The 111,445-nt window shown below is 49.5% G+C and overlaps 12 protein-coding genes across 13 annotated transcripts; 5 read left to right on the top strand and 7 right to left on the bottom strand.

The window, feature by feature from the left end:
* Positions 1–4,652: 4,652 nt before the first annotated feature.
* On the bottom strand, positions 4,653–11,545 carry LOC124463813 (guanylate cyclase soluble subunit alpha-2-like; the record flags this gene model as incomplete). The annotated part of the gene is given in 10 exon segments (XM_047015575.1): positions 4,653–4,769; positions 4,771–4,812; positions 4,814–4,966; positions 4,968–5,037; positions 5,039–5,080; positions 5,082–5,279; positions 5,281–5,548; positions 7,248–7,366; positions 7,980–8,041; positions 10,693–11,545. Coding segments are annotated over 10 exon segments (1,317 nt in total), but the record flags the coding sequence as incomplete, so codon positions are not given.
* A 3,397-nt stretch (positions 11,546–14,942) lies between these two features.
* cwf19l2 (CWF19 like cell cycle control factor 2) lies at positions 14,943–33,600 on the bottom strand. The gene is made up of 20 exons (XM_047015571.1): positions 33,491–33,600; positions 32,632–32,742; positions 32,357–32,485; positions 32,139–32,258; positions 31,440–31,559; positions 31,258–31,351; positions 29,446–29,561; positions 28,945–29,014; positions 28,267–28,887; positions 27,985–28,192; positions 25,534–25,636; positions 24,222–24,311; positions 23,414–23,542; positions 20,977–21,114; positions 17,267–17,479; positions 17,055–17,171; positions 16,758–16,913; positions 16,551–16,631; positions 16,269–16,370; positions 14,943–15,272 (listed from the first exon to the last, which is right to left on the bottom strand). The coding sequence occupies exons 1-20, from the start codon at positions 33,581–33,583 to the stop codon at positions 15,132–15,134; spliced, it is 2,952 nt and encodes a 983-aa protein (XP_046871527.1). The 5' UTR covers positions 33,584–33,600; the 3' UTR covers positions 14,943–15,131.
* Positions 33,601–34,737: 1,137 nt separating this feature from the next.
* alkbh8 (alkB homolog 8, tRNA methyltransferase) lies at positions 34,738–44,177 on the bottom strand. 2 transcript variants are annotated; one of them, XM_047015569.1, is made up of 12 exons: positions 44,029–44,116; positions 43,596–43,748; positions 43,420–43,520; positions 43,143–43,274; positions 42,947–43,042; positions 42,745–42,849; positions 42,348–42,418; positions 38,341–38,447; positions 38,051–38,211; positions 37,702–37,964; positions 36,052–36,201; positions 34,738–35,793 (listed from the first exon to the last, which is right to left on the bottom strand). In XM_047015569.1, the coding sequence occupies exons 2-12, from the start codon at positions 43,631–43,633 to the stop codon at positions 35,137–35,139; spliced, it is 1,881 nt and encodes a 626-aa protein (XP_046871525.1). In that variant the 5' UTR covers positions 43,634–43,748; positions 44,029–44,116; the 3' UTR covers positions 34,738–35,136. The 2 variants fall into 2 exon arrangements, with proteins under 2 accessions (XP_046871525.1, XP_046871524.1); XM_047015568.1 differs by having other exon boundaries at positions 34,739–35,793; positions 43,596–43,729; positions 44,029–44,177.
* Positions 44,178–46,696: 2,519 nt separating this feature from the next.
* LOC124463807 (sarcolipin) lies at positions 46,697–47,245 on the top strand. Its single transcript, XM_047015570.1, has one exon. It carries the CDS (start codon positions 46,781–46,783, stop codon positions 46,874–46,876), a length of 96 nt encoding a protein of 31 aa, XP_046871526.1. The 5' UTR covers positions 46,697–46,780; the 3' UTR covers positions 46,877–47,245.
* Positions 47,246–48,058: 813 nt separating this feature from the next.
* On the bottom strand, positions 48,059–50,731 carry kbtbd3 (kelch repeat and BTB (POZ) domain containing 3). Its single transcript, XM_047015574.1, has 8 exons — positions 50,566–50,731; positions 50,285–50,467; positions 49,867–50,040; positions 49,428–49,715; positions 49,063–49,305; positions 48,515–48,805; positions 48,270–48,419; positions 48,059–48,184 (listed from the first exon to the last, which is right to left on the bottom strand). Exons 1-8 carry the CDS (start codon positions 50,725–50,727, stop codon positions 48,059–48,061), a joined length of 1,617 nt encoding a protein of 538 aa, XP_046871530.1. The 5' UTR covers positions 50,728–50,731.
* Positions 50,732–51,738: 1,007 nt separating this feature from the next.
* On the bottom strand, positions 51,739–56,787 carry LOC124463809 (ELMO domain-containing protein 1-like). The gene is made up of 11 exons (XM_047015572.1): positions 56,497–56,787; positions 56,229–56,282; positions 54,960–55,105; positions 54,813–54,841; positions 54,634–54,731; positions 54,050–54,179; positions 53,753–53,886; positions 53,480–53,548; positions 52,949–52,999; positions 52,649–52,782; positions 51,739–52,478 (listed from the first exon to the last, which is right to left on the bottom strand). Exons 2-11 carry the CDS (start codon positions 56,243–56,245, stop codon positions 52,303–52,305), a joined length of 984 nt encoding a protein of 327 aa, XP_046871528.1. The 5' UTR covers positions 56,246–56,282; positions 56,497–56,787; the 3' UTR covers positions 51,739–52,302.
* A 403-nt stretch (positions 56,788–57,190) lies between these two features.
* LOC124463811 (solute carrier family 35 member F2-like) lies at positions 57,191–59,946 on the bottom strand. Its single transcript, XM_047015573.1, has 7 exons — positions 59,751–59,946; positions 59,409–59,536; positions 59,114–59,273; positions 58,873–59,029; positions 58,731–58,783; positions 58,463–58,617; positions 57,191–57,511 (listed from the first exon to the last, which is right to left on the bottom strand). The coding sequence occupies exons 1-7, from the start codon at positions 59,944–59,946 to the stop codon at positions 57,191–57,193; spliced, it is 1,170 nt and encodes a 389-aa protein (XP_046871529.1).
* Positions 59,947–61,031: 1,085 nt separating this feature from the next.
* On the top strand, positions 61,032–70,187 carry LOC124463801 (cullin-5-like). The gene is made up of 19 exons (XM_047015562.1): positions 61,032–61,110; positions 61,831–61,940; positions 62,565–62,664; positions 63,152–63,328; positions 63,867–64,008; positions 64,186–64,331; positions 64,570–64,650; positions 64,826–64,919; positions 65,002–65,132; positions 65,329–65,436; positions 65,542–65,606; positions 65,719–65,851; positions 66,060–66,191; positions 66,311–66,434; positions 66,532–66,707; positions 67,012–67,173; positions 67,302–67,420; positions 67,607–67,730; positions 68,032–70,187. Exons 1-19 carry the CDS (start codon positions 61,087–61,089, stop codon positions 68,224–68,226), a joined length of 2,343 nt encoding a protein of 780 aa, XP_046871518.1. The 5' UTR covers positions 61,032–61,086; the 3' UTR covers positions 68,227–70,187.
* Positions 70,188–71,755: 1,568 nt separating this feature from the next.
* dcun1d5 (DCN1, defective in cullin neddylation 1, domain containing 5 (S. cerevisiae)) lies at positions 71,756–75,843 on the top strand. Its single transcript, XM_047015565.1, has 10 exons — positions 71,756–71,862; positions 73,034–73,105; positions 73,191–73,298; positions 73,832–73,923; positions 74,155–74,225; positions 74,376–74,467; positions 74,584–74,692; positions 74,819–74,923; positions 75,081–75,183; positions 75,277–75,843. The coding sequence occupies exons 3-10, from the start codon at positions 73,228–73,230 to the stop codon at positions 75,330–75,332; spliced, it is 699 nt and encodes a 232-aa protein (XP_046871521.1). The 5' UTR covers positions 71,756–71,862; positions 73,034–73,105; positions 73,191–73,227; the 3' UTR covers positions 75,333–75,843.
* A 3,365-nt stretch (positions 75,844–79,208) lies between these two features.
* On the top strand, positions 79,209–93,652 carry LOC124463802 (calpain-5-like). The gene is made up of 13 exons (XM_047015563.1): positions 79,209–79,527; positions 81,333–81,492; positions 83,878–84,009; positions 88,141–88,346; positions 88,472–88,664; positions 88,851–89,044; positions 89,655–89,732; positions 90,410–90,605; positions 90,678–90,800; positions 90,880–91,076; positions 91,220–91,341; positions 91,767–91,903; positions 92,057–93,652. Exons 2-13 carry the CDS (start codon positions 81,337–81,339, stop codon positions 92,234–92,236), a joined length of 1,914 nt encoding a protein of 637 aa, XP_046871519.1. The 5' UTR covers positions 79,209–79,527; positions 81,333–81,336; the 3' UTR covers positions 92,237–93,652.
* Positions 86,042–87,598, bottom strand: LOC124463804 (olfactory marker protein-like). The gene is made up of 2 exons (XM_047015566.1): positions 87,325–87,598; positions 86,042–86,949 (listed from the first exon to the last, which is right to left on the bottom strand). Exons 1-2 carry the CDS (start codon positions 87,409–87,411, stop codon positions 86,521–86,523), a joined length of 516 nt encoding a protein of 171 aa, XP_046871522.1. The 5' UTR covers positions 87,412–87,598; the 3' UTR covers positions 86,042–86,520.
* Positions 93,653–97,407: 3,755 nt separating the features above from the next.
* Positions 97,408–111,177, top strand: LOC124463805 (unconventional myosin-VIIa-like; the record flags this gene model as incomplete). Its single annotated transcript, XM_047015567.1, is given in 19 exon segments — positions 97,408–97,445; positions 102,073–102,186; positions 102,295–102,447; positions 105,553–105,737; positions 105,923–106,044; positions 106,121–106,263; positions 106,424–106,537; positions 106,933–106,959; positions 106,961–107,090; positions 107,220–107,296; positions 107,769–107,888; positions 108,069–108,211; positions 108,312–108,393; positions 108,395–108,472; positions 108,475–108,525; positions 108,653–108,788; positions 108,876–108,982; positions 110,729–110,866; positions 111,019–111,177. Coding segments are annotated over 19 exon segments (2,097 nt in total), but the record flags the coding sequence as incomplete, so codon positions are not given.
* Between the last annotated feature and the right edge of the window lie 268 nt (positions 111,178–111,445).

Genomic DNA, 111,445 nt, shown 5'->3' with positions numbered 1-111,445 from the left:
AAGACCGATTAAGAGGGAGAGAGAAACCGCAGACACAGTTGTTCTTTTATTAGCCTGTGGTTGCCATGGAGTTCCACAGCACATGCTCAGTGCTTCTGCTCTCACCTGCTTTGTACAAGCAGACTAACACACACACATCCACTCACCCACACACACATTATCTCACACACACATACACTCACACACACATGCACACACACACACTCATCCACCCTAGAAATTCAAAGGCCAAATCTACAGCCAGGAGCCATGGGGCTTGATCAGTGGTTTCTGTGTGGTAGCTGCAAATGAAAGAAATGGCCATGTAAATAGCTGAACTCTCTCTTTCTCTCTGACTTTTCACTTTCTCTTTGTCTCTGCCTCCATTATTTCTGAAATTTCTCTTTCTCCCTCTTCTTCCCTTCCTCATACCTATCTCTCTCCTGTTCTCCATCCACCTCTTCTCTCTCCTGTTCTCCATCCACCTCTTCTCTCTCTCTCTCTCTCTCTCTCTCTCTCTCTCTCTCTCTCTATCTCTCTCTCTCTCTCTCTCTCTCTCTCTCTCTCTATCTCTCCCTCTCTATCTCTCCCTCTCTATCTCTTCCTTTCTCTCCCTCTCTATCTCTTCCTCTCTCTCCCTCTCTTTTCCTCTTTGGTGTCAGATAGATTATTCCACCAGTGAACACACTGCAGCACAGCAAAGCCTGGATTATTTATAGAACCCTCCCCTAGGTCTGCATAATGCATACAACCTACATCTACTGAGAGCACACACACTCTCACAAACACACACACATACATACAGAACACACACAAATATGCCCGCACACACACGCCCTCTCACACGCAAACACACACATGCACCTGTATACAATTTAAGCACGCACACAACCTAAATCCTATTCTAAACACCTAGACATACCCACCCATCAGCAGAATGCTTACACAATTGACAACACACACAGACACACACAGAATACACCCAGTCTTCATTAGAACGCACCCACACACAGGCTCACATGTTCACCCAGAGGAGCACATAGAGAGCAGCTGGGAGGAAGTGAGCAGCTGTTTTCTGTGGTTGTGTCTGGTGGAGTGGGAGGGGCCACACATCCAACACACTAACGGGAGAATCCATGGAGACGGAAAAACCGGGAACGCCGAATAATCGTACTCACACCCACACACATACGCACAGACAACTTGCACACACACACACACACACACACTCGTGTGCAAACTATCACTTACAGATACTCAGACACACACACACATACGCAGGCACGCTCTAACACGCATATTATTGTGCGGTCACACAATATGCACACGTGCACTCTCAAACGAATGGACGGACACACACACACACATTATTGTGAAGAAAGACACACACACACAGAGGGAGCCTGCAGGCAGCTGGCCTAGTTGTCTCCCTGCTTTAACTCAGTGCTCTCCTGCGCCCATCTCCCTCATCAGAACAGACAACTCCAAACTCCTGCGCTGGGGGAGAGGAGCGAGCGGTGGAGGGAGGATGAGCGACAGAGATGAAGGGAGGACAGGAGGGAAGGAGAGAGGGGGAGAGAGAGAGAGAGACGGAGAGGGAGAATGTTTGGCTGTGCTGAACAGACCCCGGCTTGTAAACAGACTCTCATTTGCATGTACATCTTCACACAGCAGAAGTCAATGAGACACTCTCCCTCTCTCTCTCTCTTCCTCTCTTGATCTCTCCCTCTCTCCTCCACCCCATCACTCTATCCCCCCTCTCCCTTTCCCTGTCTCACTTCCTCCTTTTCTTCTCCCCCTTCTCTCTCGCACCCCCACCCCTCTCTCTCTCTTGCGCGCTCTCTCTCTATCTTTCTCTCACACACACACAAGGTCACTCAATCTGACTAATACCATGATTGCCCCCCCACATTGTAAGTATGTGTGTGTGTGTGTGTGTGTGTGTGTGTGTGTGTGTGTGTGTGTGTGTGGAGGGAGGGGGGTGGAGGTGGGACTGGGCCAGCTGAGCAGAGGGCCCTTCAGACCAGGTCAGCTGGCATGTCTCCAGGCTGCCAGGAGCCAGACTTCTCAAACCTCTTTAGTCCTCCTGCACTGTTGTTCAGAAAGCACATCAGAGCACACCTGTGTACACCTGTGTTTTAGGGCAGGCGTCTGTGTTTGTGTGTGTGTGTCTGCCCGTGTACGTTTACAGTTACCTTTAATCCTCTCCCAGACCAAGAGGAGGAAGAAAGCTTTGAAAGTCACTTTCTCTGTCTATGTGTGTGTCTGTGTGTGTGTATCTGTGTGTGTGTATGTGTGTATGTGTGACTGTGTGTGTGTGTGTCTGTGTTGTTGGTGGACCGTGAATAGGATTGACAAAGGGTAAGGATGGGGTGATAGAGCTAGGCTGGAGGGAGAGAAGAAATAGAAGAGAGGGAGGGAGGGAGGAAGGTGGAGGGTAAAGGTGGTGGGCAGATGAGCGCGGCCCTGACAGCATGTCAATAAGATGACCCTAACCCTTCTCGAAGGGCTGACAGGTGCTCCAACACCACAGGGCCCTCCCCAGGAAGGACAGGAGGAGGGGGGAGAGGGGGCAGAGAGAAAGAGGGGGGAAGAAAGAAGGAGAGGGACGGTGAGAGAAAGAGGGGGGAAGAAAGAAGGAGAGGGACGGCGAGAGAGAAAGAGATGGAAAAGGAGGAGGAGAGCTGCCGTTTGACCTTTCCAGAGGGTCTGTGCTGTTAGGGAGGGGGGGGGGGCTAGCCACTTATACAAACACACACACACACACAGGCGAAAAAACACGCATGCAAACACACACACACACAGGGTGGTGTATAGCCTCTTACCCTGGACTGTCGCCTCCATTCTGTGCCCTTTCAGCTGAAAATGTCAGACCTCCTTCCCCTCTTCTCTTTCTTCTCCCTCCTTCTCTCTCTCTCTCCCTCCTTCTCTCTTTCTCCTTCCTTCCATTCCTCCCTCGTTCTCTCTCTGTCTGTCTAAAATATTTCTAACAATTCAAATGAGCCCCACTGACCTCTTACCGAGCAATGCATTCACTACACACTCGCACGCACACACGCACACAAACACACACACACCCGAATACAGTACGCTGTGAATCTGTGTACACAAGGAGTAGACAGATTCATGTTCCTGCCACAAAGTGAATTCAGTCATTTATTAACCTGTATGTGTGTGTGTGTGTGTGTGTGTGTGTTTCCTAATGCTCAGACAGCTCCAACCTGCTCAACACGTCACACACTCTTGTCTGACTCAACCAGCGGTTATCTAACCCCTGCTGACAGAAAGTGTTTGTGACGCACACACTCACTACTTTGTCAACGCAACGTGTGTGTGTGTGTGTGCGTGTCAAAATGTTATGCACGTGTTTGGAGTGTATATCTTGAATGTTCTATCAGCTTGGTCAACTACTGTATAAAAATGTGTGAAAGTACTAAAAAAACGAGATGATTGGGAGCAGAGAGAGAGAGCGGGAGGGGGGATGATGAGAGAGAGAGAGAGAGAGAGAGAGAGAGAGAGAGAGAGAGAGAGAGAGAGAGAGAGAGAGAGAGAGAGAGAGAGAGAGAGGGAGGGAGGGAGGGATAAAAAGAGAGTAGTGCCACTTGAGTTGTGACTGTGCTGAGAGGGGAGCCGTAGTACAGGGGGAGGGCATGTGGAGAGGGTGTGTGTGTTTGTGTGTGTGTGTATAAGTGTGTATATGTGCCAACAAGGCACCTTTCTGAGTGGTGAGTTTCTAATTCCCCCCCCAGAAGGGGATATGTAAACATAAGCTGCTGTATTTCATAATCATCTGTCCAGATTAGCACAGTAAGCCCCCAGATCGCTTCCTTTGTCAACAGCCTCGGTGCCCAAGGGTAACTACGAAAAGCCTCCAATTAGAGCCCTCCGTGGTCAGACAGGATGTCATGCGGCACACGGCTTCTCTACCATGTCGGAAATGTACAATATTTAGCAGAAAAACTGCAACATGGCATACATATTTATAAATCTGAATGACCTATTCTTCTTTGAAAACCATTCTAAAAAAGAAAGAAAAAATGGCCGAGAGAAATAAACCAGAAATCAGTCCTGATGGAGGACAAGAAACAAGCAGGACAGGAGCTGAGGAAGAACGGAGTTCAGAAATGTTTTAGGAAAAGGGTGGGAGAGAGTGAGTGTGAGGGAGAGAGGGAAGAGAGAGAGAGAAGGGTCTACTTAACATGTGTACTCACTTGTGCATTACTTTGAAATAAAAAATACTTCCCTTTAAATCAGTTCCCTGTCTGTTATACAAGACACTCGTTTTAGCCTATTCCTCTGACTCACTCCCCCCCCACACACACACACACTGCAGAACGCATTGTTGTGCTCGGAGCTCTCACCTGTGTGTCTGATCCCAGGCGACACCTGCGAGGCTCTCTGACCTCACACTCTCTGACCTCACACTCTCTGACCTCACACTCTCTGACCTCACACTCTCTGACCTCACACACACCACATCTTATCACGGTCTCTGATCCCAGCCCCCAGACACCAGACCCCCCAGCCCCCAGACACTAGACCCCAGCCCCCAGACACTAGACCCCAGCCCCCAGACACTAGACCCCAGGCCTCAGGCCCCAGTTTCCGAGCTCCCAGCCCCCAGGCCCCCACCCCCCCAGACCCCAGCCATGACTTAACGCAGGCGGCTCTACCTTCTCCTTGGTCCCGGGCACAGTACTGTTTGGTCGGGTCCGGATGGTGAAGGGGGAGGCCTGCCGCAGCAAGATGCCCTGAAATGAGGGCTCAATCCTGGGGGACACAATCTCAAAAGCAGTCCCTGAAAGAGAGGGTCCGGTGGGGCTCGATCCGGGCCCTGCCTCCTGAGGCCCTCCCCAAGCTGCAGAAGCTCCATGTGGGGCCCCAGAACCAGGTGGAAGGGGAAGGCCCGGCAGAACGTGGCCAGGCTTATACGCAGGTCGGTGGGGGGAGAGGGGACAGGGAGAGGGGGGGTCCGTGTGGGGGTCTCGGGCTGGAGGAGGGGGGAAGGTGCGGGACGGCAGGCGTTCTCCCCGGATGAGGAAGGACAGGCAGACGGGGAGGAGAGGAGGTGGGGGAGGGAGGCGAGGGGGAGGAGGAGGGGGGACGGCGTCGGGGACGGGGTGGGGGTGGAGTCTGAGTGTTCCGCGTCCTCGTTGGGCAACGAGGGCATCAGGGAAGGGGCCTCCTCCACCTCCACGTGTGATTGGAAGATTCTGCGGGCGGCGGCCCGGATCAGGCCCGGCATAACCAATCCGACGACGGGGGCGGGGTTAAGACAGTGAAGCAGGAGGATCTTCCCTTCCTTCCCTCTCTGGCGCGCCCTCTCCTCCGCTCCCCCCTCCGCCCCGGCCCCTCCCCTCCTCAAGGGGGTCAGTGCACTGGAAGGAGGGGCTCTCTGAAGAGGCGCGGCGGCCCGTTGACGTTCGGATGTGTTCCAAGATGGCGTCGAAGCCGTTGAAGAAGTCCTGCAGGTTGCCCCCGACGGCGAGCAGGCCGCGCTCGTTCTCCTCCAGACACAGGCCGAAGTACTCCTCCCCCAGACGCTCGCGCAGCTCCCAGAACCGCACACCTACAACACACACACACACATCAGGGTCATTTAACCGGTACAGTACATACACATACACACACAGCACATGAGTGAAAGAACACTAAACACACAGCTGGTCTGCCACGCCTGAACTGTGTGGAGTTATTTGATGTGAGGGGGAGGCAAAACACTGATTACGAGTCTAATTTAGAACACACACACACACTGACACACACACACACTGACACACACACACACTGACACGCACATACTGACACACACACACTGACACGCACACACTGACACACACACACACTGACAACAAACACATGCACAAATGCAGCAGATGTCTGCTGTCTGATCAGTCAACCCTGTCGCATAACAAACTCTGAAAACCACAACGCACTGGACATTACACACACACACGCAATACAAAATACACACCCAGCAACAGAAGAGACCACTGACAGGTGGGTTATCTAAAAACAGTACTCAGGGGCATGATGACATTACCAGTCATGTCACGACTGACAGAGATATAGAGAGAGAGAGAGAGAGAGAGAGAGAGAGAGAGAGAGAGAGAGAGAGAGAGAGAGAGAGAGAGAGAAAGAGAGAGAGAGAGGGAGAGAGAGAGGAGAGAGAGAGAGAGAGGAGGAGAGAGAGAGAGAGAGAGAGACAGACAGAGAGAAAGAGACACAGAGAGAGAGAGAGAGAGAGAGAGAGAGAGAGAGAGAGAGAGAGAGAGAGAGGAGAGAGAGAGGAGAGGGAGAGAGAGAGAGAGAGACAGAGAGAGAGACAGAGAGAGAGACAGAGAGAGAGACAGAGAGAGCGAGGGGAGGGAACAGGTTGTTCTTTATGTAGTAGCCAGCAGACAACAGGAAAAGGAGAAGAGGAAAAAAAGGGTAAGTGCAATAATGAAGGAGGACAAGGAGAGAAGAGAGAAAGGAGGGAGGAGAGAGAAGGGGGACGAGACCGACTGACTCAGCGATGTGTGGGGCTGTGTGCGTGTGTGTGTGTGTGTGTCTGTGTCTGTGTGTGTGTGTGTGTCTGTGTCTATGTGTGTGTGTCTGTGTGTGTGTTTGTATGCGCAGGAGTCTAGGCATCCCAGCTCAAACAGCATTCTACAGAGTAAGCCTTATAAATCACTTAATCACCTCCCTATAGATGTGTGTTAACTGGAGACACACACGGATGCTTGATCTAGGAACATAAATCAAACATATCCATTCACATACACACAGACACGCACACAGACACACACACAGACACACACGCACATAGAAACACCCACACACAGAGGATATCATTGTGTGATATCCTCTATATCCTTTCTAGTGCACACAAACAAGTTTGCACACTAGAAAAGTCGTCTGTTATAAACCTCCTGTTGGTGCACATTCATAGACAGCCAAGCTAGTTTAAGAAGCAGACATCATCAATCAAATGCCTACAGAGCGCGCTCATAGACAGTAAGGAAGGAGAAAGGAGGCGTCGTTAATCAGCAAGCGGAGTGTAATCCTCATCCATCACATCCAAGGTTACCGTGACAACGGAGAGGTCTCCGGGCATGCCCATTGGTCCAGAGACAGGAAGAGACGAGACTCAGAGTCAAGCGTCTATAATGAGTCAGCTTATCACTGATCTGAAGGCTACTCCTGTGTGCTCACCCAGGCAAGCACACGAGAGCCAACACACACACATGCACTGACACACACAAAAACACACACGTGATACTGACCCAGTAGAGTGGCCATGTACTGTAATATTCCTGAGATGTCCTCTTCTGAGCCAGAGGTGTCCATGAAGGGGCACTTATCCAGTGCACGCTGCTCCTCTCCTCTCCCATCCTCTCTGCATCTGAGGGAGAAACACAAACACACACATGCATGCACATACACACACATATGCATGCGCAAACACACACAAACGTACACATGCGCACACATACACACATACATATGCATGCACACACACACACCAAAGCACTCACACATTAGTATTAACTAGAAGAAAGACATCATAAATGTCAGGGTTCGAGCACGCTTCATTGATTGCCTGTTCAAACCTGTTCAAAACCAATGGCGCATTACAGTAGTATTGACCTGCTGATCTTTATAGGCAGAGTTATTTAGCACTTTAATAAACACACACACACACATGTCCAGGAACATAAAGGATACAGCAACACGCACACACTCACAGAAATATAATACTCTATTCAAGGGTAGTCAAATACAGATAAATTCTCAAAAGGGAATAGTTGGACTACAAACACACTGTGTGTGATGACTACAGGTTTAGGGGAGCTGTGATGACCTTGTTCAGTCACCATGAAGAAACACACACTGGGCCCTTCCTCTCTCTTTGTTTTTCTCCCTATTTTCTCTCTATCTCTCTCCCTCTCTTTTCCGTCTGCCTCCAGCTCCCAGTTACTGAAGGACATGAACACACACACACACAAGCAGCTTACCTGATCTCTTTTTGCCTGTAGAACTCTAGTGTTCTCTGGAGAGCTTGTTGAACAGTCTGTGTCTAAAAAAACAAATCACAATGTGTTCAGAACAGACAGACAGACAAACAGATAGATAGATAAATAGATAGATAGATGGACAGACCAACAGACAGACACACAGATGTAATATAACCAAAACATATCACCATAAGAATGTCTCAACATAATCCTACTCTCCACGTTCCCAATCCATGCAGCTTGATTTCAAATCTCAAATCCCTGTGTGTGTGTGTATGTGTCTGTGTGTGTGTATGTGTCTGTGTGTCTATACAACACCACCACCCTTGTCCAGTTGCTATCTACCCAGCAGAACACTGTGTCTCTGCCAGGGGTCAACCCAGGGGTCAACCCAGGGCTTAACCCAGGACTCAGTCATTGTGGGGCAGGCAGCACATCTGGCCAAGCACTGGAGCGTGCACGTGTGTGTGTGTTTGTGTGTGCACATTACTCTCTCTTTTCTCATGGGATTTTACCATGGCTGTGTCCTTGCCATTCATTCACCCAACACAAATACTGTCAGCACACATTAACACACATTAACACACACACACACACACACACACACACACACACACACACACACACACACACACACACACACACACACACACACACACACACACACACACACACACACTAGCCCCTAGAATACACATTCTCACACAATAAACCAGCAAACATGCAGGACACAGGCGTTATCCTTCAGACCCCCCTCTCCAGGGCAACACACGTCACTGGTACACACTGTCAAAGTCAAATACCTGTTTATCTCACGCACACACAAACACTTCCTAAACACGATGAAACGCAGCCAGACAGAGAGGTGTGAAAAGATGACAGCAGGGGCTAAGTGAACAAAACATCTGCATCATCTGGTTCTCAGAATGGGAGGGAGGGGGGGTGGGGTGAACACACAAAACTCCTCACTCTCCCCTTCTCTCCACCCCATCCCCCCTCTCTTCATCCTCACCTCCCCCTCCTCCCCCCCTCCCTCCCCTCTATTGAAGTGTTTGTTTCCCCTCCTCTACCTTCTCTCCCCTCCTGCCCTCCATAACTCTCCCCTCCTGCCCTCCCTAACTCTTCCCTCCTGTCCTCCCTAACTCTCCCCTCCTGCCCTCCCTAACTCTCTCCTCCTGCCCTCCCTAACTCTCCCCTCCTGCCCTCCCTAACTCTCCCCTCCTGCCCTCCCTAACTCTCTCCTCCTGCCCTCCCTAACTCTCTCCTCCTGCCCTCCCTAACTCTCTCCTCCTGCCCTCCCTAACTCTCTCCTCCTGCCCTCCCTAACTCTCTCCTCCTGCCCTCCCTAACTCTCCCCTCCTGCCCTCCCTAACTCTCCCCTCCTGCCCTCCCTAACTCTCCCCTCCTGCCCTCCCTAACTCTCCCCTCCTGCCCTCCCTAACTCTCTCCTCCTGCCCTCCCTAACTCTCTCCTCCTGCCCTCCCTAACTCTCTCCTCCTGCCCTCCCTAACTCTCTCCTCCTGCCCTCCCTAACTCTCTCCTCCTGCCCTCCCTAACTCTCTCCTCCTGCCCTCCCTAACTCTCTCCTCCTGCCCTCCCTAACTCTCCCCTCCTGCCCTCCCTAACTCTCCCCTCCTGCCCTCCCTAACTCTCCCCTCCTGCCCTCCCTAACTCTCCCCTCCTGCCCTCCCTAACTCTCTCCTCCTGCCCTTTTTTCTCGAATCCGTTCACCCTTTCATCTACCAACCCTCATCCCTTCTTTCCTTTTACACTCCTCCTGCATAATTTCCATATTTGTGTGTGTGTGTGTATTCGCATGAGTTACGTAAACAAGTACAGGTTCAGAAGCTACACCCAGGCATTGGAGCAAAACTCACCGGTCATTTGATTAGCGACTGCCTCAAAGTGTCATGTGATGTGGGTCATCGTGGTTGAGTGAGGGGATCAGAGCCGTGAAGTGAGCACAGAGCATGCTCTATTCTCACCGTCATGCTTGACTGCCGACACTTAGAACAGCCACCCTACTGGATGCTGGCAGGTTGTGTGTGTGTGTGTGTGTGTGTGCGTAAGTGCGTGCGTGCGTGTAAGTGCGTGCAGTCTAGGGGTCGCTGTGACAGTTGGCCTCTCTCGGCTGAGACAGCATGAACTGTTCTGTTCAATTACAGCCTGTGACACACACACACACACACACTCCAATACACACTCGCCAACAGCACATACTCATTTAGAGTCTCTAGACAATCAAATTAAACGTTGCCCTCCTTATCTCTTTCACACAGACACACACACACACACCTAAACATCCAGTCAGTCTCAATGTGATCACCATGGTGTCTGGACTAGTTTTTGGTTGACCTGGTCACGTTATTATGGGATGTCTGTGCTTCTCGCAGCATTTTGCACAACTAAACACACACACACCTATGGTGTGCCAGGCTGTAGAAACAGCCTCCAGAACCCACTGAAGCAGAGAGAGGAGATCAACATCCTAGCTCTCTTTCCAAACCTCAGACCCCCTGCCGGCTAACCTCTCCTGTTCTGAATCTAACGAGATATCTATCTGTGGAATAGGTTATATTCACTGGTAATCTAACACACACACACACTCTTCACTTGTTATGCAATCAGTCAGATGCCACTGGCCCGTAAAGGTGAGGGCATGACATACAATATACATCGCGCAGACAGCGTTCTGTGTTCCGTTTAACCGTACCGTGGGTGAAGTTAACCTCCTCAAGCTTTCTCCAAGCGAGTCAAGATTGACGCGCTTACGTCTGGTCGCCCGTTTGGGTACTGTTTGGTCTTCGAACGGGCACGCGAGCTTCTCCACGGGGCTTTTGCCGTTCCAGAACACCCGCGAGAAGGGACACGAATCTCCATCCTCTCCTCCGGGGCTCTCGAGGCAGTCGGAGCCCACCGAGCTGAATGACTCCGACGAGATCTTGCGCGACGAAGACATGATTCTGCCGGTTCTGCTGCTGAGCGCGAGGAGCCCGGGCGCGTGCGCGTGAAACGGCCACGGGGACTCATCAGATTCGGCTCGCGTGGGAGAGAACCGGGGGGAGGCGCACAGCGCGCGCCGGTCGGTCGGAGTCGATGGGGAACCGCGGGAGTGCGAGAGAGCACCAACGGCACGCGAGCATTTATGCAAGAGGGAAAATTGTGTCTCCAAATTGCGCACCCAGCTGCTGTTTGTCTTTGGAAACCGAACCAAACCTTTTATCCCTGCTTTGAAGCTTTTTATTTATTTATTTAAATCTCAGAGTCATATCATACCCCCTGCTGCGCACAGAGCACTCTCCATAGGCAGTATGTCCTCTGCGACGGTTTGGCAGCTTGACTCCGTGAATGTACTCTTAATTCTCACGTCAGTCCTTCAATCATGTCCATCGCTTCATTTATCCGTTGTGTTTATTTATCTGTTCTATTTTCCCTCGTTTATCTGTTCGGAATGCTGTGTTTCCGCGGGAGCGGGCGCGAGAAGAGGACTACCGCACAGACGGCACGGAGTCAAACGTCAGATGTTGCCGCCGGTGAAGTTCTATCCGTCTGCTGCGCTCGCGTTTAGAAGCATCACTATTCGCCTCCCCCCCTTACTGTACCTCTACAAGCCACGGCCAATCAGATACGGTTTCAGACCTCACTTGCCTCCCCCCTCCAGAGAAAGAAAAAGAGAGAATCTGAATGTAGATGTCGCAGACATAAGTAAAAACTAGGCCAGCATGTGTTCATTCCTATAAAATTTTAACTGACAGATATTTCGTAGCAATACATTCGCTTGTTCAATAGAGCCTTCATGATTAACCATAAGGGGCAACGACACGCAATTTTTATTTACACTTCATTGCACAATGAAGCCGTCCATAGCGGGGCTCGTAAACAAGCAAGCCGTCGGATGGCTCGGCAGGTGCAGCCCAGACTGCTATAAGCCATTGAGAAGCGGCCAGCCGCAGCGGTATTTTATGTCTGACACTAATTACATCCATGACCTTGACCTCTCTGCTACAAAATTGCCCGTGTATTGAGGGCGTAACTAGGATATGTCAACAAGGCCAAGAAAAGAACCGCCAAGCATGGATATCATCTCATTCGACATTACAGAATGTTGTTATCAGTTAAAGCTGTATAGAAGACCAGATTCAACTTCACAGAACGCATATTCGGACGAATCAGAAGTAAACAGGTAAGATTTTGTTATGCAGTTACACAAACACTGTCCTGTTCAGTTATGTCAAAATCCAGTGATGCATCACAGTGCAATGACAGAATATAAAGTGCTGATTGAGTCTTAGACTATATTCACTCATGTTCCTGAAGACAAACACACACAGTCACTCACCTGATTGACTGACCTAGATGAGGCTGATCAGGCTCTTTACTTTATAGAAGCCAGGATGTTTCCTGCTGTGTCTCTCACCATGCACGGTTTGGGTGTTGTGCACACGCGTGTAACAGGAGATCATGTTTACAGTGACGTGTGTGTTTTCTGGAGGGAGGCGATGCACAAATCACAATGTGTGTGTAATAATGGTACAGTAGACTATGTAATGACCGTGTGTACTGTAAGACGAAGTGGATAGGATAACTTTTTGACACATACAGTGGCAAGACTGTGTCTGACAGATAATACAATGTTGACAGAGAGAAATTGAGAGACATGAATAGACAGAAATAGAGTATGGGCAAGAGAGCCTGACGGAGAGAGAAATAAACTGAAATAGAGAGAAAAAGAAATGAAGACAGAAATATATTGAAATATAAAGAGATGGGTGTATCAGGAGCGAGAGAGGGAACAGAGGGGTGGGGCAGAATAACTGAAATAAAGCAAGAGAAAGAGAGGCAGGGAGAGAGAGACAGGAGAGAGTGGCAGGGAGAGAGAGGCAGGGAGAGAGTGGCAGGGAGAGAGAGGCAGGGAGAGAGTGGCAGGGAGAGGCAGGGAGAGAGAGGCAGGGAGAGGCAGAGAGAGAGAGGCAGGAAAGAGTGGCAGGGAAAGAGGCAGGGGGAGAGAGGCAGGGAGAGAGAGGCAGGAGAGAGTGGCAGGGAGAGGCAGGGAGAGAGAGGCAGGAGAGAGTGGCATGGAGAGGGGCAGGGAGAGAGAGGCAGGGAGAGAGGCAGGAGAGAGTGGCAGGGAAAGAGGCAGGGAGAGAGAGACAGGGAGAGAGAGAGGCAGGAGAGAGTGGGAGGGAGAGAGAGGCAGGGAGAGAGGCAGGAGAGAGGGGCAGGAGAGAGGGGCAGGGAGAGGCAGGGAGAGAGAGGCAGGAGAAAGTGGCATGGAGAGAGAGGCAGGAGACAGTGGCAGGGAAAGAGGCAGGGAGAGAGAGGCAGGGAGAGAGAGGCAGGAGAGAGTGGCAGGGAAAGAGACAGGGAGAGAGAGTCAGGGAGAGAGAGTGGCAGGGAGAGGGGCAGGGAGAGAGAGAGGCAGGAGAGAGTGGCAGGGAGAGAGGCAGGGAGAGAGAGAGGCAGGAGAGAGTGGCAGGGAGAGAGGCAGGGAGAGAGAGGCAGGGAGAGAGAGGCAGGAGAGAGTGGCAGGGAAAGAGGCAGGGAGAGAGAGTCAGGGAGAGAGAGTGGCAGGGAGAGGGGCAGGGAGAGAGAGAGGCAGGAGAGAGTGGCAGGGAGAGAGGCAGGGAGAGAGAGAGGCAGGAGAGAGTGGCAGGGAGAGAGGCAGGGAGAGAGAGGCACGGAGAGAGAGGCAGGGAGAGCTAGAGGCAGAGAGAGTGGCAGGGAGAGAGAGAGGCAGGAGAGTGGCAGGGAGAGGCAGGGAGAGAGAGAGGCAGGAGAGAGTGGGAGGGAGAGAGGCTGGGCGAGAGGCAGGTAGAGAGAGACAGGGAGAGAGAGAGGCAGGAGAGAGTGGGAGGGAGAGAGGCTGGGCGAGAGGCAGGGAGAAAGGCAGCAGCCAGACTATGAAGCTGGGTAGTAATTCTCCCAGCAGCCTGTTCATGGGTGGCCATACCCACAGATCACTGTGCCCCCCCTCCACACACACACCTGGTTGGACTGTTGTGGGACAAAATACCCACATATAGACCTCCAGCAGCATGGCACAAGACTGTGCTATTCTGTCGAGCTAAAGCCTAGAGTAGACACATGAAGTTGCAACCCCGACATTTAGCTGAACACTCTCCCGTGGTCAGTCATGGAAATAAGCCCCTCTCTCCTGCCATAAAGCTCACTATAACTACAACATAATTACAGGGGGGACATTTTCTGCTGTGAATATCCCCAGGACATAAAACCATCAACTGTTGTTTGATATGCACCACGAGTTTCTGGCTAGCGTTAATAATTGACCATTAAGGTTTACTGCGATGTAGCTCATCAAGTTTGACACTTGGAAGAAACTTTTTACAGTCTTTTCTGCAGGAGGATCCTGGATACCAGCAGACAGAATGACTGAGAGACAGAAAGACAGGACAGAATGGAAATGAAAAGAGATTCTGATGAGGGAAAGAAAGAGAAAATATGATGGGAAGCGTCCATGAGGGTGAGACGAGAGATCGAACAAAAGGTTTGACAGGGAGAGCGTGAGGGAGAAAGAGAAGGTGTGCAATATGAGAGGAAGTGGTATCAGTCTCTCACTAATAACATAACCTAAACAGTGGAGGAGTCTGGAGGGGGAATGATGAGGTCACCTGATTGGGCAGGCACCCTGGAGAGTGTGTGTGCGTGTGTGTACGTGTGTGTACGTGTGTGTACGTGTGTGTGTGTACAGCTGTTAAGAGGACGTGATGCAGCGATCAGACGATGGGATCCCTTCAGCTGAAGCGACAGCTGCAAAGGATCATGGGTCATGGAGAGGAAATGAATTTGAGGAGCTGCCTGTCTAGGGCGGGGTGTTCCATGGCTGGGTGATAAGAGAGGGCCAAGCCAGGCTGGCTCTGGCCGGGATGGGGAGGCTCCAAAAGGACTGAGACTGAAGCTTTGGGATGATGACAGTTTGTAAAAAACAAACACCAACATTCTTTCTACCCATTCTTTTTTTTAAATATTCATTTGTTCTTTACTGGTAAAATAGCAACTTTTCAAAACATACATGACCATTGTGTTACAATTTCAACACGACAAAGAGATTTCCAGTTTTGCATGTTCAATGACAATTTCCGACATCCAGTAATAGTCTACTAAAGGTCTTACATAAAGTGTATGTGTGTGTGTCTAAGTCGAAGTCTTTGTGCAGTCAAAAGGTTTCCACCACTGAGAGAACTGAAGAACCTTCTTCCTCTGGTCATCAAAGTTCTCTCTGATTGGCTTCCTCCATCGCCGTGGCTCCAGGTCCATCATCCCTCCCACTATCTCCTGGACACACACACACCCAAAGAGAAAGGACACACACACACCCAAAGAGAAAGGACACACACACACCCAAAGAGAAAGGACACACACACACCCAAAGAGAAAGGACACACACACACCCAAAGAGAAAGGACACACACACACCCAAAGAGAAAGGACACACACACACCCAAAGAGAAAGGACACACACACACCCAAAGAGAAAGGACACACACACACCCAAAGAGAAAGGACACACACACACCCAAAGAGAAAGGACACACACACACCCAAAAAGAAAGGACACACACACACACACCCAAAGAGATAGGACACACACACACCCAAAGAGAAAGGACACACACACACCCAAAAAGAAAGGACACACACACACACACCCAAAGAGAAAGGACACACACACACCCAAAGAGAAAGGACACACACACACCCAAAGAGAAAGGACACACACACACCCAAAGAGAAAGGACACACACACACCCAAAGAGAAAGGACACACACACACCCAAAGAGAAAGGACACACACACACCCAAAGAGAAAGGACACACACACACCCAAAGAGAAAGGACACACACACACCCAAAGAGAAAGGACACACACACACCCAAAGAGAAAGGACACACACACACCCAAAGAGAAAGGACACACACACACCCAAAGAGAAAGGACACACACACACCCAAAAAGAAAGGACACACACACACACACCCAAAGAGATAGGACACACACACACCCAAAGAGAAAGGACACACACACACCCAAAAAGAAAGGACACACACACACACACCCAAAGAGAAAGGACACACACACACCCAAAGAGAAAGGACACACACACACCCAAAAAGAAAGGACACACACACACACACACCCAAAGAGATAGGACACACACACACCCAAAGAGATAAGAATCACACAAGCTGACGCCCATAAACACTCACAAACGACTAAAATACCGGTCTTCAATTATTGGTCTCACACACACGTCTATCCGCCTTGCGTACCTTGCCAAAGTAGTGAGGGAACTTGAGTTCATTCTCAATGACGTGAGCAAAGCCGCCCTGCAAACCAAAGTCGACCGCAAAGTAGGGGAGACCTCGAGGGACCTGGATACCAGACAAACACACACACAGTGGTATTGTTTAGGTATTGTTTACATGAAACAGGCACTCATCACTTGTTGATTACCTCCTCTGACTCAGAGAGAGGCTGAAACAACAAACCCAAAGAGGGAGGGAGGGCTGCATGAGGAGAGACAGACAGGTGGAAACATGAGAAGGACTCACAGCTTGGCGGATGTCTTTAGACGACAGGTCAACCACTTTCTTATTCATGGCCCACTCCTCATCACACTCCATGATGGCTTTCTGCAGGAGCACGCACACACACACACACACACACACATCATAAAGACTCTCCGGACACACACACGTAGCCCAAGGCTTTTTATTCAACAGTAATGCACTCAACACTACACACACACACACAATTACCTTGAAGTAAATGGGGGCCATGTCCCCTAGCTCCCTGGGGAGGGGGATGCACTCCATGACCATGTGCTGGCGTCTCTTGAGGTTCATGTGGGTCTCCATGAAGACACAGTCCTCTTCCTGGGACTCGAACATGCGCACCAACGCACGGCGAAAGCCCTGCCAAAGGGACAGGGCCAAAGACCTGGAGTTCAGTTTCATATCTCAAATCTGATCCAGACAGATTGCATTTCCTAAGACATGCTGGGGGGCGGGGCTAGTGTAGTGGGGATAACGGGGGGGCGACTTCATTGGTCAGACCTGCATCTCAGTCCACACGTCCTCGTCCAATCCGGTGGCAGAGCAGTGATGCTGCAGCGGGGCGATGAGGCAGTGACCCTCCGCCATAGACATGCCGCTTGGCAGGCTTAGATACGCCTGAACACACACACACACGCACACACGCTCTTAAAATACTCGTATGCGGTAAAAATAGGGTTTGGGAGCCCCCTGGAGAGGAGCCTGTCTCCTACCTTGCTCCCTATGGCGATGAGCAGGTGTTTCTGCAGCTCCGGGTTACTGAAGCAGTGCTGGCATCTGTCCATGGTGGCGGCCAGCCGGCGGTGCTCCTGGACAGCCCGGGCCCTCATCCGCTCCTCGTCCCGGCCCTCGCCCTCCCGCTGGGCCGCACTCGACACAAACATGTCATCCAGCGTGTAGTTATCTCCATCTGTCTTGCCCATCATCTAGGAGGGAGGGAGGTGGGGAGAGGGGGGGGAGGGGGACAGAGAGGGGGAGGGGGACAGAGGGAGGGGCAGAAGGAGAAAAACAGGGAAGGAGGGATGAAGGGTGAAGGGAGGTATGTTGAATGGGATGGATGGAGGGACATAGAGAGGCAGAAAGGGAAGAGGGAAGGAGAGAGGGAAGGAGAGAGGGAAGGAGAGAGGGAAGGAGGGAGGGAAGGAGGGAGGGAAGGAGATGAGCGGGTGTAAACCACAGCTTTCACACGCGTGTGGTGGTCAACATCAGTTTGGCTAATCCAGATCAAACACCAACCCAGTGGCCCACTGTGTTCCTGTCACAACACTGGGGTCTAAGTGGGGCTTCACAACATACTACTGATCGACCGACTGTCCTGATTGGAAAATCGCCTTCTGCGCTGGGTGTACTTTGTATGTATCGTGTCCTTAGTGTGTTTGTTCTGTATGCGTGTGTGTGTGCGCATGGCACATTCACACATGCGTGTATGTGCGCATACCCTGCACATAGCCTGTGTGTGTGTGTGTGTTCAATATGTATGCCCTGATAGCAGGAAGCATTCATGTGTGAGAGAGGTCCTAGAAGAGAGCTCTCGTATGGAACACATCGACTCCATGGTACCACTTTCTACGTCAGACGGCGTTGTCTCCATGGAGACCAGCGACAAGTCCGGGTTTGTGTGGGAGCTGTGAACATGGCTGGAGAGAGACAGAGTGTGTGTGTGTGTTTACACACAAAACGTGCTTGTAGGCATTGTGCAAGTGCTGGTGCCTTCTTGTTTAAGTATGCATTCCATCACATGTACACTCCGCTAAATTAGACTGCATTACCCATGTCGCACCTGGGCACACCATCTCATTCTCCAACCTGTAGATGGGAGGACTCACGCTGAATCAGTGGCTCTCATCTGAGCCCAGATAATCAATCATTGCTATTGATTGTGGCCTGAGTACATTTACATCAGCAGATCTTTAGTGAGTTATTGTGCGTACGTGTGTGTGTGTGTTCCACGCACAGGAGAGAACTAGTACCACAGCGATATCAACTCTAATAATCTCTTCCTAATTCCAGCTGTAATCTCTGCTCCTACGGCCTCATTCTTTAACAGGCAGACCGGACGCACACTGTCTCTCTGCTAAAGCAGCTTACTGTGTTGGGATGTGATAAGCCTGTGTCTGTGCGTGTGTGTGTGTATTTGGGTTAGAGTTTGGGTGTGTGTAGCCTTCATAATGCCAGCCTGATTACACAGGTAATGAGAGGATGGACCAAAGAAGCAGATGTAGGCTGAGTGCTGGTCTCTTTAACCTGGGGAACACAGAAGCCTCCAGCACAGGGTCTCCTATAAACCCAGCCAGCACAGGGTCCACTATAAACCCAGCCAGCACTGGGTCCACTATAAACCCAGCCAGCACAGGGTCTCCTATAAACCCAGCCAGCACAGGGTCTCCTATAAACCCAGCCAGCACAGGGTCCACTAAAAACCCAGCCAGCACAGGGTCCACTATAAACCCAGCCAGCACAGGGTCTCCTATAAACCCAGCCAGCACAGGGTCCACTATAAACCCAGCCAGCACAGGGTCCACTAAAAACCCAGCCAGCACAGGGTCCACTATAAACCCAGCCAGCACAGGGTCTCCTATAAACCCAGCCAGCACAGGGTCCACTATAAACCCAGCCAGCACAGGGTCTACAATAAACCCAGCCAGCACAGGGTCTCCTATAAACCCAGCCAGCACAGGGTCTCCTATAAACCCAGCCAGCACAGGGTCCACTATAAACCCAGCCAGCACAGGGTCTCCTATAAACCCAGCCAGCACAGGGTCCACTATAAACCCAGCCAGCACAGGGTCCACTGTAAACCCAGCCAGCACAGGGCCCACTATAAACACAGCCAGGTGTTACTGGTACATACTAACAGGCCCAGCCAGGTGTAACTGGTCCACTAGGCCCAGCCAGAGACAGCCAGAGGTGTTGCTTCTGACTGTGCTTCTATAGAGAGGCAGAAGAAGGGCCATGGAGAGACAATATGCTCTTCTCTCTCAGTCCACATAATAAATATATAACTGATTGGATCTAGTATTTATAGACTGTGCACCATGGTAACTGTAACATTATTTATAGAGCCTATAGCACCGCTAAGGAGATAGAGCAGAGTGTGTGTGTGGAGACGGTACACAGAGTGAGCTAAAATGTGCAGCGTTTGTCACTTTCATTTTAAATTGCCATGGCAACTCTGACGTCTCGTAGAGTTTATATAAACATTTTTTTTATCTCACTTTCAAACACACACACACTTCGGACCCCCCCCCCAAAATAAAATAAAAAATCAAATACAAATCTGCATCTCTCCAGGTATAAAGGTGGAGAGAGAGAGAGAGAGAGAGAGAGAGAGAGAGAGAGAGAGAGAGAGAGAGAGAGAGAGAGAGAGAGAAAGAGAGAGAAAGAGACAGAGACAGAGACAGAGACACTGCCATAGAAGTACAGAGACAGGAGGACAGACCGTAAGAGAGAAAGATGAGCGTGTGCACAACAGCTCATTTAAAGCACAGGGGAAACATGCAGACTGACAGACTCTGTCCACATCCCTTTCTCTGTCTTCCACACACACACACACACGGGCCTGTTCCTGCCATCTGCTCCTCTACGTCCGTTTGGAGAACACGGGGCCAGAGCGGCTGTGAAGCAACTGTCAATCTGACACTACAACTCCCAGAAGGCTGTTCACTCTACCCCCTCCCTGGAGACTGGGCAGCCTTAGAGCTGCTCCCAGATCAGACCAAGGACCATGCTGCTCTCCCAGCGTTTCCAATTGGTGTCACATGTGTGTGCGTGTGTGTGTGTGTGTGAGCACTCAGACCTTCCACACTGTCTGCTGAATATGTCCTAGCATCGCTCTGAGATGAGTGTGTGAGTGTGTGTTAGGGTGTGGGGACGGTCTAAACTGAACAGAGGCAGGAACACACACACACACACACCTGGGGGACCATTCAGCTCCTGGCACTGACTGATGAGGTCATCAGAGCGCCACTGTGACTCACTCTCTACTTATTACCCAACATCCTCTGGGGTTTGCCCACCTTTACAGAGACAGATTGTCCTCCAGAGTGTGTGTGTGTGTGTGTGTGTGTGTGTGTGTGTGTGTGTGTGTGTGTGTGTGTGGGGACAACTACAGTGGCCAGCAAACAAGTTAAATGAGAATTAAACATTTGGGCACAGAACGTTTCATGCTGGTCTACAAAACATCTTCATACATTGTTACATCAACAGGAATGCAGCCTGCATTCCGTTACACAATGTCACCACAGTACGTTTCCAGGTTGGAAAAAGGAAAAAGCTGGGTTGCCAGATCTGCAACATGCTGGTGTAATACATCTATTAAATGCAACATAATTGACATCTATATGTAGAGTGATGTTTTGATGTGATGTCGAGTGTCATGTGTTACGGCCTGGGTTGCCAGGTTGGTGGAGCAGGTGTGGAGTACCTTGCCAGCCATGCGTGAGTAGAGGGCGTTCTGATCCTGGGCTGAGCTCATCTTCTCCCGGCGCACCATCTCCTGAAGACCCACACCATCATCATCCTGGAAGTACCTCACCCGCTCTCCATCCTGGTGGGTCTCAATCTGGATGGAGGGAGGCGGGAGGGGAGGGAGGGAGGCGGGAGGAAAGGGGAGAAGGGAGGGGATGGGAGGGGGGGAGGGAGGGAGGGAGGGAGGGAGGGAGGGAGGGGAAGGGAGAGGGGGAGGTCATATAAAATAAGATAAGATAGAGGGAAGTTGGGCAGGGTGTGCCGGAAGTCTGAAATCCTTCAAGAACTCATTAGAACGTAAACACAGAATACACTGTTTACACAAGCACAGTTAATCATGGTGTGTGTGAGTGAAAGGGAAAGAGATATTTGATATACAGTGCCCTCCAAAAGTATTGGAACAGTGAGGCCAATTCCTTTATTTTTGCTGTAGACTGAAAACATTTGGGCTTGACATCAAACGATGAATGTGAAACCAGAGATCAACGTTTCAGCTTTCATTTCCAGGTATTTACATCAGGATCTGATGCACAAATTAGAAAATATCACCTTTTTGTTCGAACCCACCCATTTGTCACGTGAGCAAAAGTATTGGAACATGTGACTGACACGTGTGTTTTGTTGCCCAGGTGTGTCCTATTACATACATTATTCAATCAATAAATACCACTGAATGTCTACACTCAGGTTCAGATTGGGTAAGATAGGTTTTGTCTATGCAGACTGTATTCAGAGGTGTAAACAACATGAAAACCAGAGCGCTGTCTTTGGGTGAAAAACAAGCAATTGTGAGTCTTAGAGAAGATGGAAAATCAATCAGAGCCATTGCAGAAACATTGGCCATAGCCAGTACAACCATTTGGAATGTCCTGAAGAAGAAGAAAACTACTGGTGTACTAAGTAACAGACGTCGAACAGGTAGACCAAGGAAAACATCAGCAGTTGATGACAGAAACATTGTGAGAGCTGTAAAGAAAGACCCTAAAACAACTGTTAGTGAGATCAGCAACAACCTCCAGATGGCAGGAGTGAAGGTATCACTATCTACTGTTCGCAGAAGACTTCATGAACAAAAGTACAAGGGCTACACCAGAAGATGCAAACCACTCATTAGCAAGAAGAATAGGAAGGCCAGGCTGGAATTTGCCAAAAAGTACAGAGATGAACCTCAAAAATTCTGGGACAAAGTTTTATGGACTGATGAGACAAAGATTAACTTTTACCAAAGTGATGGAAAGGTTAAAGTTTGGAGAAAGAAAGGAACTGCTCATGATCCCCAACACACAAGCTCATCTGTGAAACACGGTGGAGGTAATGTCATGGCTTGGGCTTGCATGGCTTCTTCTGGGACGGGCTCATTAATCTTCATTGAGGATGTAACACATGATGGCAGCAGCAAAATGAACTCGGAAGTCTACAGAAACATTTTGTCTGCCAATTTAAGGAAAGATGCAACCAAACTGATTGGCAGAGCCTTCATCATGCAGCAAGATAACGACCCAAAACACACTGCCAAAACAACAAAGGAGTTCATCAGGGGCAAGAAATGGAAGGTATTAGACTGGCCAAGTCAATCTCCAGACTTAAACCCTATAGAGCATGCATTTTACCTGCTTAAGAGGAGACTGAAGGGAGGAACCCCACAAAACAAACAACAACTGAAAGAGGCTGCAGTGAAAGCCTGGGAAAGCATCAAAAAGGAAGAATGCAAAAGTTTGGTGACGTCAATGGGTCACAGACTTGCTGCAGTTATTGAAAGCAAAGGATTTGCAACTAAATATTAAGTCTTATTCACTTAAATATGTTTTAAGTATATCTGTTCCAATACTTTTGATCACATGACAAATGGGTGGATTCAAACAAAATGTGATATTTTCTTAGTTGTGCATCAGATCCTGATGTAAATACCTGGAAATAAAAGCTGAAACGTTGATCTCTGGTCTCACGTTCATTATTTGATGTCAAGCCCAAATGTTTTCAGTCTACAGCAAAAATAAAGGAATTGGCCTCACTGTTCCAATACTTTTGGAGGGCACTGTATGTGTGTGTGTGTATTGATGTAACTCATTCAATTTGTTTCAATCCTGGGCAAGTCAAGACAGACGATACTGTCATGTTTCATCTCACACATACTGATCACATAAAACACACACATCTATATCTGTATCTCACACTACAAACAACCAAACCTCTGGTCACCCATACAAAGTTGGAGACTCTCTCTCTGTCTCTCTCTGTCTCTCTCTGTCTCTCTCTGTCTCTCTCTGTCTCTCTCTGTCTCTCTCTGTCTCTCTCTGTCTCTCTCTGTCTCTCTCTCTCTCTCTCTCTCTCTGTCTCTCTCTCTCTCTCTCTCTGTCTCTTTCTCTCTCCCACACACACACACTCTCTCTCACCGCCTTCTTCTTCCTGCGTCCTCCATGGGGCTTCTGAGTTCCAGAGGGGCCGTTAACCGGCCAAGCACGACCCGATTGGTCGGTCCTGAACAAAAGCACTTCCTGATCCTCCTCGCTCTGACCCGGTACCTGGAATCATGGCGGCACGTGGGTTACTATGACAACCATAGCACAGGACCAGAACACACTAGGAGACGCAAGACACTAAACCTGAGAGGTCAGAGGCAGTGGACAGGTACAAGAGAGAACACTGTTTACAGGGAAGAGAGAGAGGCCAAGAGAGAGAGAGAGAGAGAGAGGTCGAGAGAGAGAGAGAAAGAGGCCGAGAGAGAGAAGGAGAAAGAGGAAGAGGAGAGGATGAAAGATCACCTTCAGCCCCAGTTAAGTGTTCATGAGTCTGGTTGATTTTTAAAAGGTGCAATAAGCCGCTTGATTTGAGCCAGTTGCGTAATAAAAGAGAGAGATGGCCTCTGTGTTTAGAGAACAACGTCCTGACTGAGGTCGGAACACACTTGCAGCTGAGCCTAGATTTAGCTGTGCATTTTAAGGTTCACTTTTCTGTGTGCACGCGTGTCTGTTCGTGTAGGTCTAACTCTCAGGTATAAATCTAGGAAGGCAGAACATGTAAACATCAACAGAGGAGTGAATAACTCTACTGGCCAGGCAGCAGGGATTCACCCAGAGGGGGAGTGAGAAAGGGACAGAGACAGAAAGAGAGGGAGATAGAGAGACAAGAGATCAAGCTGAACTGCCTTTTTGTTCCATGTAGTGAATGGTAAGAGTCTGTATCCCTCCCTCCCTCCCTCACCTTCTGGCCCATCGCTGCTCTCCGTGCGTGGTGGCTCTCTCTGGCTTTACGAGCCGACTCCAGCTGCTGCTTCAGTTTATCCACCAGATTCTGAGGAACATGAACACAGATACCTCAGCACAGATTCTGAGGAACATGAACACAGACACCTCAGCACAGATTCTGAGGAACATGAACACAGACACCTCAGCACAGGTTCAACACATGCACAGTGCCTAGTGCTGTAAAAGGGTCAATTCTGTGACAGTGACTTGTTTTCAGGTACTGATGTGTGTGTGTTTGTGTGTGTGTGAGGGGGCAGAGAGAAGACTATTTATAACTGGCTGTTGACTAACAGATGACACTATCGGACACAGATCATGACGATGTGTCTGTGTCTTTGTCTCCTTCTCTGTCTCTCTCTCTCTCTGTTTGTGTCTGTGTTTACATTTCTCTGTGAGAAGTGCATACATTAATAAGGGAAAACAACAGAGGAAGCCACTAGGGACGGTGTGTGTGTGTGTGTGTCGGTCTTGTTTTATTGACTACTGACAGGCTCTCTGGCCCTTCACCACACACACACACACCACTTAAAAATGGTCGTGAGTGACAGATGCCAAAGTAGTTCTTCTTCTAGATACAGGAGCCAAGTGCTTCACTGTTAAAAGGCACTTAACTATCGCTGGCACACAGAAGTCCATCAATCCTCCATCTGACATCTCAAATGGTCAGTTAAACTGGTGTGTGTGTAGATGAGGGAGGGAGTTTGAACAGAGTTAAACTGGTGTGTGTGTAGATGAGGGAGGGAGTTTGAACAGAGTTAAACTGGTGTGTGTGTAGATGAGGGAGGGAGTTTGAACAGAGTTAAACTGGTGTGTGTGTAGATGAGGGAGGGAGTTTGAACAGAGTTAAACTGGTGTGTGTGTATATGAGGGAGGGAGTTTGAACAGAGTTAAACTGGTGTGTGTGTAGATGAGGGAGGGAGTCTGAACAGCATCCAGATGGATAGTTACTCGTGTACATCTGCTCAATAACTATTTACTAATGAATTTGTGTTTGGTGCCATTACGTATATATATATGATGCTTGCATATGTAACAAAATGCATGATGTATTTAATAGATTGTGTGGTGAAGTTCACAGCCTGTGTGATCCATTTGTTAGACTTTAGGATGCATTTGTTAGACTTTAGGATGTATTTGATAGCCAGCATGACATATTTGATAGGCAGCATGATGTATTTGATAGCCAGCATGATGTATTTGATAGCCAGCATGATGTATTTGATAGCCAGCATGATGTATTTGACAGCCTCCTGGCTGGATGACCTCACCGTGTTGCCCATGATCTCCGCCTTGACCAGCTTGGCCCCCAATCTGTTCATCTCCTCATCTGACAGCAGCAGCACCTCCTCTTCCTCACTCTCACTCTCTGACCTGGGAGAAGGGCATACAGGAGGACGTGAGCGAGCAGGGCTCTGACCTGGGGAGAGGACGTCAGCGAGCAGGACTCTGACCTGGGGGGAAGACGTGAGCGAGCAGGGCTCTGACCTGGGGGGAGGACGTGAGTGAGCAGGGCTCTGACCTGGGGGGAGGACGTGAGCGAGCAGGGCTCTGACCTGGGGGGAGGACGTGAGTGAGCAGGGCTCTGACCTGGGGGGAGGACGTGAGCGAGCAGGGCTCTGACCTGGGGGGAGGACGTGAGCGAGCAGGGCTCTGACCTGGGGGGAGGACGTGAGCGAGCAGGGCTCTGACATGGGGGGAGGACGTGAGAGAGTAGGATTCTGACCTGGGGGGAGGACGTGAGCGAGCAGGACTCTGACCTGGGGGGAGGACGTGAGCGAGCAGGACTCTGACCTGGCGGGAGGACGTGAGTGAGCAGGACTCTGACCTGGGGGGAGGACGTGAGTGAGCAGGACTCTGACCTGGGGGGAGGACGTGAGCGAGCAGGGCTCTGACCTGGGGGGAGGACGTGAGCGAGCAGGGCTCTGACCTGGGGGGAGGACATGAGTAGGGCTCTGACCTGGGGGGAGGAGGTGAGCGAGCAGGGCTCTGACCTGGTGGGAGGATGTGAGCGAGTAGGACTCTGACCTGTGGGGAGGACATGAGTAGGGCTCTGACCTGGGGGGAGGAGGTGAGCGAGCAGGGCTCTGACCTGGTGGGAGGATGTGAGCGAGTAGGACTCTGACCTGTGGGGAGGACATGAGTAGGGCTCTGACCTGGGGGGAGGAGGTGAGCGAGCAGGGCTCTGACCTGGTGGGAGGATGTGAGCGAGTAGGACTCTGACCTGTGGGGAGGACATGAGTAGGGCTCTGACCTGGGGGGAGGAGGTGAGCGAGCAGGGCTCTGACCTGTGGGGAGGATGTGAGCGAGTAGGACTCTGACCTGTGGGGAGGACATGAGTAGGGCTCTGACCTGGGGGGAGGAGGTGAGCGAGCAGGGCTCTGACCTGTGGGGAGGACATGAGTAGGGCTCTGACCTGGGGGGAGGAGGTGAGCGAGCAGGGCTCTGACCTGTGGGGAGGACATGAGTAGGGCTCTGACCTGGGGGGAGGAGGTGAGCGAGCAGGGCTCTGACCTGTGGGGAGGACATGAGTAGGGCTCTGACCTGGGGGGACGACGTGAGTGAGCAGGACTCTGACCTGGGAGGAGGGGCATACAGGAGGACGTGAGTAAGCAGGGCTCTGGGTCGCACTTCTATTCGGGCCCCAGGATGCCCTTTGCCGAGTGAAGGGATCCGAGCATTCATCAAGAAGCTGTCCCAGAGAACGCCAGCTCCAAAATCAATCCCCCAACAGGCTGTGTTCCACTTAGTTCTCCCTGAGAGGCAGGAGCATTACTCTGTCCCTGAAGCCCCCCTACCCCCTCCCACCCTCCCTCCCTCCCCCCCAGCCTAATAGCCTCATTTCCATCTGGTACGAAACAAAAGATTCATTTCATGCCCAAGGTTTTTTGGGGGCTTTCAGGTTTACCTTAATGACTAAGCTAATGATGGTGAGGAACAGGGGGGGGGGGGGGGTAAATGTGGATATGAGAGAGACACAGAGAGAGACAGAGACAGAGACAGAGAGAGAGACAGAGAGAGAGAGAGAGAGAGAGAGAGAGAGAGAGAGAGAGAGAGAGAGAGAGAGAGAGAGAGAGAGAGAGAGAGAGAGAGAGAGAGAGAGGAGGAAGAGAAAGTAGGCTAGTGGTATATGAACACATCATTTCGATGTTTGATGGTGCGTGAAGTGATAACAGAGATCAAGTGACCCCGGATGACTGGCTGCCAGGTGGACGAGGAGAGCGACTGCGGTTAAAGATGGGAGGAGAAGGAGGACGAGAAACATCTGTGAGGTCGTTCTAAAATCAGGATGAAGAAATGGGAAAGTTTCTTCAAAGAGCAGATAGGGTCAGGAGGAGAGAGAGAGAGAGACAGAGAGAGAGAGAGAGACAGAGAGAGAGAGAGAGACAGAGAGAGAGTGAAGAGAGAAAGAATGTGTGTGTGTGTCCAACCTCTTCAACTTGAAGAAGAGTATAAATGAGTGAGGGTGCAGAGTTCAGATATTCAGAGGATCTTGTGGGCTCCTCCATCTTGGGGATGAGGTCAGCCTGACCATTAAGAGCACAGCTTGAAGGCTCGACTCAAACTGGGCCAGGAAGACTAATGGATGATATCTAAAGACATTCTCAGGAGGGATCGACCATGAGGACAGACAGGAGAATCAGATTAGAGGGGAGATGTATTCATTTCATTTCTTTTGTTCGTTTCTTTTTACCAATGGAGCCTTTTGATCGTTTTCTAACCTGGGTGAGGCCACAGCAGCTTTGCTGTCGCGTGGATCTTCGTGTGGAGAGGGCGTGGCTTGCTCCTGGTCTGGTTCTCCAGGAACAGGCTCCTGCCTTGAGCCTCCCTTCCTCCAGGCTGGTCTGGCTGTCCTCTGGTCTGGAGCCTCATCATCGGAGCTGGGTTTGAGGAAGGTTGCGGGGGGTTTGGTGGAAGCTGGGGACGGACCTGGAGAGGAGAAGAGGTGTTGGGGAACACAGTCTGGAAGATCTGGAATGTTCCCTCTGCAGGCCTCTACTCACCTCTCTCATCGTCCTCATCCTCACAGGGCTTGAGGAAGCGGCTTTTCAGAGATCCAAGGGAGAGGGGCGTTTGGGACCGGCCCCACCCAGGAGGGGAGCCCTCTCGTTGGGCTCGGCGGTCTTTGTGTTGGGGCCTGTCTGGAGCTCCCCTGGGTCTGTCACTGTCTCTCTCTCTCTCTCCATCCCTCTCTCTTTCTCTGTCTCCATCTCTCTCTCTGTCTCCATCCCTCTCTCTTTCTCTGTCTCCATCTCTCTCTCTGTCTCCATCCCTCTCTCTGTCTCCATCCCTCTCTCTTTCTCTGTCTCTATCCCTCGCTCTGTCTCCAAACCTCTCTCTTTCTCTATCCCTGTATCTCTCCCTCTCTCTCTCCCCATCACAACCTCTATCACGCTCCACATCTCTCTGCCCTTGACTCTCTCTATCTCTGTCCCTCCCTCTCTCCTCTCTTCTGCTATCCCTCTCTTCATCCCTAACCGGACAGCCACGCTCCACATTCGGTCTCCTCCAACTCTCTCCGTCTATCCCATCTCCCTCTCTTCTCCTCCACCTCTCTTTGCCCTTTCCCTCATCATCTCCTCTCCACCCCCCTCTTCCCCCCCTCTGCATCCCCTCCTCTCCTCCTCTTCCTCCTCCTCCTCTCCTCCACCCCCCTCTTCCCCCTCTCCACATCCCCTCACTCTCTCCTCTCTTCTCTCCATAAACCGCTCTCTCAGCCTCATCCAACCTCTTTTGAAACTGTTCCATGGACTACAGGGAGTGAAACATGCACGCACCCAAGAGCACACACGCGCGCACACACACACACACAGGTGAGCAGTAATTTCCCATGGTGCATAGCGGTATGTGCCTCTGTTTCTGACAAGCGGAAAGATTTCTCCTGTCGACTTTAGACACAAATGCTGACACTGCAGGGAGAGACTTAACCAAGGAGATAGTGTGTGAGTGAGAGTGTGAGCGAGTGTGTGTGTGTACGCAATGCGCATTAAGTCTGCAAGAAAGTATTAGAGCCAAAGTGTCGGTGTGTATCACAATGTACTAAATAAACGGCATGTGTATGTTTGCTTGTCAGAATGTATACACAGGTGGCATGCGTGTGTGTGTGTGCCTGTGTGTGTGTGTGCGTGCCTCCGTGTGTGTCTGTGTTTCTGTGTGTCTGTGTGTGTGTGTGTGTATCTCACTCCGTATCTCTCGGAAACCACAGCGTCCAGGCTGCGCTGCTCTCTCTCTGCCTGCTCCTTCATCCTCTGGAAGCTCTTCCTCAACCAGCTCAGTCCCCCGTCATCTACGATCGCAGCTGGGGAGGGGGGGGGGGGGGAGGGGAGGGGGGAGGTCAGAGGGACAAGGAAGGGGGAAGAGGAGGATGAGAGTTGGGGGGGGGAGGTCAGGGGGAGGTCAGGGGGAGGACAGGGAGAAGGCAGGAGAAGAGAGGGAGTCGAGGAAGGAGGAAAGCTACAGTTAAACTCCTCTGTGGGAAACCTCTGCTCCTTCATTTCACAGGCATCCCATCATGCACCTGACCGGAGAGACCAGCTATTTGTGTCTCCCCTGAGTTTGTCTCTAAATAAGGACATTTCACATCAAAGATCCAGATTGATTCCATACAGAGAATGGACCCTGCCACACAACTAATAATCAGGGGACTTTTAGAATGATCCAATGCAGTTGTGAGTGAAACTAACTGCCTTATCGTGTGTACATACACACACACACACACGCACACTTTCCCTAAACATACCTCTCTATGACCCCAATCAATCAAATTCAGCATGATGAGGTAAACACTATTCCTTTCTGGCATACAATTTACAGAGATGAATCCAAGTGTGTGTGTGTGTGTGTGTGGTGGTACTTCAGTCTGCTTATTATGCCATGCTGTTGGAGAGAGCTTACCGGAGAGACATACCTTCTCCTGGGGGAGAAAATAACATGCATACTGGGTAGAGATAAGCCCCTCTCTCTCTCTCTCTCTCTCTCTCTCTCTCTCTCACACACACACACACACACACACTTCTGCTGTCAGCTTAGGGCGTCTCTCCTTTGTCTTCCTCTTTGCTCTCTAGTTCCTGCATCAGCCTCTCTAAATCCCTGAGTCAGTCTCTTTTTCAATCTCTTTCACCAACACAACTTTTTATTTTATCTGCACTCTCCTCCTGTCAGTTCCCTTTTTGAGCTCTCTCTCTCTCCTCCTTCCCCCATTTGCAATCATGCACATCCTCCCTCCAATCACCCCGTCTCTTCTCTCCTTGTCCCCGCCCCCCTCGCCTCCCCGCCCCCCTTGCCTCCCCGCCCCCCCGCCCCCCTCCCCGCCCCTTGCGCCTCCTGTAATATTGGGACAGATTTACAGTGAGGGTCGGGAGGTTGGCAGTGCATCAAGCTACTCTGGCTGTTTGAGTGTGTGTGTAAAGAACACCATCTCTAAAACCAGGAGATAAGCTGCCCTGTCGGTGGTGCAGAGGAGGGTTATGGGTAGAGGAGTTCAGCAAGTTAGCACAGGGGTGCAGAGGCAGTAAACATAAATCATAAAGAGAGAGAGAGAGAGCGTGAGGGATGGGACGTGAGATCAAAAGTTTAAACGGGTCTCTACATTTCAAAGAGGTGAAGGTACACAGAGTGTTTAGTGTATAGGGAGGAGACAAGGGCTGAGACGACCTTAAATAGGAGGAGGGAGTGAGGGAGGGGGGGAGGGAGTGAGGGAGGGGGGGAGTGAGTGAGGGAGGGAGAGAGGGGGGGAGGGAGTGAGGGGGTGGGGGGGAGTGAATGAGGGAGTGAGGAAGGAGGGGGGGAGGGAGTGAGTGAGGGGGTGAGGGAGGGAGGGAGTGAGGGAGGAGGGAGTGAGGGGAGGATGGAGCGAAAGAGGGAGGGAGAACAGTCTGGAGAAGATTAAAGGGGTAGTCCTGAAAGCAACCAGCATCGCTTTGAACTGGGAAGGGTAGATGGGGGGGTGTTCAGGGCACTCAGGGTTGGGTTACGTTTCAGGACCGGGTGTTCACCTTTCTGTACCGCAGTGTTGGTGTTGGCCTCCGTGGGCAGGCCGCTCCCCCCGTCCTTCCAGAAGGGGTTCAGCTCTAACTTGTGGAGGCCAGCCTGGGAAAACACACACAATATGGTCAAGTAATATCAGTACTTGTCTTTCAGTCAAATACCACACACACACACACACACACACACCCACCTGTTCCACGAGGCGTTCCTTCTCTCTCTGCTCCTCTTTCTGCCTCTCCTTTTCCGCCCTCTTCTCAGTGGTGGACGTGGTTTTCATTGTCAGGAAGTCAAAGGTCATCCATTCATCTCTCTGCAACCAGGATGAGCGGCGGGAAAAAGATGATCATCAGTGGGAGAAGAGACAAAGAGAAGCAGAACGCCGAGAGGAACCCAGCAGTCAAGAGAGGAGAGGGGCATCAGAGCATAGCAAATCAATGATCAATATCAGTCTTCAAAATACTCTGACCTCCATAGAAACCTAGTTATTTTGGGTCAGAACTCCCGAGTACAACACTGATCGATGTGCATTGAACGACACTAATGCACCCAAATGTGTGAGTGTGTGTGAATGTGTGTGCATGTGTGAATGTGTGTGTGTGTGTGAGAATGTGTGTGTGTGTGTGTGTGTGTGTGTGCGTGTGTGTGAGTGTACTCTGGGATGCACAACAAGCTGACATCCACACAGGTCGACTATTATTGGAACTATGATTACTAATATGAGGCTTACTTAACTGGCTGTGTGTAGTGAGTTTTTTCTCTATTTGTTTGCATCAGTCTCTCTGACGAGGGATTGGGGTCAGGGCCCAGTATTGATGAGAGTAGTAGAATTCTATTGACCTCCTCTTTGTCTCTGTGGAGGCACATCAAACGCGCACACGGTCCAACCCACCTGGTTGTTTGCGGCTGGGAGAGAGGTGCTCTCTGTGGGCTTGGTGTCAGTAGGAATCTTCCAGGCTTTGACTGGGGCCTCCGTCTGGGCCTGAGACTCCACCCATTCGTCCTCAGAATCCTGGCAGGGAGAGAGAGAGAACGTAAACACAACAACTTATTAACTGCATCGCGTGGCAGAAGGATACATTTTTCATCATGAGTGTAATGAGGTCTGACCGCTGAGCTGTTGCTGGACCCATCACCCCCCACTGCGCTCTTCTTCTCCCTTTTCCCCTTTTTCTTCTTCTCCTTCTTGCTCTTTTTCGACTTCTTCTCTTTCTTCTTCTTGCCCTTTCCGGAGACTTCCTGTGGTGAGGGGGGGGGGGGAAAAAGGGGGTTAAGTAAATAAATGTTTTGCCTGGTCTACTCTCTCTCTGCTATCGCGGACGGTTCCGTGTCCGATGGGAACCAAGGTCGAGGGGTTGCCACAGTGACGTCGCGGTTGACCTCACCTGCTCTATCTCCTGCAGTCTGAGGTCCACTTCAGGGAGCATCCAGGTGTCCTCTCCTCTCTGCCTCTTCAGTTCCTTCTTCCTCTCCTCCCTCTCATACTGCTGTTTGGCCTGGGGAGAAGAGGGGAGGGGACCAGGTTAGTACAGGGCTGTTTCATCAGCACTTTCCTCGCTTCCTCTCTGGAACTATCAATCTTCCTTTTTCCCCTAAAACACAAAAGGACGCTCGTTTCCAATAGAAGGCGCTATAAAGCACCTTGCAATGCACACACGCACGCACTCTGTGAAAGAGTGTGACCTTGTGTGTTTGATCAAGCAAACAATGTTAACACAGGTGCTTCGGTGATAACAGACATCACAGCATAAGAAGACGGGTCTGTGAATACGTGTGTGTGTGTGTGTGTGTGTACAGCATTGTAACAATCGCCTTGGCTAACCTCTCCCAGTGTCTACAAAGATGACAAAGCACGTCAGTAAGCGTGTGTGTGTGTGTGTTCGCGCGCGCGTGTGTGCACGCCTGCAACTGCATCATAGCTGCTATCTCCCTTCAGCAGTGTTTGTCCTGCCATCGGTCTCCTGGTGTGGAGTCGAACTCATGATTACCTCAATTATTCTATCTCACTTCCTGTCTCTTTGACATAGACACGAGCCAATGTACTCACATGTTAGACTGAAAGGACACTATATGACAGAAAGTAGCTAGAATCAATACATTTGACGTATTCCAGACAACACAAACTGGTTAGCTAGTTAGCATTTTAGCTACCTCATAGCACCTTGCTTAGCAAGCTAAGATAGACCTTACACCCTCTCACATTACACGCTAAAGGCAGACTATATCTAAAAAAAGAACCAATACCTTTTCAAGAACCTCTTGTCTGGCTTTACGCTTATATTCTTTCTTATCCTCGATGTTGTTAGCGCTTTCAAAACTACCTCCGAACGCTGCCATGTTTTGCTGTAAACTGAGCTTTGGTGTCGTAAAACGTCCTTACTCTTAACCCTGTTTCTGGGTAATGTAGTTTCTTTGTTAGCCTGGGAACCAGATGTCAGGTTAGTACTGTAGGCTACTATCCATAGGGTTACAGCACATTCTCGAGGCAGGAATTGTGACATATGTCCGATCAGTAGGCTACAGATCCATGGAGCCTCATTGTAACCTGTAGGCTTTTGTAAACAAAAATAATCATTAAGAGCAGTTAAAATGACCTAAATGGGGACCTCACCTTTTGCAACACCGGTTGGGGCTGGAGCCCCCCCCAAACGTTTCATTAGCCCCCCAAAATGATTTTAATAATAATAAGTTTTACATTCTTTTTTTTTTCTTCATATTTTAAATCTAAATGTGTTAATTTCTATTCCTAAAACCCACTAGAGGACACTGTTTAAAAGGATATTTTCAAAAAAATATTCTGGGGAACATGCCCCCAGACCCCCCTAGTTTTTCTGGGTCACAGGAAAAAGAATAGGTTTTATCTAGGGGCTTAGCTTCCCCAAAAGTGGGAACCTAGATTCGCCCCTGCCTGAAATTGCTATGCAAGACGCACGCAACTCGTACATCAACATCTTATGTCATATTTCTTAAGGGCCAAATCTGCCAGCAATGCCTCTGACAAATGGCATTTGACCCTGACAATACACGTACCATCTGAGCCTAAACAGAATTTAAGTGCATTACTGTAGGATCAATACTCGGTGGGGTAGGCACATCTTGCCTTGTGCAATTTTCTCAAATGTCAAGTGCCTTTCTGTAGCCAGGCACAATCGCAGCGGCACAGCAATCGATAGAGAAAACACTGGGCGCCCTGGAACCAGCCGCGGCCGCCTGCCTTTAACCACGCTGACAGGCCAGCTCGCATTTCATTCCCGATGGACCGAGGCAGCCCAGGGGTAATTTACCGGGAGACGGTCCCCAATTATCGAAGGGGCTCACCGCATAACGGCTTCCTCACCAGTCAGCATCAAGAGGCTATTATCCTGGGATTCATTCTGTCTTTACTGCGCCTCTTCAAACTTACCCTGTGAATGTGTGTTTGTGTTCTCTTCCAGGTGTAGTCAACAGAGAGTCAGCCTATTCAAATGGACAAGTGCCTTACGAGTTTATAGCAATAAAGATGAAAATGGTAGGTAGAGAGGAGAGAGGCAAAGAGACAAAAGGTGCTTGCTTCTTTAGTCTTGCATCTGGTAAACTACAGAGCAAAAGAACATAGCACCAACGCTAACACCAGAAAAGACTGTACGTGTTGAAGGTTTAACTGAATGCATAACACCTGCACCTTTCGCCCCCTCCACATTTATTTTAAGGACGTGTAATCTTTCCAAGTTTCTCTAATCATCAAAAGTAATCAGTGAAGATAAAACGCATCATTAGGCCATATAATTGTCTTTTCTCTGACAAGCAGTGGCGCATGTTCGTAAATTCAACTGGATGAAAAAACTTTATTTATACCCCCTAGGGGACATGGCGGCCCAGTCTCTAGGTCTTGTTCTCCATCAGTCCTGGTATTAGCAGTCTCCAGTAGTCTTCTCCAGTATAACACACCAGTTCCCCTGGTCATGGTAGCTACTCTCCACCCTCACCCCTCTCACCCTGCCACACAGTCTCTCCAGCTCCCCCTGCTGGAACACGTGGTAAAAGCGGTGGAACACAGGCCCAGTCTTTGGGCTGGGGTCATGCTTGGGGTCAGGGCTGGAGACAGAGGTCTGGAGGTCAGCATTAGAACAGGGCTCAGGAGTATTTCTGGGTCCTCCTCCCCCACTACCTTTCCCCTTTACACCCTCTTTCCTCCTCCTTTCCTCCCCTCCACCTTTCAGGTGCCAGGGGACAAGCAAGTCCTGGGAGTTGAAGGCGGTGCGGTTGGTGTGGACGCTCAACTTGGTAGAACTCTCTTTCCCAGGAGACACCGGCACGGAGGCTGAGGTGTCATCCGTCCCAGCAGGCTGCTCTTTGTAGTCCTGGCCATTGCCTGTGGGCCGCCCAGCCTCCTGAATGGAGTGCACTGTAGAGGCGTCCGTGGCGGTGCCTGAAGGACCCTGGGGCTCACGGAGGTACTTGGACCTCTGCTTGTTGTGCTCTTGCTCCAGAGCCCAGACGTAGATCAGGGCCCTTCCTCCTGGCTTCAACAGCCTGGTGAGCTCCCTCACTGCCGCCAGCCTCCGCTCCTACACACACACACACACACAATCATTAAAAACACGCACACACCCATCATTAAATACACACACACGGCCATCATATAAGAGGTAATTCAATCAGTGCTCTACTAACGAGACTGCTTTCTTTTTATGACAAGCCATCAGGAGAACGATCATACACATGATGTGGGATGACCTCCATTGTTGTACGAGAGGAGGACAGGATAGAAATCTGTACGCGTTCCGATATTACTGAGCCGTGTGTGTGTGTGTGCGCACACTTGCCTGTGTGGAGAAGTGGTGTATGACAGCTATGGAAATGCAGGCATCGTAGGTCTCGCTGCGTAGTGGCACACTGAGGGCGTCCGACACAAACGCCAAGTGTCCTCTCTCTGAGCAGATCTGGACCAGCACACTGCTGTGGTCACAGCCCACCTACAGGACACACACACACACACACAGTTCAACCTCATCAGTCACCTAGGTGGATATTTTGTCTACAACTAAACTAGAGCTCAGAGTGGAACAACTTCCCTGGCGTGAACCTGCATGTAGCATTGACCTGACCCTTTCAAGCTGTTAAGAGCTGGTCTCAGATCTGTGCTTATGTCTGTTCTCCAACCAGAGCTTTTATTACGAGGCACGACAGCTGGTCCCAGATCTGTGAGGGCCTGCGGCTGCACATGTCTGCAGGGAGTCACCATAATGAAGCAGTCCTTATCAGGTCAACCTACTTAGCCCACATCATGAAAGACTGGATCCATTACTGGAGCTCCAGCCCCCAGAACTCACAAGAGCTGGATAGACTGGAGGAAGAGAGAGACAGGGAGGGGAGGATGGGAGAGAGGGAGGAAGAGAGAGACAGGGAGGGGAGGATGGGAGAGAGGGAGGAAGAGAGAGACAGGGGGGGAGGATGGGAGAGAGGGAGGAAGAGAGAGACAGGGGGGGGAGGATGGGAGAGAGGGAGGAAGAGAGAGACGGGGGGAGGAGGATGGGAGAGAGGGAGGAAGAGAGAAACAGGGGGGGAGGATGGGAGAGAGAAGGAGGAAGAGAGAGACAGGGGGGGGGAGTGGGAGAGTAGGAAGAGAGAATGAAAGAGAGAGAATGAAAGAGAGATAGAATGAAAGAGAGAGAATGAAAGAGAGATAGAATGAAAGAGAGAAAATGAAAGAGAGATTGAGAGAGAATGAAAGAGAGAGTATAGGAGTGGAAGGGAGAGTGTTAGGAAGGGGTAATTGATAGCTATAATATTTTCAATAAAACTTGTGCTCAGGGAGAAATGTAATGATGTTTCCTGTTTCCTGAGTCACTCACTCCAGCCTACAGAGAGAGGGTCTGGGGAGAGGCTGCGGGACATTTCCTGCTGTTAGAACACACACCGGTGCCCCCCGCACACACACACACACACACACATCATTAAATACACACCACTTTGAGTCACAACTTGTCTATCTCTCTCTCTCCCACTCTCTCTCTGTGTCTCTGTCTCTCTTTCTGTATCTCTCTCTCTCTCTGACACAATGACAGCTATACAAAGGTCAACTTTTTCATTTCAATTAGAAGCTTTCAAAGTAGCCGGTGTTAATGGGCCAGGGGACCAGGGGTCTCGGCTAATTTAATTGAGTCGTTGTCAACAGTACCCTGGTACGACCGCCACTCAGAACCTCCCCCACAACCTCCACTCAGGACCTCCACCACAACCTCCACTTAGAACCTCCACCACAACCTCCACTCAGAACCTCCACCACAACCTCCACTTAGAACCTCCACCACAACCTCCACTCAGAACCTCCACCACAACCTCCACTCAGGACCTCCACCAGAGCCTTCTCTCTTCCCTCTCAGCAGATCATGTGACTGTGCACCTGGACTGATCTCTGGTCGACCAACAGGCGCTACAAACGCACGATGACCTCCGTCTGCCCGCGGGCTCACCGTGATCACGTCGGGGTTGACCCCCAGGTACTTCCCGTTCCCGCAGCCTAGGTCTGCCACCAGGCCTCCAGGCGGGAGCGCGGACAGGAAGTGGCAGACACGCGGCCAGGGGGAGTGGCGTGTGCCGCTAAAGTGGGCGGCGATGCTGTCGTACACGCGGTGCACGTACTGCTCCTCTAGACGAGCAGCCTCGGAGGGGCAGCGGGGGAGAGAGGGGGGGGAGGCGGGGGCGGGGCGCTGGCTGTCGCAGGCGGAGGGGAAGGCTGTGGAGACAGAGAGACGGTTGGTCTTTACTTATCGCTCACACACACACACACACAATAAATCCCCCACACACAGGGGAGCTCACCGCAGTCACATGGGGTGAAGCGGATCTTCCGGAAGGTCAGGGAGGTCCTGGTGCCCCTCTTGCTCAGGGTCAAGTTACCATGGTTACTGAGGTCAGAGGTCACGATGGCAGGGGATTGTGGGTCGCAGGCTGGGACCACATCAAACTTCCTGGGGGTGATCCTGGGGAGCAGAGGACAGGGTGAACTAACCACGCCTCACACTCCTTCACTGATCTTTCTCTTCCTGATGCTCTTGTTTCTCTCGTTCTCTCTCTGTTTTTCTCTCTCTTTCTCTCTGTCCATCTCTCACCCATGAGTCCACAGGTGTCTGCTCTCTCCCTTCATCACCAAGAGGCTCCGCCCTGGCAACACCACGGCAACCTGGCGCCCGTCGGGGTGCCGGAACTCCATCACAGTCTGGGGGCGACAGGAGTAATGTCACAGTCACGTGACATTAGAGGAAGTGAGATGAGGGAGACGTATCAGCAGTGTGTCAGAGGGACAGCAGTGAGGCAGAGGGACAGCAGTGAGGCAGAGGGACAGCAGTGAGGCAGAGGGACAGCAGTGAGGCAGAGGGACAGCAGTGAGGCAGAGGGACAGCAGTGAGGCAGAGGGACAGCAGTGAGGCAGAGGGACAGCAGTGAGGCAGAGGGACAGCAGTGAGGCAGAGGGACAGCAGTGAGGCAGAGGGACAGCGTTACAGAAACATGGCCTGGAGACCAGACTGAGTCACAGGCAGTTTGGAGCTGGACAGAGGGCAATGCTGGAGCGTGGCTGACTATTTTTAGGTCCAAGTCCCAGAGACAAACCTCCAGAGACAAACCTCCAGAGACAAACCTCCAGAGACAAACCTCCAGAGACAAACCTCCAGAGACAAACCTTCAGAGACAAACCTCCAGAGACAAACCTCCAGAGACAAACCTCCAGAGACAAACCTTCAGAGACAAACCTTCAGAGACAAACCTCCAGAGACAAACCTTCAGAGACAAACCTTCAGAGACAAACCTCCAGAGACAAACCTTCAGAGACAAACCTCCAGAGACAAACCTCCAGAGACAAACCTCCAGAGACAAACCTTCAGAGACAAACCTCCAGAGACAAACCTCCAGAGACAAACCTCCAGAGACAAACCTCCAGAGACAAACCTTCAGAGACAAACCTTCAGAGACAAACCTCCAGAGACAAACCTTCAGAGACAAACCTTCAGAGACAAACCTCCAGAGACAAACCTCCAGAGACAAACCTTCAGAGACAAACCTTCAGAGACAAACCTCCAGAGACAAACCTTCAGAGACAAACCTTCAGAGACAAACCTCCAGAGACAAACCTTCAGAGACAAACCTTCAGAGACAAACCTCCAGAGACAAACCTCCAGAGACAAACCTCCAGAGACAAACCTCCAGAGACAAACCTTCAGAGACAAACCTCCAGAGACAAACCTCCAGAGACAAACCTTCAGAGGCAAACCTTCAGAGGCAAACCTTCAGAGACAAACCTTCAGAGACAAACCTTCAGAGACAAACCTTCAGAGACAAACCTTCAGAGACAAACCTCCAGAGACAAACCTCCAGAGACAAACCTTCAGAGACAAACCTTCAGAGACAAACCTTCAGAGACAAACCTCCAGAGACAAACCTTCAGAGACAAACCTTCAGAGACAAACCTTCAGAGACAAACCTCCAGAGACAAACCTCCAGAGACAAACCTTCAGAGACAAACCTTCAGAGACAAACCTTCAGAGACAAACCTCCAGAGACAAACCTCCAGAGACAAACCTCCAGAGACAAACCTCCAGAGACAAAACTCCAGAGACAAACCTTCAGAGACAAACCTCCAGAGACAAACCTTCAGAGACAAACCTTCAGAGACAAACCTCCAGAGACAAACCTTCAGAGACAAACCTCCAGAGACAAACCTCCAGAGACAAACCTCCAGAGACAAACCTTCAGAGACAAACCTCCAGAGACAAACCTTCAGAGACAAACCTTCAGAGACAAACCTTCAGAGACAAACCTTCAGAGACAAACCTTCAGAGACAAACCTCCAGAGACAAACCTCCAGAGACAAACCTTCAGAGACAAACCTTCAGAGACAAACATTCAGAGACAAACCTTCAGAGACAAACCTCCAGAGACAAACCTCCAGAGACAAACCTTCAGAGACAAACCTCCAGAGACAAACCTTCAGAGACAAACCTCCAGAGACAAACCTTCACACACACCTGAGCTCCAGAAAGACAGTGCAGCCCTCTCATCTGCTCTAATCAAGGAGCCTGTGTGTGTGTGTGTGTTGTGTAAAAGAGAGAGAGACAGAGAGAGAGAGAGAGAGAGAGAGAGAGAGAGACTATGACTGATCACAACCTCGCACACACACACACACACACTTGTTGGCCAGATGATAGACCTGTGCTTTCTTCCTGGTCCGCGAACCTTCGGGGAGATTCAACCAATCAATGAGCCCGGTGGACTGTGACCAAATCAATCCCGCTCCCGACAGCTGTGCTACGCTACAACACTCAGCAATTCATCACTCACACAACACACCCCAACACACCCACAGAACTGAGCCCCCTTGCTACTTGAAACATAAACACACACACACACACAAAGCTGAGCCCGGTTCAAGCAACGGACATTATCAAGAGCAACCCAATTACACAAGATGGACGATTCAGTAGAATTGTGGAAACAGAGCTCCAACGATCACTCCAAACTGACGAAGTGTTCCTGTTTCATCCCAACCTCAGGGACACATATTAAAAGACGCGTCCTTCTAAACTGCCCTCTGCCTCACAGAGACCATGTCCTCATCAGGACCATCAATCCAGACAGCGTACAGAGAGAGAACTTCCCTTTGGAATGGCTGACAAAAGCAGACACACAACCACCCAGACACACAGGCGTGACATCACACACCCCGTCTGTTTTGCGGTGAGTGATTGATGAGTTGACAGAGGGCAGGCTGTTGCTAACAACAACCCTGCGCTGAAGACACGGCAGAGCGGACGAGAGCCCCCCCCCCCCCGACTCACCGTGTCGGATCCAGAACAAAACAGACCCTCCTGTCACTGAGACGCAGCACAGAAGGCCCCCCCCCCCCCCCCCTCACTGCCATCAGTGTCGCATCAGAATCAACCCCCGGTAGTCCGCCACAGACAAATCTAAAGTGGACACTGACACCTTGTCAGTGTGTAGCTTCCCCCCCACCCCCGCCTGTCCATGCCTCGCCGTGCCTCACCGTGCCTCACCCTGCCTCGCCGTGCCTCACCGTGCCTCACCGTGCCTCACTGTGCCTCACCGTGCCTCGCTCTGCCTCGCCATGCCTCACCCTGCCTCACCGTGCCTCACCGTGCCTCACTGTGCCTCGCCCTGCCTCGCCATGCCTCACCGTGCCTCGCCGTGCCTCGCCATGCCTCACTGTGCCTCGCCATGCCTCGCCATGCCTCACCCTGCCTCACCGTGCCTCACCGTGCCTCACCATTCCTCACCGTGCCTCACCCTGCCTCACCATGCCTCACCGTGCCTCACCCTGCCTCACCATGCCTCACCGTGCCTCACCATGCCTCTTGGAAGAATGACAAGAAACAGCTTCACGCAGACAGATGGGTCTTCCCCCGCTCTCTCTCCATCTCTCATTTTCTTTCACTCTCTTCCCCCCCCCCTCTCTTTGTGAACCTCTCTCGCTCAGTTATCTCTGTTTCTCATTACCAAAGGAACTAAATGATCTCCTTAAAGACACGCGTCATCAAATCAATCTATGAGATGGAACTTTCCCATGGAGAGGGTGCGTGTGTGTGTGTGTGTGTGGGTGCGTGTGCATGCAACGTTCCTGTTGCAGACACACACACACATTCCATTAGACAGCCAACACCCTCTGTGGAACTTTGAAAACTCTGGACACTGAAAAGCTCTTTAACTGTGTGTGATTCTGTGCATCTTTGTGTGTGTGTGTGTGTGTATGTATGTGTGTGTGTGTGTGTGTGTGTGTATGACAGAGTGAGAGCAGGATGGGACAAAATGTTTTTCTTTGATGAAAGCTTGTCCATATCCCAAGCCCTACCTTCTAATATTGAAGTCATACACACACACACACACACACACACACACACACACACATACACACCTGAGGTCACATTTGTGAGAAACTACTCAGCTCCATTCCCCTGGGATGAATGACTCATCCAGACCCTCAATATCTCATATACACTTAAGTGTTGGTGGAGTTTTGACTGATTGATCGAAGTGATGCACATGCACACCCTGGGGAAAACTCTCTCTCTCTCACTCACACACACACACACACACCAGCTATTTTTACCTTGGCTCCCAGACTGAGGGAGAGGATTGAGTCCTCAAAGGCAGAGTGAGTGTCCACGTGAGGAGGGATCCCTGGAGCAACACACACACACACATCCACACACACACACACACACACATCCACACACACACACACATCCACACGCACACACACACACACAATACACCAGAAATGTTTTTAACTAAAAGTATCTCTAAAACCAGATATTGCTTTACTTGGATTCTACCAATTTATGGTTTCAGAGTATTTTTTGACCAATGCTATGCTACCCTCCTGTGGTCACATTGAGCACTGCACCTAAATTACTCAGCCATATCACAGCATTTTTTTTCTAAATTTACAGCAGTAAGACCTAAACTACGGTAAAGAAGGTGATTCTTAACGGTAAGGATCTTACCTTGTCCAGACTGGTACTGGTTTACTGTCAACTGGTCTGGCATAGAGGAAACATGACCACCCTTCACACATCTTTCCAGAACTGCTACACACGGCTGTGGAAGACCTGGGATAGGGGATGAGAACGATATATCGTCTCCCTCACTACTAAATTAGCCCAGCCACAGAATAAGACATCAAACATGATTTCCAAATCAACACACCTCCAGGCAAAGGTTTGTCTTTGTCCACGTTGTTGTTGTCATAGCGAAACTCGTACCCATAATGCTTCACTCTCCTGTGCTTCAGAGCTTTCTGAGCTGGGGGGGGAGGGGGGGGGAACAAGTGAGCTTTGATCTCAGATACAGCCAAAGGTAACTGTCATGTGTGACCCATTACACTTTAAATCCAATTCCTCACCTGTGACATCATCATCGTGGGATGACCAGTCTATGGCATCCAGAAGAACAGTCTCTTCCTCTGGAGTCACGTAGTCCTCTACCACAAGCAACCCTGGGGGAAGGGACACACATGCCTCCCTCTCGCTAACCACTGCAGGGACGGAAGGATGGACGGACACACACAAACACACACACAGCGCTTGCTGTAGGAACACACACATACGTGTAACCATTGTGAATTGATTAAAGTCACATAGGTATAAATACAGTCCACCCGCCCCCCCCCCCCCCTTTACCTGAGTCGATAAAACTGAGATACAGAGCAACACTCTGGTCTCCGCAGCACAGCTGTCTACTGTTAAGGAGGGCGTGGGCTCTCTGAGCGCAGTCCTGCGACCTGCGGGCAGGACACAACGTGAGGAACCTCGTCACGCTTCCGAACAAGATGTCTACAACAAGCACCCGTCCCTACCTGTAGGTGACTAAGGCATAGGGTTTGTGTAGGGGCATGACGAGGGTCTCTACCTCCCCCCCTTCCTTTAGGACTGCTAACAGCTGTTCGCGACTCACTCCGTTGCCAAGCCCACCGTTAGCGACCACCAGACTCTGAAGGGTCGGAGCATATCTATCCACATGACTTCCTCAGTAGACAGTGTTCAATGATTTAATCTGTACATTTTACAGTACTAAATTAATATCGTGATTAGTTAGTGAACATATTTAGCCCTACATAGTTGATAATGTTAGCTGCATTTGTAATTTAAGAGCACCACACAAAATAGTTAGGTAGAGTATACATGCAAGTACAGTAGTGTTGGTGAGAGCTATCTAGCTGGTTGAGCTAGCTCCTTTACTGTGTGCATAAAGCTGGCTTTACTCTCCTGTCAACAAATCAAATCTATTACCTGTGTGGGCTGAGATACTGTACTTATGCCCTCATGTTTCAGTAAAACATGACTGGCCTTAATTTGTTTCCGGAGGAGTTTCTTTTCCTCTTTACTTTTTCTTGACGATTTGATGTTTTCTAAACAGGGCTCCATGCTACAACTACTAGTGTGCGCCTGTCCGGGTGAAACACACCGACTAAAATAAAGTTTCCGGTTTAGGAAGAAAATCTGGCATCAAAACTCGATGCTGAACAAGTCGCCGGCTTATTTACTGAGTTTACTCCCTTTGGGTTTTTGAATTATTCTCCTAATGTATTAAAATGTTTAATAATATTTTTACATTACTTTCCTCAAGCCTCCAGATAAATATTTTCCCCTTGTGTTCTCAGTGTAAAAGACTAATTAAACATATTTTCACAAAAGGTTTTGAAATGTTGAAAATAAATGATTTTCTGGTTTGCATCATTGATGAGTACAGTACATTTTTCAAACCTTTTATAACTTTTTTTTAGATAAAAATAGAAGAAGGCCTCAGGTCTCCAGGGAAATCTGTTCCCCCTGTGTTTTCAGTGTAAAAAAACTGATATATAGATGAAACTTGCTTTACATAACGATCACTGTGAAATAATGAATGAAAGATGAGTATCCTAAAATTATAACATGACTTGCCTACTTAAATTACAGTAGCACTACTGGTACTACTACTGGTGGCGCTGTATTGGTTAAGGGCCCGGGTTAATGCAAGAATGTCAGTTGGGCTACCGTCAATGTGCCAAGCGTAACTATTGGCGTATCAGCCCTGTCGCCACGCGTAGAACTCTGTCTTCTATTTGCCTGGAAGCAGAGTGATGGAGACAGAACGATGGAAAGACCGACGGAAAGACTAGTCAGAAACCAGATCCTGCTTTTTAAAATAGTTCATGTGATCTCCTCTCTCCAGGGACTTCACCAGATCTCTGCCTCCGCTCACGGAACCAACAAAGCCGTGTTAATAACATGTCACTTTAATCCCGTCTGTGTACTAATGTAATGTAATAGGCTATTCTCAGCTATGACAGTTGCAACCAACATCTACTTGACCTGAAGTGCAAAAAGCCACCACGAACACACCCGCTATGTTTTGACCTCATATTGCCAACTCTGGTTCAGTGCACACTTTTGATTTGACCCCCCTCACCAGAATGTGAGTTATGCAGCCCGGAGGCAGGATGACACTGTGTCTCACCTCTGATCTGGAGGGTAATCCTGTCAGCTCTGTTCTGGCTCCTGTCAGAGTCAACACAGACTGCAGCTGTCTAGGTGGCCATGCACACACACACACACACACACACACACACACACACCTACACACATTCACACTCCCAGATACTGTATATGGATGCACACACAGCCATGCACAAAATCATGTATGCACACACACACACATATGCACACACACACACACACACAGACACACAAGCCTCAGACCGGATCACTGGTGGTTTCTCTGGCAGGTTTGGACGTAGACAGTCACTTCTGCAGTAAGATGCTGGTCTGGATAGGATGGATGGGATTCCTGCCATGATATCTTAGTAATCCACAGACAGTAACCATGAACCACATATGGAATCCCTAGACTTGAACCTGGAACGTATGTGTGTGTGTGTGTGTGTGTGTGAGTGTGTGTGACTTCTGTCAAAGGGGTTTAGCAGCATATGAAAGGTAACCCCATTGTGAGCAGCTGTCAGGTGGGAGGTAAGCTGTGCTAAACTGAGTCGTCACAATCGGTTATCTGTAGTCACCAGATTTAGGACGTTTGATATTAGACTGGCGCGTCCATGTTCATTCACATATGTGGGGATGAAGATCAGAAATACATGTGACTCAGTGGAAAAAACAATGTTGGATCTGTTTGGATTTGATGTGGAATGAGTGGGGTGGATTTCATGCATTTCTGATGTTTACACTGGCCAATCAGAAGACCAGTGTATTTGAACCCAAGGTAATCCACCTCAGTAAAGAATGTTATCCAATGTCAACAATATTTGATAAACCATATTTTGTGTGTGTGACTGTGTGTGTGCATGTGTTTATTTCTATTCATGGAGTGTCCAAGGGAATGCACACACACACACACACAAACCACAAACACATTTGTTTTAAAGACATGTCATCAGCACCCAGCTCCATGCCCCGTGTGGGCGGTCGTTGATGTGGGCTACATTAGGACCCCACATGGCCCTGCCCTGGGACACTGGACGTCTGGGTTCGGACCGAGCCCAAGCCAGGATCTCCGTCTCAGCCACCTCAGTGTGGGTGTGTGCGTCCTCGTCGGCATACTCCAGGTACGTTTCCCAGTCACTGCAGCGTAACCTATTAAGATTTACGCTTTTGGATACAAATATCAGTAGATGTTCAAATACTTGAGTTTACTGAGATTGGCCATGTTCAGTTGTGGTTACAATTGAAGTAATCGCCAAATAGTTTTTGTGTGAATATGTGATTGTTGGTAGGGACGTAAATCAACCTTCCTGGGTTGTATTTACCACAGTGTTTGCCCTGTTTATGGGTGTGTGTGTGTGTGTGTGAGAGAGAGAGTTCCTTTCCCTTACTGCCCAGTAGCAGCTGTTGATTTCTCTCTACTCTGACTGTGATAACAGGACCTTCACACATACTCATATCTCAACACTCTTCTCTCTCCCCTCAGATCTCTCCATTCAGGTCGAGAGACCTCTGAATCCAGTCCACCCCTCCTTCTGTTCCTCCACCTCCTCCCCATCCCTGAGTAGTAATGGACCGTTCTGTGCAGGATCTGTTTATGAACTTCACCATCGTGCTGATCACTATCCTGCTGATGTGGCTGCTGGTCAAGACCTACCAGGACTGAACCATCATTTTAAAAGCAAGGGGGGGGGGGGGGGGGGGGGGGGGGGGCGATAAGATGGAGAAAAAAGTGTACTGTTTAATCACGCATTTGGGTAGGGCATGTGGTGTCAGTGTGTTGTACTACCACCAGGGGGTGCTATGGTGTTTGTACAAGCACAGAGCTGCAAACACGCTGTCATCTAGCCTACACTTCCTGAAGCCTTGATTAGGCTTTCAGATCCATGTGTTTTTGTTGTGACGTCACATGTCGTATTGAAGTGCTGTTGGACGTTTGTTGTTTCATGATAGAAGCTTGATCAAAAGTCATTACAAAACTCTGGTAGAGTGATAAAGAAAACACATTTCATAATAAAACAAGAGTTTTAGTGCATACTGGTCTGCTGTGCTTTATAGACAGAAGTCCTGAGGATATGCCCTTATGCCTGAATCTTCCAACCATTACAATTCAGTAGTTTATCCTGAATTCTGTGTATATATACAGTACATATACATTATATACTACGTGGAATATTGCATGAATGATGCACAACAGACACAAAAGAGAAGGCTGGTAAAAACTAGATGCATTTCTGCAAAAAAGAAAGAAAAAAATGTCTGTGACAGATTGATCACCTGGATACACACAGTTCCTCCATGGGAGGAGCCTAGATGATCTGTTGGATTATCTAACATGTCTGTATACCTAAGCGAGTGTTGCCTGTGTGTATGACGTGTGTGTGTGTCAAGTGTGTGTGTGTGAGGTGTGTGTTTGAAGTGTGTATATGAAGTGTGTGTGTGTGCAGTACACAGGTGTGAGTGAGAGAGGAAGACTTGTGTTTTCAGTTTGAAAGGTTGTTTTTGTGAAGCTTGTGAGTGCAGTTCAGCATTTGTTTTGTCTCAGTCTCCTGAATTGTGTGCGTTGCAGCCGTCTGGATCTCTATGGGTTGCCACAGTGTGTATGAGCATGTATCTGAGTGTTGGTATGAGAGTGTGTATTACGTGTGTGTTTATGTGTGTATATGACTGTTGGTATGAGAGTGTGTATTACGTGTGTGTTTGTGTGTGTGTGTATATGAGTGTTGGTATGACAGTGTGTATTACATGTGTGTTTATGTGTGTTTGTGTGTATGAGTGTTGGTATGAGAGTATGTATTACATGTGTGTTTATGTGTGTGTGTATGAGCGTGTGTATTACGTGTATGTATCAAGTTGCTCCAGCCCCCCATGGGTCTCTGTGTCTGTTGAAGCTGATCAGCTGACAGTGGAACTCTGTCAACGCTCTGGGCATAGGCGCCACTTCCTCCCACTGGCTCCTCCCACTGTGATACACCTGCACGGGGGCAGAGAATCGTGTCACGTGACCATGTCCCCACACAACAGGTGAGATCGAGAGGAGGCGGAGTTGACTTCCTTACCTGCACCTCGTCCGTGATCTCGTCAGGTGAGTAGTCTCCTCCCAGGATGTAGATGCGGTCTCTCACGCCCACGGCACCCGCGTTGAAGCCAGCGCACTCGAACGAGCCCACGCCCTTCCACACGCGCGTCTCTGGACAGAAGCTGTAGACCTGGACACAGAGCGACACCCCCGTTCATATGGTCCACACCAGAGATTCACTTCACCTCCACGAGCAGCCAACATCAATGACTCCATCCGACTCACCTTATAGGTGGAGAGATCACAGAGGTGGAGGGTGTCGTTAACGGCCACAGCCTTGACCAGCGTGGCGTGGAAGAAATGACCAAACTCGGCCACCAGGTGGCTCCACTGGTCCCTCTCGGCGTCGTAGCAGAAGAAGCAGTCCAGCGAGGGGTTGAAGGAGTCTGCGATCTCCAGCTGGGAACCCAGGGTGTAGATGAGGCTGCGACATGCGCTGGCCTCGGGGTAGTAGAGGGCGGAGGGCAGAGGGCTGACAGATGTCCAGGCGTGGCTCAGAGGGTCGTAGTACTCCACCTAGACACAGTCACACCTCAGAGAATATACACATGCCCTCTGAACGCCTGGCTTGCTGTCCGTACCGTGACCCACAGTGTGTATGGACTGATGTAAATCCCAATCTGCTGCTATACTTTTACAAACATCGCTTTCCAATATGAAAATACAGCTCAAGTTACAGTTAAAGCGAGTATTAGAAGTTAATAGTGTTACAATAGTGTGGTACTGATAGTGTGCCCCTGGCTGTAACTGTACAACTGTAACTTTAGCCACACCTCCAGGAGGCTGGGCGCCCCGCCCCGTGAGCCTCTGGCCCTGCCCCCGATGACGTAGAGGCGGTTGAGGGCTGAGACGGCGGCGTGCATGGTACGGGGTTTCCCCATGGCGGGTGCAGGGGTGCAGGTGCGTGTGACGGGGCAGAAACACCACACGTCGTCGGTGGCGTCGTGGCACGGCTCGGCGATGTGGAGACGCACCGCCCGGCAACAGTTACCGCGGCAACCACCTGTCACAAACAGCTTACGTAGCAGAAGAGGAAAATCATCAGTGCGATAATTGTCCTGAAATATTGACAGTTTCTTCATTATAAACTCTCTGATTACGTGCTCCTCTACAGGGACTCAGTGGCGAAGCAGCCCACCTTCTCAGCATAGCTGGTGAGCTGAGATCCTGGATGGTCTGGTATCATAGACCCCGCCCCCTGACCCTGAGGGAGCTCTCTCCATTGGTCGGTTTCCAGGCAGTAGCAGAAAGCGTGGCGTATCTCTCCGTTCTCCTCCGTCTTGTGTACGTAGATGTAGCTCTGGGTGGCGGCAGGCCTAGCGTCCGCTAGCAGGCCGCAGTGCTGCCTCTGTCTGCTCCCTGCCTCTCTGAGGAGGCCTCCGCAGACCTCATCTCCACACAGCAGCTCCTCCCTCTCAGCCAGGGCCTGCATTATACACACACACACACACACACATGGATGTGCACATATACACACATTTTCTCAGAAAGCTGTCAATACTTTGGTCAGTTTTGTTTTCATGCGCTTGTTTGTGTGTACCTTAAGTGTGTGTGTGTGTGTGTGTGTGTGCACGTACCGTCAGTGTGTGCGGGGGTAGATGATGAAGCCTGAGCAGTGGGAGGAGCTTAGGTAGCAAGCTCCTCCTCTCCTGCAGGTCGTGACCTATCCACTTCAGCAGTGACATCACCGCAGCCTCCTCACTGGGCACGCTCAGTGCGTCTGCCTGGAGACAACGCTCCAGCATATCAGCCTAGACAGGGAGATTTGTTCATTAAAAAACACAGTTGGTAATCCTATAGTAAGGAGAGTCTCCATTCATCATTCATCCAATCCATCATCTTTTGCTTTTCTGGGGTCGGGTTTGTGGTGGCAGGTGGAGAGTGGAAAAACCCAGATTAAGTAAATAAGTGATCCCTGCCATTGTTGTCACAGATAACAGTCATGTGGACATCATCCCAGCTTTAGGGTTAGGGCTAGCCACTGTGTGCATGTACCTGCATTTCCATGAAGTCTGGAGTTAAGGAGAGATCCTGGAAATTCTCAACCACAAATTCATTGGCTCGCTGGAGGAGGGAGGCGGAGCCATATCCTTCAGCGAGGTCCAGTAGCGTTAGACAGTTGGAAAGGTCTAAGGTTTCGATCAGGAAGTCACCACAAGCTCGGGACAGAGTGGACACCTGGCCATGACGATAGAACACACCAAGGGCTGTAGAACTACATGTAGCATGATGCATTGCATGGTGCAGTAAGTTTCAGTCATTGTGGTATCAGACACCTGAAGGAAGGAGGCCAGTTGGAAGAGCATGTCCACGTTGCCGTTGGTGATGATTGTCTCTCCTGAGTAGGCAAAGTCCAGGAAGGAACTCACAGCATCTGGAGACTGGTTGCCGAGGGTAACGGAGCCGTCGTCCCGCTCACGCATGTTCACCTCAAACATAGCCCTGCGAGAAACATTTCACTGTGAATGACAATCCATGGGTGAGTATACACACACACACACACTCTCACAAACACACACACACCGGAAGAAGTCGCTGCTGGCTGCCAAGACACAGCGATGGCAGGGGAAACTCTGATCCTGAACTCTGATGGTGAAGTCAAACAGTAAGCCCCTCTCTCTGAACGACCTGAGCACGCTCAGAAGCTGCTGCCCGTGGGCCTCAGACAGCCGCAGCATAGCCTTGCGCTCCGGAACGCCGTTACACTCCAGAACTGAGGCAGGAGAGGCAGGAGCATCGGGAGTTCTGGAACACTCAGACCGGTCTTCCATGTCTGCTGTACGAGCAGAGAACAAATTACAACAATTACAAGCAGGAAGACGTGACTATTTAAACATCCGACGTCAATATAAGATCCATAAACGTAAATCAACCGCGTTTAATTACGGTGAGAGACAGCACCGGGCAGTGAGATCCTAAGTAGTTTAGAAGAGGACGCTTTTGCGCCCTACATGTATGAATAAATAATGATAAAAAGCAGCCCATCGCTGTACCATCAGCGTTCGGTGTTCACGCTTCAAATTTTGACCGTTAGAAGACAAGGAGTATGTCCCTTCACGGTGCTGGTGCAGAAGTAGACTGTGCTGTCTTCACTGTTTCAGCACCACGGACAGCTCTTCAGTTCAGCAGTTTTTTTATTCCGACAGTCACGAGAGGATTTTACACATCATTTTCGAGAGTTGTTTTCGAATAATACCTATTATGTACATGAACTATGAATTATGATGGCAACTATAATTTATTTTGAATAATAAACACATTTCCTTTTAATCGAGTATTTTGGCGTTCTGTCTTGGGTTCCGGGTTTGAGCTTTCAAACACTTAGTTGCATGCTGGGAGCTGTAGTTTGTACAAGGCTACCACGTTTCCAACCCGGTTTCTCTGCATGACGTCTTGGTCTAAAAGGTTATAGACGTAACAAATGACACGAGCCAGTTTTTTTTGGTCAAATACTTTACATGTAGTCGATGAAAATCAAGGAATACTGTAAACAATACATTTCATTGGCAAGCACCTATTTTAAACTCTTCAGCATGATGGATGACTGCAAAACCGAAAAGCAAATCTCCAAATGTCAAGCATATTGTGTGCGTGATTGAGAGAAGGGGGAGGGGTTGAGTTGCCCACAAGCAAACACAACTGTGCAAAGTTAAAGTGGAAGAAGGTTTGAACTTAACAGTCATTGAACATATCTTAAAAACAGTTTCCACTAATATGCTGAAGTAGGCTATTGTTGTATAAATAACTTAGGGATGATATCAAGATTTAGAATTGTTGACCATGAACCATTTGTTAAACTTCAGAAATTTGTGTTGAAAGTTTATGAAAGTTATTGCTTCAAGATACACAGATTTGTTAAATACTGATGATGAATTGATTACTTCATTATAGTATCATAAATTACACATTTGAATACGCACATAACACATGTGAGATATATATAAATATTGATAGTTGATCAGCCATAAATGAGAGTTGCGACACAATAAACCAGACAAGAACAGTGTAGGTGACTACAGGTTGACGAGGTGCAGGTGGGAAGCAGGGGAGTGGTGACCCAGAGCCACGGTGGGGTTCTGGAGCTGCTTGAGAACCATGCGGTGGAACTTGTCACGCACACGATTAAACTCCATGATGTCACGTGGGTTCTCTTCCACCCAGAACCTCTGGAACTCCTGCATCAGGTAGCCTGTGGAGACAGGGAGTCTTACTGTGTGTGTGTGTGTGTCTGTGTGTGTGTGTGTGCGTGTGTGTGTGTGTGTCTGTGTGTGTGTGTGTGTCTGTGTGTGTGTGTGTCTGTATGTGTCTGTGTGCATGTGTGTCTGTATATGTGTGTGTGTGTGTGAAGTTCACACTTACAGAACGTCTGATGGAAATGTATCAGGCTGGGCCTCTCAGGTGCTACGTTGTACAGATGTGTTTTCAAAGCCCCATCCAGCAGGAGCTTGTAGCTCAGCTCTGTGATGTTGATCCCCACGATGGCGAAGGAGAACCTGAGACACACATCCCCTCTGGTCACACCACTACACACATACAGTCTGCACACTGCTCCCATTACAAAGGAATGAGAGAGAGGGAGGAGACAGTGATAGAGAGCAAGAAAGAGAGAGAATGGAAATAAATAATCTCCTGCCCGAGTTATCTTAGAAAGCTACTCACCCGATGGCTTTATCAAAGTTGTTCTTGTTCCAGTCCAGCGTGCTCATCTTGCTACACACACACACACACACACACACACAAAACACACCATGGAGAGAAAGCATTAACATAACAAGAAATCAGAAAACAATCTCAGTAGTCAATGGTACTTGTACCTTTGGGCAGTTTGAAATGACAGGGTGAAATGATTCCAAAGCAAAGACTTGAAAGAAAGAGGAGTTACCTGACCTTCTGGTAAGGAAGGCCCCTGAACAAAGCCAAGTGACAGGTGAGCAGTGACACGTTAGGCATGGGGAGTGGTGACAAAATCATGTGTTCCCGTGTGGGATGTCAGAACAGAACTTAAACAAGCGTGGAGGTGGAAGAAGGTAAAGTCAAAAAGCAGGCAAAACATTAAACATTTAGAGCCTGATTTTGATAGAACAAATTGGCTGGAAGACATTTTAATGATCTCCCAATTGAAGTTTAAGTACTAATGTTACAGGAACATGAGGGCAGTGAGGGGTCAGAGGTCATCAAGGCAGGGCTGACCTGTGTTTGGGTTGCTGGGAGTCATGCAGCACCTGCAGGGCTGTGGTCCTATCGTGCTCTGCAAAATACCTGAGGGACGGGAGGTCAGAGAAAAGACAGGATTCATGGGAAAGTACGACACCATCAAACCGAATTTTAAAAACACAACAAAATGTCAACATGTAATACTTTTAAAAATGACTTCCAAAAATAACTTATGATGTCCAGAAATAAAGGACATTACCCAGGAGTGACACACAAACACACGTCACAAACATCGATGCAATTACTCACAGCAGGTTGAGGAGTCCTAGGATGCCCATGCCTCTGAAGTCAGTTTTGGGGTCGCTGCCCTGGAAACCGATGTCACTCCATTGTTTGGACACGCGAGATGTCAGGGGGGAGTCCGGACACAGAGCTTTCCAGAGCTGTAGGAGAAGCACAAAGCTGTTAGCACACTACGAAAAACAGGTTCATTCCTATGAGACGGTTAGCATGATACTTCTAACTAGTATCTCGGTGGGTTGGTTAGCATGTTAGCGAAAGCAAGTGTATCTCTATGGAGGTGTTAGCGTGTTAGCAAGTACAGACCCTGAGGAGCATGTCCTCATGCTGGAGGTTTTCACTGTCGTAATTCTCCCTGCGAAGCTTCTCCACCTCTACCAGGAGAGCTCTGTAACCCACCACCTGGAACAGACAGGCCTGCAGGGACACACTCAGCCTGACACACACACACACAGAACCACACACACACAGAACCACACGCAGACAGAACCACACGCACACAGAACCACACACACATAATTCAGAGTTTGTAGTGCCTACTTAATTTTCAATACTTTGTTACTGTACTTTGTTAGATTTTTCTGGCATCAGAACTTTTCTTCACAATTTATTTATCTAACAAGTTTTTACTTTTCAACTTTTAATATCTGTACTTTTTCCTTCTTATGTTTTCAAGCCAGGCTTGTTACTTTAGTTTTGTGTGTGTGAGAGAAAAAACTTTTGATTTATAAAAAAAATACGTTTCGAAAGGTTGAAAAAATATGTTTGAACAAAAGTTTAGATTTATTTTTCAAAAGATAAAAAAAAATATTAAGAAAAAATGGTGGTGTGATGTGTGTTTATTTTGAGGAAACAAAGGTGGAGCTCAAGTCTGGACTATGTAAACTCACTGGAGGTTGGAGTCCTCATGGATCCTCTTCAGGGTCATGATGTCATCAGTGACCTTCTCCACCGAGTCAGAACCCACACTCACTGCAGACTGTAGTAGCTGGGGGGAGCCAGAGAGGACGGTGTGACGTTAACACTCTGTAACACACACTAGACAGTCAACCACAACCCCCGTACTCACCTCACTCTTGGAGAACCTCAGGGATTTCTCTGGAATACCAAAAAATAGACAAAGGACCCCAATGTGTCAGTAGCGATCTCAAATTCAACTGCATTACTTAAAGTCCAATGTTCTGGTGAAACGTCAGTCAGACTGCAGTATGTGTACCTATCATAAGGGTCCTACAGGCCCCAGGTTTGTGGGAGTGGCAGATCCTCTGCAGCTCACAGCGCCCCGTCACCTTGTGAGTGAGGAACTTGAGCGCGCGCCACAGAAATGTGCAGTAGAGAAACGAGAGGAACTGTACCAGCACTCTGGGGGACGGCAAAGACAGATGCACCATATTAACATGAGAGGCAGGAAGATGCAGAAAGGGAGGGAGGGAGGGAATGAGAGAGACCGAGAGAGACAGAGGAAGCGAGAGTGAAAGAGAGAGAGAGAACCTTATTTAAGCTGCTCTAGAGGCACTGAAAGATGAAGTGTGCTGTTGCATAATCACATGGGGTGGCAGGTGACTGGAGGCTGTGTTGCAGGGGAGAGAGAGAAGACAGGCAGAGAGAAAGACAACTCGAGTTTGTCATTTAATGGAGAAAAGCTATCAGTCAGTGAGTGTGTACGTGTTCTGTCCTTGTCTACAGTGTGTAACTAGGACAGGAGAGGAGGGCTGCTCTGTGATTGAAAGAAACAAAAAATCATAATCTAGCACAGGGTCGACAGAGCACTTACAGAAATAGAGGGAGAGAGAGAGAGAGAGAGAGAGAGAGAGAGAGAGAGAGAGAGAGATAGAGAGAGAGAGAGAGAGAGAGAGAGAGAGAGAGAGAGAGAGACAGACAGAGAGAGAGAGAGAGAGAGAGAGAGAGAGAGAGAGAGAGAGAGAGAGAGACAGACAGACAGACAGACAGACAGACAGACAGACAGACAGACAGACAGACAGACAGACAGAGAGAGAGAGAGAGAGAGAGAGAGAGAGAGAGAGAGAGAGTGTGATGTGTGTCCGTGTGGGTGTGTTCGTGTGTGTATTGTGTGTGTGGCCTGCCAGTGACGGTTGAAGAGCTGAACTATAGACTATATAGGACAGGCAAGCTATTTTGGGTGATGGAGTTGCGGCATTTACTTATTACTCGCCTTAACCCCGCCTTGAGTAATACAAATGATATCTGTTCTCATCCCGAAATGCAGCATGTAAAGACTTATTCTGAGCGCTTCCATCAATTATTTGTTTTCCACAATGGAGCCACGATATCAAGGAGAGTGGGAGTGGTGAGAGGGGTAAAGTGGATAACAACTCTGTCAAAGCTCCAAAAATACAACAAAATGGTTACTGGTTCACTTTATTCATCCAGGATATCAGGCTGTATGGTGTTTTTGAAGTGTACCTAATGTGTTCTGCGTGTTAATCCTAGTGATGACATTTGACGCCAAATAAAGTTAACCTACCTCAGAAAATGCTTCATGATTGTTGTTTTGCTGTAAAACTCAGGTGACGTATTCCTGAAAGACAAACGAAAACGTAATTGTTCACACCCTTGACCCCCCCCCCCCCATAAATAAGCCCATGGCACAATCGTTGCAGTCGATAATGTGACTTGACTTCTGACAACGCATCGTTAAATTGAGTCGCAATCAATAATTCGTGTATTTGCATGCCATAAACACCGCATAGGTGAAGGGTTCCGTTAAAATAAAAAAACAATAGGTAGCTCACCCCTCTTATCGCAAGAGATTGATTGTTTCTCTTTTCCTTCCTTTCTTGATATGTTCTTTATCTTTGTCTCACCATTGTGTTCTCAGACAGACAGAGCGAGAGAATCTGGAGGGACAGTCGTACTGCACAGCGGCTGCAACCCAGACAGCCGCTCTCTCTTTTCTCAGGACGAGTCTTCTGCTCTGCTAGTTAAACTATGATTTGGCACTCACTATCACAATCTGCATCGCGATCATAAAATAACTTTTATGCTGCCTATAAAAATGGTGGGATGCCTGATCTGATACAAAGTGATATCTTAAAATAAATCTGATTAGAACTCGCCATCCAATAATGAATGTGGGTTTTGTGAGTGAGTGTTTGTGTGTGTGCGTGTATGTGTGTGTAAGTGTGTGTCACAGTCGCTATGCAACAAGAGAGCACAAGTATGTGCGTGTCTTGCATGCTGAGCGTGAACAGTGATATGACATTGTGAGAAGTCATCTCACTGATGATGAGGAAATAAAGGATTTATTAATCCATAAAAAACGGTTACATTTTTGGCATTCTCTTTAGGCAACACAATCTGTCTTGAAAAAGATCTGTAGAATTTCTAAATATTCTTATAAATACACCGGAAGTTTCCTATAAAAAAGGAGGCTGCAGAGTGGTGATGAAGGAAGGGGAAACATGGATGAAGGATAAGACTTTGTGTTCACATCTTTGTGCTGTGTCTGACAAAACACTCTCCTCTTCCTCCTGTAGTCCATGGCAACCCTGGCAAGCCTTGAAACCTCTCCTCTTCCTCCTCAGCTGTCGTTTCTTTATCCTCTTCATCGTCAGACGTGATCTTCACCCCCACTTCCTGTTTCATCGTACTGTCTTCGCAGACCGGGGCGGGGTTGTCGTAGCTCCCCTCCTCCCACGCCACGGGGGAGGCGGGGTCAGCGGGGTCAGCGGGGGTCGTCGGCATGACGTTGAAGGAGATGAAGCCCACCAGGATCACCACCAGCGACACCATGTACAGACCTGAGAACTGAATGAACACACTACAGTCAGAGTCAGAATCTGAATCTGAATCAGAATCAGAATCACACACCGAGCTGACCCCCAACCTGTCTGCATGCACCCACTTACAAAATCATAAGGTATGGGGAAAACAGTAAACCAATAGGAATCAGTATACACGCAAATGATTTTCAGTTACATTGACTGTGAGGTCCACTTCGTTTATGGGTGAGCATGCTATATGTCACACTTTAACTAGAAGGGGAAAGACACTTGACATACTGCAGAGGTTATATATTAAACCAATTTAGTCACTCGATACCGCAATCATTAAAATCCAATGTCACTGTAACCGTTACAGACCGTTAAACAGGGGCAGAGATAACAAAAGAGAGATAGAGAGAATGGAGAGATTACTCTAAATTAACACTGGATGATAATGCTCTCTGAATCCTAATCCCATCTCAGTACAGCAGGTGGGTAGTCCTTTTATCAGGGTCTCTGAGATTAAGAATATAGTAGCACCTTCTTCTCTGCTCTTATCTGATCACGTTACAATCTTACATTATAGTCCCCAGCTAAGTGATATGATGAGATTGAGATAATGTAGATTATATCATCAGTGTACGGCGATCCACCCTTTCCAATGGAGGTCAGCTAGTTATTACTGTCACTGTGGTGTCTCACAGCCTATCTGAAGTTATGCAGATCCTTACATACATGACCTTACAAGCTAACTGGCACGAAACGCATGAACAACCTCTATTGCAGCAATGAAAACCTTATCTAACAGGTGAAGCTCTTATCAATTTCTCTGTGTCTTGACCCACTCAGAAAGACAATCAATCCCAGTACTGTACCTGCCTGTGTGTGTGTGTGCGTGCCTGTGTATTGTATGTATGTGTGCTGTGTGAGTGCTGTATGTGTGTGTGTGTGTGTGTGCTGTATGTGTGTGTGTGCTGTATGTGTGTGTACTCACTGTGTACTGAAAGAGGAAGAGACCACAGAAGAGGCCGAAGAGGTCTGCGGTGAGCAGGGAGAGATTGACTGACGTGGCGCTGGTCATCTTGACCACTATGGGCATGCAGCTGTACAGCGTGTACAGACAGAGGGCATAGGCAGCGAACAGCAGGCCTGAGGAACAACAGGAACATCACTCACATGAGACTAGGACATGATGGATCATTGTAACTCCACAGCATTTCGTTCTGTTTCCTTGTGGGAATGGAAATGTGGGAGGAGTTTACCAATTTTCCAACTCCACTGGACACTGGCAACATCCTTATATTCCACAATGCCCCTATGTGAAAAAACAGAAAAAACACATAGTAAACCAATATTCTTTCAAACGCCACTCACACACACACGTACACGCACTCACACACTTACAGCTGTATTCCACTGATGAGGGTTCCAAACAGCCCCACCATTCCGAGGAACTCCTCCCTACTCAGGTTCTTCACGGTGTACTCCTGGCACACGTTGGACACGGCGTACAGGGTGGCGCTGACCAGCACCAGCCCGTCCCCCAGCAGGATGTTAGAGGCTGGGACAGAGAGGAGACACGTCACGGCAACCCATTCACACCTAACCCACAGGTGATTGGACGGCGAATTAACTGGATTCTTACTGGATCCCTGGTCGCGTCCGGCCAGCAGGTCGGCCCCCACCATGGCCCCGACCCCCAGCAGACAGACACACACGGACACGTAGTGGAGCGGCCTGTAGCGCGTCTTCAGGAAGAACCAGGACAGGATCATCAGGACTGGGATGACGAAACAGTCCAGGAGCTGGTTGGTGAGGACAGACACAGTCAGGCAGAGAAGAAGAATGAGTAGACCCACACACACACACAGATACACACAGATACACACACACAGATACACACAGACACACACAGACACATGCACATACACATTACTCACCTGTATACTGGTCAGTGTAGTGTACTGGTATGCTTTGACCACAGTATAGTTTGCCTCGACATCCACCAGACTCAAAAGCAGGTACTTCCACCACTTGTTCCTCAGAATCTGCAAAATATTGCCATCCCCTACGTTAAAAGTACAGTATTAGTAAAAGTTCCCTGAAGGTTACTGCACTGGGAAAAGACATATAGCACAGTGACACTGTTCCTGAGAGCTCCTCTGACATGTCACAGCTCTCATGTCATGTTTGCAAGGCTGTCACCACACCGTTACACACACACAATCCTTCAACGGATGTACACAAACATACAAAATGAAGCTGGTTGCGAGTGAGCCTACCTCTTTTGAAGACGAGCATGGTGGTGTATGTAAGGCAGAGCAGAGCGTAAGCGAGGAAGCTCTGGAACATGGGGGTGTTAACGTGGAAGTCTGTGGCCAGGTACTGAGACGTGATGGCTGTCCCACAGATGACGGCTGCCAGGCCCTGACCCATGGCCACCGTCCTCAGCAGCTGCCTGGTGGACACAGATATCATATCTCTATCAATCATAGCAGGGCGACGAGTTCAGGGAACAGCGGTCTAGCTATGGCGAAGTGTAGCTGTGGTCTCAGGTTAGGATTGTGGAGGTACAGGGAGGTATGGAGCGTACCTGTTCTGAAGAGTATACAGGGTAGGGTCCCTCCAACAGACATCGTGTCACATGATCAAACTAAGTTCCACAAAGTACAATGAGGCCAGTGACTCACCGGTTAAATATGTTTTTTCGAACTCTCCATATTAGTCCGTCTCTGTCATGTTCACCACTGGTGCATGTTGACTCCATCTCCTTCTCATTCATTCTGCTGGGGAAGGTGCCGGTGTGGTAATGTGCTCTCTGCATGAGCCCACAAGCCTTTTATCATCTCTAAGGCGCTCATGCTCAATGATTAACACTTCACAAATCAAAGGGCAAAGAGTGTTTGAAAGAGGTAATACTGATTAAAGGGTGTGAGTGTGTCTGAGAGAGAGAGAGAGAGAGAGAGAGAGAGAGAGAGAGAGAGAGAGAGAGAGAGAGAGAGAGAGAGAGAGAGAGAGAGAGAGAGAGAGAGAGAAAGAAAGAAAGAAAGAAAGAAAAAGAAAGAAAGAAAGAAAGAAAGAAAGAAAGAAAGAAAGAAAGAAAGAAAGAAAGAAAAAGAAAGAAAGAAAGAAAGAGAGAATCCCATTTGTGATCCGATTAAATGTTAATGACATCATTGTATATTTTCATTCAAGTTGATGAGTTTCAGTTACATTATTATTGTGTTTGGATGTGTGTTGTCTCTCTATATACTGCAAGCTTGTAGGTCTCTCTCTTCTTGTCAAGTCAAATCAGGCAGCATTGCCTTTTCTGTGCCCCAGTAAGAATTTGATATGTTCTGTGCTATGTTTAGATTTGCAAAGGCAGAATATTCTGCAATGTTTTTAAACACCTGAATAACCTATTGTGAGTCCATTGGTGAAATACCACTGTGCTCGCAATACAAGTTTCATGATCTACTGCACATCTGAGCTTCCACTCTTCATGAATGGAGTGTTCATTGGCTATTTTTTACTGCCTGTTAAGTACATTACCTAATGCTTTTTGCTCGGGACTGGACAAGCAGCTGTAGCCTCAACTCGCGAGACTGAATGAGCGAAGTGATAAGTTGAGGAAACATGGCGACGTCAAATTTGTTGAAGGTAAGAATCACTTCAACACATCATATTTACACAATTGCGTAGAAATGTATGGACCTTGTTATCTGTTGTCCATGCCAAAAAAAGCAATTGAACTCGTATATAAAGAAATAGTGGTCACTGTTTGATAAGATCATGTTTGCACTGAATTCAAAGGTCTGGTCTCTCCTTGCTAGTTAGCCAGCTACTGTAGCTAGCTAAGCTATGCTAGGTTATAAAGCCAAGGTAGCCAAACGGCAAGCCCTACTAGCCATCTGTACTCTGTCAGCGCTACAGTAGCCAGCTAGCTAGTTGCAACCGGCGTACGTTTCCCCCACTCTATACAACCAACAAAATTGTTAATGGTCAAGGCTCGCTTTGATTTAGCAAAGAACCTGTGCCGTTGTGGAATTATAGTGGTCGAATATGCAAGCTTGCCCAGGTGGTCAAATCATCATAACAATTATTAATAGCCAGCTAACGTTAGCTACGGGCATATGTTAGCCAGTTGGTAGCTGCACCTGACAGCTCGGTCAATTTCACAGCCACAGTACTGTATACTTAGCTATTGGCGGCAGGACATTTTGAAACGGATTCCACTGTGTTTACATAGTGTGTAGCTAGGGAATGTAATGTCACTGTAACGAAGGACTTCTAGTCATTTCTTGATGATTGGTGATTATGATCTCGTGATTTACTTTTACCCAAATATATATCTCAAATATATATCTCCCTGTTCTCTAGAACAAAGGTTCTCTGCAGTTTGAGGACAAGTGGAACTTGATGCGCCCCATCGTTCTCAAGCTGCTGAGACAAGAGTGTGTCACTAAACAGCAGTGGTTTGACCTCTTCTCGTAAGCAAATCCATCCGAGCCTATGTTCTCTACATTTAGTAATTATTTACATTTAGTCATTTAGCAGACGCTCTTATCCAGAGCGACTTACAGTAAGTACAGGGACATTCCCCCCTGAGGCAAGTAGGGTGAAGTGCCTTGCCCAAGGACACAACGTCATTTGGCACGGCGGGGAATCAATCCGGTAACCTTCTGATTACTAGCCCGACTCCCTCACCGTTCAGCCATCGGACTCTCCTCTACACACCAACACCACAACACAGTCCCCCGTAACACACACACACACACACACACTCATATACACACACACAAACTTTTACCTCAGTTGCTGTTCTTCTCACCTGCATGCACACCTGTCCCGTTCCATTCTCACTTCACAAGAACAAATTTAACACTGAATATTGAACAGGGAATTTGAAATCTATCTCTGTTTTTGGTTGTTATGAATCTTTTGTTTGCCCAATTGCTAGGCTATTTTAGTGAATTGTAACAATACATGAAAAAGTTAGGCTTTGTTTCACACTATGGCGCTTTATACAGGTCTGGATGATGTAGGTCAAGGGTCAGAGAATGTCTTGTAAACATTTACCACCCTCTCTCCCTCACCACTATCTGTTCTTGCAGAGATGTGCATGCAGTATGTCTATGGGATGACAAAGGCCCAGCTAAGATCCACCAGGCCCTCAAAGAAGACATCCTAGACTTCATCAAACAAGCCCAAGCCGTAAGTGTGTGTGTGTGTGTGTGTGTGTGTGTGTGTGTGTGTGTGTGTGTGTGTGTGTGTGTGTGTGTGTGTGTGTGTGTGTGTGTGTGTGTAAAGTAATATACTAATAGCCTGATCAAATTACAGAGGCTGTGGTTGAAAACAGAACCATGCGATAGCAGATCAATACCACTGTTGATGCTGTCAGATGTTGACTTAAAGGCAGGTCAAGTTATCTATGAAAGCAGCAGGGTGCTTAGGCAAAACCCCACGCTGACAAACTGACACCCCATAACTCCAGAGGCGTCGTCGTCATTCTCAGAATCCACCGCCGTTCTTGGAAAACCAAATATGAAGTGCGTTGGTAACAGCAGTAGAAAAGCACATGCTTTCACCCATCCAGGCACTTTGAGATCAGGGATGTACTCTGTGAGTCACAGGCTGCATTTCTGTCGAATTGAAACGTCTTTTGACATTTGACCTGTGTATGTGTCTGTCGCCACGGCAGCGGGTACTGAGTCACCAGGATGACACGGCCCTGCTCAAGGCCTACATCGTAGAGTGGAGGAAGTTCTTCACCCAGTGCGACATCCTGCCTAAGCCCTTCTGCCAGCTGGAGATCACTCTGATGGGGAAGCAGGGGAGCAACAAGAAGTCCAACGTGGAGGACAGCATCGTCAGGAAGGTGAGGGAGAGAAGAAGAAGGTGAGGGAGAGAAGAAGAGAGGAGGGAAGGTGAGGGAGAGAAGAAGAGAGGAGGGAAGGTAAGGGAGAGAAGAAGAGAGGAGGGAAGGTAAGGGAGAGAAGAAGAAGAGGAGGGAAGGTAAGGGAGAGAAGAAGAAGAGAGGAGGGGAAAGTGAAGGAGAGAAGAAGAAGAGAGGAGGGAAGGTAAGGGAGAGAAGAAGAAGAGAGGAGGGAAAGTGAGGGAGAAAAGAAGAAGAGAGGAGGGAAGGTGAGGGAGAGAAGAAGAAGAGGAGGGAAAGTGAGGGAAAGAAGAAGAGAGGAGGGAAGGTGAGGGAAAGAAGAAGAAGAAGAGAGGAGGAGAGAGGAGGGATGCACGAGGAGGATGGAAGGAGTAAATGGACTTCTTCTCTGGAGCAGATAGAAACATGTGTTGATGGGAGTAATTGTATGGAGGTAGGAGAAAGGGAAGGCTTATAAAGCCGTGAATGAAGTGATGTCATATTGAGTGTTCTCCCTCTGTGTCCGTCATGCCTTCTCTAGCTGATGTTGGACACGTGGAACGAGTCCATCTTCTCCAACATCAAGAGTCGTCTCCAGGACAGCGCTATGAAGCTGGTGCACGCAGAGAGACTGGGAGAGGCCTTCGACTCCCAGCTGGTCATAGGAGTACGGGAGTCGTACGGTAAGACACACACCTCCTGTAAACATCGTTTCGCATCCCGCGTCTTCTGGCGATTGTGATCCTGACGAGCCTTCGGTAAAAATGATATAATTTTTTTTACTCTTTTTCTCTCATTTCTCTTTTTCTCTTCTCTTCCGCTCTTTTCTACCTCTACCTCCTTCCCTCTCATCCCCCCAGTGAACCTGTGCTCCAACCCAGAAGACAAGCTGCAGATCTACAGGGACAACTTTGAGAAGGCCTACCTGGACTCCACTGAGAGGTTCTACAGAACACAGGCCCCCTCCTACCTGCAACAGAACGGGGTCCAGAACTACATGAAATATGTACGTGTGTAAAGTACAGGGAGTCAGATGGCTGAGCGGTGAGGGAGTCGGGTTAGTAATCAGAAGGTTGCCGGATCGATTCCCCGCCGTGCCAAATGACGTTGTGTCCTTGGGCAAGGCACTTCACCCTACTTGCCTCTGGGGTAATGTCCCAGTCTGCTAAATGTGTGTGTGTGAGAGTGTGTGTGTGTGCACTGAACCAAGACCGGCCAATAACCAATAAACCTGTCTCTTGCAGGCAGACGCTAAGCTGAGAGAAGAAGAGAAGAGAGCACTTCGGTATCTAGAGACGCGTGGTGAATGTAACTCTGTACAGGCAGTGAGTAGGAGGACCACAGATGTTAAGTGTATTATTATCATCGTTGAAATGCGCTCCTGATTCTATGAGGATTCAGTCGTAATGCTCAATGGCTTGAATCAGTGTTGCAGAATCCCACGTGTTTAAAGTTCCTCTTCTTCTGTCCTGCCTTTGTGCTGCGTCATGCTTCTCGCAGCTTATGGACTGCTGTGTGAACGCCTTGGTGACGTCGTTCAAGGAGACCATCCTGGCGGAATGTCCCGGAATGATCAAGAGAAATGAGACAGACAGTGAGTTCAGCAGGGTTGGCTGGAAGGCGTTGCTAGCTGCAAGGCTAGGATGTGTGTAACGTCTTAATGCTTCCCCCTCCAGAGCTGCACCTGATGTTCTCTCTGATGGACAAGGTTCCCAGTGGGATGGAGCCCATGTTGAAGGACCTGGAGGATCACATCATCAACGCTGGACTGGCAGACATGGTGGCTGCTGCTGAGACGATCACTACTGTACGTACGCACACACACGTACACGCACGCACAAGTTTGTATTGCCATTCTTGTGGGGACTTGCAAATTCAGTCCCATTCCAATTCCTGTTTTCCTTAACCATAACAACAAGCAAACACACGCGCACACACCGTAGTTTCCGCTGTGTTGACCCCTGCATTTACCCTTCACCTGCATTGTGTGTGTGTGTGTTCAGGACTCTGAGAAATACGTTGAGCAGCTGTTGACCCTCTTCAACCGCTTCAGTAAGCTGGTGAAGGAGGCCTTCCAGGATGACCCTCGCTTCCTCACAGCCAGAGACAAGGTCCGGAGAGACCTCACCACACACCTTTACCTCACTCACCAGTGTCCCACGTCTTTAATACAGGTTATGTTTGTACTGACTGATGTAATGCATCCATCCCCCTAGGCTTACAAAGCAGTCGTCAACGATGCCACCATCTTCAAACTGGAGCTGCCTTTGAAACAGAAAGGGTGAGGGGAGATCTGTAACGATCTGTTTGTCTTGTTATATAAAACGCAAAAGCTTGTGTTGTTTTTACATGAATTAGTGGGGGTGTGGGTTTGTGTGCGTGCGTGTGGACAGGGTTGGCCTGAAGACCCAGCCAGAGTCCAAGTGTCCTGAACTGCTTGCTAACTACTGTGACATGCTGCTGAGGAAGACTCCGCTCAGCAAGAAGCTCACGTCTGAGGAGATCGAGGTCAAGCTGAAAGAAGTGGTGAGAGGTCAAGGGTCAAGGGTCACGGTCTGGCTCGGTCTCCCTCTGGGGGCACAGCGCGTTAGGACTGTAGATCTACTGGACTGTGTGTCACATCCCCTCTCTCTCTTTCTTCATCTCTCTCTCTCTCTCTCTCTCTCTCTCTCTCTCTGTGTCTCTCTCTGTGTCTCTCTCTCTCTCTCTCTCTCTGTGTCTCTCTCTCTCTCAGCTCCTGGTGTTGAAGTACGTGCAGAATAAGGACGTGTTCATGCGCTACCACAAAGCTCACCTCACCAGACGCCTCATCCTGGACATCTCAGCAGACAGCGAGATAGAGGAGAACATGGTGGAATGGCTCAGGGTGAGACTCATTCACTCACTCACTCACTTACACACACACACACACATTCACTCTCGCCCTCCACAGGGAACAAGGTTGAGTTTTTCTGACCCTGTTCCTCCTCTGGCCTGTTCCTGTAGGAGGTGGGGATGCCGGCTGACTATGTGAATAAGCTCGCCAGGATGTTCCAAGACATCAAGGTGTCTGAGGATCTGAACCAGGTCTTCAAGGAGATGCATAAACACAACAAGTTAGCACTACCAGGTGAGAAACACACACACACAAAGAAACAGTCAAATGAAAACCCACCCCCCCTCCTCCTCGGTCCCAGCCTCCCTCCCCTTCTTCTGTGTGGCTCCAGCGGACAGTGTGAACATCAAGATCCTGAACGCGGGGGCGTGGTCCCGCAGCAGTGAGAAGGTGTTTGTGTCTCTGCCCACGGAGCTGGAGGACCTTATCCCCGAGGTGGAGGACTTCTACAAGAGGAACCACAGCGGACGCAAGCTGCACTGGCACCACCTCATGTCCAACGGCATTGTGAGAGCTGGAGCAACCCGACACGCGCTAACACGCAGTACACACACACACACATGCAAAAACAGACAGACACTAACACACAATAAATGCACGCATGCAGAAACACATAGACACTAACACACAATAAACACACGCATGCAGAAACACATAGACAGTAACACACAATGAACACACACAGACCTATCTGACCGGGGGTCTAATGACTGAGTAGTTAGGGAGTTGGGCTATTAATCAGAATGTTGCCGGTTCGATACCCGGCCGTAAAAAAGGACGTTGTGTCCTTGGGCACGTCTCATCGTTTCAGATCACGTTCAAGAACGAGGTGGGCCAGTACGACCTGGAGGTCACGACCTTCCAGCTGGCCGTGCTGTTCGCCTGGAACCAGAGACCACGCGAGCGAATCAGCTTTGAGAACCTCAAACTGGCCACCGAACTTCCTGACGCAGAACTGCGACGCACACTCTGGGTAAGAGGACACACACACAGGCTGGAGGTGGGGCCAACCCATCAGTAACATTTCCATCCCCAAGTGTCCCTGCGTAGGGAGTACTAAAGTGCTGCTTTGTTTCCCCCTCCTGGTGTGTCCCCCTGTAGTCTTTGGTTGCCTTCCCCAAGCTGAAGAGGCAGGTGTTGTCCTACGAGCCCTCGGTCGGCTCCCCCAAAGACTTCACGGACAGCACGCTCTTCTACGTCAACCAGGAGTTCTCTCTCATGTAGGGCTCTCGCCAGCCTCCTCCTCCCTCACAACCAGTGTCCTCCAGGGCTAGTACAGACCCACCTAGTCTTGCATTGACATTTTAATACATACCTTTGCTGGATATTCATGAGTCACTGTTTTCAATGACTCCGATTTGTGGTTTGATGCCGTATCGGTTTGTTTGCGTTGCTGTGGGTTACAGAAAAAACTCAAAGGTCCAGAAGAGGGGAAAGATTAATCTGATTGGTCGCCTGCAGCTGACTACGGAGCGAATGAGAGAAGAGGAGAACGAAGGCATAGTCCAGCTTAGAATATTAAGAACTCAGGTAAGTGACATCACTCCACCTCCATCCGTATGTTCTGGAATGAGACAGCCCTACACGAGGTCCATCTTTACTCTGCACCCTATTCTCTCTCTCTCTCTCTCTCCCATTCTCTCTCTCTCCCATTCTCTCTCTCTCCCATTCTCTCTCTCTCCCATTCTCTCACTCTCCCATTCTCTCACTCTCCCATTCTCTCACTCTCCCATTCTCTCTCTCTCCCATTCTCTCTCTCCCATTCTCTCTCCTATTCTCTCTCTATCTAACTCTCTCTCTCTCTCTAACTCTCTTTCTCCTCCTCTCCCAGGAGGCCATTATCCAGATCATGAAGATGAGGAAGCACATCAGCAACGCCCAGTTGCAGACGGAGCTGGTGGAGATCCTGAAGAACATGTTCCTGCCTCAGAAGAAGATGATCAAGGAGCAGATGGAGTGGCTCATCGAGCACAAGTACATCAAGCGAGACGAGACGGACATCAACACCTTCATCTACATGGCGTAGCACCGGCACACTGCCTGGCCCACTGCTGCCAGCCCACCGCCCCGGGCCGGAGGAGGAGGAGGAAGAGAGGGGGGAGGGGAGATGTAGTTGTTTGGTTGGGGGAGACTGCGGCCGGCAGGAGTCGGGAGTGTGAAGATTGTGGTTTGGCTGTCTGACTGGCATCTTGTCTCTAGCGCCCTCCGGTGTTTAAGGAGGGGAGGGACAGCACACACAATTGCCAGTCGCAGCTCTGATATGTGACATTAAACTATCCCCTGCCTTACCTTAGTTACAGACACACAGGAGCGCAGCCACGGGAAAGGACAACAGAATAGTCTGTACAGATCAAGAGACACGTGTTCCCTGGAGGGAACAAGAGAGACTACTGTATACAGAGGAGAGACTACTGTATACCGAGGAGAGACTACTGTATACCGAGGAGAGACTAGTGTATACCGAGGACAGACTAGTATATACTGAGGAGAGACTAGTGTATACGAAGGAGTGTATTTTGCCAAATTTGTGTGCGTGGTAGGCGACTTGCCTTGCTGTGTGTGTGTGTGTGTGTGTGTTTGTGTGTACCGTGACAGCATGCTGCTCCGTGGAAAACTTGTTCATTTGAGGTTCCGTCACAAAGTGTGTGCGTGTGACCTTTACCCTTCTCGTCCTGCCCACACCCACAGTTACAGCTCACTTCCACGCACCATGGCCGGGTGGGGAGGGGGCCACATGTCCCCATGGTGACATTATGGTGCCAGATGTCAGACAGCCTATTGGTTGTCGTGCATAAACAACCATTAAACCGCATGACATCCAATTGGCCCTCAGAATAATGTGAGAGAGCCCTGTCCTGTGTGAGGTGCGTCCCAATGACCTCTCGTCCCCTCAGAGACTGGAGGACAGGCATCGCTGGCACGTTCCTCTGTTGCAGATCTCCAGTCAGTGTTTGTGTCTGCATGCCTTTGCCCCATTTTTCATTTTCTTCTTGAATACGTTCTTTTCTTTTTCTCTCAGCTGACTTGTGTGTGGGTGTGGAAGGGTGGTGTTGATTTCCCCGAGCTCTCATGTATGTCCTTGACTTTAACTGTCCACACCCCAGCCCTCCTTTTCACTCTTACTTTTGTCACGCCCTCCAAACACCCAGACTGTTGTCATGGGTGTCATCATGAGGGTCATGAACCATCCTGGTCTACAGGTGAAAAGTGTCGCCATGACATTTCTCTTATTCTTCGTCCTAAAGAAAGTGCAATATTTTGTATTTATTTTGATCTCACGTGACAGTGTTAGTTAACCCTTCCACACCACCTCCACACTAGTCCATGTGCCAAAGTACAGAACTGTGGTGCTGCTTAGTAAAACTAGTGTACTGGCAGCCCCCTCGCTCGCTCACTCACTCACTCACACACAGACACAGTGAGTCTTGGCAAAAAAAAAAAAGATACTGTCAATTTTTGTCTGGCACCGTGTTCCATTTGCAATCCTGTGATTATTTCCTACTTTGTGTTGTCCCTGTGGGTCAGTGTCATCGGGTCAGAGGGAGAGGATGGAAGAACAGGAAGGTGTCATGGCAGAGAGTGTCTGTTTTCTTATTGCACTGATGTCACCACTGTCCCTTGATCGCAGGGCGCAGGTCTTGCTTTACAGGAGCTCTCTTTGGAATGATTGGAAGGGACGATCATTTAGCGGTCGTACCCGTCCGTATCTCTTCTCAGTGGAGTTTTGGTGTGGAGAGACTAGATGGAGAATGGGTGTGAGTTTGAATTTTCCTGTTTTATTTATTTCATATTTATATCACAATGTGATTCGCTGTATGAGTTTGTTTGTTTGTTTTTGTTTGTTTTTGTTTGTTTTTGTTTGTTTAGTTTTTGTAATAGGGTTTGTAAAAGTAGCCCTTTCTAAACGGTGCTGTTAGTCATGTACATAACCACTTTGTGAGTGCGTTTTTTGAAAAGATGAAATACAGTCTGAGAGTATCAACACTATTCCTCTTGAACTGCAGTTTTATTATTGCCATGGAGGGCAAGTTTCAGCGTCAAACACTCTCCTGCATGTGGCCGTCGATGACATCTGAATGCAGCTAACGGTGTTGCATTCTATCCGTGCCGATCAAATCCCGGAGGTTTTCACACTAATATATTTCTAAATATACTACCTACCCTGTAAGGTCTGGATCTAGCCTACACTACCTCTAGTCTAGATCTAAACTACCTACATTGGTGTGATTTGCACATACTTTTTGCAATCACATTGAACACAAACATACACACACACGCACAGTTTGCCAATTGCCAAAATTGTCTAAAATGATCCACTGTTCATTCTGCCAGGAAATGCATGAAGTTGTTTCAGGAGAGTTAGTGCCAGGAGAGGTTGAACTACCTGTAGCACAACTCCAGTCAAATGAAAGGCTCCCAGTTGACCCAGATATCACCTCTGTCTGGGGTCTACAGTTGATGCTGCTTTATCGCTTCATATCCACTGAATGAGACTGTTTGGGCTTTAAATGCAGAGAGACAGTTCTTGGTTTGATTGTCTTCTTTTACTCCAGTTTCCTAACGTTCGTAGATAAGTATCACCTTCAGTTGAATTTTCAGTGTTACAGGTGTTGGGATTGCAAAGACCCATACAAAGTTGGCCATAAAAAAAAAAAATAACTGCCGTAAAAAATGTTCGTTTGTTTTATGTATACATGCACTCTCAATGATATGTATTCTGTCTTTTATCCATGTTCAACGTTTATCAAAACAACTTTAGTTTAATCGTGTTACAAATGAACAGTATTAGTCCTTGTAAAACAGAACTTTCTCTGCAACGCTGGTTTGAGGATATGTCCTTACTGTGTAGTTGGTACAGTGGAGATGATTGTGTCATGGAGATGGTGTTCATGCCTCCCCCACCTCTTGATAATGAATACATATCTGTAGCCTTGATAATAAGAAAACTTGAAAAACTAGGATTTATCGATTACAAAACACCAACTGAATGTTTGACGCTATAAATCATGGGCATATGTTTGAATGGGAATACTCCTGCTGTCAGGTTCTTCTACTTTGATGTGCTGCATTATAACATTACAATTTGTTTTGTTTTGACTTTTGTATTGTGTATTTTTCCTGGCAAATAAAAACAACCGTAAAAAGTGAGCAGGGTGTGTGCCTTGAGATTTCTTTGTCTTTGTATGCTGCAAACGATGTATAATTTATGTAGCTGAATGGTTTCTAAATACGTTTCTCATGCATACAATTCTGAGTTTTATGACATTAGTGAGCAATTTACAGTAATCTACATTACATCTACTTCTCATTGCATGTGAATGGATTGTGATTGTAAAAGTTAATTGGCAAGAGTTTGTCAAATGGTGTGTAAAGTTCTGCGGAAAAGGCGGCAGCGAAGAATTATACATTTTCTTGCCATAATAGCGTATACATTTTGATGTTTGTATCAATATAACGTTTTTGTACTGTTTAGTGTTGCGCACAAAGATGAACCGACCTTTTGGTATATTCCATCAGTATTGTTTCTCCTGCCCCGGAAGTAACGTCACCAGCCGGTGAAAACTGAGAGCTGAACCTGAACAGCTTCGCGAGAAGGTTGCAACCATAAAAGTACACTATTAGCTTGTACTCAGACAAAAAAAAAAGGCAAAACCGTTGGAAAGTAAGGGTTTGATGTCTATTTTTGTTCAACTTTATTTTATCTGTTTGGTCGGTTACCGTATAATTTTAATGTTTAGAATTTAGTAAGCATTACAATAGTGTTTTTACAACTTCTGTTGACAAATTAAGCTAGCTTTGCTAGCCAACTGAAAAGCGCACTAGTATTGTACGGAACTGTAATGTAGCCTTGCTAGCAAGCGATTCCGCAACCGTACTATTGTTAATTCCCTACTTACCAGGCTGGCTACCTAGATTGTCAGTAGCTATTTAGCATGCCAAATATAGCATTCTTGCTTTCTGCCTCACGTTACGTCCGGCTGATCACTTGTACCGGTTGGATTGTTAGATATTTAGCGACGCTACAGTAGATACGTTAGCTAGCGTATGGTATGTAAACTTGTGTGGGATAGCTAGACTGGCTAGCACAATCAGCGCGTAGTTAACTCACCTACGGGTACTCACCAAACTATCTAAATTGATAACGAACGTCAACGCTCAGTCAACTTTAATTAAGTAACCAACTAATAATAATAATAGCGGGTTTACCTGTGTTATCAGGACGAATAGCTAGAATAACTGTTTCCTAACGTTGACTCTTGACAGCAACAACAAAGAGGCTGCGGTGATGGTGAATGATTGTGATCCGCTACCAGACTTGGCAGCTAGCTAAATGTATTGTCTCAGAGACTAGCTACCATTATATACGAATTACCCATTCAGTAGGCCAGGCCTATTTTTAGTCTACCAATTGGTTTTCCCACCAAATCACTGGCAGTAGCTGGTTAGAATATGAGTAGTTAGAAAAAGATGCCAACACAACGGGCTAGCTAGCAACAGCTCGCTTACAACATATCCGTTAATGAAGTATCTAGCTACGACCCATTTTTATTTAGTATGCGATATAGCAGCCAGCTTTCTATAACATTGATCAGCTATTTGAGTTGTTTGTCATTTTAGGATCATAAAACGTCGTGCATATGAGTTAATTGGCTTGCAACCCAGTTCATTAATGCATGTCACGTTTGTTCCCCTGCTTCCAGCGGATACAGTTTGTCTGAAAACGGGTCCACCTTTTAAGTGGCATTCTATTTAGATGGGGCTCGAGCGTTTCTCAATTGTAAATGCTATCTAGACTGCTTGCTAAGCCTCTAACCCCATCTCTCCGGTTTCAGGAATCGGATTGTATGCTGTGTGGACTGGCAGACATAAAGGCTATAACGTTATTACAAGCGCTGGACAGACTTGTAAGTTGCGTAACAATTGTATGTAACCACACATCGTGTTTACGTTGTACTCGATATTTAGCACTTGTAACCTTGTGATACTCAGGCCCAGCCCAGCCAGCCACCCCCGTGGAGACTCTGTGATGCCTGTGAAGAAGAAGAGAAAGTCCTCTGGTTCAGACGATCCTGGACTCAGGAAGTGTAAAATCACTAGGTAAACACGTTTTTGTAAACCCCCCCCTCCCACCCACCCATGCAGCCAAACTAGTGGGTGTATGCTATGCTCCTCTTCCAGCCTAGCCTGATTCAGACAGCTAACGCAGCAGGATGTGTGTGGGTATCAGGTGTGTGCTCATCCTGGGCTGGAACTAAAGCTTTCAAAGCCAGTGGCTCTCCCAGACAAGGGTGGGGTTGCCTTGCCGATGGGATGAGGGTTTGTCTCTCTCACAGCCGTGTGTGTATAGTATGTACATCTGTGTGCACAGCAGCTGCTGTGTGTGTGTGTGTGTGTTCTGGCTGCTTGACTGGGGGAACTTAGTACTCAGCACATATTTATCCCCTTATGGCGTGCAGACCCAGGCAGACAGGAAAGGAGAGAGCGAGGAGTGTAAGAGAGGGCGAGAGAGAACCCCTTCCCATGTGTGGCTCTCAGTAGTTCTATTTTTCTCTGCATGTCTCTGGCCTTTCCCCAAGTCCATTTCATAAGGAACGTATTACCCCTTTAACATCCTCTTGTTTGTGTTCTAGTTATTGCAGGTCTCAGACACCTGGCCGACTGATCAGTCCAGAGGACCAGTTCTCCAATAAGAAGTGCCTAGCTTGGTTCTACGAGTATGCAGGTGCGCTGTTCATTGTTGCTTCTCGTAGCTTGGCGCGTGCCCTTTTGGATTTAGTGGTTTCGAGTGTCGAACAGAACAGGTTGTGTGTGAGTCTTAAAAAGCCTAGTCTAATGAGGTCATAGAGATGATCTTGAATCCTTCTCCGTTGTATTTAGATAAGAACACTTAGTTAATCCACAGAGATCAAATTTGGACTGATTTTAAAAAGTCTGTGTGTGTGTTTCTAATCAGGTCCAGATGAGGTGGTTGGTCCAGAGGGGATGGAGAAATTCTGTGAGGACATTGGAGTAGAACCAGAGAATGTAAGATCTCTTATCTTCTCCTTTCGCGTGTTCCGTCCAACCATTTGTCATCTGTCCATTCATGCTCCCCCCACCAAACCCTATGGAGTCAACCTCCCCCTGCCCAAGCTGATGGTTTGAATGCGTCTGGTTTCTCTCTCTCTTCTCCAGATTATCATGTTAGTCTTAGCCTGGAAACTGGAAGCGCCAAATATGGGATTTTTCACAAAGGAGGAGTGGCTTAAGGGAATGACACTATTACAGTGAGTATGGCCCAGCTGCCCCGTCATCCCAGAGTACTCCCTGGTGGGAGACGAGGAGAGGAGGCTAGTTGTTCCACACAGAGGAGGCAGTGGCTAACGGCTGCCCTCTCCTGTAGGTGTGACTGCACAGAGAGGTTACAGAGCAAACTGGACTACCTGCGCTCTCAACTCAACGACTTGGCAATCTTTAAAAACATTTACAGATACGCCTTTGATTTCGCACGGGTGAGTATTGCTTGTCCTTTAACCTGTAGCTTAGTCGTTTCAGTCAAATCTGATCATTTGTTTCTCTCTCTCTCTCTGTGTCTGTCTATCTCTCCCCCTCCCTTCTTTTTGTCTCTCGGCCCCTAGGACAAGGATCAGAGGAGTCTGGATATGGACACGGCTAAGTCCATGTTAGCCTTGCTGCTAGGGAGAACATGGTCTCTCTTCCCGGTGTTCCACCAGTTCTTGGAGGTGAGCATCGCTCCCAATGTCCTCAGATTTTAGCATATTTTTTCAAATGGCCTGTGATTGTAGCTTGCAGACAGACCCTGCTAACCCTGACCACAAACCTAAGCCCTGATGAGCCTTCCCTGTCCCTGCCCTCTCCTCCTCCTCCCCTCTTCCTCAGCAATCCAAGTACAAGGTGATGAATAAAGACCAGTGGTATAACGTGTTAGAATTCAGCAGGACGGTGAACGCAGACCTCAGCAACTATGACGAAGACGGCGCTTGTGAGTACACGCTGGCTCCCTCTCTCTCCCTCCCTCCCTCTCTCTCTCTCTCCCTCGTCTGGGTAATAACTAGGCCGTGTTGTCTCCCTGCAGGGCCAGTGCTGCTGGACGAGTTTGTGGAATGGCAGAAGGCTCGGTCATCGTTATAGCAGAGCATGACGCCAAACGGAGGGATGCCAGGAGACGCGAGGGAGGGAGGAAGTGAAAGATGGCACAGCAGAGAATGTTCTCTTTCTGTTTGAAAGCTGTTAGCGTTCACACAGTCACCCTCCATGGACTGCACGCATACCCCCCACCCACCCCTATGGATCACACAACCACACTATCCCATCAACCTCAGAGCACTTCTGGATGTCCTGTCATCTGCTGGGGGTCTCTCTCTCTCTCTCTCTCTCTCTCTCTCTCGTTGAAGAGACTTTTACAGTGTTCATTTTTAAACCAGTTCATAAAGAAGAAAAACAAAAATGGGGGGTAAAAAAAACTGAAGGGGGAACAATTTTTCATAATTTTCATCTGTGGCCACGGTTCATATAGCCAGTGTTGTAAGATCGACTGGAAGTTTTCTGTTTCCGTGAATATATTTTTTTTCCCTTTCATTTTTGAGTCTTACCTTGTTTATAGTATGTTCTCAGAACAATAAAGAAAAATAATTGTACCAAACCAGACTCCAGACCCTCATAAAACATTTATTTATTAAACAATTATTAACTATACCATTTGTTTAAGCTTTTCAAAGTATTCAATATGTTGGGGTGCTGTGGAAATCTTAAAATATTATGAATATATTATCAAGTATGTGTAAGATTGTACATTCTAGTGCTGTTTCCTCAGTGTTTCTCTGATCGTATCCTATTTGCCATCTTCTGTACTGTGGCTTCTACCTCATATGTCCATTTTGAAGACCGGTTTCTCCTGTCTGGAGAGTCTCCGCCCCCTTTCCCTGCATCTCTGCCCTCGCCGGCGTCTCTGCCGGGAGGGTCTAACGGGTTGGCGCCGGCCGCCGTCATGATGGCGTTGAGCCGAGTGAGGGAGAGCGAGCGCTGCTTGGACCTGGGGGTGGGGCCTGTCTCCGAGGGGGCGGAGTTTATCAGGTGACCATAGCGATGCCCCTCCTCGTCGTACTGGTATAGGCGAATCACCCGGCTGCGTCGCGCTGGCCTCGGCGGAGAGCACACCCCCTCATCGTCCATGCCGTCTGTTTTCTCTTCCTGCTCTCCTCTCTCCTCCTTTCTCTCCTCATCTGGCTGTAACCCCGCCTCCTCAGGTTCACTCGCTCCTCCTCCTGAGTTACTACCCCCAGGTCCACTCTCCTCCACCCATCCCTCGTTTTCTCTCCTCCATCCAGTCTTTCCTCCCTCCTCTCCCTCCTCTCCCTCCCTCTCTCCTCCGCTGTCTCTTTGCTCCTCACGCTCCTCCCTGCTGTCTCTCCTCCCATCAGCCTCTCCCCCGTTGTTGTCGCATCCCTCAAGATAGGTGGCAGCCTCCGGCACCTCCTCCTCGTTCCCTCTCCGGAAGCTTCTTTGAGGCTTGGCGGGCGGAGCTGTCGTTAAGGACGACTCCCCATCTGTCCGGAATGCCCCGTCGTCACGCGGGTAGGGCAGGGTCGCCATGGTAACCTGCGAGTGGTGGTCTGGGACGGCGGTTTGACGGCGACGGCGGCCGAGGGAGCGCATGTTATCTCGGGTCCCTCTCAAGCACCTGGAACGGAACACAGTGGGGTTTCATCAGGGCTTTAACAGGGGAAAACACCCATGATAACCTAGTCTGTGGGGCCTCAAATACTTCACCTTAGAAGGGGAGCTCTGCTCAGGGCGCCAGAGCTGAACCCCACCAGGAACGTCACCACCACGGACGCCGTCACCGCCCCTGCAAACTGTCCGTCTGACACCGTGGAACCACTCCTCCCTTCCTCCTCCTCCTCACACTGACCCTCCACACTCCTCTGTGGTCTGGCTGCCAGGGCCTGCTGCCCTCCACCACTCCGGGCCTGCTGCCCTCCACCACTCTGGGCCTGCTGCCCACCCCCATTCTGGGCCTGCTGCCCTCCACCACTCTGGGCCTGCTGCCCTCCACCACTCTGGGCCTGCTGCCCTCCACCACTCTGGGCCTGCTGCCCTCCACCACTCTGGGCCTGCTGCCCTCCACCACTCTGGGCCTGCTGCCCTCCACCACTCTGGTGGAGGGGTGGAACCACACATTCAGGTGGTTGAACTTGACCATGTTCTTTCCGGTCCAGATGGGGTCTACTGTGGTCATGCTGGTCTGGGATAGTGTGTAGCCGGTATGGGTGCAGTGTCATTCCCTCTGTGTCCTGCAGGAGGCAGTAGTAGAGACCAACGTGGTGCTGAGTGACAGTGTTTATCTTCAGACTGCCATCACTTTGCATCACTACAGGGTCGTCCTTGTTGCCATGGGAGCTGTCGTTCTGGACCTGGCCAAATGGGGTGTGCCAATACTGGACCATGTCTAAAGACAGAAGGATTCAGGAACATTTACTAAACATTTGTCTTATATTTGTCTTATATAAAAGGTGTGTGCCTGCCTGTGCATATACATTGAGTCATTTAGCAGACGCTCTTATCCAGAGCGACTTACAGTAAGTACAGGGACATTCTCCCTGAGGCAAGTAGGGTGAAGGGCCTTGCCCAAGGACACAACGTCATTTGGCATGGCCGGAAATCGAACCAACAACCTTCTGATTAATAGCCCGACTCCGTAACCGCTCAGCCATCTGACCCCTAGGTAACCCATAGGTCTATGTACAGTATTCAACTTCCTCAAGTGTGCGTTTGTGTGTGTGTGTAACCTTGTGACCTGTATGTGTTTGGTTCCCACACGGTAGCATCAGCTGTCCTCCTGTGTGAACCTTGACCCCTGTGGTCTGCTGCAGGATCAGAGGGCTTCTGTTTCTGGCCACACAGCCAATCAGGTGAGACCAGAGAAGCACACATCCAAGTAGCTGTGTAATAAACATCCTCACAGATTCTCTGAACTGTATGGAGAAAAAATAACTTTAATTTGAGTGTTGTGATGCGTAAATATCTGATGACCAATAAGACCTGCAGCTAATCAGAAATGTGTATGTGGAAATGTGATCATGATAGCCTAATAAAATGAAGTTTTGTATTGGATTGATTGAGGCTACTGTCAACACAAACTTTCAGAAAACTCCAGTTCACTACTGAGGATAAATATAATTTTTTAACTTACTGCTGATTCGTTTTGTTGGTCAGCCTGTCACGCCCTGGTAAATGTCTGTGTGATCTCCAGTCGCGAAGACAGTCCGGTAGAAGGTTGTATTCGCTCTCTTAGAAGAGAGTTCTCTAGAAGAGAACTGGTGAAGTGTAAAGTGCAGTTTCTCACATGACACTTGTGTGTCCGGTCCCAAGATGTTAAAGATTAATGGCATCATCAGGAGCAGAAGGCGTCTGTGATGCCACTAGCACTACAAATTACGGTAGTTACTTCAGAAGTATAGTTTTTTTTGTCATTCTTTTTACCTTGACCATTCTTTTTAGTTTTATTCGCCCTCGAGCTTATTTCAGTATGTATTTCTCTGTTTTCACTGCTTTCGTCTGTAAATTGGATGATTTTTGGACTATCTATCTTAGCGTGATTACTGCATATTATGAATCTGTGGTATATAATTTTTGCTGGAAAGATCATAGAATGACGAATAAGCAAATAGAAATCCACTTTATCTAGTACTACCATCAAAACGCCACCAGAGGCCCCCATTCCACCTGAGTTGGATGAGGCGCTACTGAAATTATAACTTTTTACAAAGGTTTTTAGTTTTTGCTTTTAAACTGTCTGTGCCCCCTAATCGGTTATTCGTGAAATGGCATTGGTGTGTGTGAAGCATGATTAATATGTGAATACAGTTAATAATAAACGTGTTCAAATGTTTCCCCTCTGCGTGCATCACCTAAGCGTAGGCTACATTCAGAATTGCGAAACACTGCTGTCTATATATGCTTTGGCTGCCAACTTTCGTATTGCTATTCCAGCGCACAGATACGGCCAAATGAACATAGCACTCTGAATAAACTCGTTTCACATCATTTTCTTTGGGGAGGATGGTTTGGCTGCCTTACTAGCAGCAAAACAATTAGTGTACACGTACTAGTCTGTATAAGATACTGTGACACATGCTCTGTTCACCTAGCGTTTCGCGCCACGACTCCTCCTCCCCCTCCTCATGTGTGTTTGCTTCTGTCAGCTCCTCCAGCTAGAAAAACCGAGCAAGAAACCGTACATCTTCAGGAAGAGAATCGGAGACAAGGGACAACACCGACGCATCCCCGGAGAAAAGATACGTCATTGAGGGATCCCAAGCCCCAGGTAAGCTAATTAAAAACAGAGTTACCTCATGGCAATCTCAGAATCTGTTTCCTGTTTCTATGGACTTGCTTGAACTGATATTACATCTGGGAAAACACTCCCTTTCCATAAAACTTCGTGAATTGCACGGGTAGTTGAGAGTTGCATGTAAAATGCAATAGATAAGTCCACCACTTGCCTGCTTTTTAATTTAATGTATACTTTTTGTTAGAACAAAAACATCAATAAGCTACAGCGGCGTTTATATAGAAGTTTTCAAAAAAGTGAGTAAAATGTCTGCTGAATCTAAATAGTCCACAGCTGGTTCCTGTGACTCATTTCAACATAGTTTAGCCGGCCATGATGGTCTTAAGAATGAGGTTATTGTTCCATAGTTTGGTCGCAGTGTTGATATTGGTCTTCAAGAGCCGCAACACGGAACCACACCCTACTCTGTGATGTTACACTCGTTTTGGTATCCGGTGTAGTTCATCCACAGAATATGTACCGTCTCCCCGCATGCTACTTAGAACGAAAAAGAGAGCAGAAAGATTGAAAGAATACGAGGAGGAATCGATGACAGTCTAGTTTACAAACGGACTGATTTTGACAGGTGGAGATCATGTTATTCCCCCCCCTCCCCCCCTGCCTGTCAGCCTGCCATGGGCATTTCCAGTGATGCCCATCTCCATATCATTGACCTTCTCCCTGCCACCTCAGTTTCTCTGCACAGAGATGTTATAGTTCTGCTCACGAGGAATAGTTCTTACCTGGGAGTAAATTAATCATATCTTCATGGTGCAGGATTCCGTTGCTTTCATAGTGGTACCTTACGGTTAAACATGACTGTTATCTCTCCTCACCATCTCTCTATTTACTTCCCGGTACAGGGAAGAGATGGAGAAGATGAATTATTAATCATTGGTTACAGACACTACCCTTGCAGAGATTGCACACAACCACATCTGGATGTTAACCTCAGAGTGCGGTATGTGAAGTGCTGGCTTTCTGCAACAGACTGCCTTTAATATGATTACAGTCCCTCTACATCCCATGAATGGACTCCATTGCAACCAGTAACCTGGTCAGACCTGCCGTAGGACCACAGAACATGAATTCACTACGCGTTACTCCATAGTTCATGAGTGGATTCTAATGCTTGTCTGTTTCATCACATCTGACGCTAGTATATCGTTCTGTGGCTGGAATGCAGTTCTTTTTTCAGAGAGCCAGTAAACGTAGTGTTTGTTTCGCTGCCCTGTCATGTGACTGGATCTCTGTGTGTGTTTGTTTGGCGTGTGTGTATGTCCTGTGTAAAAGGAGGATAAACACGTTATGTGTGTGAGTCAGTGTCGGACCCGAGTCATGGGACAACAAACTGCTCACACACACTCTCTCTAATACTGTCATTACAGACCCAATACCACAACAATATGTGCTTGGTTATCCAGAAAACATCCATGTTACCATCTAGGGGCTTGCCCTTGTTGAAAGAAGTAAACTTTAACTATTCCAGTGTTTCTAATGTAACAGCTTGCTCTTGAACTCTTTCTCTACTGTTGTCATGGAGACAAAGTCACGAAGCCAGTCTTCTCTCTGTAACAGTCGAAACATTCTTTCTCTCCATACAGCTTCAGAGAGGATCCCACGGAGACTGTTTTAATAAAAGTGTGTGTGTGTTTTGACAGTGTGTTTGTAACGAGGGGGTGTGTGTGTTTTGACAGTGTGTTTGTAACGAGGGGGTGTGTGTGTTTTGACAGTGTGTTAGTAACGAGGGTGTGTGTGTGTGTGTGTGTGTGTGTGTGTGTGTGTGTGTGTGTCTCCAGGGGGATGGTGGTGTCGTACGAAGGCCAGTCCTTCTCCTCCCTGAGGAAGCAGTGTCAGCAGAGCGGAGGTCTGTTTGAAGACCCTCTCTTCCCCGCCTCTGACCAGTCCCTCTTCTACCAGGCCAACACCATAGGCCACATCACATGGAAGAGACCCAAGGTTGGTGTGGGTCTCCCTGATCAGAGCGTGAGGGAGAGGGCGGGGGGGGGGGGGGGGGTCAGACAAGGTCGCAAACACAGCATGTGGAATGGTTGGAATTTGCTCTCTACGGATTCCTATTCAACTGGCCTTGAATTTCAATGTGTGTGTGTGTGTGTGTGTGTTTGCATTTTCACAACTTTGACCTGCAGTAGTTACCTCTCTCTCTAATACCAGCAGTACATTAGGAGGCCTGTTTTCAAAAGTGTCTTTCCACGGTCAAATAGTGAACAAGTGTTTGACGTTTGTACATGCCTGACTTGCATTGACCTAGCCAAAGCTGTGTGTGTGTGTGGTTGGTTGCTATAATTTTACATAAATGTATCAGATTACCTGGACCACAATGGTCACATAATGACTGGAATGGATCCTTGTTATCCTGTGAGTGGGCCTATTTCCTGTCTCTAGTGTATCTCCTCTCTGGGGTTCAGTACCCGCTGGAGTGACAGATGTGAGGGCTGAGTGGCATGACCACGCGTCCCCACGCGTCCAGGCTGTGGGCTGGGAGACACCCTGCCCCTACCTCTTGATATACTACAGACGGGAGTTCCTGGATCTAGTGTTTTATGCTGCTGTTGCTTCGCTCCTCTTTCTGGCCCCACCGTCTTAACCATGGGGGTCTAGCTTCCCTGTGTGTGTGTGTGTGTGTGTGTGTGTGTGTCTCTCTCTCTCTCTCTCTCTCTTGCTTGCTCTGTGTCTCTCTCTCTCTCTCTCTCTCTCTTGCTTGCTCTGTGTCTCTCTCTCTCTCTCTATGTCTCTCTCTCTTGCTTGCTCTGTGTCTCTCTCTCTCTCTATGTCTCTCTCTCTATGTCTCTCTCTCTCTCTCTCTCTCTCTCTCTCTTGCTCTGTGTCTCTCTCTCTGTCTCTCTCTTGCTCCTGTCTCTCTCTCTGTGTCTCTTTCTCTCTCTGTGTCTCTCTCTCTGTGTCTCTCTCTTGCTCTGTGTCTCTCTGTGTGCTCTCTATCGCTATCTCGAGGTGTGACAAAGCAAATACAAAGCCTCCCATTGATGCCATTATGGAACAATGATCTTTACGGATATATGAACCGGATAGAGGGAGGAGAAAGAGACATTCACAGTCTGTGTACTCCTCACTCAGAGAGAGAGAGAAAGGGATATTCATGAGAAAGAGACGAGTGATAGAATATGCTGTTTGACAGACAGAAACAGTACATGCTGACTAATGACCAGGAGGAAATCCCAGAGAAGGAGGTAGAGAAATTGTGTTTGAGAGAAAGAAGCCGTACAAATGGACTGGTGACCAGGAAGAAATCACATCCATCCATGATGATGATGATGACGAGGAAGAGTGAGTGATCATGCAGGAATGTGTTCCCCGAGCCAGCTGGGCTCATGTTCAGTCTTGTGCCGAGGTTCAGTCTGCCGCCTTAGCCCCTGACTGAGCCCTGTGTTCAGCAGAGACTGTGTGCAGCAACAACTCTGAACGCAGCGACTCTGAACGCAGCCTGTCTGCTCCCCGTGGTGGCTGGCGAACGCAGCGTTGAGCAGGGAGCCTGAACACACCTTGACAGCTGCATGGCCCCTGGGAGAACACACTCACAGATGTGTGGAGAGGGGGGGGGGGGGGAGAATTGGAGACCGACAGAGAAGGAGTTATGTGAGAAAACAACCCACAGAGTTGGAGACTGAGTGAGACTGTCTTTAGAGAAGGGCTGAGGGAGGTGAGACTGACAGGTTACTCAGCGATAGATTGTTCTCCTGTGGGTCTCCAATGGGTCATGTTCAGCTCCCTAAACCACAGGACTCGAAATACAGATTTGTCGCTTTAGTTTTTCGACCTACCTTAATTCCTAATCTTGTTGTCACCTGGCTGAGCTCTGCTCTGTTGTGTAATAGAACGCCTAAAACTGGTCGGACCAGTAGATGCGACAGCGTACACCAGGTTACTCCCTTCCAGATGTTGGGATCAGAGATGTTAAAAGGGGCCTGGGCGCCACCCCTCTGTCAGTCTGCTACACCGCTGCCCTCTACTTACACTGTGGTCCGGCCTGCACCACCACAAAGCCTGGGCCTCTCCTACCGCTCTACGCAGGGATGCTGCTCCCTAATGGGGCTCGGCAGGCATCAGGCGGTGGGCGGGGAACAAGGAAGGGAGGGGAAACCGGTTTGTTAATTATCTTGTGGTTCCAGGCCCGCCCGCCCATGCCCTCCACCCCACCCAACTATTAGTGGGCAGCTCAGAAGACAGATAACATGTTTACTCTCTTTTGATGGAAAAAGACTGGCGGAAATGTGGTCACTGCTATTGATGTTTTGTGAAAAGAAAGTGAAACTCGCCCTGATTCACCTGTTTCCCTCTCTCTTCTCCCTCTCTTTCTGCCTGAAGGACCTGTGTTCAGATCCCCACCTGTTTGTGAATGGAATCAGCGCCCACGACCTGAACCAAGGCCAGCTGGGGAACTGCTGGTTTGTTGCCGCTTGTTCCAGCCTGGCTTCCAGAGAAGCCCTCTGGCAGAAGGTGTGTGTGTTTGTTTCTGAGGAACTGAGGGTGTGTTCTTGTGTTCTATGTGGGAGGTCATAATGTGTGACTTTGTAGCACCTGCGTGGATGTGAATCTCGACACACACGGGTGTTCCTTTAAATCAATGAGTCATGCTCGAGGAAAGGTGAGCAGTACTGGCTCTTCCTGGAGCCGAGCCCAGGTGGAAGCACTGCGTTTGGGGATCAGTAAGCCGTAGGTCCCCTGGTCTCACCTGGAGCCATGACCCGAGAGACAGACAGAAGGAAGGACAGAGACGAGTGTCTCAGGGTGAGGGGGGGAGAACAGCATGTTGTTCAAACTCCACTTGGAACTGTGTGTCCTTGTGTCTGTGTGTTTCCACTGAGTTCTCCAGATTCATCACTCTGGGTTGTCTCAGAGGGTTGTCCTGGTTCTCTGTGTTCCTGCCCACCATGTTCTCCTCATAGACCTGCCGTCCTCCCAGGATCCTCCGTGTTTTTCCAAGCCTGTCTGGGGCTGGAACATCACCTCCACGTGCAGGCAGCCTCTCAGCAGGGACTCTGCCAGCTCTCAGAGAAACAGTCCAGTCGACTCCCAGCTGGAGTTACTGCTGGCATAATTAGACCCTAGAATTTTCCTTTCCTCTTTTCTGTAAGGCTTCGTAATCAACACCACAAGGGAGGGAGGGAGGGAGGGAGGGGGGGAGGGGGCGAGGGGTAAGAGTCAAACGAGGAGAGCTGGAGGGAGAGAAAGCGACAGACAGAGACTGGTTCTCATCACAGTCGCGTCTGATAATCTGGCAGTGTTTCCTGTAAGGGCCAGGGGTCTGGTTCATCCAGGAAACAGCTGGTGTGTTTGAGGCACTGCTCTAACAGGCTAATCAACCTTCTGGGACAGAGAACACACACACACACACACACACAGCAGCCTGCCAAACCCCTCTCGGCTTTATGGCAGTTAAAACACTTGGTTCAGTAACCTACATCCTCCACACCGCTAGCCTAATGACGGCCCCGGGCCCTGTGCATGGGCTGTTGTCAGGCATGACAGTCGATCACAGATCAGGACAGGAGGGAGAGTTTGGTTTGGGAGCTAGATTGTGCGCCGCGGGGCTGAGGCGAGATGTCTCCTGAGGATTCCGTTCAAGGTTCCATAACGATGCAGAGCCGCTAGCTAAGCTGTCGCCTCTCCTCTGCTGGTCAGGATAGACAACGTGCCGGGGGGTGGGGTGTGTGTGTGTGTGTGTCGTCTGGGTTGGAAGGCCGTAGGGGGAGTGTGTTGTGATGCTGAGGAGGAGTAATGGAAGTTAATGGGCTGTTTGTGTTAGACTGATGGAGGCGGAGGAACGCTGTCTTCCACCTCCATTAGACACATAGAACTAATGAGAACACAGTCCCTCTGTCTGTCTCTCTCTCTGTCTCTCTCATGCTCTCTCTGTCTCTCTCTCTGTCCCCCCCCTCTCTGTCTCTCTCTCTCTCTTGCTCTGTCTCTCTCTCCCCTCTCTCTTTCTCGCTCTCTCGCATGCTTTCTCTCTCATTCTCTCTTTCTCGCTCTCTCTCATATGCTCTCTCTCTCCCCCCCCCCCCCTGCTGTAGACTGGTGACTGTCCATGCTGTGAACACATGCTCATGGTACATGTGTTTCCTGAGCAGCCTCTCCACTTGGTAGTCCTAGTCAAGAGGGCTGTCTGCCCACCTGAGCCCCCCTCTTCCCAACGTCGTGTGTGTGTGTGTGTGTGCGCGCCTGTGTGTGTGTTTCAGAGAATGATTTGGGGCTCTCTATTGATTGGCCTACTGTAGCAATGAACAATAGCTAAAGTTAGCCCGTGGCTGCACCCATGACACTGTTCTGCTAGCGCTGTTCTGTTCAGCTCTGCTCTGCACTGTTCTCCTCTGCTCTGCTCTGTTCTGCGCTGCACTGCTCTGTTCTGCGCTGCACTGCTCTGTTCTGCGCTGCTCTGTTCTGCACTGCTCTGTTTTGTTCTGCTCTGCTCTGCACTGCTCTGCTCTGTTCTGCGCTGCACTACTCTGTTCTGCGCTGCTCTGTTCTGCTCTGCTCTGTTCTGCTCTGTTCTCCCCAGACACCAAGCCCAGCACACACAGAGACCAGACAGGCGGAGTACTGATAGATCTGTTTAATATGTTACCCAACACAGGACACATAGAGCAGATGTTTATGACAGGCGGACATGCAGTACATCTAGTAACCATAGCGATTTGGGTTGGGGGAGGTGTTTGCAGATAAGTTGCCCCTCCAACATTTTCCAACGATGATAATATAAACGAGACATTCAGGATCTATGCACTCACCGTTTTGATTCATTCCCACGTGTCTTTTCAAATTATTTTAAAGTATTCTCTCCACACGTTAGAAACGCACACAAAAAAAAGACAGATTTAAGTGGAGACCAAAACACAGAAGGGAGCTATAACAAGTAGAGCTGGAGTTCAGCTGTGCGCTACGTGGGAGCCCGGACGACCGTGTCCTCCTCCTCTCGTCCGCTGCGTGCCCAGGGGTGAAAGGTCGCGCTCAGTTCTCCTCAAACTCCACAGTGCAGCTGAGCTTGGAGGCGTCCGTGCCCTCCTTGAAGGCAAACAGGAAGTACATGACCTTCCTCACCTTGGCTAGCTCGGCGATCCTCTCTCCAAACTCCTGGATGTCCGCCTCCAGGAACTTGAGGGGCGTGTCGTCGGGGTCGCCCGCGTTCCTCCAGAAGGTTCCCACAGGCTCCAGCAGCTGGCGTGTCATCAGGTTGGTCAGGTCTGGGGTCCACAGCTGGCAGATCCCGCTGACCGTCACCCGGCCCTGGCCCGCCAGGCTGACGTGCCAGCGGGAGAAGCGGAGGTCCTGGGTGGAGAAGTCCAGCCGGTAGATGGCTTCATGAGGGAGGAGAAGACGCTCACCGTCTTGACGCTTCTGACCCGGGCGCTGGAGGAACGCCGCGCGGTGACGCATCAACTGGAGGAGGAGAGGAGAGGAGAGGAGAGGAGAGGAGAGGAGAGGAGAGGAGAGGAGAGGAGAGGAGAGGAGAGGAGAGGAGAGGAGAGGAGAGGAGAGGAGAGGAGAGGAGAGGAGAGGAGAGGAGAGGAGAGGAGAGGAGAGGAGAGGAGAGGAGAGGAGAGGAGAGGAGAGGAGAGGAGAGGAGAAGAAGTGCTGCATTGGAGAAGAGATGACATGACTAGTGTTGTCACCATCACCACGCTCACACCAACTAACCCCATCTCAACAATGTGAACCCCGTCTAAACCACATCCACCTTACCTGTCTAAACCACATCCACCTTACCTGTCTAAACCACATCCACCTTACCTGTCTAAACCACATCCACCTTACCTCTGTCAGAGACGAGTCCTCCGTGAAGCTCATCTCCAGAGTCTTGGAGGGGGAGTCTGCCGTGTCAGTGTCCGCGTGAATGCTCATCCTCCTGGGATAGGGAGAGGGCCCTGTCTGGATGTTGTGGGGGGGGGTCTGGCTCAGGCTCTCTGGATGTTTCTCTCCCACTGCCTCTCTTCTGCCTCTCTTCTGGCTCTGCCTGTGGCTCTGTGTGTCTGACTGACTAGTTCTAAAACTCTCCTCCTCTTATGTCATCTCTCTCTGTCCCCTCCCTTTTTCCTCTCATTCACCTCACCTCCCCTCGCTCTCTCCCTCTCTCTCTCTCTCTCTCTCTCTCTCTCTCTCTCTCTCTCTCTCTCTCTCTCTCTCTCTCTGTCTCTCTCTCCCTCTCTCTCTCCCTCTCTCTCTCCCTCCCTCTCTGTCCCTCTCTTTGCTCCCCTGAGGGCAGTATGGATGGTCTGGTTGGGGCTCTATTGATTGTGCTATGTACAGTGAGGGTGGGGGGCTGGATACATGAGGGAGGGTGTGGGTATAGTTAAAGTGAGAACAGGGGTGGGGGGGGGGTGCCGTGCCGACTTATGTGTGATGTCACTAAGCAACAGGCGCGGATGACGTGAGACGAGGAACTGTGGGACGCTGCTGAGGGCTTCTGGGAGTCTGGCTGGTCATAGCTCACTGGCTTGTTTTATTTATGGCACACACACACACACACACACACAACACAGCAGTCGTGTGTGTGTGTGTGAATACATGGGATAAACCTTCCTCTGCCAGGAATTGTTCCTCCTTAACAGCGACGGCCCCTCTCCACCACAGGTCATTCCTGACTGGAAGGACCAGGAATGGGACAAGCCAGAATCCTACGCCGGAATCTTCCACTTCCGCTTCTGGCGTTTTGGCCAGTGGGCTGACGTAGTCATTGACGACCGGTTGCCGACGGTGAACAATGGCGAGCTGGTGTACTGTCATTCCAACGACAGCAACGAGTTCTGGAGCGCGCTGGTGGAGAAGGCTTATGCAAAGTAAGCCCGTCCACCAATCACAGCAGAGGGAACGGGTCACATGTTTGTACGAAGTTGTGTATTAGGGCTTCCCTGGAGAATGACCTTTTCGTGGTGTGTGTGTGCGTGTGTGTGTGTGTGTGTAGGCTCCATGGCTGCTACGAGGCTCTGGACGGGGGGAACACGGCTGACGCCCTGGTGGACTTCACCGGGGGCGTGTCGGAGCCCCTGGACCTGGTGGAAGACAGGCTGAAGGACGACCAGGACAAACGCAGCGAGCTGTTTGAGAGAGTCCTCAAGGTCCACAACAGAGGAGGCCTCATCAGCTGCTCCATACGGGTACACACATGCACACACACACTCGCTCACGCACACACGCACACACACACTCGCTCACGCACACCTCTCTTCCTTCAGGTTGAATATCTGCCCTCTCAGAATGACTGACGGGTCATGAAGCTAAAAACATGTCAAAGTAATAAAAGGAGGTTTAATCGTGTGTCCTGTGTGTGTGTGCGTTGCCAGGCGACGTCGTCGGCGGAGATGGAGGCGCGTCTGGAGTGCGGCCTGGTGAAGGGCCACGCCTACGCGGTGACGGACGTGAGGAAGGTGCGACTGGGCCACGGGCTGCTGGCCTTCTTCAGGTCCGACAAGCTCACCATGATCCGCATGAGAAACCCCTGGGGACAGAGGGAGTGGAACGGACCCTGGAGTGACAGGTGTGTGTGTGTGTGTCCCCAGTGTTTCCTCTAGGATTTTTTGTTGCAGTGGGGGCAGGTCTGTCCGAACTCTGCTTCATTTGATCTTGATAGGCTAAGCATTCTGTTGCAAATAATAACAATAAACCCACTATTAATTCAAACTACTTAAGCATAATACTGCACCTAAAATACAAACGTGAGCAAGGGCAGCAATCGCTGTTGAATGAACAGACGTGCAATTTATCTAGCAGGGGAAGAATACAAACAACAAAAATCACCAGTTAACTTAATGTAAATTTGCAAGACTATAGACTATAGACTAATACAATAACAGGCTTAAATGAACTGACAACATAAGTTATACGACTCACAGTTCTCAAGGACTCACACATGCAATCTCAACTGCGGTGTGAAGCGCGTGTCCGTGCTATTCTCCGACATGCACTCTAACAATCACTGCTGATAGACGGCCTTTTGTACAGCCCTATTTCTGACACTGTGGCAGCATAAAGGTTGCTGTGGCGGGCCGCCAGAGCTAAACACTGTGTCATGATGCTTGCACAAATACATTATTGGGACATTCTGCTACATGTTCTAGCTCTCTTTTTAAATGGGCCTCTGTCTGCAGCTCTGAGGAGTGGCAGAAGGTGAGCAAAAGTGTGAGAGAGCAGATTGGGGTGACCGTGCAGGATGACGGAGAGTTCTGGTGAGTACCACGACCTCTGACCCCGACCGTTTAAACCTTCAACCATCCCCAGGCTGCCACTGCTCCCTTTAGCCTGACATGTCCCTCTGTCCTCCCTCCCTCTGTCCTCCCTCCCTCTGTCCTCCCTCCCTCCCTCTGTCCTCCCTCTGTCCTCCCTCTGTCCTCCCTCCCTCTGTCCTCCCTCCCTCTGTCCTCCCTCCCTCCTTCTGTCCTCCCTCCCTCCCTCTGTCCTCCCTCCCTCTGTCCTCCCTCCCTCCCTCTGTCCTCCCTCCCTCCCTCTGTCCTCCCTCCCTCCCTCTGTCCTCCCTCCCTCCCTCTGTCCTCCCTCCCTCTGTCCTCCCTCCCTCTGTCTCCCCCTCCCTCTGTCCTCCCTCCCTCTGTCCTCCCTCCCTCTGTCCTCCCTCCCTCCCTCTGTCCTCCCTCCCTCTGTCCTCCCTCCCTCCCTCCCTCTGTCCTCCCTCCCTCCCTCTGTCCTCCCTCCCTCCCTCTGTCCTCCCTCCCTCCCTCTGTCTTCCCTCCCTCTGTCCTCCCTCCCTCCCTCTGTCCTCCCTCTCTCCCTCCCTCTGTCCTCCCTCCCTCCCTCTGTCCTCCCTCCCTCCCTCTGTCCTCCCTCCCTCCCTCTGTCCTCCCTCCACCCCTCCGTCCCTCCCTCCCTTTCTCCCTCCCTCTGCGTTCAGGATGACGTTTGATGACTTCTGTGAGCACTACACAGACCTGATCCTGTGTCGCCTCATCAACACGTCCTACCTGAGCTTCCACAAGACCTGGGAGGAATCCGCCATGACGGGCGCCTGGCAACGCCTCGACGACCCGCTGACCAACCGCTCGGGAGGCTGCACCAACAACAAACACACCTTCCTCCAGAACCCACAGGTGTGTGTGTGTTTTACATGTGTGTGTGTGAGGTTGTGTGCTTATGTAACGTGTGTGTGTGTGTCTCCACAGTACGTGTTTGACGTGAAGAAGCCCGAGGACGAGGTGTTGGTCTGTCTTCAGCAGAAAGACAAGAGAGCTCGCCTTCGAGAGGGCAAGGGAGAAAACCTGGCTATCGGCTTCGAAATCCACAGGGTGTGTGTTTGTCCTTGAGAAAGCATCTCAAACACAGGCAGTGGATTGAACGTGTGTGTGTGTGTGTGTGTGTGTACAGGTGGAGATGAACAGGACGTACCGCATGCACATCCCTCAGCAGAAGGTCGGGGGGAGTGTTTACATCAACTCCCGGAGTGTGTTCCTCCGCATCGATCTGAAAGAGGGCCGCTACGTCATCATCCCTACGACCTTTGACCCCTGTCTGGAGGGAGACTTCCTGCTCCGAACTTTCACTGATGTCCCGTCAGACAGCAAGTAAGGAGCCACCCCCCCCCCCCCCCACACACACACACAGACACACACACAGACACACACACAGACACACACACACAGACACACACACACACTGATTCTGTGTTCACCCACACTCACTCCTCCTGCCCTGTCGTCCGTCCCAGGGAGCTGACGGTGCACGAGCCCCCCCAGACCTGCTGGACGGGGATGTGTGGCTTCCCCTCCCTGGTCACCCAGGTTCACGTGCTGCAGGCCGACGGACTGGCTGGACAGGACTCCAACGGAGGTAGGAGCTGTCTGGACCCGGAGCTGTCTGTCTGTCTGGGCCTGGAGCTGTCTGTCTGTCTGGGCCTGGAGCTGTCTGTCTGTCTGGGCCTGGAGCTCTCTGTCTGGGCCTGGAGCTGTCTGTCTGTCTGGGCCTGGAGCTGTCTGTCTGTCTGGGCCTGGAGCTGTCTGTCTGTCTGGGCCTGGAGCTCTCTGTCTGGGCCTGGAGCTCTCTGTCTGGGCCTGGAGCTGTCTGTCTGTCTGGGCCTGGAGCTGTCTGTCTGTCTGGACCCGGAGCTGTCTGTCTGTCTGGGCCTCGAGCTGTCTGTCTGTGTTTATAGTGTTCTGATGCCATCTAGTGGCTACATCCCGGTGTATCATCATGGCTGAACTTCGCAGGTTAATGTGTTTAGTTCACAGACATGTCTGTGTGTGTGTGTCCTGCAGCCTCCGACCCGTACGTGATCATCAGGTGTGAGGGGGAGAAGGTTCGCTCTCCGGTCCACAAAGACACCCGCAGCCCTGCGTTCGACACCAAGGCTGTGTTCTACAGGAAGAAGGCCCAGAAGCCCATCCAGATAGAGGTGTGTTACCTGACCGTGTGGGAGGCAGCACACTCAACTGTCTCTAGCATACTCACTCTTCTTACCTCTCTCTCTCTCTCTCCTTCTATCACACTTCCACCCCTCTTTCTCTTGCTCTCCTTCTCTCTCCTGTCTTCTTCTCCCTCTTCTCAGATCTACAACAGGAACATCCTGATGGATTCCTTCCTTGGTCATGTGACCTTGACCCCTGACTCCAATGAACTCATGCAGCTGCACACGGTGCACCTGAGAGAGGGAAATCGCCAAGACAACGACCTGCCCGGCACGCTCACCATCACCCTGCTGACGAGCAACGTGCTCACCAACATCTGAACCACACACACACACACACACACACACAGCATCAACATTTACCCCCACACGCCTACATATCACCTGATCAGACGTCCGCTTCTGTACTCTACTCCTGTAACTTCCTCATTCAAACTTTTGACAGCCCTCCCTCCTCCCTATCCAGCGCTGGGATTGGACAAGCCATAACCACTTTGTCCAGTAGGAGACAGCAGAGCCATGCTGAGGCCAGTAAAAGAGTATGATTGGTCAAAAGTGCCTGTGTCTGTATAGACAGCCTATATATGTGATGTGGTGTAGAAATATACATGTGCTAACACTGTACATCTTTATATGACATGTCATCATTATACATCATATACGAATCAGGACATTTTCTCTTTCTAGTATTATTTGCCAAATGTTTAACTGTATATTAAGTGATTTATCTGGACATATCTGCTGGTGGGACCAAAAATACAGTAGCCATACCTCACTGTCAACAATGTACCAACTATAACCAATCTAAACCACTGACCACAGCCTTCACAAGGTCAGTGCCGGTTTTGTGGGTGGTGTTGTACCAGTCTTGCCCACAGGGGGCAGCACAGATTAAGCCCAGGATCATCCAGGCCTCCTTTCAGCTGCTCAGTTTAGCACCAATTCAGTTTACTTAACTTTTACTCAATTGAAGTTCACAAAAATGTGTTTACCAAACAATTTCAGCCTAACAAGACGCACGTTGTCGTGTTTCGTTTTAAATTTGTCCTAAATGTGTAGATTGATGAATACTGTGTCATGTTTACCTATAACACAGAACTGATATATATCGTACATGTGTTGAAGTGCCTCCCTTTGACTTTGCTGTTCCTGTTTTTATAGTTCTTCCTTCATCCCAGCTGTGTTCTTAGCAGGCATGTGTTGGCTGCAGTCTAGGGACTATCGTTTTTAGAATACAAATTCACAGTAGGTGATTTTATGCTCTCAGGAGAACCTAACATAAGTGAGTACAGTCTGGTGGCTGGGAACTGGGTTAGGTCGACCAGACAGCCAGTCTTGATGTTGGATGGTGGTCCACTGTGATTGGTCAGAGAGAGTCTTCCAGTCAGAAGCTCTGTGTCTGGACAGTCTATTCATTCACCTACGGCGAGGAGATTAAGTTAAAGTTTCACAGTAAAACTGCTGCACTTAAAAACGAAACTCTCTTAAGTCCTTATCTTTGTTTTCAATTGAGTTTCAAAGTTTACAGTCTAAACGATATGTCCATATCTGTACAAGCAACCAAATGAACTGGACAGATGCATCTGTCGGTTTTCACTGTTTGGATGTTTACATGGCTCGGATGTTGCAGAAGCCTTTTTCTACGGGTTATAAGGTCAACTTCACTCTGTTCTCTTTTATATTCTCAATCCTGTTTACTGTGATTATCTTTATTGTATTAAACGCAACTTACAATGACATTGTGTTGAGGAACATGTGTCTGTGCTTCCTTTACATTTGTTTTCTTGGTGTTTTTAATGTGTGTGTGTGTGTGTGTGTGTGTGTGTGTGTGTGTGCGCTCCTGTTCATTGTGTGTATTGACTGACACCCTGAGTGCCACTCTTCACCCTGCTGGGACTCAGTGAAGTGTGAGGAACCCTCTCATCAGCCTGCCTCTCTCTGAACCACTGCCATGACCTTTACCTCCACAACACCATGACGTCTGGAGGATTGAAGGACTGTGTCTGTGGGGTTTGTGATGCAAGGGTTAGTGGCTGTTTTAGGAGTGTGCGGAGATGTCTTGGGTGTGTGATAGAACAAGCCTACAGAACTGTATGGGTGTGTGTGTGTGTGTGTGTAAGAGTGCTCCTGTACTGGAGCGTAAGAGTACTGTATGTGTTTGACCTTACTGTGTCGCGCCTCAATGCCCCCCACCGGCTTCCACCCCCTCTCTCTCAGTCCCTCTTTCTGTCTGTCTCTCTCTCTCTCATGCTCTCATGCTCTCTCTCTCTCTCTCTCTCTCTGCCCCCCCTCCCTCCCTTTTTCTCTGTAATGGGGATCAGTGTGGCAGTGAATGAGCTGGTTTCCGTGTCACAGCTAATACTTCAGAGAGAGGGAGTAGAGCCAGACTTGATACTGTCACAGCAGGTGTTGTTGCAAGTCGCAGAGGAAGACGTGAGAGAGATTGTCCTCCTCTGTCCCTCATCCCTTCATCCACCAGTCCCCTGGGGACCTCACGAAGACCTGGACACCCGTCCGGAAGGAGGGAGGGAGAGACAGAAAGAAGAGATTTCAAGACCACTCTTGAGGTGAGAGTTACAGAGGCTTATAGAGTCACCACTAAGCTGCTTAGGGGTGTGTGTTAAAGAGACCAGGTTTCTTTTTGACATGCTTTCTGGTAGTTTAAGGTTTGATGGTAGTTTTCTTCAATGGACAGTCAGTACTTGCAGTTGAAATAGCAAGTATTTAGAATAATACAGGTGTGAAACTCACATTCTGCGGTAGTTTCTTCAGTTGTTTGCATCGACAGTCAATATTTAATGGCACTTAAAAAAAAATGGATTGAAAATGTTCATTCGCTGTGTAACATAATACTTTTGTTGACAATCATACATACTTTTATTGAGGACATAGAAGTGGTGGAAGTGCAACATGCCATCTGACCAGGAAATTCAGTGAAAACAACTTTTGACTCTGTGGAAAGAGGGTGTTCACACACAGTAAATAATGATTAACTAAGCCCAGTTTCTGCGTGTGTGTGTCCCTGTTTGGGCTCCCTCCAGTTCCTTTAAAAAGCCGTTCAGTTCAGGTAAACATTCCTCCTGCCTCCTGCCTCCCGTCTCCACCTGCGTCTCTGCAGCCCCTCCCTGGTCACTCACTCAGCTTTTGTTTTACTTATCACTCCTAGGAATTAGAAATCACTTTCTCCGGGAGCAGCTCAGCTGATAATGTTCCAGCCGTGTGAAAATATCGGGTGGAATTCAATTAACATCGAACCCTGAATAAACTAAATCACCAGATTCAGCTACCCTCCAACTACCGACATCTTAACTTCTAGCTATTATCTAACTTTACATTAATCTCAAACTTTATTTGACACAAAAATGTATTTCTGATTTTTTCTTGTGGACTACACAATCTCTTCATCCTCTCACTAATAATTGTTCAGCAGACAATCAGTCTGTCTCCTCTACACCCCGGGGGCGGAGGAGGGAGGGTGCAGGATGTGGGTGGACATTGGTGAAAGGGGAATTAGGAACTGCAGCGAAAGTACACTTCATGAACGGTGTAATTGCGTATACATGCAGCTTCATGTGGAGAGAGGACACATAGGACAGTGCTGGTTGGTAGTTTGATTGTTGTCGTCTGTTTGTGTTTTCTGTGTGTGGTATTTGTAGTTGGATGTTGTTGTTGGGGGTAGAGTTGCTCCGGTATGGGCGCTCTGGGTTGTGAAACAATGACCAAGCACAATGAAAGTTTCAGTCATCACTGAGGTGATGGAATTACAGCCCCCTGTTCTCTCACTTGTATTCAGACAAGCTACAACAATGACTGCTGCAAGCCAGGAGAATTCAAGAATTGGACTCAATCTCTACCATTCTGCCCTTTAGTTCTGTCTAACTGACACTTTTGTCGTTTTCTAAGGAGACTTATAGACTCCTTTTATGGACTCATTTGACAGTTTGAAACGTCCATATACACGCACACACACACACACACACACACACACACACACACACACAAAACACACGTGTGTGGTTTCAACCTGTATCCTAGACCTCTGCTAGGGTAATTAGATGCTAAAATATTGATAGGGAGTGTACTATTTGTGTGTGTGTGTATGGGTCGCCCTTGTTTTTGATTCCCTGGAAAGAGTGAGAGAGAGACATACAGACAGAGTGAGAGAGAGATAGACAGAGTGAGAGAGAGATAGACAGAGTGAGAGAGAGACATAGAGACAGTGTGAAAGAGGAAGGTAGTGAGAGAAGAGGAGGGCAGTGCAGTGTGTTTTGTTGGACTATAATATAAATAATGTCAGTCATGAGGCAGGTTCTCTGTCATGAGGCAAGTTCTCTGTCATGAGGCAGGTTCTCAGTCATGAGGCAGGTTCTCTGTCATGAGGCAGGTTCTCTGTCATGAGGCAAGTTCTCTGTCATGAGGCAGGTTCTCAGTCATGAGGCAGGTTCTCTGTCATGAGGCAGGTTCTCTGTCATGAGGCAGGTTCTCAGTCATGAGGCAGGTTCTCAGTCATGAGGCAGGTTCTCTGTCATGAAGCAGGTTCTCAGTCATGAGGCAGGTTCTCAGTCATGAGGCAGGTTCTCAGTCATGAGGCAGATTCTCTGTCCTGAGGCAGGTTCTCTGTCTTGAGGCAGGTTCTCTGTCATGAGGCAGATTCTCTGTCCTGAGGCAGGTTCTCTGTCTTGAGGCAGGTTCTCTGTCATGAGGCAGATTCTCTGTCGTGAGGCAGATTCTCTGTCGTGAGGCAGGTTCTCTGTCGTGAGGCAGGTTCTCTGTCTGACACGAGGATTCTGTGACCAGAAAGTCACAAGTCGAAAGCTCAAGCTAAATCTTGTTTAGGGAGTGTAAATAATGCAGAGTAATGCATACACACTCCCAGACACACAGACACGCACACACGCACCTATGCTCCACTGCACCAAAACAACAGAGGTGGATAATTAGAGCTGGCGTGTTTGGTTGCCGTGGCGGCGATACAATGTCATGTGACGGGGGTTGAGGAGTGGACATGAGTCACGTGGCACGGGTTGGAAAAGGACGTGGTGGAGAGTGTGTCTTCTGTCTGTCTGTGTGTGTGTGTATGTGTGTGTGCATGTTAGGGGGTCAGATTAGCTGTCGGCCCCCCCACCCCCCCCCCCCCCAAGCCTTGAATTAAATGATCCAGAGGAAATGAGACAGACAGGAAGGTCTGTCCTATAATCACGACACCAGCCTGTGTGTGTGCATGTGTGTGCGTATGTGTGTGTGCGTGTGTGTGTGGCCCCCAGGGGACCACTAAAACTGAAGGGCCACCGAGAGTCAGCCTATAGGAACCCAGACAGTCTCCACACGCAGTCATCTGGACAAGATTTACTAACATATAAGGACTCCATGTGTCTGGGGCTTTCGTGTGTGTTTTTCGTTCAACATGAATGCTACAGAAAGTGTGTGTGTGTAACGTTCTCCCTCCTCTCCCTCTGCAGGGTCTTCTCTTGGCTGCTTCTGATGTCCAGGAATAAAACCATCATCCAGAGTCATGGTCATTTTACAGCAGGTACACACACACACACACACACACACACACAGAGGAATGTCCCGAAGACTCTTTCAAAACGGAGCCTGCCCTATAATTGTTCAGCACCGCATGTGTGCTTTCATGAGTGCTTCCGTGTGTGTGTGTGTGTGTGTGTTCAGGCTTACGTCAGTCACTCAAATGTCCCTGTCATTAGTGACAACACACGTAAACATGGAGGCCAGAAATAGCAACCCCCTTCAGAGCCAGGGAGAGAGAGAGACACACAGAGAGATACAGAGAGAGAGAGAGAGAGAGAGAGAGAGAGAGAGAGAGAGAGAGAGAGAGAGAGAGAGAGAGAGAGAGAGAGCCAGGGAGTCAAACACCGTTAACTCATTATGGATAAGCTGATCAGGCCACAAGCTGGACTATTGTTCTGCTTTGATTCAGCTCTTCCTCTCTCTCTGTCACACACACACACACGCTCGTGAACACACACGCTCATGAACACACACGCAGCGGTTTATGCTCTATAGGAAGCCTCCATGGCCTGAGTGTCCGTGTGAGTTATCAGAGTGTGCGTGTATGTGTGTGTGTGTGTGTGTGTGTGTGTGGCGGTACCCTTCATGTTCGGCGAAAACAGGGCTCAACTCGTCAGCCTTTCTGATCGTCTAATCACCCCTGACAAGGGCTCCTTTTCAGCGCCCAGCAAAACAGGAGGGGGAGATTGAACCGGCAAACTGGGACACTCACACAAACGAAAAGACATACTCGCATATCAGACGACCACCCCCCCCCCCCCCTGCCTCTCTCTAATGGTCTCTGCCAGTCTCTCTTCTGGGTGTGAGTGATCTCTTCGGTTACAACCTCATCCTCGGATCTCCAAAGTTTGAAGGGAAGAAAAGTTTTGCTTAACGGAGGAGAAAATTCGGACGCTCCCGGATGTTCTTGTGAACGTTTCGAAGGACGTTCCGTGTACAAGCTTTCTTCGAAGCCTCAGTTCTCGGGACCGAGGGACATGATCCCCCCAAACAGGTGGTGGACCTTGAGTTGAGGTTACCATGGAGATAAAGGACATACCCTGGCCCCTGGAGGGCTGGGATAGCACCGTACGCCGTCTCAGCTACAAATACCCCACCCTCATACAGGTAACCATGGATACCCCACCCTCATACAGGTAACCATGGATACACACAGCCGTGGACATCGTAAGCATCAGACAGCGCTAGGTGTGAGGACACAGCCAGTTTGTGTGTCTCATGCAGTTGTGGGACGACACTGGGATGCTACAGTGTGTTTGTTGTTTTTTCAGTGTTCAGAGCATGTGGGGTAATCTGCTGGAGGTTTTTGCCGTCGGGAGAAGGGCGTCGAGGCAACTGTTTGTGACGGCCGTTACAGGGTTGGTTCGTTGTGGTGACTGTTGCCATGTTCTGGGGGATGTTTTCCCATTTGAGATTCCATTCTGATGATAGGGTGGCATTCACCCAGTTCCCTCACTGCGCTCTGACAATGGAGGGGTGAGGAGAGGGCACAGGACGGGGGAGGGCAGGAGAGGAGAGGACAAGAAGACAGAGCAGGAGAGTGGTGGAGAGGGGAGGTGGGAGAGGACAGCAAAAGCACCCTTGGGGGAAATGCCTACACGACGGAACACATGCAGGCTACACACACGGATGAACACACACGCAGGCAGTCATGTGTGTGGACTAGAATCTGAACACAGTGACCTGTCTGGGAGGTTGTTCGGTGTCAGCTGTCGACACAATTAGCCAATCACTGTGTCTCTCTCTGACCTTTGACTCTCAGTCCTATCTAAATGCAAATGAGATAACACCCTATTGGCCACATAAATCTCGGTTCACTGTGACATCACTGTCTGGCTTGTTATTTATTGTTCTCTGGTCGGCTGGTTTTGTGGTTCGCTGGTTGCCTGGTTACTTGGAGGACTAATGTGAGTTTTGCCATGTTCAGCTGCTGCTTGCTTCCTTTGAGGTTTGAAGAAGTGGAGTACCTCCCCCCGGCCACCAGGGGTCAGGCTGAGGGCTCCAGAGAGGACCCCCACGCAACTCTCTCTGTCTGGGACTTGACACGGCCTGAGAGGTGCAGGACACAGGCCAGGCTGTTGAGTGACTTGTAACATGACACTCCAGCGAGTCCGAGGGAGGTTTGATCCAGATCAAACCCTCATTCAACTATCTTAGAATGTACCTTGGAAATGTAGGGAAGTCACAGTTTGGTATCTCCATGTTGGGTGTGTTTAGCTATGCTTGTTTAAGCATGTGTGTGTGTGTGACAGAGGTGTGTGTGTGTGTGACAGAGGCGTGTGTGTGACAGAGGCGTGTGTGTGACAGAGGCGTGTGTGTGACAGAGGCGTGTGTGTGTGTGGCGTATCCTCAGTCCTGCTGAGATGTGACTCCCTGTGTCAGCGTCCTGTAAGTGAACACCCTGCTTCTCCTGAGCATATCTAAGGACAGCAGCATCGCACGGCTGGGTCTGAATTATTTACCCGTCGTGGGACGCCCGCTCACGGCGTTGGCAAGGGACTCGGACATGACATCATCGTTGTCACACTACGATCTGTCACCTAGCTTGGCCATACCGGCACACACACACCTACCCACACACACTCAGTAGGCAATAGGTGTAAAAATCACACTACACCTGTGACATCACAGTGTTGTTTAAGGAAAGGGTTAGGGTCAGGGTAATAGTTAGATGTGGCCCTCGTCCAATCTCTGACCTTGCTACTACCCCTCACCCCATCCCTGTTGGAGGGAAGAGGTTAACCCCAACCCTAAAACTAAAACCAAAACTAGCAGGAACACAATGGTGTTTGTCACATCGGCAGAAAATAACAAGCAGGTCCTCCAGCTCTGATACCTGCTCAGCTCCCATCCTGACCCCGAGCTGGGGTGTATTGATTGGGTGAAGATTTCACAATCTCTTTTCTCTGCATTTAAACTGCTGTCATTAGGAGACTGGGCCTCACTTTGGAGGGAGGATTGACCCCCCCCCCCCCCCCCCCCTTCCCAGATGATCTTGAAGCAGTTGATCTAAATCAAGCCTGAAGCTGTCCACTTTGCTCAGTCTTGCTGCCTGTAAGATACACCAATCTAATAAGGTATGTGAAGGGGGGGGGGGAATGAAATAGAGGGAGAGAGAAAGAGGAAGGGGAGGAAGGATTGGGGGAGGAGCCAAACATAGGCTAGTCATATGAATAATTGAGGATGAGGTTCTTGATACCGTGTATGTGGCGTTGGCCCTCTCTTCATGTCACAGGAGTGTGTGTGTGTGTGACAGCTGTGCTCTGTGTATTGTGGTGTACAGTTCAAGCCCCAGCTCTATACCCGTGGGGAGTGTTTACTTAATTAAACAGACAGACATTACTCTGAGAGACAGAATATTCACCACCCCCAACCCTTCTCGTGCTCCCCTCCTCCCCCCCTCCATCCATCCCTCCTCCTGCATCCCCCTCTCCACCCCTCACCCTAGGTAGCCAGCCCCAGTGAACACATGTGCTGAGGAATGACATGCAGAAAGAGAGAGAGGTAGAGAGACAGAAGAGGGAGAGAGGAGGAGACAGAGAGAATAGATGAATGGAATAGGCGAGAGAGAGGGATGAGCAGTGGTCTGGATCAGGAGGGATAGCCAGCAGACACACAGCACTGTGGGCCAAGATACAATTTCCTCAGGAGCAGAGGGAATGAAAGAAGAGAAGAGAGTAGAGGTGGAGTGTCTTTGGCTCTGGTTTCATCCTCGATCCCTGAGTCTCTCTCCGGGGAAGGACTCCAGACATCTCTGTCTGTGTTCCTTTAATTTAACTCTATTTTTAAAACCACAGTGGGATTTGAATATTTGGGGATGTAATAGTGTTTGTTTGGGGCTTTGTTTACCCGGAAGTCTGGACTCGACCGCGTCTTCATTTCCTGTTGTTCCCGCACTCCACCAGAGCTCACACCTGGAGGGGAAGTGACATCACGCGACTGCTGCTATCAGGGTGTGCGGTTGGTGAGGTGTGCGTGGGTCGATGCTGGAGGTGGTGTGGGTGTCTGTGTGGTGCTCTCTACGTGTTGGGCCGTGACCTGCTGGGCTTCTGCTGCTCCCGCCGCATGACTCGGGTCTGAGGAGGGGAGTCTGGCTCTGGAGCCTGGATCCACACCTTGGACTGGTTTGCATTTTGAGACTCCGATCGATCTGAAGGCTTCAGGCGAACCGGGGAAGACTGTTGAGGTTGGGGATTATTGGACGATCGACTTGAAAGGCGCGTGTGTGTTTGTGTTGACTCATTATTGGATAGAAGATGTACAAGCGACGAGACTACGTGGACCTGTACGAGAAGGACCAGGCCAAATGGGCACTGATACGCAATGTCAACACTGTCTTTAAACACAACACCCTGCTACCGGTAGGATAGAGCGTGTGTGTGTTTCTGTGTGTGTGTATGTGTGTGTGTGTGTTTGTGCGCATGCGCCTTTCTCTCTCTCTTACCATCACTCTGTCACTCCCAAACACACAGAATATCTCTCTCTCTTTCACTCTATTTTTCTTAAGCAGACATCAAAATGTTAATTTATCTGTTCCTTTGCCCTTTTCTCTCCAAATCTCCCTCCACCCATCTCCTTCTCTCACCCCCCCCCCATCCTCCCGCCCGATCCACATTTGTGGTTGCTAGGGGGACTATGTCTGGCTGGACCTGAAGACGGGTCGGGAGTTTGTGGTCCCGATCGGCGCCGTGGTCAAACTATGTGACTCTGGTCAGATCCAGGTCTTAGACGACGAGGGCAATGTGAGTGTGAGACACACACACACACACACACACAACCTTTACACAACCCCTGCAGAGCCTCAATCAAGTTATTCACCCACCTCCTCTCATCCCTCCATCTTCCTCCAGGAACACTGGATCTCCCCCCAGAATGCCACCAACATCAAGCCCATGCACCCCACCTCAATCCACGGGGTGGAGGACATGATCCGCCTGGGCGACCTCAACGAGGCCGGCATCCTCCGGAACCTGCTCATCCGCTACACGGAGAGACTCATATATGTAAGTACGACTGCAGTCCTGCTGTTATACTACTACGTACTGCTGTTATACTACTACATACTGCAGTACTGCTGTTATACAACTACATACTGCAGTACTGCTGTTATACTGCTACATGCTGCAGTTATACTACTACATACTCTAGTACTGCTGTTATACTGCTACATACTGCTGTTATACAACTACATACTGCAGTACTGCTGTTATACTGCTAGATGCTGCAGTTATACAACTACATACTGCAGTACTGCTGTTATACTGCTACATGCTGCAGTTATACTACTACATACCCCAGTACTGCTAAAATACAACAACCTGCTCATCTGATACACAGGCAAACTGATGTACGTAAGTAATACTGAATGTTTTTTTTTTAACCTTTCGTGGAAAATATTTTTTGGACCTTTTAAAACTTTTTTTTCTAACCTCTTTTCTAAAATATATTTTCAACCTTTTAAAGCTTTAGTTCGAAAATATTTTCTGAACCTTTCAAAAACGTTCTCTTTCGAAACTTTTATTAGAAAATATGATTTCAACTTTTGGACAGTTCAAATCCTGACCATAACCCTAACCTTTATACTCCTGGTTCACCACACTCAAATGCTCTACAGTCCACACTCAGTATACACACACTACACATGCAGCATCCGTAAGTATGGCACTTCAACAGTGTGTCACAGTACTGCTCTGCAGGGGGATTCTGCTCTAACACTAGCTTGAGTATTCCTGTTACTGTACAAACATTCTCCCACAGCCTGGCCATGCACTGTCTGTCTGTCTGTCTGTCTGTCTGTCTGTCTGTCTGTCTCCTGCCCTGCCCTGCCCTGCCCTGCCCTGCCCTGCCCTGACCTGTCTGTCTGTCTGTCTGTCTGTCTGTCTGTCTGTCTGTCTGTCTGTCTGTCTGTCTGTCTGTCTCCTGCCCTGCCCTGCCCTGCCCTGACCTGTCTGTCTGTCTGTCTGTCTGTCTGTCTGTCTGTCTGTCTGTCTGTCTGTCTGTCTGTCTGTCTGTCTGTCTGTCTGTCTGTCTGTCTCCTGCCCTGCCCTGCCCTGCCCTGCCCTGCCCTGCCCTGCCCTGCCCTGCCCTGCCCTGACCTGTCTGTCTGTCTGTCTGTCTGTCTGTCTGTCTGTCTGTCTCCTGCCCTGCCCTGCCCTGTCTGTCTGTCTGTCTGTCTGTCTGTCTGTCTGTCTGTCTGTCTGTCTCCTGCCCTGCCCTGCCCTGACCTGACCTGTCTGTCTGTCTGTCTGTCTGTCTGTCTGTCTGTCTGTCTGTCTGTCTGTCTGTCTGTCTGTCTGTCTCCTGCCCTGCCCTGCCCTGCCCTGTCTGTCTGTCTGTCTGTCTGTCTGTCTGTCTGTCTGTCTGTCTGTCTGTCTGTCTGTCTGTCTGTCTCCTGCCCTGCCCTGCCCTGCCCTGACCTGTCTGTCTGTCTGTCTGTCTGTCTGTCTGTCTGTCTGTCTGTCTGTCTGTCTGTCTGTCTGTCTCCTGCCCTGCCCTGCCCTGTCTGTCTGTCTGTCTGTCTGTCTGTCTGTCTGTCTGTCTGTCTGTCTGTCTGTCTCCTGCCCTGCTCTGCCCTGACCTGTCTGTCTGTCTGTCTGTCTGTCTGTCTCCTGCCCTGTCTGTTGGTCTAAAGGAGTCGGGTCTTTCTTCTAGTCAGTCCTGTTTATTGTTTCCTCTTTATCTTCTCTGTTCTACACTCTCTCTACCCTTTGTTTCACTCTCTCTTCTTCTCTATCTTTCTACCCACTCTTTCTCTCCCTCCCCCACCCTCTCTCTCCACCCCTCCTTCCACCCTCCCCTCTCTCTGTAGACTAACTGCGGAGGCAGGGTGAGTACAGGACAGGTGGCCCGGGATGCGAACCAACAGCCTCAGCATGAACACGTGCTCCGAGCCATTTTACTCCCGTTTCCAAGATGGCTGCCAGCTATACGGTGACCTGTCACCAATACACTCTCATTGTCACTCTGCCATCTGAGGAACGAGAACTCATGTCACCTCTGCCCCGCACGCGCCCCTCCCTTCCTCACCCACTGAGGTCCCCAACACAGCTTCCTTCCTGCCCTACCTGGCCAACCCCTTCCTGTCTGTGTCACTCTGCAGTCTCGACATGACTAACATGGATGCTCTTCGTCTGATCGGGATGTGTGTGAATGAGTCCATGCCTGTAACTGGATGAATGTGTGAAATGAATGCAGCAGCCATCGGCCCGGCAGTAAAGATGCTCACACATCACCAGAGCATGATCACGTGACCCAGAGCATGATCACGTGACTCAGAGCATGATCACGTGACTCAGAGCATGATCACGTGACTCAGAGCATGATCACGTGACTCAGAGCATGATCACGTGACCCAGAGCATGATCACGTGACTCAGAGCATGATCACGTGACTCAGAGCATGATCACGTGACTCAGAGCATGATCACGTGACTCAGAGCATGATCACGTGACTCAGAGCATGATCACGTAACCCAAACATTCAGAGCTTCCATGAAACACAATCTCCATCAGTGCACGTGGCTGGAGCACTGTGGGGTCTTGGAGATGAGATGGAGATGAGATGGAGATGGCACTTGCTGATAGTGACATTGATTGTGTTGTCCCTCCTCCCCCCCTACTCCTCCCCCTCTTCCCCCCACCTCCCCCTCATCTCCCCCTCCTCCTCCCCCCTCCTCTTCCCCCTCCCTCCCTCCCCCTCCTCCCCCTCCTCCTCCCCCCTCCTCTCCCCCCTCCTCCCCCCTCCTCCTCCCCACCTCACCGCTCCACCTCCCCCACCTCCCCCCCCCTCCCCCTCCTCCCCCCCACATCCCCTCCCCCCCCCCTCCCTCCCTCCCCCCTCCCCACCCCACCCCTCCCCACCCCTCCCTCCCCCTCCTCCCCCCTCCTCTCCCCCTCACCCCCCTCCTCCTCCCCCCACCTCACCGCTCCACCTCCCCTCCTCCCCCTCCCCTCCCCCCTCCCCTACTCCCCCCTCCCCACCCCACCCCACCCCTCCCCTCCCCTCCCCTCCCTCCCTCCCTCCTCCCCCCTCCCCTCCCTCCCTCCTCCCCCCACATCCCCTCCCCACCCCACCCCACCCCACCCCTCCCTCCCCCCTCCCTCCCCCAGACCTACACAGGGTCCATCCTGGTGGCAGTGAACCCCTACCAGGTGCTTCCCATCTACACAGCTGATCAGATCAGACTGTACACCAACAAGAAGATAGGAGAGATGCCACCACACATCTTCGCCATCGCAGACAACTGCTACTTCAACATGCAGAGGAACAACAGAGACCAGTGCTGCATCATCAGGTGTGTGTGTGTTTGTGAGTGTGTGTGTGTGTGTTGGGATTTAAGGGAGTTTTCTGTCATTGTCATTCACTTGTCTGTAAGCAGTATGTGTCTCTATTATGTGTAGCCATGCATAAAACTGAAATGTCAATCTGTGGATACGTGTGTTTGTTTGTGTGTGTGTGTATGTGTGTGTGTGTTCTCAGTGGAGAGTCAGGAGCTGGGAAGACTGAGAGCACCAAGCTGATTCTGCAGTTCCTAGCAGCCATCAGTGGACAACACTCCTGGATAGAACAACAGGTGCTGGAGGCCAACCCTATACTAGAGGGTAAGAGACCCCCCCCCACACACACACACACACACACGTATCCTCTGCCCCAGGCTGACAGTGTTGCCCTCCTCAGCCTTTGGGAACGCTAAAACCGTCCGTAACGACAACTCCTCTCGCTTCGGGAAGTACATCGACATCCACTTCAACAAGAGAGGAGCCATCGAGGGAGCCAAGATAGAGCAGTACCTGCTGGAGAAGTCCAGGGTCTGCAGACAGGTAGCCCCTCCCCCCCGCCCACCCACCTACCCAACTACCTACCTACCTACCCCACCTACCTACCCCCACATCCATCTCGAACCCTTAGGTGACTCTGAGACCTCGATGTGACAGCACACTGTCTACCTTCATCCTCCCTTCCTGTCTTCCATCTCTGCAGGCTCGTGATGAGAGGAACTACCACATCTTCTACTGCATGTTGAAGGGCATGACGCCTGACCAGAAGAAGAAACTCGGGCTGGCCAAAGCCACGGACTACACCTACCTGACCATAGTGAGAGAGACTCTGGATCAGACCTGTCGCACCTGGTCTGGTCCCCAGGGCTGCATAAACTCATGACTCATTGTCTTAATAGCTTGTGTTGGTTCAGCTGTGTTCCTCATAGTGCTTCTGTCTCTCTTCATCTCCTAACATCTGCTCATGTTCCTCCTCAACATCTCTCCTCTCTATGTGCAAACTTTCTGCATACGTCTCCTCTCTCTCTGTCTCTCTCTCTCTCTGTCTCTCTCTCTCTCTCTCTCTCGATCTCTCTCCTCTCTCTCTCTCTCTCTCTCTCTCTCTCTCTCTCTCGCTCTCTCTCGCTCTCCCTCGCTCTCTCTCTCGCTCTCTCTCTCTCGCTCCTCGCTCCCTCTCGCTCTCCGCCTTCCCTCCCTCCTCTCCTCCTCCAGGGTAACTGCACGGTGTGTGATGGGCGGGGACGACCTGAAAGAGTATTCCAACATCCGCTCAGCGATGAAGGTGCTGATGTTCACCGACACGGAGAACTGGGAGATCTCCAAACTGCTGGCCTCCATCCTGCACATGGGCAACCTGCGCTATGAGGTGTGTTTCTACTCACACACATTATACACACACACACACGCACCACATACCACACACACTATACACACACCACACAAATGCACTTCAAACACACACTACATACATAGTCTAACCTGTAACCTTTGACCCCTAGCTCGTACCTATGACAACCTAGATGCCTGTGAGGTGGTGCGTGGCCCGCAGCTCATCACTGCAGCCACCCTTCTGGAGGTAACACACACACTCTCTCTAACTCACACACACCTATAGTACACACTCTCTTTCTCACACACGTTCCCTCTCCTCACGACAGAACGTCCAGTGTATACAGGGTATACTGTGGACTGGAGGGGGAGAGGATGTAATGTGAGCTGCTCGTGTGACGGCTTCATAGAGAGAGAAAGAAAGAGATAAAGAGAGTGAGAGGGAGAGTAAGAGGGAGAGGGAGAGGGAGAGAGGGAGAGAGGGGGGGAGGGGGAGGAGGGGGGGAGGGGGAGCAGGGGGGGAGGGGGAGGGGGAGGGGGGAGGGGGGAGGGGGGAGGGGGAGGGGGAGGGGGAGGCCATTGAGGTAACAGATATATTTGCGACTCTGAGGGAACTCCTTCATGATAAAGAGTCTAAGAGCATCCCCTAGTGGCTCTTAGGTGGTCACACACTCTCTCCCTGTGTGTGTGTCTGGGTGTGCGTGTGTGATTATGTGCAGGTGGATGCTAAGGACCTGATGAACTGTCTGACCAGTAGGACTCTAATCACCAGAGGAGAGACTGTCTCCACCCCTCTGAGCATGGAGCAAGCTCTGGATGTACGGGATGCCTTTGTCAAGGTAACACACACACGCACGCACACACGCACACACGCACACATTTAAAATGTGTACTTTCTTAATATTTACACACTACCTGATTGTCTGTGTGCAACTTTCTGTCCTTTTCACTCTCCCTCTCTGCCTCTCCCACACACTTACATCATCTGTCTGTCTGTCTGTGTGTGTGTGTGTGTATAGGGTATCTATGGGCGTCTGTTTGTGTGGATCGTAGAGAAGATCAACGCGGCCATCTACAAGCCTCCGTCCCACGAGCCCAAATCTCTGAGACGTTCCATCGGCCTGCTGGATATCTTTGGCTTCGAGAATTTCACCGTTAATAGGTACATGCCGAGCACCCACGCTCACACACACTGCGCCACTTCAAATGTCACTCCACTATCTTGTTAAACTTGTGCGTGCGTGCGCATGGCCCCTCTGCAGTTTTGAGCAGCTGTGCATCAACTTCGCCAACGAGAACCTGCAGCAGTTCTTTGTGCGTCACGTGTTCAAGCTGGAGCAGGAGGGAGTATAACCTGGAGCACATCAACTGGCAGCACATCGAGTTCACCGACAACCAGGACGCCCTAGACATGATTGCCTCATCAAGCCCATGAACATCATCTCCCTCATCGACGAGGAGAGCAAGTTCCCCAAGGTAGACAGGAAGTGACATGGGGGTTTCCTGAAGTAGGAAACGAGAGGAGGGAGATTCTGTTTCTGTGTTGACACCGTCCTCTTTACTTGCCCATAACTCTCTCTCTCTCTCTCCCTCTCTCTCTCAGGGTACAGACACCACTATGTTGAATAAGCTGAACTCACAGCATAAGCTCAACACAAACTACATCCCCCCAAAGAACACGTACGAGACTCAATTTGGTATCCAGCACTTTGCTGGAGTCGTCTACTATGAGACACGAGGTTGGTCCAGACACAATGTTTGTCTTTTTCTCAGTAGGACATTTTGACAATAGAATAATAGTTATCTCTGTGTGTATGTGTGTGCAGGTTTCCTGGAGAAGAACAGAGACAGTTTGCATGGTGACATCATCCAGTTGGTCCACTCCTCCAAGAACAAATTCATCAAGCAGATATTCCAGGCCGACGTTGCCATGGTAATCCCATCTTCCTGTTGTGCGTGGTTTGTATGATGCGTCTTGTCCGTGTTTGTGGATGAGGGGAGAGGCCCAGCCAGCCTGCATACCCCCTATGTCTGCCTGCATACCCCCTATGTCGCCTGCATACCCCCTATGTCTGCTCCCACCCAGGCAGGAATATGGGGCTAGTTTCTAACTTTACAGTGTTTCTCCTATCTTTCCTGTGCGTGTGTGTGTGTGCGTGTGTGTGTGCGTGCACATTTATCTCAACGTGTTTGCATGCTTGTGTGTGTGTGTGTGTGTGTGTGTGTTTGCCTCAGTTTCTGTGTGGCTACTTGCCTGGTGGTACAGTGGGCCCTCCTGCCACTCCTCCTCCCAAGGTAACCAAAGACAAGATCATCCCTCCATCCTCCCTCTGTCCTCTCTCCATCATCCCTCCATCCTCCCTCTGTCCTCTCTCCGTCATCCCTCCATCCTCCCTCTGTCCTCTCTCCATCATCCCTCCATCCTCTCTCCATCATCTCTCCATCCTCATGTCATGCTTGCCATCAGTAGTCACTTTTTACATTTTGTCACTACAAAGCGTCGGCAAGATTTTATTTTGTCTTAACTACCAACTCGGTGGTCATGACATCACTTCCTGTTTACTCCCGTTCTCATTCCTGTGCTGGTGTCTCTGTAACACGGACTGCTGTCCAATCATATCAGTGGATTATACTGTGAGACCGAAGAGGTTGATGTGGGATTGTAACTGGGAGTGCACAGAAGTGAGAACTAACCTCCTAGTCTCCCCGTTGTTAGCTTCACACTAACAAATAGACATCCAGTCAAATACCTAGTCAAGTACACAAACGGCTGCCATATTTGATCGAGTAGATCTACCTCTTGGCTAGATTAATAGCTTTCCTCCCGTAGTGCAGATTTTTTTTACGTGATACATTGAAACATTTCCATGTTAATATAAAACCCTAGTTGAAAACAGTATTTTCTTTCCAACATCTCATTCAGTGTTTTGTCTGTAGTTAAAGCAGTGCAGTAGCGAGCAGTGTTGACATTGCTATCTGGCAGACACCTTCATTCCAACAATAGACCTTCACTTTAGAAGGGGTTGTAAACAACATGGTTTTGGCAGACCTTGAAACGTGTCTGACCTTGACAATGTTACAGGTTAGGTTCTATGAAAAGAAAAGTTTTCTTTAGACTATTTTCATAACAACTGTCAAAGGATTAAAAAGAAAAAACATGTACATAAAAAAAGCGGAAATATGGAGAGAGAGAGAGAGAGAGAGAGAGAGAGAGAGGAGAGAGAGAGGAGAGAGAGAGAGAGAGAGAGAGAGGAGAGAGAGAGAGAGAGAGAGAGAGAGAGAGAGAGAGAGAGAGAGAGAGAGAGAGAGAGAGAGAGACAGAGAGAGAGAGAGAGAGAGAGAGAGAGAGAGAGAGAGAGAGAGAGAGACAGAGAGACAGAGAGACAGAGAGACAGAGAGACAGAGAGAGAGAGAGAGAGACACAGAGAGAGAGAGAGACACAGAGAGAGAGAGACACAGAGAGAGAGAGAGACATAGAGAGAGAGAGAGACACACAGAGATAGGGAGAGAGACAGAGAGATAGGGAGAGAGACAGAGAGAGAGAACTAGAGAGAGAGAGAGAGGGAGAGAGAAAGGAAGAGTGAAGGAGGCTGGTCAGGAAGGAATGAAACACTCATTGTTACTAACCCTGACTTCTGCGTGTGTGTCTGTGTGTGTGTATGCGTGTGTGTGTGTGCAGGGGGCGGAGACCAGGAAGCGTTCCCCCACACTCAGCAGCCAGTTCAAGCGCTCTCTGGAGCTGCTCATGAGAACCCTCAGTGTGTGCCAGCCCTTCTTCGTACGCTGCATCAAGCCCAATGAGTTCAAGAAACCCATGGTGAGTGAGTGTTTGTGTGTGTGAAAGAGAGTGTGTGTGAGTGTGTGTCTATCCGAGGACCCGCTGTAACTCAAAGATGCCGTTGGAATGTTCAAGAAACTTCTTTCCTGCGTGTGGTTTTCCCCGGCATTCCCCCGGCGCGTCCCGTTCAGCTGTTTGACCGGGAGCTGTGCGTGCGCCAGCTACGGTATTCTGGGATGATGGAGACCATTCGCATCCGCCGCGCCGGCTACCCCATCCGCTACACCTTCGTGGAGTTTGTAGACCGTTACCGGGTCCTCATGCCTGGAGTCAAACCAGCTTACAAGCAGGTATGTCAGATGGTTGAGCGGTTAGGGAGTCGGGCTATTAATCAGAAGGTTGTTGGTTCGATTCCTGACTGTGCCAAATGACGTTGTGTCCTTGGGCAAGGCACTTCACCCAACCTGCCTCGGGGGAATGTCCCTGTACTTACTGTAAATCGCTCTGGATAAGAGCGTCTGCTAAATGTAACGTGTGTGTGTATATCTGTCTGTGTGTGTGTGTGTCTGTGTGCCTGTCGATCTGTGTGTGTGTGTGTGAGTTTCCCTAGACTCAGCA

The sequence above is a fragment of the Hypomesus transpacificus genome, unplaced genomic scaffold, assembly GCF_021917145.1.
Source record: "Hypomesus transpacificus isolate Combined female unplaced genomic scaffold, fHypTra1 scaffold_308, whole genome shotgun sequence".
Taxonomy (NCBI): Eukaryota; Metazoa; Chordata; class Actinopteri; order Osmeriformes; family Osmeridae; genus Hypomesus; species Hypomesus transpacificus.
The sequence above is the reverse complement of the archived record's forward strand: the minus strand, read 5'-3'. Positions and strand labels throughout refer to the sequence as shown.

What these genes read in the sequence shown, in the direction of transcription:
- LOC124463801 (XM_047015562.1), top strand. Translation starts at nt 61,087, where the DNA reads ATGGCGACGTCAAATTTGTTGAAG. An exon ending in CAGTGGTTTGACCTCTTCTC is followed by an intron (nt 61,941 to 62,564) that starts GTAAGCAAATCC and finishes CTGTTCTTGCAG; the next exon opens with AGATGTGCATGCAGTATGTC. An exon ending in TCCTCACAGCCAGAGACAAG is followed by an intron (nt 65,437 to 65,541) that starts GTCCGGAGAGAC and finishes CCATCCCCCTAG; the next exon opens with GCTTACAAAGCAGTCGTCAA.
- dcun1d5 (XM_047015565.1), top strand. Translation starts at nt 73,228, where the DNA reads ATGCCTGTGAAGAAGAAGAGAAAGTCCTCTGGTTCAGACGATCCTGGA. An exon ending in AAGGGAATGACACTATTACA is followed by an intron (nt 74,468 to 74,583) that starts GTGAGTATGGCC and finishes CCTCTCCTGTAG; the next exon opens with GTGTGACTGCACAGAGAGGT. An exon ending in TGTTCCACCAGTTCTTGGAG is followed by an intron (nt 74,924 to 75,080) that starts GTGAGCATCGCT and finishes CCTCTTCCTCAG; the next exon opens with CAATCCAAGTACAAGGTGAT.
- cwf19l2 (XM_047015571.1), bottom strand. Translation starts at nt 33,583, where the DNA reads ATGGCAGCGTTCGGAGGTAGTTTTGAAAGCGCTAACAACATCGAGGAT. An exon ending in GGATGAGGACGATGAGAGAG is followed by an intron (nt 28,193 to 28,266) that starts GTGAGTAGAGGC and finishes TCTCCTCTCCAG; the next exon opens with GTCCGTCCCCAGCTTCCACC. An exon ending in CTAAAGACATCCGCCAAGCT is followed by an intron (nt 16,371 to 16,550) that starts GTGAGTCCTTCT and finishes TCTGGTATCCAG; the next exon opens with GTCCCTCGAGGTCTCCCCTA.
- LOC124463811 (XM_047015573.1), bottom strand. Translation starts at nt 59,946, where the DNA reads ATGATATCTGTGTCCACCAGGCAGCTGCTGAGGACGGTGGCCATGGGT. An exon ending in CATGCTCGTCTTCAAAAGAG is followed by an intron (nt 59,537 to 59,750) that starts GTAGGCTCACTC and finishes CTTTTAACGTAG; the next exon opens with GGGATGGCAATATTTTGCAG. An exon ending in TCTTCCTCTTTCAGTACACA is followed by an intron (nt 57,512 to 58,462) that starts GTGAGTACACAC and finishes GTGTTCATTCAG; the next exon opens with TTCTCAGGTCTGTACATGGT.
- LOC124463807 (XM_047015570.1), top strand. Translation starts at nt 46,781, where the DNA reads ATGGACCGTTCTGTGCAGGATCTGTTTATGAACTTCACCATCGTGCTG.
- alkbh8 (XM_047015568.1), bottom strand. Translation starts at nt 44,163, where the DNA reads ATGGAGCCCTGTTTAGAAAACATCAAATCGTCAAGAAAAAGTAAAGAG. An exon ending in CAGTATCTCAGCCCACACAG is followed by an intron (nt 43,730 to 44,028) that starts GTAATAGATTTG and finishes CCGACCCTTCAG; the next exon opens with AGTCTGGTGGTCGCTAACGG. An exon ending in TCAACCCCGACGTGATCACG is followed by an intron (nt 36,202 to 37,701) that starts GTGAGCCCGCGG and finishes TGTGTCCTGTAG; the next exon opens with GTGGGCTGTGACCACAGCAG.
- LOC124463802 (XM_047015563.1), top strand. Translation starts at nt 81,337, where the DNA reads ATGGTGGTGTCGTACGAAGGCCAGTCCTTCTCCTCCCTGAGGAAGCAG. An exon ending in GTGGAGAAGGCTTATGCAAA is followed by an intron (nt 88,347 to 88,471) that starts GTAAGCCCGTCC and finishes GTGTGTGTGTAG; the next exon opens with GCTCCATGGCTGCTACGAGG. An exon ending in CCTTCCTCCAGAACCCACAG is followed by an intron (nt 90,606 to 90,677) that starts GTGTGTGTGTGT and finishes GTGTCTCCACAG; the next exon opens with TACGTGTTTGACGTGAAGAA.
- kbtbd3 (XM_047015574.1), bottom strand. Translation starts at nt 50,727, where the DNA reads ATGTTTGAGGTGAACATGCGTGAGCGGGACGACGGCTCCGTTACCCTC. An exon ending in TACCCCCGCACACACTGACG is followed by an intron (nt 49,716 to 49,866) that starts GTACGTGCACAC and finishes TGTATAATGCAG; the next exon opens with GCCCTGGCTGAGAGGGAGGA. An exon ending in AGATCACGGACGAGGTGCAG is followed by an intron (nt 48,185 to 48,269) that starts GTAAGGAAGTCA and finishes GCCCCCGTGCAG; the next exon opens with GTGTATCACAGTGGGAGGAG.
- LOC124463809 (XM_047015572.1), bottom strand. An exon ending in TCCCAGCAACCCAAACACAG is followed by an intron (nt 53,000 to 53,479) that starts GTCAGCCCTGCC and finishes GTGTGTGTGTAG; the next exon opens with CAAGATGAGCACGCTGGACT. An exon ending in ACATTTCCATCAGACGTTCT is followed by an intron (nt 52,479 to 52,648) that starts GTAAGTGTGAAC and finishes CTGTCTCCACAG; the next exon opens with GCTACCTGATGCAGGAGTTC.
- LOC124463804 (XM_047015566.1), bottom strand. Translation starts at nt 87,411, where the DNA reads ATGAGCATTCACGCGGACACTGACACGGCAGACTCCCCCTCCAAGACT. An exon ending in AGGACTCGTCTCTGACAGAG is followed by an intron (nt 86,950 to 87,324) that starts GTAAGGTGGATG and finishes CTCCTCCTCCAG; the next exon opens with TTGATGCGTCACCGCGCGGC.